General features: G+C 48.5%; 6 protein-coding genes and 2 long non-coding RNA genes across 15 annotated transcripts in view; 3 read left to right on the forward strand and 5 right to left on the reverse strand.

Annotated features, from left to right (window-relative positions):
* Window positions 1–10,977: 10,977 nt before the first annotated feature.
* Window positions 10,978–12,203, reverse strand: LOC128830130 (uncharacterized). Its single transcript, XR_008443542.1, has 2 exons — window positions 12,148–12,203; window positions 10,978–11,282 (listed from the first exon to the last, which is right to left on the reverse strand). It is a non-coding gene; the product is annotated as an uncharacterized LOC128830130 (long non-coding RNA).
* Window positions 12,204–12,245: 42 nt separating this feature from the next.
* MRPL48 (mitochondrial ribosomal protein L48) lies at window positions 12,246–31,750 on the forward strand. 2 transcript variants are annotated; one of them, XM_054015877.1, is made up of 8 exons: window positions 12,246–12,347; window positions 15,129–15,181; window positions 16,371–16,408; window positions 19,276–19,361; window positions 20,135–20,307; window positions 26,030–26,132; window positions 27,202–27,291; window positions 31,487–31,750. In XM_054015877.1, exons 1-8 carry the CDS (start codon window positions 12,327–12,329, stop codon window positions 31,559–31,561), a joined length of 639 nt encoding a protein of 212 aa, XP_053871852.1. In that variant the 5' UTR covers window positions 12,246–12,326; the 3' UTR covers window positions 31,562–31,750. The 2 variants fall into 2 exon arrangements, with proteins under 2 accessions (XP_053871852.1, XP_053871853.1); XM_054015878.1 differs by lacking the exon at window positions 12,246–12,347 and adding an exon at window positions 12,481–12,501.
* A 7,821-nt stretch (window positions 31,751–39,571) lies between these two features.
* LOC128831470 (cytochrome c oxidase assembly factor 4 homolog, mitochondrial) lies at window positions 39,572–43,435 on the reverse strand. Its single transcript, XM_054017897.1, has 2 exons — window positions 43,361–43,435; window positions 39,572–40,113 (listed from the first exon to the last, which is right to left on the reverse strand). Exon 2 carries the CDS (start codon window positions 40,101–40,103, stop codon window positions 39,849–39,851), a length of 255 nt encoding a protein of 84 aa, XP_053873872.1. The 5' UTR covers window positions 40,104–40,113; window positions 43,361–43,435; the 3' UTR covers window positions 39,572–39,848.
* A 46-nt stretch (window positions 43,436–43,481) lies between these two features.
* On the forward strand, window positions 43,482–69,752 carry PAAF1 (proteasomal ATPase associated factor 1). 2 transcript variants are annotated; one of them, XM_054015879.1, is made up of 12 exons: window positions 43,482–43,560; window positions 43,837–43,877; window positions 47,862–47,965; window positions 48,570–48,659; window positions 53,760–53,858; window positions 54,328–54,478; window positions 56,022–56,216; window positions 57,661–57,752; window positions 59,597–59,712; window positions 62,253–62,335; window positions 63,833–63,915; window positions 69,106–69,752. In XM_054015879.1, the coding sequence occupies exons 1-12, from the start codon at window positions 43,514–43,516 to the stop codon at window positions 69,181–69,183; spliced, it is 1,179 nt and encodes a 392-aa protein (XP_053871854.1). In that variant the 5' UTR covers window positions 43,482–43,513; the 3' UTR covers window positions 69,184–69,752. The 2 variants fall into 2 exon arrangements, with proteins under 2 accessions (XP_053871854.1, XP_053871855.1); XM_054015880.1 differs by lacking the exon at window positions 48,570–48,659.
* A 1,533-nt stretch (window positions 69,753–71,285) lies between these two features.
* DNAJB13 (DnaJ heat shock protein family (Hsp40) member B13) lies at window positions 71,286–89,108 on the forward strand. 2 transcript variants are annotated; one of them, XM_054017908.1, is made up of 8 exons: window positions 71,286–71,375; window positions 73,646–73,749; window positions 76,308–76,469; window positions 79,026–79,183; window positions 80,336–80,449; window positions 84,031–84,144; window positions 87,872–87,948; window positions 88,894–89,108. In XM_054017908.1, the coding sequence occupies exons 1-8, from the start codon at window positions 71,308–71,310 to the stop codon at window positions 89,045–89,047; spliced, it is 951 nt and encodes a 316-aa protein (XP_053873883.1). In that variant the 5' UTR covers window positions 71,286–71,307; the 3' UTR covers window positions 89,048–89,108. The 2 variants fall into 2 exon arrangements, with proteins under 2 accessions (XP_053873883.1, XP_053873887.1); XM_054017912.1 differs by lacking the exon at window positions 87,872–87,948.
* Window positions 89,109–91,022: 1,914 nt separating this feature from the next.
* On the reverse strand, window positions 91,023–105,882 carry UCP2 (uncoupling protein 2). Its single transcript, XM_054015881.1, has 8 exons — window positions 105,809–105,882; window positions 104,727–104,882; window positions 97,721–97,958; window positions 96,390–96,597; window positions 95,091–95,285; window positions 94,541–94,642; window positions 93,570–93,750; window positions 91,023–92,501 (listed from the first exon to the last, which is right to left on the reverse strand). Exons 3-8 carry the CDS (start codon window positions 97,844–97,846, stop codon window positions 92,387–92,389), a joined length of 927 nt encoding a protein of 308 aa, XP_053871856.1. The 5' UTR covers window positions 97,847–97,958; window positions 104,727–104,882; window positions 105,809–105,882; the 3' UTR covers window positions 91,023–92,386.
* Window positions 105,883–110,704: 4,822 nt separating this feature from the next.
* LOC128830133 (mitochondrial uncoupling protein 3-like) lies at window positions 110,705–125,954 on the reverse strand. Of its 5 annotated transcripts, none has more exons than XR_008443544.1 (8): window positions 125,926–125,954; window positions 122,855–123,096; window positions 121,241–121,451; window positions 119,966–120,163; window positions 118,421–118,522; window positions 117,372–117,552; window positions 114,718–115,226; window positions 111,415–113,201 (listed from the first exon to the last, which is right to left on the reverse strand). XR_008443544.1 is itself a non-coding variant. In XM_054015882.1 (6 exons), the coding sequence occupies exons 1-6, from the start codon at window positions 122,978–122,980 to the stop codon at window positions 115,127–115,129; spliced, it is 918 nt and encodes a 305-aa protein (XP_053871857.1). In that variant the 5' UTR covers window positions 122,981–123,160; the 3' UTR covers window positions 113,223–115,126. The 5 variants fall into 5 exon arrangements, 1 of the variants encoding a protein (XP_053871857.1); XR_008443545.1 differs by having other exon boundaries at window positions 122,855–123,046; window positions 125,926–125,952; XR_008443546.1 differs by lacking the exons at window positions 111,415–113,201; window positions 125,926–125,954 and adding an exon at window positions 110,705–110,736 and having other exon boundaries at window positions 122,855–123,160.
* A 13,303-nt stretch (window positions 125,955–139,257) lies between these two features.
* LOC128831500 (uncharacterized) overlaps window positions 139,258–140,590 on the reverse strand; it is a 5,917-nt gene continuing 4,584 nt past the window's right edge. Inside the window, exon 2 of the long non-coding RNA XR_008443816.1 lies at window positions 139,258–140,415. This is a non-coding gene — a long non-coding RNA (uncharacterized LOC128831500). The remainder of the gene's footprint in view (window positions 140,416–140,590) is intronic.

Below are 140,590 nucleotides of genomic sequence, written 5' to 3' on the forward strand. Positions count from 1 at the left end.
GTGTAGGGCTGTGGTTCTGTGCTCCAGAAAATGCAGGCCGGGTGGAGGGGCGGATAAAGGTGGCTTAAAGCTATTTTTTGCATCTTTCCTCTTAGGGGTTGCTATGGGAGCCAATGGGCCTTTGGTGTAAAGTAGAGAAGCCCAGAGCTGCTCTCTGTTATAGCTTCCCCCTCAGGTCAATGTGGCAAGCAGGGCCGCCCAGAGGATTCAGGGGGCCTGGGGCAAAGCAATTTTGGGGGCCCCTTCCATAAAAAAAAGTTGCAATACCATAGAATACTATATTCTCGTGGGGGCCCCTGTGGGGCCCGGGGCCTGGGGCAAATTGCCCCACTTGCCCCCCCTCCCCCTCTGGGCGGCCCTGGTGGCAAGACCAACGCTAAGAGAAAGGGAGCTGGACTCTAGTTTTTCCTATGGATTATCAGCAATGTTGTTTATTCAGGCCACTAATTTCAAAAGGGGCCACTGTATGGGGTGCCTGACATGAGACGACTTGGAGTTGATTTTTTCAGAGGTGCTGAAAATCAGGCCTGGAGCGTTTCAAGCTGGGCATTCAAAAAGTGAGACCTCAGCAATGAATGGCCACTCTTGAATATTTTGGCCTGTGCTCCAGTCAGCTACAACCTCTTACATGGTTCATCCATTAGAGAAAGACAAAGATTCCCCCATGCACTAATGTGGTTTACAGTTGCAAACCCACCAACACCAAGGGGGGTGAGTAAGAAGGTGACATGTTTATTGTCCTTTTTCAGACTAGAACTTCACTTTAAGGGTTGACTGGGAACATGAAATGCAGGCTGCAGCATCTCCCACTAAAACACTACATGTTCAGGTTGTTGGGTCTTATAAATGCTCTCTTTGGTTGCTTTTTACTTAAGACACTGTCAGAAATTGACATTCACAGGAGCAGGATTGTATCCAAAGAGCTCACAAGTACAAATCTAGTTGTTGGAGGTATATTATAATACTGTCAGAAGGATTATAATTGAAAGAAGAGTTTGGTTCAGCTAACTTAGTGGGTAAAATCTCTAGAAATAATGGCAACGTATCCCTTTGCAGGGGTTGGAAGTAGCAAGTAGCATCATGCTAAGAGGCGTATTCCCCTCCCCCCACCCTCCGTTTAATAAAGAGGCCGCACACAGGAGGCCACATGTCCAGGTGAGAATGACTGATCTGGTAATGGCTAGGAGTTCCATGGTTATTTATTCAGGGGCAAATCCTGCCTCTTGCCTCTGTACCACTGGAGGCTCCCTTGGTAGGCAAACTGCTTCTGATGCACCACAAGGCAGACAAGGCTGCACAGTGCCCACCACTACACAGTGAGGAGCTGAATGCTGGGGGGAGGACACCTTGTGCAGCAGCATGCAGAAGAGGGCAGGGAATGTGAGGACGAGGTGCAGCCCAGAGGGAGGAGTCTAATAGTCACCTCCAGCAGAGCTTCCACCCCATCCACCAACACTGGAAGGAGAACAGCTTTCATGAGTGTTGTGTTTCGTTGTGTCCTGAACTCACCCCTGCAGCCCCACCCACCCAATCCCTGATTTGGACACTCGGGAAACAGCGACAGCTTCTCAATGTCTAAGAAAGACCATTAAAAGGCATGAGGAAGACAATGGTCCTGACTTCTCAAAAGCCTGTAGTCTAGGAGGAGGGGTACCTGTCAGAATTGGGGTGAGTCTTGCATTACTTGACACAACTGATCAATGGCTGGCGCGCACAGTTGTGAATGGGGACACATGGTTCACTGAGATCAGTCAAGGGGAACAAATGGTACTTAGCAGCAGCATCTCTCTCTCTAATGTAGATAAGGCCTGGGAGTAAGAGAAATCATTGGGAATTGGGTGATGCACTGGGCAGAAGATTTGCCCCTATGGACCTGGTTCTGCAGAGAACTCAAAAATCCCCTTGATTTCGCTCATGATTAACCGGTGATAACTCTACAATGTTATGACACTATGATATCGCCATATGTTAAAAGATGGCAACACCAGTCACAGTGTAACCAGCTGGCATCACAATATGTAGCTGCTGCTGGCTGCCAGCCATCTGACTGTATCTGATGGGACACACCTGTGGGTCAGTCACCACCTCTCAGCACATCATAGGACTGGCAGGGACCTCTTGGGTCACCATCTCCAGTCCCTTGGGTTGCCAACTTTCTAACTGCACAAAACCGAACACCCCTTCCCTCCCCTTGCTCTGAGGCCCCACCCCTGCTTGCTCTATCCCCCATCCCTTGGTCACTCGCTCTCCCCCACCCTCACTCACTTTCATTGGACTGGGGCAGAGGGTTGGGATGTGGGAGGGGGGATCAGGGCTCCGACTGGCATTGCGAGCTCTGGGGTGCGCGAGAGGGCTCTGGGCTGGGGCAGGGGAGGTATGGGCTCTGGACTGGGGGCTCCAGGTGGGCCTGAAATGAGGGATTCAGGGTGCAGAGGGCTCTGGGCTGGGGTGGGGGTGAGGACTTCGGCTGGGCATGCAGGCTCTGGGGTGGGGCTGGGGATGAGGAGTTTGGGGTGCAGGAAAGGGCTCCAGGCTGGGGCAGGGGAGGTATGGGCTCTGGGCTGGGGGTGCAGCCTCCAAGTGGGGCCAGAAATGAGGTGTTTAGGGTGCGTGAGAGGGCTCCGGGCTGGGGCAGGGGTTTGGGGTTTGGAGTGGGGGAGGACTCTGGCTGGGTGGGTGCAGGCTCTGGGGTGGTGCCAGAGATTAAGGGTTTGGGGTGCAGGAAGGGACTGCAGGCTGGGGCAGGGGAGGTATGGGCTGGGGGTGTGGGCTCTGGGTGGAGCCAGAAATGAGGGGTTCAGGGTGCGGAAGAGGGTTCTGGCCTGGGGCAGGGAGTTAGGGTTTGTGTGGGGGGCTGAGGGCTTTGGCTGGGGGTGTGGGCTCTGGGGTGGTGCTGACGATGAGGGGTTTGGGTGCAAGAGGGGGCTCAGGGCTGGGTGTTGGGGGGTGCGGAGTGCGGGCTCCAGGAGAGAGTTTGGGTGCAGAAGGGGACTCCAGGGCAGGCTGGGGCAGGGAGTTGGGGTTTTAGAGGGGTTTGGGATGCGGGGTCCCAGTGGCACTTCCAGGAGCCATGTGGAGCTAGGGCAGACAGGGAGCCTGCCTTAGCCCCAGACCCCTGCTGCGCTGCCAACCAGTCTTTTAACAGCCTGGTCAGCAGTGCCGACCGGAGCTGCCAGGGTCCCTTTTGGACTGGGCGTTCCGGTAAAAAACCAGACACCTGGCAACCCTGCCAGTCCCTGCTATCGCGGCAACCCCCTCCATAAAATCCTGTTCATAAACCTATCAAGCGCCATCTTATAACGACTGTAGTTTCATTGTTTACCCCCACCCTCCCACACACACTGCTCCAGAGGCTAGAGCCTCACTTCTCTTCTAACTTCCAGCCTGGATTTATTCCTGGCCAGTGTATACCCCTCCTGAGGCAACGTGCTGCTGTAAATCACCTTGCCTTGGACATGCCCCACCTGCCACGCCATGACAGTACGTCCCGTGTCACACCCAGCGGTCGGGGAGGTGGGGTCGACAGATCGCTGGATGTGGCAGCTCTTTGGGGCCGGGACTGCCTCTGTTCTGTGGTTCTGGTTTGTACAGCACCTAGCGCAGTGGGGCCCCGGACCAGGATGTGGGGGCCCCTGGGCATTCTGGTACTACAGATAATAGGGTCCCAGTGGAGAGGCAGAGTGGTTGTGGGGGTCCCTGCCCTATGGTGACTGAGGGGATCCCCCATTGTGGGGCTGCCCATGGAGAGCGGGGGCTGGGCAGTGACCCCGATTCCTCCTGTAGGGGCACCAGGAGCTGCCCTGCTGCCGCTCCTATGGCCCCTCCAGCCCAGCCCCGAGTCAGCAGGCGGCTGGGATCGGCCTCGCGCAACCCGGTCATCCCAGCCTCCGCCCCCGCGGGGGCCTTGGCCACACTCAACATGGCCGCCCGGGCGGGCCAGCCCAGCACCGAGCCGGCTGCTGGGGCGGCCTCCTCCGGCCCCGCGGGGCTTGACTGACGCTGCAACCGTCCAATGACAAAGGACGGTGCGCGGGCCAATCAGGGCGTGAGGGGCTGGGGGAAGCTGCCAGGTTCGGGTGTCTCTACTGCCTGTGCAGTTTGGTTGCGCTGTGCAGAGGCTGCCACGTTTCCCGTCCAGTTCTGCCCCGGCCTGATCTTTGCTCCCGGCGGCGCCGCCGTCACCACGCGGGGGTTGAACTCCACTGGGGGGCGAGGCCTCCGGCTGCAGAGCGTCCCCTCCCAGGCACTGCCCGCCCTGCCGCCACTGAGTCACTGGTGCTGGGGGCACCCCAGGGCTCCCAGGGGCTGTTTGGGCCAGGGCTGCTGAGAGCCACTGAACCAAGCTGCAAACCCTGTATGTGATGGAAACCACTTCCCTGGGGGGGCAGCAGCACCCCCAGTTCCAGCACCTATGCCCAGGGCTGCACTGGCCTAAAAGGGAACGGGGCCAGGCCCTTAGTCTGTCTTACATTCGTAGATTGCAAGGTCAGAACTTAGAAGGGACCACTGTGATCATCTAGTCCGACCTCCTGCGTCACACGGGTCTCGATCCAAGCCGCCTGTGGAGAAAGCTGCTGTAGCCAGCTGTATTATTAGTATTTTTGTCGTAGCACGTGATGCTCCGTTTCCATGTGAACAGGACCCCTCCCCGCACCCCCAGACTTTCCAAACAGCAATGGTCTGTCTTGCTCCTGATGGTGCAGAGAGACAATAGGTCTGTGCTGCGCGATAGTCCAGCTTCGTCCCAGCAGCCTCCACTGAATCCAGATGGAGCTTTGAATGAAGGAGTTTGTCATCTCCGCAGGCTGTATCTCTGTGTAAAAGATCAGGCCAGTGTCTGTGTCTGAGGGCTGCCTTTGACCTGCAGGGCTGCTTTTGGACCAACACTAGGTTGAAAGGAATGTAGCAGTCCATGTAACTTCATGTCACAGCAGCTTAACCCTGGTGCTGCATCACATAAGAACATAAGAATGGCTATACTGCGTCAGACTAAAGGGCCAAATAGCCCAGTGTCCGGTCTTCCGAGAGTGGTCAATGCCAGGTGCCCCAGAGGGAACGAACAGAACGGTAATCATCAAGTGATCCATCCCCCGTCGCCCGTTCCCAGCTTCTGGCAAACAGAGGCTAGGGACACCATCCCTGCCCATCCTGGCTAATAGCTATTGATGGACCTATTCTCCATGAATTTATCCAGTTCTTTTTTAAATTCAGTTATAATCTTGGCCTTCACAACATCCTCTGGCAAGGAATTCCACAGGTTGACTGTGCGTTGTGTGAAAAAATACTTCCTTTTGTTTGTTTTAAACCCGCTGCCTATTAATTTCATTTGGTGGCCCCTATTTCTTGTGTTATGAGAAGGAGTAAATAACACTTCCTTATTTACTTTCTCCACACCAGTCATGATTTCATAGACCTCTATCATATCCCCTCTTAGTCATCTCTTTTCCAAGCTGAAAAGTTCCCGTCGTATTAATCTCTCCTCATATGGCAGCCGTTCCATACCCCTAATAATTTTTGTTGCCCTTTTCTGAATCATTTCCAAGTCCAATATATCTTTTTGGAGATGGGGCGACCACATCTGTACGCAGTATTCAAAATGTGGGCGTACCATGGATTTATATAGAGGCAATATGATATTTTCTGTCTTATTAGCTGTCCCTTTCTTAATGATTCCCAGCATTCTGTTCACTTTTTTGACTGCCGCTGCACATTGAGTGGATGTTTTCAGAGAACTCTCCACAATGACTCCAAGATCTCTTTTCACATTATTTTTATATGAAGTGACCTAATGCCTTTATATTGCAAACGCAGGCTGCAAGAAGGAAAGCAACAGCATCCAACTCCTGACAAAATAATTTCTGGGCATCCTATAAAATAAGGATTTTGTTTAAAGTGCTCAAATAGAACTGGCTCATGTGTCTGCCTAGAAATGGGACCTTGCGTAATAGAAGATTTCTGCCAGTTACAAAGATAGCTTGGAAAATGTCATTGTGGTTTAGATTATAGAAAGAGCCTGGAGATCAGCATCCTTGTATTATGACTTGCTTAATGGCAAATCATTAAATTCATTTCATGTTCTTGTCCAAATCCTGTGTGGCATTAAAGATGGCATTGGTTCAGGGCCTGACGTTCAAAGGTGACTTTAATGGGAAGCGTAGATGCTGAGCAGTTCTGAGATATCAAGCCTTTAGTGACTGTTGCAGATATAGAATAGACTTTTGAAAATATTGTTAGTTCAGTTAGTCTCCATGGCAGAACTGGTGTTGTGCAGAGACGCACTGTCTGTCTCTCTGCCCACAGAGCTATAAACTCTGTGTGTGTCATTACCCTCCACTGGATGGAATCAGAATGGTTTGTCATAGCCCCTATACTGCGAACAGCTACTGGAGATTCTCCTTTAGCTAACATTGTAGGAGTCTGATTTCTGGAGGCTGAGGATCTGGGTTCTCTTGCTGTTGCTATGAAGTTCCAAATATTCACAAGCTGCAGCTCTGTGACAGGCAGCCATGAAATCCTAGCTTTTTTACAGTATTTCCTGTTAGCCACATGGTGCAATTAGTCCTTGTGAAAGGTGCCCTGACTGAAATTCTCCACTTAGCCTCAGCAGGCAGTCAGTATGCAGGCTGCCCCAAGCCATTAGGGATGGGATTTCTGTTGTAGACAGCTGTCCATTACAGTCTGCTCGCCGGCCACTCACTCATTTCACACAGGCTCCCAAATCAGATGGCAATAACATTTGACCAGTACTGAGCTAGTCTGAAATTGAATCATCAACATGCAGCTAAAGCAGGGGTCGGCAACCTTGGGCATGCGGCCCGCCAGGGTAAGAACCCTGGTGGGCCGGGATGGTTTGTTTTCCTGTCATGTCCACAGGTTCGGCCGATTGCGGCTCCCACTGGCTGCGGTTCACCGCTCAAGGCCAATGGGGGCGGCGGGAAGCGCCGGCCAGCACATCCCTCGGCCCATGCCGCTTCCCGCAGTCCCCATTGGCCTGGAGCAGTGAACCATGGCCAGTGGGAGCCGCGATCTGCCGAACCTGCAGATGCGGCAGGTAAACAAACCGGCCCGGCTCGCCAGGGTTCTTACCCTGGCGAGCTGTGTGCCAAAGGTTGCTGATCCCGGAACTAAAGGTTCCATAACATGTACCCCCCTGGTCACTTCCTCTGGTAGTTATATTCTCACTCACTTTCCCAGGGGCACACGATACATGGGACTGTTCAGATGGGGTAGCCCTCCCTGTTGCGTTCTTTATTTTTCTACAACACCTGCTGCTTTTTACATCTTCCTTCTCTCCTCCCCCCGCCAAAACAGATCTGTTTAAAAATGCATCATCTTCCACTGTGCTGTTTAAACCTGAGTCACAGTAGACTTAACTGTCCATGTCACCTGCTCCTTTTCCTCATTCTTGACACTACTTGTGTTGATCCTGAATCTTAAATATGGTTGTGCGGCTAGAGACACTTACGTAATATAGGGAGCTTTCCTAACCATCCAGGATGGAGTTATAATCTCTCACACATGCGGACCAGTCTGTCTTGTAAACAGGTGTGTCACACGTCTTGTGATCAGCCATACGTATACTCTAAAATGTCAGATGCAGGTATTCTAGATCAACTTACTGTGTGGGTGACGCTGCTGTTGGCAGCACAAAGCTCCTGGATTTTCCCTTTGCTGCAATGACTCTTCCAAACAATTGTTGCTGCCAAAGTCACCCTTGACAAGCCATAAAGAAGAGCGAGTTTGTTCGGCTCCTTTGATGCCAGCCAAGCAATAAACCACAGGGTTGTTATTGAATAATGGGTCTGTCGCTGGACCAATCATGCATCAGACATCACACTGGAGAGGGGTGTTAGTGTCAGGAGTAAGGGAAGGACCCACAACTAGCCTGCTTACCTGCTAGCTTAACCTCCTGATGAAGACAGCTGGGTCAAAATTGAGCTGCCTGATTGGCCAAACTGCCTGATTGGCTGAGGATCAGCAGACCTGTGCTTAAGACCTGCAGCAGAAGCAGCATGCTGGCTGCTGAGAGCATTTGCCCATGACTGGGTTAGCTCCTGATCATCCTAGCCTTGGACCTACCTACCCACCCACGCCTTGCCTTGTCTTGTCTTGCCTCGCCTCACTCTGAGTAACCTGGTTCCAACCCTGGATTCTGACCCTTGGCTCTGACTCCTGGCTACTGATTCCTGCTCCAACCACTAGGCATGTTTGCCCATGTCCTAGTCCCTAAAAGTTAGTCCAAGTATCCTGCCCAAATTCCAATAGAGTAAATTACATTCTATATCCTTACACTCCTAGGGCAGCTTCAATTGCAAAATGTTCTTTGTTTCCTGTGGTGTAGCATTGCTGTGTGCTGTCAGAGAACATCCCAGCTACAATCCACCCCAGAGGCAGCTGCATTTCACTGGCTGACAAAGTGATTCCTGTGTGTATGTAAGGTCCAATCCTGCAAGGCACTGAGCATCTTGTGTCTATGTCCCTGTGGCATTTCCTGGGTGCCTATCACTTTAGTATCTAAGAGGGCCTGCGAGCCCTCAGCTCCCACTGACTTCAAGACAAGGGAGTTGAGGGCCTCAGGACCTTGCAAGAGGCTCTCAGCAGCCTGCTGAGTCAAGCTCTACAGTCCTTTAAAGCAACTGGGGCTCCTGTGAGATGAAAGGTGCCATGTCAACGTAATGCTACGCCCCAGGTGGGTCACCGGCCATGAGGCTCAAACCAGGGACTTTCGGATCACAAAGCATAAGAAGGCACTACGGCCTGAATGAAAAGACCCATCTCTGATAGCCAAAGCTGCGATAGGCCCAGCCACCACTAGAGGAGGACAAGCTGCCACACTGAGTGGGCATGGGTTATCCAAATGTACTTCATTGTTGTGGTATTGTTAGCCGAAGGGCCAGTTGGGCTCCTCAACCTCGCCTTGGTGGTCACCTTCTGAACAGACTCATCTGCTCCCCCCAATCTCTGGGGTGGAATTTTTTTACCCCCAGATCCCAGTCCTGCCTGTAATAATAGCACAACACATCCAGTACATCACACAAAACTCACGGCAAACCTAATGCTACCATACATCAGTTCCAGCGCAGGTTTTTATAATCTTCTTCCCAACTTGATGAGCTTCCTCCACATGGATGTTAAAACGCCTTAAAAACCTTACTGACTGCCCAAACTATTCAGAGGGTGGAGGAATCACTTTGCCCAACACTGTAATGCAGCCACCTCTGAGGTGGAATGCAGCATCTGCTTAACAGCAACACTGCCCCAAAGTTTTAAGTAGGCAGTGAAAAAATACAGCCTCCAAATGAAACTGCAGGCAGGAGATGGAATGTAATGAGCCTAATTGGAATCTGACCAGGACACCAGGGCTTATAACCTCATTCTGGCAAAAATCTTTGTTAATCACAATGGGTCAGGGCCTCGGGTTTGTCTCATTTGAAAAAGGACACCTCCAGCAGCCTGGTGCGCCCACCCAGCACAATGTGGGGCAGTTGGGAGTCAGTTCATCAGCAATGCAGAAACAGAGCGGGATGTGTGATGTACTTGCCTGATGTGAGTAACAGGCTGGGATTCCTGAGTTCTAATCCTGGTTTTGACACTGACTTGCTCTGTAGCTTTTGTTAAGTCACTTAACGGTTCTGTCTCCATTTCCCCATCTGCCAAATGGGAGAACAGCCTGGGATGCTGTGGATTAGTTAATGTTATAAATTACTTGCCACCACATTTCAGAAGTATTATGCATCACTGGCTGCCTGGCTGGTTTCACGTCGGTACAGGTGAAGAAAGTCATTCAGAGATTTTCCTTCCAGTCTTAAAGAATTTTAGCTTCCTAGTTACTTTTGGTGGGGAATTGCAGAAGTGGAATGACTAAGATGGTATGGTTGGCTCCATGAGGTTAAGTATGGAAAATCATCTTCCTGAAAGGAAATAACACATACCTTGGGCTTTTCATCCCTCAATCTCAAAGCACTTTACAAAGGTGGGTCAGTATCATTATCTCCATTTCACAGATGGGGAAACTGAGGCCCAGAATTAGTGACTGAGCAGGGAATAGAACTCAGCTGTCGTGTGTCCTAGTCCTGTGCTAGACTCACAGGCCGGTGGATTCAGCAGGCCAGATAGACAGAAGACACTTTGGAGTTCCTATCAAACAATTCCATGCTAAACACTGGTTCTGTTTCATAAGATTGTTCCTGGGTGATTTTTTTTTTCTAATGGGAACTGAGGTTTCAAAATAAAGTATGGAAACTATGTGGAGAAACTTCAGATTGTAGTTACAAGATGGATCCAATAACCTGCTTTTGTAAAGAAACCTTTCCACATAAAATCTCAGGAATGTCCTCAGGGGTATTGGCCTTCCTAGACTTCCTCTCCCCCTCCTCCCCTCCACTTTTTTTTTTTCTATAAAACAAAACAGACTAGAGACTTTTAGGATAATCCTTGGCACTTCTGTAGTAACAAGTCACAGAGCATCTCAAAGCTTCTTACAGTCATTAATGGACAAGCTTTGCAATAGCCCTGTCAGTAGGACAGTATTATATGGATCTTGTGGATGGCTCAGCTGACGCAAAGAGAGATTAAGTGCCACATCCTCACAGGTATTGAAATCAATGGACTTTAGGAGCCTAAACACCTTTGAGGATCTGGCCTTAAGTGACTTACTTAAGGTCACACACTACATCACTGGCAGAGCCAGGAATGAAACCCAGCTCCTCGGCTTCCCAGTCCTGGGCTGTAACCATTAGACACGTTCTCTTCTTTAGAATATACTTAGTGTTAGAGCATGGGACTGAGAGTCATAAACTTTCTCTTCCCCTTTGGTCCCAGTAAAAGGGATTGGACCACGAGCTTCTTACCTCTAAGACCCTGCTGTTGGGGCCTGGTGGTGAGTTCCTGAATCAGGCCAGGACCCCAGTGGCTGCTTATATCCAAGGCCAGACCAGCGCAGCTGAGAACAACGTTTAAATGATCTCTCTCCTGCCATCCATCTCCACCCTATGACAACAGAATTTATTAAAAGTACCCATACAAATCAATGTATCTGACAATGAAGAAGAGAAATCCAGATGTTGGTGGCACTTCTGACTACAGTCAGTTCATTCCAGCAGCAGGAAAAGGCACTGACACATTCATGCCATGGGGGAGTAACTGCTTTTCAAGCTTTCTACCAAATCTTGGTGCTCAGTGAGTGCAAAGCTGTCTGCAGATCAATTCCTCCCTCAATTCCTGAACCAGTGGAGGAGGCATATCCATCTCAGCCACTCTCTGTTGCATTAGGGGTTCCAGTGCTGCAGGGAAATGAAAAGAAAAGAAATTGAAATGCAACACAGTTGATGACATGCTTTACAAGCCAGGCTGACTGCAGAGGAATTGTATTATTTTAGTCAGTTTTCCTCCACAGCTGATCCTGCTTATTTAGCACTTTTATGCTTGAGTTTAGCATTATTCCTTGGCTGCTAGCGACCATGCAAAAAGCAGGGGAGGAAGAGACAAAAAATAATAATGATGATAAGGACTGTGGGAGCTGCATCAGCACTTCCAATGCTCACCATAATAAATGAACAAAACAGATGTTAAGAACACCTTAAAAGATCAGAACATATATGAGTGGGTATAGAAAACCCACAAGCTGTTTAAAGGACTTGCCAACACAGCACATGCACATGAGCATGGACACATGCAGACATAGATACACAGATATGGGCAAACCTGGACACTCATGCATCTCTCAGGTAGTCATGTGGACCCTGATACCTCAGTATGTGAGCACTTCCCTATGGTTAATGCATTTATCCTCAAAACACCCCTCCACACAGGAAGTCTGGGAGGGGAGCAGGGACCTGAGCCTGTCTCTCTCAAGACCCAGCCTAATACCTCAATGATGGAATTTTTCCTCCACCTACTATGGTGCAGAGGAAACAACTGGACACGCCCTAACACTGAGGTATTAAAATACCCCCCTCTCCCCAGCGCAGCTCTAGGGCCAGACGTGCCCTGCCCCAGGCTGTCCTTGTGTGGAGGCCGGGGGAGTGCAGGCAGGGCTGAGCACCCAGGCTGCTGTGACACGCCACCTCCCTGCATTCCTCCTGCAAGGGAACCAGCCTCCGGCCCAACCCCCGCCCCAGAGCACGAGCCATTCGGGGGAAGGGAAACCTGCGGCCCGGGGAGGAGACGCCGGAACCGAGTTGCTGCGGAACTGTAGGTGCGAGGCTCAGGGAGTGAGGGGGATACACACTCTGCAGGACCTGGAGCGCGGGGGACGCGTTTGCCTGCCGGGCGCGCCCCGCTCTTCCGGCCGGGTGTCCGCTGTCGGGGCCGGGCGGCGGGCGAGGATGTGCGCGGCGCTGGGGAAGGTATTTACCGCGGGGGGCGGGTGCCGGGGAAGGTGTTTCCGGGGGGCGGGGGAGGTTGGGACTCGGGGTTCCGGGGAAGGTATTGGGGGCGGACCATAGCACAAGGAGTAATTGGGAAAGCCCCGTTCAGATCCGCTCAGCCAGGAGCTGCCCGGTAAGTTACTGGGAGCCCAAGTGCGGCACTCACAGATGTGAGGCCAGCGAGTCCATAGTGATCATCTAGGCCAGGGGTCGGCAACCTTCCCGAAGGGGTGTGCCCAGGCTTCGTTTAGTCACTCTGATTTGAGGTTTCACGTGCCAGTAATAAAGGGTAACGTTTTTAGAAGGTCTCTTTCTATACGTCTACATACAACAATAGTTTGTGTATTATAAAGTAAATCAGGTTTTTAAAATGTTTAAGACGCTTAAATTAAAATGCAGAGCCCCCCCTCCCCTCCGGACCAGAGGCCAGGACCTGAGCAGTGTGAGTGCCACTGAAAATCAGCTCGCTGATCTAGTCTGACCTCCTGCACGTGGTAGACCACAGAGTCTCGCTAGCCCACTCCTACAATACACCCACAACCTCCGACTGAGTTACTGACATCCTCAAATCATGATTCAAAGACTTCAAATTAGAGAAAATCCACCACTTGCTCAAATTCAACCTAGCCCGACCCAGGCCCCATGCTGCAGAGTGAGGTGAAACCCTCCCTCTCACCCAGGGTCTCTGCCACTCTGAGCTGGGAGAAAATTCCTTCCCAGCACCAAATATTGCGCAGTCAGTTAGACCCTGAGCATGTGGACAAGACTCACCAGCCAGATACCTGGGAAAGATTTCTCTGTAGTAACTCAGAATCCTCCCACTCTAGTGTCCTGTCTCTAGGTGTTAGAGATGTTTGCTGATAGCAGTTGCAGATGGGCCATATACCAGTGTAAGCAGTCTCATCACACCATCCCCTCCATAAACTGGTCAAGCTCAGTCTTGCAGCCAGTTGGATTTTTTCCCCCCACTGCTCTCCTTGCAAGGCTGTTCCAGATCTTCACTCCTCTGATGGTTAGAAACCTTTGCCTAATTTCAAGGCTAAAATTATTGAGAGCCAGTTTATATCCATTTGTTCTTTTGTCAACATTGGCACTTAACTTAAATAATTCCTCTCACGCCCTGGTGTTCATCCATGTGATGTATTTATAGAGAGCAATCATATCTTCTCTCCTCCTTCGTTTGGTTAGGCTAACTGAGCCAAACTCATTAAGTCTCCTCTGTACTCCTGTTCTCATAAGGTAGGTTCTCCATTTCTCTGATCATTTTAGTAGCCCTTCTCTGCACTTGTTCCAGTCTGAATTCATCTTTCTTAACATGGAAGACTCTTAGGCTATGTCTACACAATAAGTGTTAGTGCGGCACAGTAGTGTAGGCAGTTGCTATGGTGGTGGAAGAGGTTTTTCCATTGCTATAATGAATCCACCTCCCTGAGAGGTGGTAGCTAAGTTGATGGTACAATACTTCCATTGACATAGCAGTGTCTGTACCAGGGCTTAGATTGGCTTAACTATGTCTCTTGGGTGTGAAATTTTCACACCCCTGAGCACCATAAAGTCAACCTAAGTTTTGGGTGTAGACTAGGCCTTATTTATTGTGAAAATGAATTGAATATAGTCACCCTTCTCCTTCATATGGAAAGTCCCATGTTCCTGTGCCGATTACAGATCCTCTGCTTGCATCAGGAGAGACCATGCAAGGACCTGTGGGCTGAACTATCGAACTCTGTGGGTCATGCTTTGGCCACCCCTTCATTCCTCAAGGGCCAGTAGGGGATTGTTTCCAATAGTGCATCTTGTATCAGAAAGCACTATTGTTCAGTGTTTAGATCAGGATAGTGGGAGTCAGGAGAACTTGGTTCTGTTCTGTGTGACCTCGGCAAGTCACTTATTCTCTCTGTGCCTCACTTCCTTCATCTGTAAAATGGAGGAATCTGAAGATGTGTCTACATTGACAATTTTATGGAAATATCACAAGTGGTGCACTGAAACCAGTGCAAATTCCCCAGTGTTAGCAATGGCAAACAATGTGAATAGTAGGGTGAGCTGGTCACCAGGCGTCTTCCCTCCGTGTGGTCTTCCCCTACACTAGACAAGGTATGGTAAAAATATTAGTGCCTTGTCTCTGCTACCACTCCAAATGTGGCTACAACCAGAGGAGCCAGTTGGAGATATTCCGAAAATGTCTAGTGTAGGCAAGGCTTAAATACTGAGCTCTTGTTGGATACTTAGAGCACTTTAGTCTGTTTTATTTTTCTTTTGATATTTTTCCTCCTATCATAAATTATGTCAGATATTTTGGGTGGATGCTAGATATTATCGCAGAGAAGAGGAATTGTATCTTTACCAAATCAGATACAGCTGGAGTAAATGGGTAGGTAATTGATATAGTTAGATAGCTAGTTTAAGTTGAAGTCAATGGAGTGACACCAGGGATGAATTTGGTCGGTAGTGGGTCCCTTAATATCAAGTTACTGGAATTCACATGTACAAGTGATAGAGTGTATGAAAGAGAAATTACAGTCATCTATCTTCCTGTTATTCTGTCCCCTTTTGTGTTGTAGCAGTGTACTGAGAAGTGATGATTTGCTTTAGGCCAATGAAAACTGGTTGGGAAGTTTATTGGTACATTATGAAGTTACTGAATTTTGTTAGGGAAGATGCATTCCAAGAGGAATAAGCTAACAACTGACTGCTTTGAAAACCTTCTTGATGCTTTTCTTACATGTTTGTTTGTGTTCTAACAATGTTGGCTTGTTGTAGGTGCTCTGCCTGGGGAAGGAAATGTTTCTAAAACAGGCATTTGCTCTTAGCAGGTAAGGATTGTGAAATCTGACAGAGCAAATGTAAGATTCAAGATAACATTTTTATATCCTGTCTTTTACAAACTGGCCCAGCAAACTTATAAAATAAAATAAAAAAATCACTATACAGTTGAAAAATAATATCAGAGAAAGGTAAAACATTGAGATATAGTGAAAGGAATATTTCCTATGACACCTGGAAGCTGATGGAATAGCAAGATCTGTACAAGAGATGGTTCCTTGCACCATCAGTGTAGGAAGAATGGTCTAGTGTATGGGTGTCAGACTCAAAACCCATGGACCAGATCAGGTGTGCATGATGTATTTGTGGCTCACATGCCATACTCAGACTGTGCAGAATGTAAACTTTTTTTAATGACCCAAAAAAAGTGTTTTTTTTTTCCTAGACATCATGGCTACAGCCATAATCTTCCAAATGTAATGGGAGGAGGGTGTAAACCAATGTCATGATGTCTGTCTGAGTTTGCAGAGAACTGAAAAATGAGTCAGAGGGGTGACCTACTTCTTATGAATTTGATCCGTGTATCATCTCCAAAGCCCACTAATGGTGTTGTAATGTCAGTATTAACGGATCACTGTAGTAAATGGAATGGTTGGGGGGTGGGAGTGAAGTCCATGAGGAGTGGGAATTGGGAGTTCCTGCAGAGAAAGACATAAAAGAATAATTAAAAGTTTTAGTTACTATGTGAAAGCTATATTATCTCCTCGATCTTTGTGTGCTCCTCCCACTGACATCAGTGGAGTCTCCACTGGGGATCAAGCAGAGAATGCCATCCTGAATTCTCACCCCAGCTCCCAACAGAATGAAACACAGAATCTGGCTCTCTCTCTTTTCCCCCAAATGAGTTTGACACCCTGGGTCTAGCGGATTGTGACTTCCCAGCTCAACCCCAGACCCCATGTCTGACCTTGGGCAAGTCATTTAATCTGTCCTGTGGGGATAATGCTACCCTACCCAATAGTGGTGGTGTGAAGGTAAAATCCATTAATGGGTGTGAGGTGCACAGATAATGCAGTAACGAGGGCCGTAGTGTAAAGATCTAATGCATTTTCCACACTCTCTACCTATAAAACCTGTCACTCAAGAATAATGACTCTATTTAGAGACTGAAAATCTGTATAGTACTTTTATAAATGAAACAACAATAGCTTTTAACTTTCATCCTGGCTTTTCCTTTAGAGTAACAGCGGCCAGAGAGAGCCCCATCTGTGCTGTAGGTAAGAACTCACTGTAGATTTTGAATACAATACACTAAAAACCTTCTTGTACCCAAAACAAATATTCACACTTGAGCCGTCATGTCACCTTGCTGTTTAATTCTTTAAACCAAATTTGAGCTGATTGATGGTGTTATAATGAATAATTCAGATGGGCACTGGGCCAGCATTCAGTCACACCTGTATCTGACTGCAAATCCTCCTCTTGTTCCATTCCTGGGACGGCTAAGCAAAGAGTCCTAGACAGACTGACTTTATGTTGTGGAGAAACATCTGCTAGAAACTATAGGCTGTATTCACAAAGAAATGTGTGTCACCACACTTAACTTTTAGGCGCCTAGAAAATCCCTGGGATTCACAGAGTTTAGTGTGACAGCTCAGCTTCGTGTACATTTGGGGGGAAAGGTGCCTCAGAATGGGATTCACAGAAGCCAGCACACTAGGTGGCTCTCCGCCTAAGATAGCTAATGGGCGATGCCAAGAAGAGGGGTGTGTTCTAAGCCCTGCCCCTCTTCCTGCACCTAAATCCAGCCTGCAGGGAGATACCTTCCTCTGCTTGGGATTCTTATCTGCAAACTTTCTCTTGGGGTTAGGTGTCTGCCCCATTTTTGGAAAAAGTTGGGTGGAGGAGGGGAGAGGAGGAGGACCTCCCTCATAACTTTTAACCCAGTGGTTAGTGTAGTCACCTGGGCTGTGGGAGACTCCTGGTTCAATTCCGCTCTCCACCTGATGAGAAGGGATTTGAACAGGGATCTGCTATTTAGCTGAGTGCTCTAGCCATGGGGCTATGATATGTTTGGATATGAGTCTCTCCTGTTGAAGCTGTCCCACTGGGATAAATCATTTAAAAATTCACTGGAGCAGGGGGACTGGACTCTGTGTCTCCCACCTCCCAAGTGAGTGCTCCAGCCGCCAGGCTAGGAAGGTTTCGCTTGCTCTCTCTCTCTGTCCCAATGATTTTTTCATTATTTATTGCCAGAGGAACAGTTTCAACAGAAGAGACTGAGGAAGCCCCATATCAGAATATCCAACAGACCAGTGGCTAAGACACTCACCTGAGAGGTGGCAGATCCCTGTTCAGATCCCTTTTCCTCATCAGGTGGAGGGGGAAGTTGAGTGGGGGGGTCTCCTACATCCTAGGTGAGTTCCTTAACCACTGGGATAAAAGTTTTATGAAGGAATCTTCTCATTCCTGTTCTCCCCTTTCCTGCCTTCCCCCTGCAGGCATTTGAGGTAAGCTTGCCTGCAGGCGCCTGATCCAATAGGTAAGCTCTGGGCATTACCTGCTTGGGTCCCACAGGCGAGTAGTTAGGTGGAGGAACACCTGTCTTCCTCCGGATTGTGCATCGCTTTGCGGCTTAGGTGTCTGGACACATGTCCAGAAGCTGAACTGTAGGAGCCCAGAGAACTTTTATTGCAAAAATGTATGTGCCAGGCAAATTTACCCTATAGTGTTTGGCAGCAGCTGAAGGTTTTTTTGTGAATCCCAGTAGGGCCCGATTCTGAGATTTAGATGCCTAAAGGGGTAGGCAGTCACCTGAGTTCTTCTGTGAATCTAGCCCAATATCCCCTGTCTACACTGGGTCAGGAACTCTTAGTGGAACCAGTCTTAAACCCAATTTACGGTTAAACCCATCTACACTTCAATATCTACTGTGTTGGTGGATTCTTTTACAACACAGTAGTCCTCTGACATGACTAAAACACAGTTTGGTCTTGAAGTGTAGACAGGATCTAGTATGTTCTTGAATCCGGCTGGTTCAAGGTATTGTACTTTCAGTCTAAAAAATCGCCTGTCTCTGGGGTGCGCTTATTAAAGTTAAGTCTGCAGGGACAGCACTTTGCCCCAGAGTAATGAGAAGAAACAAGGGCTTGTCATTTCTTCGGATACATGAATATTGGAAGCAGGGCTGGATTTAAGGATAACTGGGATCTTGGATCCATCACAGTTTCACCACTACCATCGTGCTCCAGCCCTTTTCATGCTGATCTCCTTGAATGTCCTCCTGCTAGGGATCCCTTCCCTTTCTTCCAGTCTATTTTGGTCTGCCAAGTCACTACCCTTTCCTCATTTAGATCTCACCTGACAACTTGACAAGAGAGACTGGGATACCCCCCCCCCCCGCCCCCGTATTTTTTGCACATATTTACCCCCCCCCCCCAATACTTAACTGAACCACTGTGATGTGTTGGGTACATGACTAACCCTGAGTAACCTACAGTGTAGACTGGGGCAGGGACGTGTCTTCTGTGTGAAGCATCTTGCCCACCTCTGACCACTCTAAAACAGTGGTTCTCAACCAGGGGTATGCATACCTCAGGGGGTACGCAGAGGTCTTTAGGGGGTACAGCAACTCATCTAAATATTTATCTAGTTTTACAACAGGCTACATAAAAAGTAAGCGCAAACTAAAATTTCATACAATGACTTGTTTATACTGCTCTATATACTATACAGTGAAATGTAAGTACAACATTTATATTCCAGTTGATTTATTTTATAATCATATGGTAAAAATGAGAGAGTCAACAATTGTCCAGTAACAGTGTGGCTGTGACACTTTTGTATTTTTTATGTCTGATTTTTGTAAGCAAGTAGTTTTTAAGTGAGGTGAAACTTGGGGGTACACAAGACAAATCAGACTCCTGAAAGGGGTACAGTAGTCTGGAAAGGTTGAGAACCACTGATCTAAAACACCTAATTACAGCCAGAAAGAATCTTCTTCCAGGTTTCTGCCCCTGCCAGCCCCACCTCTCCTCAGTAGATTCCTGGTGACTCCTATCTTCCATACTGTTACTGCTTTGTCAGGAGAGGAGTTGTCTGACCTTTAACTTGAAACGTATTTGTTCTGTCTTCCTCTTTAAAGGCAGCACGTTGCTGAGCTGCAACAGACACTACAGGTCCCAGCCTACCCATGGCATTGGGAGGTTCAGACACCTGCTTCCACTGGAGGTAGGCTTTTCTGTGCTCTGACAGTGCTGACTTTCCATTTATTCGGATACATTTACAGATTCATTAAAATGTTGGTGCTGCTCATTCTCCGGACTTCTGAGTATACAAGCAAAGACTATGCTGCTTTCCTTCTGCTCCTCCCAGCAGAGATTGTTGTGCAGTGAGAAATAGCCGGTTCAAAGCACTACACAAATATTTCCTTGTGTCCATTACTTCCTTATTTAAGTCTCTAAACGGTTTGGCGAATGGAAACTATTAATTATGTTGAACTTAACCAAACCACTCACAAGCCGTTGCTGAATATTAGCAAGTAAAGTCTTGGTCCGTTTTGAACTTTTTTACTGTACCTGGAATTTGGAAGACCTGCATTTCCGGAACAGTGAAACAATAAATTCATCTAGACAGGTGCCTCAAAGGCAGAGGCTGAATTAGAAGCAGTTTGTTCCGACTCCTTAGTTCCTTCTGGAAGAAGTAGTTATTCATGCTAAGCATACATTGTCCAGATGAGTGTGGTGCCTCTATAGGGCCTGTCATCCCAGGACCTCAACCAATTAAGCCTCAGAACACTTCTGTAAATTAGGTGTTATCCTGATTTTACAACTGGGAAAATGAGCACAGAGAAGCCTTGACTTGCCCAAGATTATTCAGCAAATCTGCGTTGGAGCTGGGTATAGAGTCCAGGCTACCAGTCCTCTGCTCTAACCACTATTGGGCATGAATCTTGTATAGTTACCCTTCAGCATTCTTGGAAAGTCTATTTCACTTTCTTACAGATTTCAAAGAGGAAAAGGGACAGGATACGGATGAAGGAGGTTAATGCTGGATCAGATCATGAATATGGAGACCTGAACATACAGATGACTGCGTACGACATGTGCCTGGTGGAGCATTTTGCTCAATATGTTCATAAACTCTGCAACCGACTCTCCATTCGAGTGAATGAAAGGTATAAAGGCCACCATTGCATGTGATCTTTGTGTGTTTACATGACATGCCGTATGTACTTTGGTCTTGCTCGGATACAGTACAAAAATGAGAGCCTTGCAGGTGAAGGTGTTACACCAGGGATGGGGAAAATTTTTGGCCCAAGGGCCACATCTGGATATGGAAATTCTATGGCCCTTGGGCCAAAAATTTCCCCATCCCTGGTGTAACACCTTCACCTCCAAGGCTCTCATTTTTGTACTGTATCCGAGCAAGACCAAAGTACATACGGCGATCCATGAATGCTCACAAAATTGGGACTGGGGTGCATGAGGGAGTGAGTGCTCTGGCTTGGGGTGTGGGCTCTCGGGTGGGGCCAGAAATGAGGAGTTTAGAGTGTGGGAGGGGGCTCCGGGCTGGGGCAGAGAGTTAAGGTGCAGGGGGGTGAGGGCTCTGGCTGGGGGTGGGTCTGTGTATGAGGGGTTTGGGGTGCAGGAGGGTGTTCTAGGCTGGGACCAAGGGGTTTGGAGGGTGGGAGGGAGATCAGGGCTGGGGCAGGGGGTTGGGGCGCGGGAGGAGGTCAGGGATGCAGGCTCCGGGCAGAGTTTACCTCAAGCAGCTCCCGGAAGTAGCGGCATGTCCCCTCTCTGACTCCTATGCGGAGGCACAGCCAGGCGGCTCTGCATGCTGCCCCGTCCACAGGCGCTGCCCATGCAGCTCCCGTTGGCCGTGCTTCCCAGCCAGTGGGAGCTGCAGGGGCGCCGCTTGGGGCGGGGGCAGTATGCGGGGCCCCTTGGCTACCCCTACACATAGGAGCTGGAGGGGGGACATGCCGCTGCTTCCGGGAGCCACGTGGAGTCATGGCACGTGTGGAGCGAGGGAAGCCCCCGACCCTGCTCCACGGCTGGTCTGGGGCAAGCCTCGGACCCCACTCCACGGTAGGAGCTCGAGGGCGGGATTAAAACGTCTGATGGGCTGTAGTCGTCCTCCCCCCTCCCCCCCGCCCCCCGTGATATTTGTGTGTGTCTGAATCTTCCTCTCTGATCTGCATGGTCATTCTCTTGAATTTATTCTGTTCTTTCAGTCTCCATGGGCTCTTGACTGACCTCACTTAGAGCTCTGTTCAAGTAGGAAAAGCCACAGTATGGGTATCAATAGACTGGCTGTGCAGATCACAGGGAAGAATTTAGCTCTCAGTTTTCAGTCACTGGAGAAAAGGGCATTAGCCAGTGGTCTGAGCACAGGAATGGGGAAGGGGAATTTCTGAGTTCTAATCCTGGATACTCCATGGACTTGCCACCTCTCTGCCCAAGCTTTTCCAACTGCAAAATGAGTTGACTAAGGCCTGCTTACCTCACAGGTCTTGAGGATGGCTGGACGTGGATAGAGTTCTTTGAAGATGAAAAGTGCCACAAATATAATTAGAGTCCTAGCCTTCCACGTGTCTTTTCCACATGTTGTGAGGTGTTAAAATGCCCTGTCTCGCTTCTGTCAATTACGCTGGATTCTTTTCCTCTTGACACATTTCTCTTTTGTCTGTGTCTCAGAAAAGAAGTGGGGCATGTCATGCAAACAGAGCTTCTGCTGATTTGAGTCAGATTTTGTTCCCGTACATCTGTTGCGTGGATGGATCTCTCCTCACTGCCCCACATTTAGAGACAAGGTCACTTTTCACCCACTCTGTCTTGATCTTTTTCTCATCTAAAAGCACTGACAATTACATTAGCACCATGGAGCTTGGATCAGGCAGAACAGTGACTTGTGGGCTTTGTCCTACAAATTGCTTGTTCTGCCACAGCTATAATTTCCCTAAAAATAGGACAAGAGAGCCTTCAAAGTCTGTATTTTAATTGGCTTTCCGAAGACATGGAAAGGCTTGTCTCAAGGCAGCTTTCGTGAAGGGGCTGGACTGCACTTTTTCAGTTTATAAATAGCAGAGACTAGATTGAACTAGATGTGGGGGGAGAGTTGGACTAGCTCTTCTCCGGGGACCCCAATATTGTTGCCAGTATTTACGCTTTCACTTTGGGGATGTGAAGGATCTGACGTGCTGCAGCATTGTCTGCCTGAGTCTGCTGATCGCTTGTAACAGCGCTACGGTGTGTGACTTATTCCTGTTCATCTCAATCCGATATTCACTCGGGATGCGAACGATGGCATTTACCATCTCAACATTAACCATTTCCCTGCTGCCCTACCGTGGGAATCTGCAGAGAGGGTTTCATTAAGGAAATGTTCTTTGAATGTATTTTCTTGCCAGGTCCATACTAACCCCACCCCTCTCTTCTAGGTGAGAGTTGTGGTGCTCTCCTCGAGGTAGAGCGGTGGGGTCTCGTATAACTGTGGTTCCAATGTTAGATCTGAGAAGCTAACTGTGCTGTTCTGAATGGTTCTGTGGATCATGTAACAGGGCGTGTGATTCCTGCAGGGTCTTTGCAGAGCAATGCTTATGGGATGAAACCATGCCATCTGTTTCACTTCCATGAGGGGGATGCACAAACATTATCTGTAAAAGTCTGCAGGCTTGACCATCCCTTGTGATTATAAGTGCAGATTCCTTTGGGGCCTTCATGGTATTGTCCAAGGGACCTGTCGTAACTACTGTGAAAGGATGTTAGCACATATGGGAATCTGTCTGAATGCTGTTTAATGTATGCATGGTGCTCACTGTTTAAACCCTATTTAAAAATGTCAAGAAAGTGAATTGACTTTTTTAGACTCTTATACAGGGGTTCTCAAACTTTTGTACCAGTGACCCCTTTCACATAGCAAGCCTCTGAGTGCAACCCCTCCCCCTTATAAATTAAAAACACTTTTTAATATATTTAACACCATTATAAATGCTGGAGGCAAAGTGGGATCTGGGGTAGGGGCTGACAGCTCGTGACCCCCTAAGGGGTCCCGACCCCCAGTTTGAGAACCCCTGGTCTTGTATGAGGTGCTGCATCAACAGCCGTGGAGCTGAAAGTCCTGCGTGCATAGACCAGTTGTGATGGTCTCTTTCTGCAGTGTGGATGCTCTAGACAAACTGGGACCACTCACTAATTTCTCATAATTCAGTGAACAGCTGTCAAATGGCAGAGACATCGATTAAAAGACTCTTGGATCCCATTTGGATATCCCACGGAGATCAGACTAGATGATCTTATGGTCCCGTCTGCCCTCAAACTCTATGGATACCAATCCCTCAAGTCCTCCAGCCCCCTGTTAAACGTTTTAGAACAAAACCCACAGATGCTAGGAAATTAAAGTGCCTTCTGCTCGGATGCGCCTATGAATAGTAACAGGAAGAGCCCACAGCCTAGATGACTGCTTCATACCCTAGACTGTGGTTCTTGCATAGATTGTTACTTGAATTGCAGTAATGCCTGCATGCCTCGACAGGGGGCAAGGCCCCATTGTGCTAGGGGCTGTATACATAGTACAGACAAAGTAGGGGAGAAAAGAAGTATTAGCCCCCTTTGACTGAGGCCAGAGATATTTAAGGCTAGGACTATAGATTCATAGATTATAGGACTGGAAGGGACCTCGAGAGGTCATCGAGTCCAGTCCCCTGCCCGCATGGCAGGACCAAATACTGCCTAGACCATCCCTAATAGACATTTATCTAACCTACTCTTAAATATCTCCAGAGACGGAGATTCCACAACCTCCCTAGGCAATTTGTTCCAGTGTTTAACCACCCTGACAGTTAGGAACTTTTTCCTAATGTCCAATCTAGACCTCCCTTGCTGCAGTTTAAACCCATTGTTTCTGGTTCTATCCTTAGAGGCTAAGGTGAACAAGTTCTCTCCCTCCTCCTTATGACACCCTTTTATATACCTGAAAACTGCTATCATGTCCCCTCTCAGTCTTCTCTTTTCCAAACTAAACAAACCCAATTCTTTCAGCCTTCCTTCATAGGTCATGTTCTCAAGACCTTTAATCATTCTTGTTGCTCTTCTTTGGACCCTTTCCAGTTTCTCCACATCTTTTTTAAAATGCGGCGCCCAGAACTGGACACAATACTCCAGCTGAGGCCTAACCAGAGCAGAGTAGAGCGGAAGAATGACTTCTCGTGTCTTGCTCACAACACACCTGTTAATGCATCCCAGAATCATGTTTGCTTTTTTTGCAACAGCATCACACTGTTGACTCATATTTAGCTTGTGGTCCACTATAACCCCTAGATCCCTTTCTGCCGTACTCCTTCCTAGACAGTCTTTTCCCATTCTGTATGTGTGAAATTGATTTTTCCTTCCTAAGTGGAGCACTTTGCATTTATCTTTGTTAAACTTCATCCTGTTTAACTCAGACCATTTCTCCAATTTGTCCAGATCATTTTGAATTATGACCCTGTCCTCCAAAGTAGATGCAATCCCTCCCAGTTTGGTATCATCCGCAAACTTAATAAGTGTACTTTCTATGCCAATATCTAAGTCGTTGATGAAGATATTGAACAGAGCCGGTCCCAAAACAGACCCCTGCGGTACCCCACTCGTTACGCCTTTCCAGCAGGATTGGGAACCATTAATAACAACTCTCTGAGTACGATTATCCAGGGTTTAAAAGAGAACTAGATAAATTCATGGAGGTTAAGTCCATTAATGGCTATTAGCCAGGACGGGTAAGGAATGGTGTCCCTAGCCTCTGTTTGTCAGAGGGTGGAGATGGATGGCAGGAGAGAGATCACTTGATCATTGCCTGTTGGTCCACTCCCTCTGGGGCACCTGGCATTGGTCACTGTTAGTAGACAGGATACTGGGCTGGATGGACCTTTGGTCTGACCCAGTATAGCCGTTCTTATGTTCTTATGTTAAATAATTTGGCCAGGGTCACACAGGAAGTCTGTGGCTGACCTGGCCATTGAACCCAGACTTCCTGAGTGAGAGTCCAGTGCCTTAACCACAAGATCATCCCTCCTCGCTAATTGAATTGCAGTACCGGTGGTTCACACAATAGGCCACATTCTGTTCTCATTTGCACCAGTGAAAATCCAGAGTAACACCACTGAAATCTGTGGATTTACACTGATGTAAATGAGAACAGAATTTGGCCAAGTATCTCTCCTCTGTCCATACTAAGCCCATGTTGGTGAAAATAAAGTCTTTCCAAGTGGCATGTTACACCAGCTGTTTCTTATCCTTCTTAATAACCATTGTGAAAGATACAAGTCAGTTACTGCTAATGAAAATAAAACCAGGTACATTAACTATGTACTAGATCAGTGGTCCCCAACCTTTTCCATGGGGTGGGCACTGGACGACTAGCCGCTGAGTACCGTGCCCGCCGGACAAGCAGCCGCCGAAATGGCGCCGTGAAGCAGCGTCATCAAGAGGCGTCGGCAGCAGCGCTTCTTGACGTTGCCTCTTCTCGGCGGCTTCTTGTCCGATGGCCAGTGGGCGGGCGCCCATGGAAGCCCTGGCAGGCACCACATTGGGGATCCCTGTACTAGATGTTTGCTTTAAATCTCTCCTTCAACAACAAAGGCATTGAATAAAGTTGTCTCCTCTTGTGTTTGCATTTGTGCCCAAAAGAGCTTCTGGGCAGCAGTAATGCCGTAGACTTCCCTCTGATCTCTGTCCTGTCACACAAGTGATTATACAGCCCTGCTTGTGTCTGATCCTAATGCAGTCTACCTTGTTTGCATAGTTAATTTCTGATGAATGCTTCATCTCATCCCATGTTCTCTTTTGATGAAAGTTCACTCATTCCTGCCAAGGGCTGTCAACATTTCCCTGATTGTTGAATTGTTGTTTCTAAAGCTATGCGATGCCCACTAAAACCATGGAGGTGATGCTTATGCAGGAGAAAGGGTCCAGGCAGTACCTAGATGCTGTTCTTACAACCCACCAGCGAGTTGTACAGGTATGAAATTTTGTTGGCCTATAATGACGCTCTGCTCTTGCATAGCACTTTACATCTGAGGATCTCAAAGCACCGAACTAACTCTCTAGTCTAACCACTTGTGTGTGGAAATCGAGGCACGAAGAAGTTAATTAACTAAAAGTCACACAACGAGCCACTTGCAGAATGGAGAGCCCAGAAGGCTTGTCTCCCGACTCTAATGATTAGAGGTACTATCTCTTTTACACTGAATGGTAGACAATACAGATGGAAAAGTCATAACGAGATATTTTCCCAAACTCCTCTTCACTGTCTCCTATCACTGTGAAGTGGTTTATAATAATTTTTTAAAGCTCACTGGTTATATTGACCCTTCACAGTTTTTAAACTAGAATCTGTTTCCTCAGTGATGCTTTCCTCCTCGTCTTTTAGCTACATACACTCAGTCTTGTGGTTAAACCTGTTCTGGGTTAAACTTTCAAAGCTTTAAAAGGTAGATGTTTTCCACGGCACAGAGCTGATGCTGAGAACTTTCAGAGTGGACACTGGTGTCCCAAGTTTTCCATGGCAGCTTCTGTGGTAGGGATCCAGACATTAGCGATAATTTAACCTGAATTAAAAAAACTACGCTGTGCATGAATGTGTCTGTATACCTACACACCAACACATACATGCGTATGTCAATCTTTCTGCTTCTCAGTAGCACAGTTAAACAAGTTAAGTGGTATAAGAAAGGGACAAGAGACATATTTTCAACTGAGTCAGAAAAACAGTGAGGTGGAGAGATACAAAATACATGCTCCAGACAGCAGCAGGTGCAGTGGAGGTTCTCACACAGACATTGGGGATATTGTGGGCAGGGATGGGGGGTGGTTCATGTCAAAACTGGGCATGTTGGGATACAGTGTGCATGGAAGATCCCCTGCAAACTAAAGTTATGTACATTGGCCTGGAGTGATTGGACTGTAAGGGTCTTGTTTGGGCTTTGCCTTGGGCTTGCATTGAAATCGACTCCTTTGCTGTGTTGTTAATGGAAAAGGTCTGCTCGTCGTCTGGCTTTTCTCCTGCAGCATTTCATTTCTTCTTTCAGATCAGTGGTTTGAGTTCAACGTTTGCTCCTGTACTCTTGGAGGTTATTCAGAGTAACCAGCCCGAAGGGGTCCATCTGTCAGTGAAAGAGGTACCTTTAAGTTTACTGACGTGTTCATATTTAGAAAGTATTTACTATGTATGAGGTGAAATCTACCTCACAACAGCACAGAACAAGGGGGGAGGGATAGCTCAGTGGTTTGAGTATTGGCCTGCTAAACCCAGGATTGTGAGTTCAATCCTTGAGGGGGCCACTTAGGGATCTGGGGCAAAAATCTGTCTGGGGATTGGTTCTGCTTTGAGCAAGGTATTGGACTAGATGACCTCCTGAGGTCCCTTCCAATCCTGATATTCTATGAATTTAAAATAATAATAATTAAAAAACAGCACAGAACAAGATCTTGATCCTTAGAAGACCCACCTCTCCCATTGACATGTGGGTGCCCAGCGCGCCTCAGACTCAGGCCCCCACTTGGTCAGTTGGCCTACGTGAGACTCTGCTTGTTGACCAGTGCCCTGGATAGCATTTGGACTTCCGTATCCCGTGACGTGCCTCCCCTGCCACCAGCACCTTTCCAACCAACTCCCATTACCACCCATGAGGAGAGTGGATGGTAAATGGCTTTGCACCTAGAGAAAATCCCCGTGGTTCAGAGTAGGATGCTTTCCTTTCAGTACTACATAGCGCTTATACTGTACCTTTCATCCAAGGATCACAAAGCCCTTTATGGAGCAGGGAAGTACTGTCCCTCTTTTATTGGTGAAGAAGCAGATTGATAATTGACTTGCACAAGATTAAAGAGTTGAGTCGGTGACAGACTAGGAATGGAACCCAGAAGCCAAGTGCCTTCCTGTAACTATTAGATCACACTTCCTCCCGGGAAGGGGTTTTGTTTGTTTTCTGCAGAAGCTCATTCTTCTATTCAGTTTCACCAGAGCACTGAGGCGGGCCAGAGTTCACACTCCTTAGCTGGGCTCTGGGTAGATAGAACCTTTGCTGCACTGGGGGGCGGTGAGGAAAATTTAAGCCCTCAAGCCACCATACATTGTATGTCCTTGTATTACAAAAGCAAATCGGCTCTGGGAAGCTCTATTTATTCAAGGTAGTTTTTGTGGACCAAAAAATATGCCATGACAGTGATGCTGTCTGCATCCATGGAGTACATTAGCCTTTGGTAACCCACGAGAGAGGTGTGGAGCGCCAGATGGTCTTGTGAAGTTCTGGAGAGATGGCAGCTCTACGATAGTGCCTGGATTCGAAGGGGATGGGAACTATAGTAATAAGTAAAGGACTGAATCAAAGAGCTTTGGTGAGCTTTGGATCAGGCCCTAAGATAGGTAGATCTTCCATTTCCCCCTCCTTCCAATAAAATAAACTGTATCTGTCTCTGAAAATGAACTGCTACAATTTGCATTGATAACTGCACTTAACCATCTCCATATGTTTAATGGTTTGCCCAGTTTTGTTTACTCCTAACTTACGCATCCACAATAACTCATGATCTGTCAACCTCAGAAGGTAACTCACCGAGCAGGACAGCTACTAGGTGGTTGGTTTGGAAACCTAGGGACGGGATACATTTCACAGGGTAGTGTGTAAGCTACCCCAGTCTGTGCGTGCTATTTAGGGTGTATGTATGTGTCTGCATTGCTTGTTCACTGAGTCAAGGCTTCTGCACTCGTGTGCTGATGCTCTTCACTTACACCAGTGCGACTCCACTGATTCAGTGGCGTTATGCCTGATTTAGACCATCTTAAGGGGGAGGAGAATCAGACTGTCAATCACCAGCTTCAGTTAAGTCCCTTATAACACATTTTGTTGAAGAAATATAAATTCTTGGCTCTCGGAAAGACTTCTCCTCACAGTTCTGTATGATTCAGTCTCTGCACAAACAAATACTGATACCCAAATATGCAATGGATTCTGAAGAGTGTGTGGTTCAGGGCAAGGTACTGAGAATTAGAGCCCTTGGATTCTGTTTCTGGCTCTGCTATTAATTCACTGTGTCCTTTGGTGAGTCTCTTAACCTCTCTCTGCCTTCATATCCCCATCTGTAAAAGACTGATTCTGAGCCTGCCTTATAGGGATGATGTAATGCTTGATTTGTTAATGGATGTAAAGTACTTTGGAATCCTGGGATGAAAGATACTACAGATTAGTTCAAAATAGGACTGTCGATTAAACGCATTTAACTCACGCGATTAGCTCAAAAAGTTAATTGCGATTAAAAAAATTAATCATGATTAATCAGTTTTGTTCGCACTACTAAACAATAGGATACCAGTTGAAATATATTAAATATTTTTGGATGTTTTTCTATATTTTCAAATATATTGATTTCAATTACAACACCGAATACAAAGTATATAGTGCTCACTTTATATTGTTTAGGTTACAAATATTTGCTCTGTAAAAGTGATAAACAAAAGAAATAGTATTTTTCAATTCACCTCATACAAGTACTGTAGTGCAATCTCTTTATCGTGAAAGTGCAACTTACAAATGTCGATTTTTGTTGTTGTTACATAACTGCACTCAAAATGAACAATGTAAAACTTTAGAGCCTACAAGTCCACTCAGTCCTACTTCTTGTTCAGCCAATCGCTCAGACAAACAAGTTTGTTTACATTTACGGGAGATAATGTTGCCTGCTTCTTATTTCCAATGTCACCTGAAAGTGAGAACAGGTGTTCGCATGGCACTTTTGTAGCAGGCATTGCAGGTATTTACATGCCAGGTATGCCCCTTCATGCTTCAATCACCATTCCAGAGGACATGCTTCCACACTGATGATGCTCATTTAAAAAAAAAATGCATTAATGAAATTTATGAATGAACTCCTTGGGGGAGAATTTTATGTCTCCTGCTCTGTTTTACCCACATTCTGCCATATATTTCATGTTATGGCAGTCTCAGATGATGACCCAGCACATGTTGTTCATTTCAAGAACACTTTCACTGCAGATTTGACAAAATATAAAGAAGATACCAATGTGAAATTTCTAGAGATAGCTACAGCATTCAATCCAAGGTTTAAGAATCTGAAGTGCCTCCCCAAAATCTGAGAGGGACAAGGTGTGGAGCATGCTTTCTGAAGTCTTAAAAGAGCAACACTCAGATGCAGAAACTATAGAACCCGAACCACCAAAAAAAAAAAAAATCAACTTTCTGTTGGTGGCATCTGACTCAGATGATGAAAATGAACATGCATGGGTCCGCACTGCTTTGGATCGTAGTCAAGCAGAACCCGTCGTCAGCATGGACGCATGTCCTCTGGAATGGGGGTTGATGCATGAAGGGACTTATGAATCTTTAGCGCATCTGGCATGTAAATATCTCACGACGCCGGCTACAACAGTGCCATGTGAATGCCTATTTTCACTTTCTGGTGACATTGTAAATAAGAAGCAAGCAGCATTATCTCCTGTAAATATAAACAAACTTGTTTGTCTGAGCGATTGGCTGAACAAGAAGTAGGACTGAGTGGACTTGTAGGCTCTAAAGTTTTACATTGTTTTATTTTGAATGCAGTTATTTTTTTGTACATGATTCTACATTTGTAAGTTCAGCTTTCATGATAAAGAGATTGCACTACAGTACTTGTACGAGGTGAATTGAAATATTTCTTTTGGTTTTTCAAGTGCAAATATTTGTAGTCAAAAATAAACATAAAGGGAGCACGCTACACTTTGTATTCTGTGTTGTAATTGAAATCAATATATTTGAAAATGTAGAAAACATCCAAAAATATTTAAATAAATGGTATTCTATTTTTAAAGGTGCGATTTATCATTTTTTTAATAGCTTGATAGCCCTAGTTCAAAATATTATTTTAGAAATTAAAACATACTGAGTTCCTGAGCTACAATAGCGCCGTATGTCAAGCTCTGTTTTCATGGAGGATAGGTCCATCAATGGCTATTAGCCAAGATGGGCAGGGACGGTGTCCCTAGCCTCTGTTTGCCAGAAGCTGAGAATGGGCGACAGGGGATGGATCACTTGATGATTACCTGTTCTGTTCATTCCCTCTGGGGCACCTGGCATTGGCCACTGTCAGAAGACAGGATGCTGGGCTAGATGGACCTTGGTCTGACCCACTAGGGCCGTTCTTATGAAAATGTTCCAGCACTGCCGGGCTCAGTAGAACTGTGAACACTTACTTACCACCAAGCCCTTGGTATAGTACAGAACATTGGCATGGCCAATATCAGGAGATAATTGTCTTGCTGCTATTTTGGAACATGATCAAGAATAATTCCTATTTCTCCCTTTCTCCTCCCCACAGCATACAGTGGCAGACTTCAAGGTTCGATTAAAGGCTCGACCGGAACTTGAAGAGCTGATAGCGCAAATGAAATGAGCCAGTGTCCAGCTAAAACTATCCAGTCCATTTCAAAGCCATCTTTGTGACGCTATAGCATCCCTTAATTGGTTCCTAGTGGCCTTCAAAGGCAACTCTTAATACGGTCTTAATGATATGTTTGTTGCTTGGAAGAGGTTTCTGCTGCTCTGTTAAGGAGCTTATTTTAATGAAGTCAAATGTACCCTTTGTGTATCTGACCAACTGGTGCTTTTTCTTAGAGAGATTTGCAGCCGGGTGGTGATGGAAAGGCTGGATCGCATGTCTGATTCCTTCACCCTCGTTCCTGTTTGTTCTGCCTTGGGTGCCTTTTCCACACCTTGGTTTAGAAATAGAGGGCCCAATCCTGCAGTCTTTTCTCAGACAAAATTCCCACTGCGGTCTAGAATTGCAGGCTTGTGCCTGAAGGTCCTGCTTTAGCTCTCGCTGGAGGAAACAGGATTCTTTCCATTGACTGCTGCAGGAGCTGAGTCAGGCCCAGAGAGAGGGAGGCTAGACAGAGCTAAGATGGAAGGTAGTGATGGACCTCGGTTGTTACCAACTGCCCTCAGTGTGGAGGAGGTGTCTGTCTATTCTCAATGATCCAGGGAAAGGTGAATGTCACTATCAGGCGGCAGGGGAAAATCCCGTCCAAACTTCAGGTGTGATGCTCAATCTTATGCTGTTCCAGAAACACTGTAGGTGAACATTTGATCCCCAAATGCTACTAGTTTTAAAGCAGTTGTCTAGTTAATTTCCTACAGCGAAGGCTATAATAATTCCTTGCACTTGTATAGCCCCTTTCATGGGAGGTTCTCAAAGTGTTTTGCCAACCTGGATGGAGTCTCCACATCCCTGTGAGAGGTGGAAAGTACTAATCACAGAGGAGAGATCCTGGTTCATGAATGGCAGAACAATCACAAGATGAGTCCGCAACAGAAACTGACTTTGTTAAAGGCCAATAACAGTGAAGCTTGGACCACTGTCAACCAATCAGATTACATAAGCAAATTACTCCTTGACTGGGCTTGTATCTGACTCTTATTATCCATCTCAGGTGAAGAATAACTTTTCCCTGGATCTGCCCTTGACAACAGGCCTATATGATTTTTTTGGCAGTTTCCAAAACCATTCAGAACCTACATAACAATACATAGCTGGGACCTGGTTCTCCACTGCCTTGGAGCTTTGTAGTCCTTTCACTTGTGCACAGTCAGTGTAAAACTAGGGGTGAGAGTGGAGAATGCTGACTGGTAACATTTTGCACATGTGTTACAGACAACGTAAGTGACAAAAGAATTTGGCCCACTGACTTCCTGTTTGTGGTTAGCAAAGTACAGATCCGATTGTGTAAAACGGTTGTAAATTTTAGCAGAATGCAATTCCCTTACTACAGTGGAGTTACTCCGTATTTACACTGGTATAAAAGAGAGGAGAATCAGGTCCCTGTTGACCTTGGAGGTAAATAGTGATACTCCTCTTAACCAGCACAAGAAATAGCACTGGGCTTTCTCACATGGCAGTTGTTGCTATGACCATTTTTAGGGTCCCTACTGGTCGTCCTTTTGACTTTAATTGTAAATGCGATGTAATAGCCACAAAAAGGTTGACTATGACAAAGTAGCTTTCCCAACCTCCTCCGTGTACAATCCGCCAGCGAGAGTTGACTCGGATATAATGCTTCTTGCCATTTCATTGGCTGCATGTATTGTCACCTGACAGCCTGCTGAGGCGTTTGGGGGATGATGGAGTGAGTCTGGTGGAATAGTTCAGAACTTTGTCTCTCTTTGCTGAGCAGCCAGTCACACCGATTGATTGCAGTGGAAGTTGCTTGGGCACTCAGCGTTTTAGTATGTCTACACTGCAGTTGTATCCCAGCCTGGGTAGACAGACGCGCGCTACTGCTGCTCGAGCGAGCATGCTAAAAATAGCAGTGCGGCTGTTTCAGCACAGGCGGAGGCTCAGGGTAGCCACCTGAGCTCAGACCCAGGGGGTCAGGTGGCCTTGGACTCAGGCAGCTAGCCCCAGCCATTGTCTGTGCCACAACACCCACACTGCTATTTTTAGCCCGCTAGCTCAAACCTGCTTCCAGCTGCAGTGCAGACGTTACCCTCTGAAAAATCAGGCCCCGTATTTAGGTTCCTCAGTCCTTATTTAGGCACCTGTTTTTGGACATCTTGACTTAAAACCCACTAGAAAAGTGGGGGATTTATTTTGGTGCATTTGCCTGGGCCTCGCACCAGCAGATTGCTTTCCCGATGCCCTCAATTACTAAAGTAATACAGCAGCTAACATGCTAGTTGTGTCCAAAAAGCCCTGATGCCCCTGCATTATACGAAAGCTGTTACAGGAGGTCGGAGTCTCACAACTCTGCACTCACCCAGGAATCCTGAGGAGCTGTGCCAAGCTGCCAATACCTTAAACCCTGTATCTCCAGTATACATGTATTTGCAGAGGGGACGAAGAACAAGAGACTGCGTTCATCTCTTTTTCTATTTAACCAATTCTCTCCCTCCCCCCAATCACATCAGTAAAGGGAGATAGCAGCACCTGGAAAATGCATTTCTGTTAAGTTCCAGATGCTGGGTCTGTTCCTAGTTTGGGCCTGAGGAATACAGAGGGCATTGGTCCTACAGCAGAGCATTCAGCTTGTGTGATTTGACACACGTTTTTGGGTTGAACTGACAGTGGCATTGACTCCTTTCTTAGTCCTCGTTATCTTGGTTTTTCCAGCTCTGTGACTGAGTCCCCATATTCTACCAGGTGAGCATTTGTTTTTGAGTTTGAGCTGACCCTGAGTTGGGACCATCCCATCTGCTGCCTAATTACCCCACTTTTAGTTCTATTAGGAGCAAAACCAATGTCCCAGTTTTAAAATCTGAGTGCTGCTTTGGGGGCGGGGGGGAAGGATCTGAACACTACGTTAGACATAGACCAAGTAGAGAGGATAGAGTTGACACTCTCAGGGATGGTTCTTGTGAAGAGAGGTGGGGAAAGGGGCTGTTTGCTTCCCTACATCCATATATTTCAAGTCTGTGCCCTACCTGGGGATCCACACAATGGCATTTTAGGGGTTAGTGGAGTAATAGGGTGAAATTCTGGCTCCGTTGAAAGTAACAGCAAAACTCCTATTGACTTCAGCAGGGCCAAGATTTCACCCATAATGGTTTAGAACTGGGCCATAACCTGTTGTGTGTGTTGGTGCTGGACTATCATGCTTCATTCCTAATTATACCCCAGTTTTTCACCAGTCTGCAACTGGACCCCAGCATTCTGCTGTGTTGGAGCCAACCTGGGGCTGGAAATATCATGTCTTGTTGCAAATGACCCCCATTCTCCAGCACTTATTTTATAAAGAGAGTCAGTCCCCTCTGTTTTAAAATCTGAGTCCTGGTTTAATCAGCTCAGGAGCGGGGCAGTAGATTTAGCATGGAGGTGACGCACTCCAGGATGAATAAAGGTTGGTCAAGAAGTAGTGCTTTATTCCCAGCACCCATATAGCTACCACACTGTGCCCCACCAGGGGGAGCTATACAGAGATGGGGCAGGGTAGGGTTACCATACGTCCTCTTTTTCCCGGACATGTCCGGCTTTTCGGCAGTCAAACCCCCGTCCGGGGAAATTGCCAAAAAGCCGAACATGTCCGGGAAAATGGCGGCTCTGCTCCTCCCCGACTCTTCGGCTCTGTTTAAGAGCCGGGCTGCCCGAGCGCTACCGGCTTTGGGCAGCTCCCGTACCTCCGGACCCTGCGCCGCCAGAGCCCGGGAGGGGAAGTGCCCGGCCGGGGGCGCAGGGTCCGGAGGCACAAGGGCTGCCCAAAGCCTGAGCGCTACCAGCTTCACGGTTTGCCGGGCAGCCTCCAGACCCTGCGCCCCCAGCTGGGCGCTTCCCCTCCCGGGCTCCAGCTGTGCTGGGGAAGCGCCGGCCGGGGGCGCAGGGTCTGGGGGCTGCCCGGCAAACCCTGAAGCCAGTAGCGCTGGGGCAGCCCTTTCCCCCTGGCTGGGAGTGGGAGGGAGGAGGGGGCGGAGTTAGGGTGGGGAAGGGGTGGAGTGGGGGCGGGGCTAGGGGTGGGGAAATGGGCGGGGCCAGGGCCTGTGGAGAGTCCTCTTTTTTTATTTATTAGATATGGTAACCCTAGGGCAGGGGAATGGAATAATTGTTCCTATCTGGGCTGCAACATTCTACCTTCTGTCCTCATTAGCCTGCTTTTTCACACGTTTCTGACTGGAGTCCTGCATGCTCATTAGCCGGCTGGATGTAGGGGAGTCAGAAGCTATGGGGTGTATGATCAATACAGAAGACCACCAGGAAGCCACCCAGCCGAAAGAAGGCAGCAGTACACCTAGCAGGAACACAATGAGGCACTGGGACCTGGGCTCGAAGACCATATTTATGAGGCTGCAGTGGGCTGGTGGTAAAGGCCCTGTTCCTGCACAGGCTCTGTGTGCTAGTGACCTCTGGTTTGTTGAAAGGAGAGACAGACATGCCAACTCACAAATGGATCACGAAAGACGCGATTTGTGAGGACAATGAAGCCTTGCTCACGATCTCGTGATTCAACTCTCAAATGTCAGGATTTAAAAAAAAATCTCTAGCCCTGGCACAAATGTGTTTCCAGTCAGACAGGAATTACCCCACTCTGAACAAAGGAATGTGGTTTCTCCACCAGGCAGTTAATTCCAAAGTAGCTTGAAAGACAATGATAATTCATTTATATATCAGAAACAAGACCCTCCAGCTAACTGGGAGGGACAAGAGACAGCGTGGCTACACCCCAGCAGGGATGAGAAACTTCACCTGAGAGAGAAGGGGGTGGACCTGCTCTCTAATGAGCAGTTGAATAAACTGAGAAGAAAAAAAAATCCTGACAGTTGAGAGTTCTAAAAGTGAGACCCCCCCAAATCTGTCTCATGATTTGTGATCTCTTGAATTTGGCAATACTGGAAAGGTGGAGCAGACATCACGGAGCGTGGCAGGAAGAGCACACGCTGCAGGACGGAGGTGTTTGGAGGAGGCACTAGGCAGGCCATTCGTCTGGTTTTAAGCTGGGACAGTTCTGCTTTTCTAAGGTGTGCCCCCTGTCCCAGATGTGGTTTTGTCTAGCATTGGATGGGGGATGCCATGTTGAAGAGTGCGCCACTCCAGACTCCACCCTCACGGGCGTGACCTCACCGCTCTTCACATTGATGTCCTTCGGGCAGCGCAGGTCACGCCAGCAGGCGGGGGGTCATGCAGGTGAGGGTGGGGCGGCCCACCCTGGCAGGCCCACACCATTCCCAGGAGCACTGCAATGTCCAGTAGTCTGGGGATGTGAGTGATCACCCTAGGTGGCCGTAGGAAGTCAGTCTGTGTGTGCATGGCTGGAATAGCTTGGTAAATAGTTGTAATAAAGAGCCAATTTAGTTTAACAAGCATGGAGCCCTCCTCGGTTATTACCTAGCACGGGGCACATAAAGCAAGTGGTGCCACAGTTCCTCCACCCTCTGCTGGCTGTGCTGGATGCATGGGGCACTCCTGGCTGAATCCCTCCTGGGGCTGGGGCTGGGGGGGGGGCACGGTGACGCTGCAGCCTTGATGGGCTCTTCCTGCTGTAGTGTACACTCCCCCCCCAGCTCCAGTGTGGCTGGGTCTGCCCGGCCTCTCCCAGGGTCTGTCGCTGCAGTGCGGCGCTTTCCCACCACCTGCAGGGCTCCAAGCCACTTCCTGCCCCACAGCGACTGCCATTGTCAAGACAAACCAGCCACAGGCCTGGAGCTTTTGAGTCTGTGTCATTGCACGGTAGCGCCAGCAGAGGGCAGCGCTGGCACAGGAGTAGGTCAGCCAGTGACACCTCAGCCTCAAGGTTTGCAAAAGAACAGGGGCAGGTGCAAAGGGGTCCAGATCAGCGGTTCAGACTCTGCCCCAGCGGGGCCGCTGGCCGCTCTCAACTGAGGCTTACTGGCAGGAATTGGAGGGGGGCAGGGGAGGGCTCGTGCTGCTGCTGTTCCTATTGCACCCGCCAACGGAGAGAGCAGATGGGGCTGCAGGGCTGTCAGTAGCCAGGCTCGCTCCAGACTGTCCTGAGCACTTAGTGCGCCCCTATACGATGACATTAGAAGACAGGCCTGGAGGAGGCTGCCAGGGGCTCTGCTCTGAACAAGAGCTTTGTCCCATCCCCATCTCAGGGGACACTTATTTTCAGCGCTCCCACCACGGACGTGCACACACTTCCCACTGGCCGCGACTGTATGGGCCTTGTGAGGGATGGAGCCTCCAGGGGAGGATTAGGAAGCCTGTGTCCCCCTTCGTGTAGGGGGCTGAGAAGGTGACCAATGCCCCGGCCCCATTCCTCCTCAGCAGCAGGAGAGCTCTCCCCTGTAGCCCAGCCTGGCTGGAAAGGGGTGAGGCACTTAAACCCTCTTGGCCAGCCTCTTCCAGCAGCAGTGTGGTTGGGGACAGCTGCTCCCTTTGATTTCTTCCTTTCCCACTGTCCCCAAAGGCCGGCCAATCTGCTATTGGAGTTTAGTGCCTGATCTCAGCAGCCCCCCTATCCTCTCCCCTTTTAGCCAGAGGAGCTTTTTAAAGCCTTAGTCTCTGTCCCACCCGCCCCCAGTGCGCGCACACGGCTCCCCACCGACCCTCTGCTGTCACCAGGCCCTTCCAGCTTCTATTCTGCAGGCTCTAGAGTTGCTGATTATTTAGCTGTTCGAACCTCCTCCCTCCCCATGTTGCCCCTGTAGATCTTCAGGCCAGGGCTATGGCTTTTCTGGTTGTTTTAGAAAGCACTCAGCCCACTTTGGGGCCTTGCGTATACACAAATGGTCGTGCTTCTGCCAGGAGAGCCAGGAGTGAGGGGAAACCAGGGGCTTTGAAGGGGTGGATTGGAACCATTTGTCATATTGATCCTCATTGTGTTCTAAAGCTTCTTTGCATATGGCTTTACATGCCCCTTGATTACATTGTAAGACCTTTGGGACAGACTTATTAGCCACTGTTCATCTATTACTCTTGTGCCACGCTGTATAACCATGAATACTCTGTTATTTGTGTGGGACTCCTCTGCTTGCAGGGGTTCCTTTGACTGATGGCAACTTCCTTGCTCCAGGAGAGAGAGACCTGCGGAAAGACTTGCTGGCTTACATAATTGAGGGAGGGGGAGACTTGAGCAGAGGACATTCTGGGAAATGTAGTCTTGCTGCAAACTAAGCCCTGGGAAACGTAGAGTAGGGGCAAGATTCAGTTGTTTAACCACTGTAAATCCACAGTAACTCCCATCTACTTCAGGGGTGTTACTCTGGCTTTACAGCGGAGTCAATGAGTGTGGACTTTGGGCCTATTACTTTCTAGAGAAAGTTCCCCAGAATTGAAGAGATGCGGGTTTTTTTCCAGGGCTCCTTCAGTTTTGCTGCTGGGACCAAGCACTGCCCCAGCCAGCAATGCTCGTGTTGTGGTTTGTCATCTTATTTCAGGGGCGTATGGGTTTGTCTGCTTCTGCAAGCACGGATTATTTTATACCATGATTGTCTCTAATAAAAAACGGATTTTAGATTCCTCCGCTCTCTAGCCTGGCTTCCTATAAACCCCGGGTCAAGTTCAAGGTCTTGGTTCTTCTCTTTAAGGTGCTTGGTGGCCTGGGCTCAGGTTATCTATAAATAGGGGGCTACTTAAATCACAGAGAAATCATACATTTTTCATGGGTTGGTTACGGCATCAATAGCAAATTTTGTGGAGGTGTAACGTCTGCAAAATTTGCTATTTATGCCACGACCAACCCATGAAAAATGTGTAATTTCACTGCAGCATTTCTCAAACTGGGGGTCCCAACCCTTGAGTCACAATCCTATTGTAGGGGGGTTGTGGTATTGCCACCCATACAGCAGTGCCACCCAAAGAATCCTTTCCTGATTTCTTACATAACGTGCGCGCATTGAACTGAGAATGTACCAGGGGCTGCCCTGGGTACAATGTTAGATCATCCTCAGCTCCTATATTACAGCGATGGGCACTACAGAACAACATGAGACAGAACAGGAATGACAGGATTGCCCAAAGTAGGAACAATAAATCCATTTATTTTTTCACCTGAAAATTTAAAATACATTTTTACCTGATATTTCCACTGTAAAAAAATATTCAGTGACACATCATCAGCAAAGCCACCCCCATCCTGATTACTATGATCAGTCCCCTTAATGTACGTGCCAAGTCCCAAGAGGGAGTAGGTTTTCTCTCTCTTTGATTCAGCAGGATACTTTTCAGCAGTTAAATTCTCCATGCTCTGGCTGAGTTAGACTTGGATCCCTTGAGCTTCAAGCTTGAGTCTTTTCTATCAGCTCTTGGCCTGGGCTAACCTTTGCTTCTTCTGCAGTTCCTCCATTCGTTGCTTCTGATGTTCCTTCATGCAGTCCTTGAAGGCCTGTACCTGCTGCTGACACTTCCTCCAGTCCTGGTGTTCAGCCATGCACTCCTGCACCGCATAATGGAAAGTGGCACAGCCAGTGCGCAAGATCATTTGATCCAAGGGATCCTCCTCGTCTTCTGACTTCTGGCTCCAGTTGTGACCTTGAGGGCTGGGACCAGACATCTTGTTGGATCTAAGGAGTGTGGGATCAGAGGAGAGTAGCAGAGGGGGAGAAAAATGTCATTAGAAAACCCTGTCACAAAAACTCAATCATAGGGCTTGTGCCACTGGGGAGTCATAAATAAGAAATGACGGGGTGGGAGGGGAGAAGGGATAGTGGAGATACTGTACTCCCAGCCTTCACTCTGCATATCTATGCCCCCAGCGTTCCCTATTGCCGCCCCCACCTTGGCGGGACCTCCCATACTCCTTGTGAATATTTTCCCCTGCTATAGCATCTTCTAAGGAATTCAAAGAATTTTACAAACATGAAAGATTTAAGTTTCACAATGATCCTGCAGGGTGTCATTCTACCTACCGTGGAGGAAACTGAGGCACTGAGCAATAAAGAGCCTGATTTTCAGAGCTACGGAGTAGCCACACATCCCACTGACTTCAGCTTTGAGTTGTGGATGCTCAGCACCTCTGAAAATTCAGCTCAGAAACAATTTGCACAAGTTACACTGTCAGTCCAGGCCAGTTGAACATCAGTGCTGTGCCTTAATCACAAGGCCATTCTTATTAAGTATGATGTTGGTGAAGCGCACTGACTTAGTCATAGAGTGCAAATGGACACGGGATTGAACCCGATACACTGAAGCCCTGTCACAGGCAGATGCTTAATTTGTCATTACCTCAGAGGAATCCACCAGGTGCCTGTCCAACACTTGTATAAAGTATAACTGGTCACACCAATAAAGTATTATCAACTTGAAATTAACAAGCTCTGACGCGCTTTATAGCTTATTCCTTTCAGTTTGCTGTGCTGCTCCGAGAAGCTGGGGAATGAAGCAGCAGGGGTCAGAACACAGACTAAAGGGGTGATCTATTCTACTAGCGTATCAGCCCAATCAGTTCTCCTGGGATGGAAAAAAATCTATTAGGTCTGTTTCCTAAGAGTACAGGGTTATGACTACCTACACAGTATATTCTCCAGTGCTTTGTCCAGTCTAACTTCAAATGACTCAAACTATTGGATTCTCACTATTTCTCTTGGCAGATTACATGGTATCGCTCTTATGGCACTACTGTCTCATAGTGTTCCCATTAGCTATGAACCAAAATTCTGCTTTGAACTCATAAACATCTGATCCAGTGAACATTTTTTACATGCAAGAACCTAAAAACAGATCAAAAGAAGTTACTTTGGTTTCTCCTTTAGCTGGCTGACTGATTTTCATGCTGCTAGGTACTCCACATCCTGCCACCACTAGAAATACTAATACAGCTCATAACTCTTAAGAACATCTAGCCCAGTATCCTGTCTTCCGACAGTGGCCAATGCCAGGTTCCCCAGAGGGAATGAACAGAACAGGTAATCATCAAGTGATCCATTCCCTCTTGCCCATTCCCAGCTTCTGGCAAACAGAGGCTAGGGACACCCTCCCTGCCCATCCTGGCTAATAGCCATTGATGGACCTATCCTCCATGAATGTATCTAATTCTTTTTTGAACCCTCTTATAGTCTTAGCCTTCACAACGTCAAATGGCGAAGAGTTCCACAGGTTGACTGTGCGTTGTGTGAAGAAATATTTCCTTTTGTTTGTTTTAAACCTGCTGCCTATTAATTTTATTTGGTGACCCCCTAGTTCTTGTGTTTTGAGAAGGAGTAAATAACACTTCCGTATTTACTTCTCAACGCGTCATGATTTTATATACCTCCAATAACATCCCCCCTTAGTCATCTCTTTTCCAAGCTGAAAAGTCCCAGTCTTATTAATCTCTCCTCATATGGATGCCATTCCATACCCCTAATTATTTTTGTTGCCCTTTTCTGAACCTTTTCCAATTCCAATATATCTTTTTCGAGATGGGGCAACCACATCTGCATGCAGTATTCAAGATGTGGGTGTATCATGGATTTATATAGAGGCAAAATGATATTTTCTGTCTTATCTTCTTTCCCTTTCTTAATAGATGTATTGGAGCATGAGCTTTCGTGGGTGAATACATGACATGCATCCGAAGAAGTGGGTATTCACCCATGAAAGCTCATGCTCCAATACATCTGTTAGTCTATAAGGTGCCACAGGACTCTTTGCTGCTTTCACAGATCCAGACTAACATGGCTACCCCTTCAATACTTGACACCCTTTCTTAATGATTTCCAACATTCTGTTCGCTTTTTTGACTGCCGCCGCACATTGAGTGGATGTTTTCAGAGAACTATCCACAATGACTCCAGGATCTCTTTCTTGAATGGTAACAGCTAATTTAGACACCATCATTTTATATGTATAATTGGGATTATGTTTTCCAATGTGCATTACTTTGCATTTATCAACATTGAATTTCATCTGCCATTTTTGTTGCACAATCACCCAGTTTTGCGAGATTCTTCGCAGTCTGCCTGGGACTTAACTATCTTGAGTAGTTTTGTATCATCTGCAAATTTTGCCACCTCACTGTTTACCCCTTTTTCCACATTATTTATGAATATGTTGAATAGGGCTGATCCAAGTACAGACCCGTGGGGGACACCACTATTTACCTCTCTCCATTCTGAAAACTGACCTTTGTATTCCTACCCTTTGTTTCTTATCTTTTAACCAGTTACCAATCCATAAGAGGACCTTCCCTCTTATCCCATGGCAGCTTACTTTGCTTAAGAGCCTTTGGTGAGGGACCTTATCAAAGGCTGTCTGAAAATCTAAGTACACTAAATCCACTGGATCCCCCTTGTCCACGTTTGTTGACCCCCCTCAAAGAATTCTAGTAGATTGGGGAGGCATGATTTCCCTTTACAAAAACCATGTTGACTCTTCCCCAAGAAATTATATTCATCTATGTGTCTGACCATTTTGTTCTTTACTATAGTTTCACCCAGTTTGCCCGGTACTGAAGTCAGGCTTTCCGAGCCCCACGCGCACACACTGCCACTGAAAAGCGGCCACTGCTGGGGTGAGACGTGACCACAGGTTAACAGCGCACGGCGACATCTCACAACAGGTTAGGACTCAAAGGGCTGCGGCATTTGCCCCCTGCTTGATTTGGGGAGCCCGAGCCCAGCTGGCCTGGCCGGGGCATCAAACACCCCCCCGGCCCCTCCACCCCCCAGGGCGGGCCCGGCACCGAGGGGCCCCCGGGACAGCGCCCCTCCGCCCCGCTCCCCGCCCAGCACTGCCCCGAGCCCCGGGGTCTCCGTCCCCGCCACCCCTCAGTTGCGAGACGCGGCCGGGCGAGACACGCACCGGGGGGGGGGGCGAGCAGCCGCCGCTCACCTGAGCGCAGCAGGGCCCGTTCTCCGCTGCCGCCGCCTCGCGGCCCCTTTAAGGATTCGGTGGGGAGGGAGGGGGGAGGAGGCGCTTTTCTATTGGGTGAGCCTCCCCCAGCGCTTCCGGGTCAGGAGGTGGTGTTTCCGGTGCTGAGGGAAGATGGCGGCGACTATGCGGATCCAGAGCGATTGGAACCAGGTGCTGAGGTAGGAGCCGCCCCCCCTCCCCGCATAACCCCCCCGCGCTGCTCCTCCTTAGAGACCGACACCCCCATCTCCCCCGCCCCCGGGGGGCGCCCGCCCTGCCCCCGGCAGTAACACTCCCTGCGCCAGAGCCCCCTCTCCTGGGGGAGCGATACCGCATCTCCCCGCCCCAGAGACCCCCTCTCCTTACCCTCCCTCTGTGCGTCCTGGCTGCCCTGCTCCCTCCCCGGTGCCGCTGGTCTGGTCTGTAAGTAACAGGCCCTTTGTGCTTCTCTGCAGGAGGAACGAAGGCGAAGCCTGGCTGAGCTGCAGGAGCCCAGGTGAGTGGCGACTCCTCCGCCACTGGAAGAGACTTCCTGGCCCTGAGATGGGTGATGCACTTAACATGATGCATTATACATGGAGCTGGGGGGGGCATATAGGGGTGAAGCACTTTACCTGCCCATGAAAAAGGAAATGTGTGGGTGGTGACACCCCCACCAAGCTCTACACAGCCAGATTTCACCTCTTGCCCTGCCCTTTGTTCTGTGTTCCTGGAGAGTGGCCCCAAAGGAAGATCATATACACACCCTGAGCCTTGTGCTGACCCAAGAAACTCAGAGCTGGGTGTCTGCCTGCACGCATGAAGCCCTTCTGCTCTTCTTCAAGGGAGTTAGAATCATAGAATATCAGGGTTGGAAGGGACCTCAGGAGGTCATCTAGTCCAACCCCCTGCTCAAAGCAGGACCAATTCCCAACGAAATCATCCCAGCCAGGGCTTTGTCAAGCCTGACCTTAAAAACTTCCAAGGAAGGAGATTCCACCACCTCCCTAGGTAACCCATTCCAGTGCTTCACCACCCTCCTAGTGAAACAGTGTTTCCTAATATCCAACCTGGACCTCCCCCACTGCAACTTGAGACCATTGCTCCTTGTTCTGTCATCTACTACCACTGAGAACAGCCGAGCTCCATCCTCTTTGGAAACCCCCTTCAGGTAGTTGAAGGCTGCTATCAAATCCCCCCTCATTCTTCTCTTCTGCAGACTAAACAATCCCAGTTCCCTCAGCCTCTCCTCATAAGTCATGTGCTCCAGACCCCTAATCATTTTTGTTGCCCTCCGCTGGACTCTTTCCAATTTTTCCACATCCTTCTTGTAGTGTGGGGCCCAAAACTGGACACAGTATTCGACATTGGTATGGCCTCATCTGGAGTAAAGGGGAACGCTCACGTTCCTCGATCTACTGGCAATGCCCCTACTTATACAGCCCAAAATGCCGTTAGCCTTCTTGGCAACAAGAGCACACTGTTGACTCATATCCAGCTTCTCATCCACTGTGACCCCTAGGTCCTTTTCTGCAGAACTGCTACCTAGCCATTCGGTCCCTAGTCTGTAGCAGTGCATGGGATTCTTCCGTCCTAAGTGCAGGAATCTGCACTTGTCCTTGTTGAACCTCATCAGGTTTTTTTTGGCCCAATCCTCTAATTTGTCTAGGTCCCTCTGTATCCAATCCCTACCCTCTAGTGTATCTACCAAGCCTCCTAGTTTAGTGTCATCTGCAAACTTGCTGAGAGTGCGGTCCACACCATCTTCCAGATCATTAATAAAGATATTAAACAAAACCGGCCCCAAGACCGACCCTTGGGGCACTCCGCTTGAAACCGGCTGCCAACTAGACATGGAGCCATTGATCACTACCCGTTGAGCCCGACGATCTAGCCAGCTTTCTATCCACCTTATAGTCCATTCATCCAGCCCATACTTCTTTAACTTGGCAGCAAGAATACTGTGGGAGACCGTATCAAAAGCTTTGCTAAAGTCAAGGAATAACACATCCACTGCTTTCCCCTCATCCACAGAGCCAGTTATCTCATCCTAGAAGGCAATTAGGTTAGTCAGGCACGACTTCCCCTTCGTGAATCCATGCTGACTGTTCCTCATCACTTTCCTCTCCTCTAAGTGTTTCAGAATTGATTCCTTGAGGACCTGCTCCATGATTTTTCCAGGGACTGAGGTGAGGCTGACTGGCCTGTAGTTCCCCGGATCCTCCATCTTCCCTTTTCTAAAGATGGGCACTACATTAGCTTTTTTCCAGTCATCTGGGACCTCCCCCGATCGCCATGAGATTTCAAAAATAATGGCCAATGGCTCTGCAATCACATCCGCCAACTCCTTTAGCACCCTCGGATGCAGCGCATCCGGCCCCATGGACTTGTGCACGTCCAGTTTTTCTAAATAGTCCTGAACCACTTCTTTTTCCACAGAGGGCTGGTCACCTTCTCCCCATACTGTGCTGCCCAGTGCAGCAGTCTGGGAGCTGACCTTGTTCGTGAAGACAGAGGCAAAAAAAGAGTTGGAGCTTGGGGTTGGAGCATGTTTCTGCTGAGCTCTTTAGAATAAATCTTAGAGAGGGAAAAGCCCGGTTACATCAGAGTTTGCAGCCTTAGTGTAGTCCTTTTGGTTCGTTCAAGGTACAAACTTACAATTAGTCAGTTGAGTCTGTAGTCTAGGTGTGTACCTGGATTTCTCTTCACTGCTTACCTCTCACGTAGCGGCATCTGCAAGTAACACTATCTAGTGGACAAAAACGGTGAGGAGTCTGGTGGCACCTTAAAGGCTAACAGAGTCTTCATGCAGCTGAAGAAGTTGGTTTTTTACCCACAAAAGCTTATGCCCAAATAAAGCTGTTAGCCTTTAAAGTGACACCGGACTCCTCGTTGTTTTTGTGGATACAGACTAACACGGCTGCCCCTCTGATACTTGACCTAGTGGATAATAACTTGACCTCCATTATACCTGTCTTTGTCACCTCTCATCTGGTCTACAGCAGTGCAATATATCTGGACATGAAGCCATCAACCCTTAGAAAACTTCAGGTAGTACAGAAGACTTCATCAACATGGTCCACTGCAAGATCATTGCATCTGTCCTCCACTCTTTACATTTTCTGTCTGTAGAATACGGGATCAAGTACAAGATCTTGGTCTATATCCTTAAGGTGCTCAAATACTCTGGGCCTACGATATCTAAAAGAGCCTAAAGTTCTGGGGTGAAGAGTGGTCAGCAATTCTGCTTCTCTGACACAAAGGAGCTTTCTACCATAAGAGTGAAGCTCCTCTGTTTACGGGGCTGTGCTTTCTCAGGGGCTGGTCTCAGATTGTGGAATAAACCATCACAAACCTCCCCACCTTCTATTTCAAGTGCAGTGCATGCTGCTTTGATCTGCCATCTCTAACATAAACACACAGCAGCATGTATGATTTATAGTAAAAAGCCCTAATAAACCACAGCTCTGTACCACACACGCTTCTCTCACTTCCTTTTACCAGAAAGAGAATGAACCACATGTAACAGGTGTTAGGTACATCACTTAATGCATTCTGGAGAGTGCTCAGCTATGAAGGTGATGAGGAGGGTAATATAAGAACTACTTTAGAATAGGATCCTTAAGAATGTTTCTCCCTCCCTCCCCATGTTCATATTGCTCTTCCATGAGCACCCTCCAATTTGTCAGTATCTTAGTTGGAACATACCCAGAACTGATCATGGTATTCCAGGTGTGCTCACATTGAGTCTTTATAGAGAACAGATATTGCCTTATGTGTTGTGATGCTGCTTCGTATACAGCCTGAACTCATAGCCGCCTTGTTGCCACACTTGTCTTATTTGCTGTCAGGCTTCACTCTCGCATCTGAGCATTATCTGTTTTGTGGGTTTCTCCCAGTTTTCCAAGCAGAATCCTGTTATATTTTTTGCCCGTGTCCAGGCCCTTTTTGTTAGGTCAGTGTTTACGCTTGTGTCCAGCTCCTCCTAGTTTAATGTCATCCGCAAACTTCAAACCATAGGACATGGTTCCTATCCAAGCTAAAGTGAATTAATTTTTCAAGTAAGTGTTCCTTACATACTATCAACTGCTTTAGTTAAATTAAAATATATCTACTACATTCTTTTCATCTACTAACTTTGTGATTTAAAAAGCAGTTAAGCTTGTCTGGTCATATTAATTCTTTACTAACCAGTCAGACTATTTGAGTTAAGCAAAAGCTCCCATTCTTACCCTCCTTTTTCACCTGTTATGATCCGTGAATCCCAAACCTTCCTCTCTGCCTGATAGACAGGCATATCAATCATGTTCATTAATTTTCTCCCAGATATATTCAGTGCCTTTGTCCAAATTGAATCTCATTTAGTAACTGAATGTTTAATTAAAAAAAAAAAAAAACTCATAAAGGAAGATTAATAAATACAGGGTTATATTTACATGTGAAATGTGTAAAATGCTAAATCATCATTTTCTCTGATCTTTAATATTTCTTTGTACTGCAGGGAAATCTACTTTGTATGGCAGCCTGACATGCCAGGGAGTAGGCTCAGATGGGATTCCAGAGATCTCAGCCTCTGAAGGATTTGTTGTAAATGAAATAACCAAGGTACTCTTATTTCAGTGTATTTGTATGTTTGAAGGGTCAGCAAGTAGCTAGTACTCAAAATTAAAATGCTACAGTCAATCACTAGTGTGATGCCAGCAATACAGTGTGCTCTTCCATGTACTGCCTTATGATCTAAACTTTAGCGTAGAAAGTGCTTAACAATTTGTCCTGATTAGACATGGTAACTGCACTAGTTGAATTTAGTTGCATGTGGTGAGTTTTGGACCAGTGTCTTCTAGACATGAAAAGAGGCCATCAAACTTTTTTCATTTAAAATCTTTAATCTTAAAATAGGATCTTAAAAGTGAAAGACCAAGTACTTTGTCCACCTAGGTGTACTGGCATTTAGCTACTACTATGAGGAATGCTCTCTAAATATCCTGAAGTTTGGTGGTGTGTGACCAGGCTGTGGATTATATATCTTTTGTGGCAAGATAATGAGTCCGTAAATCAGCAGGTAGGAGGTGAAGAGATAGTAAGGATGTATTATTTTTAGGAGATTGTTTTCCATCTGTACATGCACATAAGACATGACTGTAAATGTTATAATTCTGTACAATTAATTCTAACAACATTGTAATCTTTTTCCCCCCCACTCATTTAGAAAAGCATACTCGTTTCTTGCCCTCATGAAAATGTTTCCACAAAATTTTTGGCACCATACACAAGCTTTTGCAGAATTCATCAAAAAAGCGTAAGTAATCTTGCTGAGTAATTAGAGATGCATGGAGCAGAATGTTAATAACATTCTTTATCTGTCTGCAATTGTTGCAGACCAGTGAAGCAAATGGAGTGCTATGTGCCTTTGCATAGAAACTTAGCAACAAACTAGTCTAATCAGGTTGGAATTAAGTTAGTATTTCGACTTTCTATCTTTAAACTTGGTCTCTCCAGTTCATTACAGGAGTGGTGTATGAAAACAATCCAGAGTAAATTCTGCAATCCTTTGGGAAGCTTAAAATAGAGATCCCTTTAGTTACATGGAAGAATAGGGTGCTGTTGCGTTTTGCTGCCTTTTGTGTTTTTTGGGTCACCTGTAAATCTAATTGAATCGTAGTTAAATTCCATCCAACAGCCCCCCAAAATACATGAAACAGTCACATATGATGCAGAGAGGCACTTGGTTTTCTTGGTAAAAGGCTCTGGAATCCTTGGTCCCTGGAATCCTTCTCGAGATCCAATTCTACTGTGACAGCTACAAGGAACTGACCAGCTATAATAAAAAAGGGAAGAAAAAAAAACTTTCCAGTGACGTAGAACCATCAGATTTTCACTTTCCTTATTGTTACATTATTTGAGTTTTGTTGCATATTAATGTAATGTCATCAAGGCAGGGACCAGATTTTCCTGTACGCTTATTTGTACAGTGCTTAGCACAAAGGGGCTCTGGTCCTAACATTGGGCTCTGAGTACAACTACAGTACCTATAATCCATCATAGGAAAGCATTGCTCTTTGACAACTGGGTGCTTCACCGCTTTGACAGGAGCAGTTCTGTGGATCAGCAGAGTGGATCTACTGCAATGATTCATGAAGTAACTACATCAGCGGCACTACATTCACCCTACATGGGGACCATGCTACTCCATATCCCTTCTTTCAATAACTGGGCTCCAAAAATATCACTTTTGGCCCACTTTCCCATGGGGGCAGCATGGTCTAGTGGTTAAAGGACAAGACTGAATCAGGCAACAAGCATTTGTTTTTTACTGGGCCACAGTTCCTGTGTGACCATGGGGAAAGTCACTTCACCTCGGTGCCTTGTTGTGTGTCAGTAAAAGGGGAGATTGAGATGCTTTATTTGTTATTCTAGTAGCACTCAGAGACCCCAGTGAGAACAGGGGCCCAATGTGACAGGTCCCGTACAAACATATGGGGTGACCCGGTACCTGCCCAAAATGTGGGAAGGATGCCTTTCTCCCACAGTCTCCTCTGGCTGGCTCTTGTTTTCTCTTTTCCTCTATCCTGCACTTTAACTACAGTCTCTGCTCACTCCAGTCCCCCAGCAGGTTCCACCATAAAGGGGAAAAATTGGTGAATTACATCAGAAATCATTACAACACTAGAGAGTGTAACAGGCTGGGCAAAGGGTCTAGTAATGGTATGGAACCCTTCAACTCTAGGTCTCTAATTCAAGTCCAGACCAAGCTTGTCATGGCAAAGCTGCTGAACTGGTGGCTGTTTGTCCTAGAGGAAGTGAACTTGGCCTTTTTAGTATCCATGGTGTGACTGCTGTACTTAATCCCCTTGTTGGCAGACTCAGCAGAGAGGCTAGGATTGAATGGTTTATGAATAATGAGTTACTTTCACCTCTTAAAGTGTACCCTCCTGTTCCGGGGCGAGGCATGAAGGCGGGGCAGTGTGGGCAAGGTCACACTACTGCTGCCTGTACTGTGTCTGCTTTGTGGATAAACAAAGGACTCCTCACTTTCCTGGGCTTTTAGTCCATCTCCTTGCCCCAGCTTTGTTCTTTATTTAAACATAATTCTTATTTTTGTGGGATTTTGTGCTTTTTCATTTGCTCCTCCCCCTCCTCTACTCCCATATAGTACCTGCACCTCCCTGTTCCGCATTCTCTATTTTGGGGAGCTGCTCACATTCTTAAGTGACGCAGCAAAGCTGAATTTGATCTGGGACTTTCGTTTTGGCATTGGAAGGGAGCACATGGCTGGGAAAATCAGCCTTCGATTTGGCTGATTTTATAACTCTACCTAAAGCTTACCCAAAGAAACTAAAAAACGTGTGTATCCCAAACGAAACCTGTTCTGCCGCAGAAGGGAGAAGAGCAGAAACTTGCCAAGTCTGCGAGGGACTTGGCTTTGCAGATCTAACTTACTTGTGAGGTGCTTAGATACTGTGGTAATGGGTGCTATAGAAAATGCTATAGTAGATGCTGAAAAATAAATGTGTTCTGTTTTTGTAAAAACACATCTTGATGCACAGTATGTTTGGGGAAAGTGGCATTTTCACATCTCTACAACTACATCTCTACAACTACACCTCTACCCCAATATAACGCTGTCCTCGGGAGTCAAAAAATCTTACCGCGTTATATCGAACTTGCTTTGATCTGCCGGAGTGCGCATCCCCATCCCCCCAGAGCACTGTTTTACTGCATTATATCCGAATTTGTGTTATATGTGGTCACATTATATCGGGGTAGAGGTGTATGTATTAAAAGAAAGTGAGGTTGTGTTAAGAGAGAGTCAGATTAGTAATGTCAGCTACAGAAGCAGAGGGGAATGGCTTTTCCTGATTTCCATGAATACATAAGTGTCTCCAGAAGCTGCAGGAATGCCGAAGTGCCGGTTTCAAAGCTGGTACCACAGAAAAAAGCAAACAGTCTGCAGCTTGCTTTGAGTGAATAAATGAATGAGCAGGGGGCCGGGAGTTTGGAACTTGCAAAATAGAGAGCTGACATGCTCCAAAAAGCACTCTCTCTCCCCCCCCACACTCCCTGTCACACTCCACCCCACCCTGTTTTGAAAAGCACATTGCAGCCACATGAATGCTGGGATAGCTGCCCATAATGCACCGCTCCCAATACAGCTGCAAATGTTGCAAGTGTGGCCACACCACTGCGCTGGCAGCTGTCAGTGTGGACAGACTGCAGCGCTTTTCCCTCCTCAGCTGTACGAAGACAGGTTTCCCTCACAGCGCTGTACAGCTGCAAGTGTAGCCAAGGCCTGAAGTGATTTGACTTGTGCTTTCACGGAATAGCCCCAGCCAGCAGAGCTCTTATGTGAATTTTAAATAGTTTTAAACACAAAAGCAATCCACAAATTCACATTTTTGTTTAAAATGAGTAATGGAGTCCTGCGGATCTGCAGCCATGTCACCCCTAGCTGTGATCTTGCTTGTCAGAACTCCTGAGCTAAACAGAGTTTGTCCTGGTCATTGCTTGGATAGGAAACCAGGGAAAACATGGTGGCAAATCATTAGGTGGCATTCTTCATTCTGAGTTGGTATTGAACTGATGCCTCAGTACGATGCCACTAGATAAGTTTTTATTTTAGATAAGACATAAAACCTGAGTGCTGACCACTTGTTAGTAATAAGGATCCCATATCCTTTTCTATTTGAGTAAGGCCTTAGCTCCAGCATCCTATCAGAGTTCCAATTTGAGTAAAAAGCAACAGAGGGTCCTGTGGCACCTTTGAGACTAACAAAAGTATTGGGAGCATAAGCTTTCGTGGGTAAGAACCTCACTTCTTCAGATGCAAGAAGAAGTGAGGTTCTTACCCACGAAAGCTTATGCTCCCAATACTTCTGTTAGTCTCAAAGGTGCCACAGGACCCTCTGTTGCTTTTTACAGATTCAGACTAACACGGCTACCCCTCTGATACTTGACACCAATTTGAGTAATTATGTTCTGTTTTCCTTCAGCTGAAGACTATTCTTAGTTTTGTCCTTAACTGTTCACTGTTGCTACGATCTGTTACCCAGCTGTCACATTCCACCCCAGGAGTAGCTGTACTTTATCAGTGGGTGAAGTGATATGATTACACAATGCGTTACAAAACTACGTCATCCACAACTAAAATGCAGCCCCCTTCAGATTAGAAGAAGTCTATTTACCAGATCACAGCAATGATGCACAATATTTTGGGGAAAGACAAATTTGTGCAAGGATATAAGGCAAATGTTTGCTGTTACAAAAAGTGGTAAATTGTGTGGGAGTCAGTTTATCTACTTAATGAGGATGAAGTCAGCCCTACTAGAATTTAAGGTTGTGGCTGCTGGGTGTCTGAGTATTTCAAACCTGATGTTTTGCAGGTTTGGATCTGTTTTCCTATGCTCGCAAACACAATGCCCTTTCATGGCACTGGGAGTTAAGCAGAAGAGGCTACACTTAGGTACCATATTGTGTAAGGAAGGGAATATTGTCTAGTAATTAGAGCAAGGGACTGCGTCGGGATTCTAGTCTAAGCTCTGCTACTGACTGTGTTGTTTTGGGCCAGTTGTGTAACCTCATTACTTCAGTTTCTTATTTGCAAAAAGGGGTTTATGCCTACAGTGTAGAAAAATCCTGGTCCCTGTTCAACCCAGGCTAACCCAAAACTTGGTCTGGCCAATTGAAATGTAATTATTGCTATCCCTCCATGCTGCTGACCTGCCCTTCAAAATCCACTCCATCTCCTTGCCCATGCAGAACTCTGAGCTGAACCAGAGAAAAATATTAGCAAAGTCTCTGCTTGTAAATGCCACCAAATTGTAAGAAATTGAGGTGGTTCAAGTCAGATAATCCAGTTGGTCAACATGTCTGAATCCTGGGTTCAGGTCAGATCATACCAGCAGCTTGTCCTTGAGGGAGAGACCTAGAAGGTCTGTATAATACACCTTAATCAGGAAACACTCATTTTAGCTACCTATTCCCTTCTGTCAAGCTCCCTTCCCCCTCCAAAAGGGAGACAACCCTTTTTTTTTTGTTAGACTAAATGAGAGAGCCATGACCTTGCTAAGCACATTCTTAACATTTATTAACGAGAGCCTCCTAACATCTGTGAGGCCAATGTCTGTAAAAGGTCTTGAGGTCCTCAAATGAAAGGTGCTTTGTATGTGGAGAGTATTATCAGACCAGAATCGTTCAGCTATGCATGTGAAGTGATTGACTATGATTGCTTAGTTGCTATGGTGAAATCTGCAATATCTATCTCTATATAGGTGTTAATACTGAATGCTTTGGTTAGCAGGTCTCCTTCAGCGCAAAATTCCCTTGCGGGAGTGAGCAAAATAAGCATGTGTTTGCAGGGTCACGTAATGCTCATACTGTTTGGTGCTGTCTTTCCAAACAGATAATCTGCATTGATATTTCCAGTGGTGGGGGCCTTGGCGTATCTTCCAGCACTGATGGAACCATGAAAATCTGGCAGGCGGCTAATGGAGAAATAAGAGTAAGAACTTTGGCTCTATCTTTGGGTTCTTCTATGTTTTTTTTGGTCTCAAGTTCATAGATTCTAGTGTCCTGCTTTGGCTCCTAACTAATGGTGACTGTGCACTGAGGTCCAGTGCGGTTACGGTGTTGTCCTTTGAGTGAGACATTAGCATAAATTTCACTTCTGAGGTCAAAGATCTATTAGATTGTGGCATAATCTCCCAAGGGACGTGATGCTCAGAGGCCATGGTGATGAGTCCCAATATTAGAACATGGAGGGACAGTTAGAAGTGATGGTAGCTACGGTGCAGTTGTTCACTGTCTGCTTCTGAACTTATCCCACTGTAGAAAATTGGCTATGTTCATGGGGGATTTGACCATGTCCACGATTTAGGTAGAAACTATGCTTTCCTAGTACTGAATAATGTAATACAGGATGGCATCGGGTGATAACAGTGGAACTAGCACACAGTTCTTTGTTTTTCCAGAGACTGTTGGAAGGCCATGTGTATGATGTGAATTGTTGCAGGTTTTTCCCGTCGGGCCTTGTGGTTCTGAGTGGGGGAATGGATGCCCAGCTAAAGATCTGGTCAGCAGAAGATGCCAGCTGCGTAGTAACGTTTAAAGGTCACAAAGGAGGTACACAAACTAGCCTTTAAAATGCTTAATTTGCTGCCTGTATAATTACATCACACCAGAGGGCTAAAGTTCAAGCATCAACCTATTACATTTTTGTGCTGTGCATTAACATTAGATGCTTCAGACTCCAAGCATTTGTATATAAAACACAGACAAAAACGGCTGCTATTCTAAACACCTGAAGTTGTTCATGATGCATTTCAGGTTTTGAATCTGTATAATAGGGAAAAGAAGGGAGAACAGCACAATAGTCTGCTCGGAGTTGTGAACATGGAGTTAGGATAGCATTTTATTCCTCCTCTGTACAGTTGACAGTCGAACTCCTTGTTATCCTAAATAGCCTCGTATCCCTGATTATATGCATTATACTGAAAATTCCTTCCATTATAATTGCTTATTCAGCATTAATCAAGACATTCAGATAATAAAGGTTGTACCACCGTTGCTTCAGATGATATTTTTCAAATGTCCAGCAATGTTGTAGGTGCCTCATAAACAAAGTAAAGACACTGTTCATGCCTCAGAGCATAAAGTCTGTTTGTCATGCTGAATTTAGGGGATGGTCATTACCTGACAAGAGGGCAGGGGACAGGAATGGCATAATAAAAACATCTCAGTAAGCCGCGGTAGCTATGTGAGTGGGAGAAGCTCTCCCGCCGACATAGCGCTGTGCACACTAGCGCTTATGTCGGTGTAACTTATGTCACTCAGAGGGCTGGTTTATTCATGCCTCCGAGTGACTTAAATTAGGCTGACACAAGCTGCAGTGTACACATAGCCTAAGTGGCATCTATCTGTCCAAATACTTGAGCAAAATGTTAATGCAGTATCTTTCTAGTCTCCTGCAGTGAGCCTTCCGTAATTTTCTAGTCTCCTGCAGTGAGCCTACCGTAATTTTCACTTGACCTTTTTGTGTATTTTTAAAACGTGCAAAAGGCTTTGCAGATGTATTACAACAATATTGTAAATTAATCTGACAGGAAATGTAGCAGAGCTGTAGTGAGAGGAAATCTAGCAGACTTCTGTTGTCTCCAAAATTGACTTCATCCATTGTGTGCATAATTGGATCTTAGGCAATCTCAGCAGCTGCAGTCAGCTAGAATAATTAAATTTGGTTTTGTCTGGTTGCAGTTGACTTTTGTTTGAAAAATAGTCCTGGCATTTGAACTTGCTGCCTTTGAACATTGCTTCTGTATGCGGACAGTTAATTAAATCTTGTAACTATTCAAATATACCTCTTTAAATGTTAGAAACAACAGTGATCTAAAATTGTAAGGGAACATGCTTTCCATGTTGCTGTATCTGGAATAAACAGGTATCACTAACCTGTCCAAATTCATGATGGGGTTATCTAGCTCAGGGGCCAAATTCAGTTCTGGTGTGAGCAGATGTAACTCCAGTGGGATTTCACCCAAACGGCCTACTGCCTGTGAGATTCTGGTGCATGCTTTCCAGCTTTTTAAAGCAAGATAGGTGCCTTTTCCAACCTTGCTGTAACTTCCTCGCTTCTACCCTTCTGAGAGGTTTCTTTGCTTTGGTGTAGGTATCCTGGACACAGCCATTGTGGATCGGGGAAGAAATGTCATTTCCAGTTCTAGAGATGGCACTGCCCGCCTCTGGGATTGTGGAAAATCCGCTTGCCTAGGCGTTGTCGCAGATTGTGGTTCTCCTGTGAATGGCATTGCTCTGGGCGTTGCTGACAATACAATAAATCTGGGCTCACCTGAAAATGCACCTAGTAAGTAATATATAGAGGTTTTCTTTTTCCCTTAAAAAGTTGTACAGTTCAGACGTGCCATGTGCAGACTCTAAGGAAAATACGTAACTACTGTTATGAGAGGGGAATCCTTCATCGCTTGGGCAGCGGTCTCATCTGACAGCATAAACTCAAGAGGAAGGGAAGCGGGCCATCAGGGTTGCTCACTGGAGTCCTGAGAGAAGCTGACGAATACAGTTCCTTTTTAGAGGATGATATAGACTAAAAGGTGTAGCCAATTATTTGACTACACTCCTAGTTCATTCTTAAAAATGTTTGAGACCAAATAACTGAACGTAGCCAAATTTATTGTCTAAAGACAAAGCAGTACAGTACAAAAAGCAAACATACATACCCTCCTTCTGGGAAGCAATTCTTATCTTGCAGCATGGTTACCCTACACTGGATGATTACCTGTTCTGTTCCATTCCCTCTGAAGCACCTGGCATTGACCACTGTCGGAAGACAGGATACTGGGCTAGATGGACCTTTGATCTGATCCAGTATGGTCTTTGTTTATACAGAAGCTGTGCTTCAAAGACAGGCATTTCAGCTAGTAGTATGTCTAGTATGATTTTACGAGTTACAAAAGTCTGTACTAAAATCCAGCCCACCAGTTCGTAACAGTTGTTGTTTTGTTCTATACTTTTCTTATCTCTGTTCTAGATAATGTTTTCACCCCTCAGCTCAGAGAGAGCCGAGAAGCATCCCAGCCTGTGCTAGGACACACCGTTCATATATCTTAGCTTTGACAGGCTTCCCATTTTCTAATGCCAAAGCTGAGTTCAGCTTTGCAAAGTGTAGTGGGATTTTTGACATGGATGAACTGAACTGTAGGGAGAGCTTAATACGTTTAGTTAACATAATTTCCCAACACTTATTTATTTGTGTGTGTATATCTATATATCTGTAACATGTATTATATTCATATTATGTGCATAATACTCGTTAATATGGTTTATATTACATCTAACATTAATGTATTGGCTAAAATTAGCAGGAGACTCCATTGGCTCTAGGATCTGTGTGATTATTGGTCCACACTGCCATTCTTGTTGTTTAGGGGTATGCTTCTGCTCCACAGGGAGCTTTGGCATGGGTTTCAGCAGGAGTAAGATTAGGCCCTATATAATTGAGGCCTTTGGAAATGAGTATTTTGTCTGTTGGTACATGAATCTCCTTGCTTTTCCCTCCCTAGTTAAAAGGGTGTTTTCTTCCCCTTTCCCACCCCAAAAGCATCAGACATTTTGCCAAACCAAGTACTGGTCTCAACCTCAAAGGGACCTTCTGGATTTCCATGTAGAAAGAGGTACGTCCTATGAGCGTCTGGTAGAGATTTTGGTACCATCAGCATAAGCCTCCCCAGTTCTGTTGCTAAGATGCCTTGCAATACTGCCAATAATGTTAACAATTAGAATTTTAACAGGTGAACGAGAAATTGGGACAGAAGGGAAAATCCTGCTGTTGGCTCGGGAAGACAAAAAGCTCCAAGGTGTGGGATTACAGAGCAGGCAGCCGGTAAGTGTCTCATGAGACCTGTTCACTACTGTCCATTCAAAACCTCTTGGCACCTTTTGACCTATAAGGGGAGGGATAGCTCAGTGGTTTGAGCATTGGCCTGCTAAACCCAGGGTTGTAAATTCAATCCTTGAGGGGGCCACTTAAGGATGTGGGGCAAAATCAGTACTTGGTCCTGCTAGTGAAGGCAGGGGTCTGGACTCTATGACGTTTCGGGGTCCCTTCCAGTTCTATGAGATAGGTATATCTCCATATATTAAACCCGTCACAGGGTTCTTTCGTATGATAAAAAACTATGTTATAAGATGAAATGTTAACAAGCATTTGGAACTCATTTAATGTCTGTTTGCTGTACACTTTTTCTCCTGACTTCATAACATACAGGTGTGCAATGCACCAGGTAAATATTGGAGCATGCATATCGGGAGTGTGATGCATTGAAACCAATGCAGTGATTACACATTGAAATGAGGATCTGTAACAAATTCCATTCAGTGTATAATCATTTATTTTTCTAAAGGAAATTAAATGCAAAAACTGCTTGTAGAAGTTTGCAATTTTTAACTACAAAATTCAGAAAATGTGGCTATTACACCTGTAAATTAAGACATAAATTTAACACTAAAGGGGCAGAAGTGTGGTAGCAGCTGTAACTTTGCATTTCCTCCCTTTCCTATGTTGTGATCTAGATTTTAATGCAGAGGTTCAAAATGGTCTTTTTATCATGTGTCTAATCCCAAAATGCTTTGCAAATTATTCATTCAGCACTGTTGAAATACAGCCTTCTCCAGGGGGGTGGTATCACTGACAGTATAAAAGTGGAAGGGCAGGGGTGTGGAATTTTTGCCAAGGACCCCAGGGCAAATCTAGTTTTACAAAAAGCACAATGGAATTCTTAATGTCCACACACATTTTCCCTTGGATTTTAAGGCCTCCCCTTTCAACTGCCTGGTGATGTTTGGTTTTATGTTGTAATACTAGAAAAATGCCTTAATGGCTTAAGAAAGAAAAACATGGGTACAATCTCTCTAAAAACTGTGGTTCTGTTTGAAAGCCCAGTGTAAAATCAGCCTGGCATAATCTTGTTAATTTGCATCCATCTCTTACATTTCCTAAAAAAAATCCTTCATAGAAGTACAGTCTCCGGTATTGGGACAGGTGTTTGCCTTACACAGTACAGGTTCCTTTCTTTTATGGTATCTCCTGTACACACTTTTCCAAAACATGGGCCAGATTTAAATCCTCTTATAAAATTTAAATAGAGGACAGAGACTGAAGAGGTAGAAACACCGGTTGAACCATCTGAGTTTGGAAAAGTAATGGAGAGATGGCAAACGCTGCATTGGAGAAGACTCTTCCACCAACTGTAACACAGTTGTGCCTGAAACAGAGGGAGGTTGCTGCAAGATTAGCAGGGAGAGGAGAGATTTCTAGGCCCTGCAAGGAAGGCTGGAGGAAGACCATGGGGGTATTATATGCCCAGTATTCTCCCTGCTGTCTCTGTATGATGTGCTACCTTCTCTCTCCAGGGGAACCCCAGCAGTATTAACTACATATATTGCCAATGCTAGTATGACAGGATCATTCCTGGAGGCTTTCTTTGCATTATTGCTTCTGGATGTCTTGGGATGAAGCAAAGACTTGCTAGCCCCATGTTGCATCTGACAGGTTGCATATAATTGTTTGTGATAACTCATGGAAGTGACCGTATCCATGACTTCCTAAATAAATCACTCATTCCCTTTTCCCTGGGACGCCTATTAAGAATAAAGCTGCTGGGTTTTGTCTTTCACACTGCCTGTGAATAAACTGATATTTCAAGTCTTCTCTCCTTTCATTCCCAGGTGTTTCTCTTTGTTGGATCCGATGCATTTAACTGCTGTACCTTCCTCTCAAGCATCTATCTCCTAGCAGGGACTCAGGATGGAAATGTATATCAGCTGGATGTGAGAAATACAAAGTGAGTGGCAGGAGTGGTGGAGTGTTTAAAGCAGTGAATTCAGTGTTGGTGAAAGGAGCTAAATTGACAGCCGTGGTGACTGTAGAGCAGGTACAGCACAAGCGCCAGTAGTGCTGATATCCCTGGGATGCTGGCTCCTATAGTAAGCCACAGATCAGGCGTATCAGAGTCAGTTACTGTTCAGTCTTTTTCTTAGTGCACTATCTCTGTGCTTCAGGGCTGATCTGAAGGGACTCCTGCTAGAAGTGAGAGAACAACTCGATCTCTCTGGCCTATTCAGCCCTTGGTATCTCTACAGAGATGACCAATGAGGATGCCACGTGTGTTTGTGGTGGTTTTGTTGTAGACTCTCTTCCACTAGGAATTGGACTGAGACTACAATATGGATTCATTTTTATATAGACTGCTGAGATACTGAAGAATGGAATTTGTCTTGCTTTATGTAGATTTTGGTTTTATGCTGAGTGTGCGCCCCTCCAAAGATCTGGATACTCTTGACATACTTAAAATCACAATAATGTAGGAGTTAAATATAGAACAGTTCAAAGCAGCAGCACTTCTTCCTACCACATCATTTTATCGGCTGTCATGCAACCAGTGCAGCTTTAAACGCCTTCCACCAGACGGAAATCCCATCCCCCATTGCCTCCGACAATGAGCTTAGATATAACACGCCTTATAAGTGGTGCATTCTACTTGCAATATGATTCTCCCGTTCCAATTTTTCAATTGATCTGTCCACTGCCAAGTGTTTCCTTTTTCTGAAAGCTCCTAGTCAAGCTCGTACATTCAGTGCAATGATTAACTTTCTTTATATTAGTGCCAAATGCACATTCCAATTGGGAGGTTGTCAAGATACCACCTTCGGATGAAGACACGACAGAATTTAGCATTCCATGTCTGAAAAATTCCTTTTCTGTTATTGGAAAGAACATCCGAAGAAGTGGGCTGTAGTCCACAAAAGCTTATGCTCTAATAAATTTGTTAGTCTCTAAGGTGCCACAAGTACTCCTGTTCTTCTTGTTATTGGAAAGTCTCCAAGCTTTCATCTATTTCATTAAGGATAATCTCTTTAAATTCTGTATGGAGGGAATCCTGGTGCTTGCCTACAAACGAACTAGCATTTAGATCCCTTTATATCTTCTAGAATTGCCTCTGGAGGAATCATTGAGGGTGGGAGGGATAGTTCAGTGGTTTGAGCATTGGCCTGCTAAACCCATTGTTGAGAGTCCAGTCCTTGAGGGGGCCACTTAGGGATCTGGGGCAAAATCAGTACTTGGTCCTGCTAGTGAAGGCAGGGGGCTGGACTCGATGACCCTTGAGGGTCCCTTCCAGTTCTAGGAGATAGGTATATCTCCTTATATTACTATTACATTGCCCTGATCTAGTCACTGAAGGATAAAATATTGAGCTTTGCAGACTGGATGTGTCTCTATCTTTCCAGTTTTATCCCTTGTCCATGGTGACTAACCACCAGCTTTCCAATCTCACTCTGTATAATTCATGTGACCCTAATGGTTGTCTGATACATCTTTAATCACTTTCTTCTCTGTTCTGTTTGCTTGTTCTTTATTATGTTGCATGTGGGAGGTGTCCTGACGGTTGGGCCTATAACTTTTTGCCTGTTTGGGAATTAACCATGAAAAATAGGTCAAGTTATCTTTAGTAAAGAATGTTATAAACAGGTGCAAGAAAACCAGACACAAAACTGAATTAGTCCAGCAAAAAAGCCTACTGATCTAGCTCAAGGACTGTGTTGAAGTCAGGTTTGTAAACAAGAAAATGTGGGTCCTCAAATTAATGAACCAAAATTGGTGTGTCAAAAACTAGGCCTAATTGATGGACAAAATGAGGGGTTGGGCTGTTCCACCCGCCGCTCCCTTTCTGGGTGCTTGAAGAAAGAAACTTTTTTGGGGAAAAGAGAGAACAGAGGCTACTGAAGCATCATGGGTGCCACCATTTCCTGGGGCCCTGGGTCTTTGTCACGCTAACCCTGAGAGATGTCCTGACCAGACTGAGCCAGAGAGAGGGACCCAGATGACCATCACTATCACCATCAGCTCCAGCTGAATCCCAGACATCACATGGGATGAAATGGGATCAGAGTTTAACAACAACACTTCCAGCCCATCTCAACTAAAGTCTCTTTTCGCCAAAGGACAGTTATTGCCCTCTTTGATATCATCTAAGAGACTGTCAAACACAAGGAGTTTTCCTTCTAAAAACTCTTTCCAGCTAAAGAGAGAGGGAACCAGGAATGTTATTAAAATCAGTCTTATTTAATACTTTACTTTTCAAATGCTTTGACTGTTTTCCTTCTTTTCTTTATCTTTATTAAGAGGTTAAAAGGATATTTAATGGTGTGTTTGCCCTGGTGCTAAGAAAGCCGAGGTCTATACCGAGCCTTGTTTAACACTGGTTAATGTTAAACTGTGACGGGGTTATGTTAACAACTTTGGCCCATATATGCCATCTAAATTAATATAACAGTGTGGTCCTTGATTATAATACTTGGACCTTGTTTTTGCTGGTTTTTCTAGGGCTCCAGTTCAGATCATTCATCGATCAGGAGCACCAGTGCTTTGTCTGCTCCCTTATAGAGATGGATTTATTGCCAGCCAAGGTAATACAAGAGTTACTGAGGCAACAGTGTTTACTTTGCAATGTGGTTACCTTAATCGTCATCTTCGTAAGACACTTTTGCACATTTCTTGCAGTGTGTGGACACGTCAGTTTCTGCTTGCGGTCCCCTGAAGCAGAGAAGAACTGTTAAAGGCATTTTTATAAAACAAGGGCCTGATTCTCCGCTGCCTTGCTCCTCTTGGAGTCTCTTACGGCTCTGCAAAATGCTACTGTTCTGTGTTGGGAGCGTTTCCCACCCACTTTGCAGAGGTATAAATCTATACCAGGCTGTTCAGAAGCAGGCCCCCAGTGAATTAAGAGGATGTGATGAGTATGTTCTGACCAAAGACCAGAGCTTTTAGATCGTATCTATTTTTTTTAACCTCTTGACGTGTTTCCAGTCTGGTGCTGGAGAGGAGCTTCCAAAGGGCTAGCTGGAGTTGCTCTTGTCTCTCCTCTTGGATATGTTCACATCCCTCCATATGATCACCCAGTCTCACTGTGATCATGCAGCTCTGCTTTCTCTGTGAATTCCTGGGTTGTGGTGCAGGGTGATAGCTGGCTGTCCAAGTGACATTTTGGGTCCGTGTACACAGGAGCTGGAGACGTAATTTCCAGCTCGAGGAGATAGACCTGCACTAGCTTACTAGAAATAGGAGTGTAGCTGCAGGGGGGCGAGCGGTGGGATCATAATCAGGTGGCTAATCCCTCAGGCTGTTCGCATCCCCATGGCTACGCTTCTGTTTTTAGCGCACTAGCTCAATCCGAGCTAGCATGGACATATCTGCTCAAGCTGGAAATTACACCCTTAGAGAACATGTCCACAGCAAATGGATGACAAGTGACATAATGGGAACAATGTTAATCAGTGTTTCATTAACTTCCTAACATTTCATGTTCTTCTGTCATCATTCCCCATTGGTCTCCCAAAACAACTGACTCTTCCATGAGGTACCCCAATCTTCTGAGGGTCTGTCTGGCCAAACTGCCAGCCCACAACCCCTATTCAAAGGACTCTGTTGGCTTTGTGTAACAAGTGCAGTTCTTCTTCATTCTTATGATTTAAAGCAAGGGTAGGCAACCTATGGCATGCGTGCCAAAGGCGGCACGGGAGCTGATTTTCAGTGGCACTCTCACTTCCTGGGTCCTAGCCACCGGTCCGGGAGGCTCTGCATTTTAATTTAATTTTAAATGAAGCTTCTTAAACATTTTAAAAAAATCTTATTTACTTTACATACAACAATAGTTTAGTTACATATTATAGACTTATAGAAAGAGACCTTCTAAAAACGTTAAAATGTATTACTTAAATTAGAGTGAATCAATGAAGACTCGGCACACCACTTCTGAAAGGTTGCCGACCCCTGATTTAAAGCAATGATGGGGCTCTGATACAAAACGGTTCCTGTATATGCCAATCTGCATCAGTTTGTAGTTGTGAGAATGTCTTATCTAACAAGCAGTTCTATGTTCCTTATCTGTTTCGTTTTTCATCTAGGTGATGGAACCTGCTTTATTATTCAGCAAGATCTTGATCATGTAATTGACCTCACAGAAGCAGACTGTGACCCTGTATACAAGGTAATGGCTAAGTCTACTTACTATTGGCCTGAGTACCAGCGAGGGGGAATAAAGGTGCCACTCTGCAATGGCTGCCATTGTCTGGTGATTTGGCAACCAGCAGAGCTGGCACCTTTTTGAGAAGTGAATTTTTAAATTTACTTTTTTTACTTGAATAATAACACTTCACACAAACAAATCCTCATGTCATCTGTCTGAGGAACAGTAGCGTAATTTCTCCCCTCAGATGGGGAACTGAGGCAGAGAGGTTAAGTAACTTGTTCATTGTCAGAGAGAGCTCTGATTAGAACTCAGGGGCTCCTACCTCAGCATTCAGGCGCGTCTATTTAGAAAAGTGACTAATGGAAAAACGGCACAGTTCTTACCCAGCTGAGCTGTCCACTGTGCATATTCCGAATCACATCTGTTGATTTCAGAAATCAGAGTAAGTTTTTGCTACTCTTTATTCCCATAAACCCTGCTGAGTCAACACAGCTCTGGGGGAGAGGCATTGGATTAGGATCCAGCTCCGTACAGCCACAGTGTTGAGGATGATGCTTAGCGCTCCTTGTAACCAGGTTCCAGTTGCAAAGTAGGGCTGTCAAGCGATTAAAAAAATTAATCGCTCAATTATTCGCATTGTTAAGCAATAATAGGATACCATTTATTTAAATATTTTTGGATGTTTTTCTACATTTTCAAATATATTGATTTCAGTTACAACACAGAATACAAAGTGTACAGTGCCCACTTTATATTTATTTTTGACTACAGATATTTGCACTGTAAAAAACAAAAGAAATAGTATTTCAATTCACCTAATACAAGTAGTGTAGTGCAATCTCTATCATGAAAGTTGAACTTCCAAATGTAGAATTATGTACAAAAAAATAACTGCATTCAAAAATAAAACAATGTAAAACTTTAGAGCTTCCAAGTCCACTCAGTCCTACTTCTTGTTCAGCCAGTCGCTCAGAAAAACCAATAATGCTGCCTGCTTCTTCTTCAGAGTGTCACCTGAAAGTGAGATCAGGTGTTTGCATGGCACTGTTGTAGCCAGCGTCGCAAGATATTTACATGCCAGATGCACTAAAGATTCATATGTCCTTCATGCTTCAACCACCATTTCGGAGGACGTGTCCGTGCTGATGATGGGTTCTGCTCGATAACCATACAAAGCAGTGCGGACCGACATGTTCATTTTCATCATCTGAGTCAGATGCTACCAGCAGAAGGTTGATTTTCTTTTTTGGTGATTTGGGTTCTGAAGTTTCTGCATCAGAGTGTTGCTCTTTTAAGACTTCTGAAAGCATGCTCCACACCTCGACCCTCTCAGATTTTGGAAGGCACTTCAGATTCTTAAACCTTGGGTCGAGTGCTGTAGCCATCTTTAGAAATCTCACATTGGTACCTGTGACGAACTGGAAATGTTCTTAATGTTTTCTCTGAATACTGTGGGTGCCTCAGTTTCCCCTATGCAGTTCTTAAGTATCTAGGTGGTGGGATAAGGGTGTATAGTTCCTGCAGAGCAAAGGGACAGTGTACATAAATGCCCAACACTCTGTCTCCTAGCAACTGATGGCCTGGGCCCCTCCTCTGCAAGGTACCAACTAAAGGTGTTGAAAACAAAAAGATCAGGTAACCTTCTGGCCCGGGAAAAAAACAAAGGCCAGAAAGAAGGGGCTGGAGGGGTTTTTCAGTTTGGAGCTGGCTGGGGACTAGGAGTGAGGGCAGACGGGGGTATCGGGCTTGCTGGGCCCCAAAATTGACCCGGCAAAGGGGTCCCATTCGCTGAACCAACAAGCCCTGTTTTAAACCATGTTCCTGTCATCTAATAAACCTCTGCTTTACTGGCTGGCTAAGAGTCACGTCTGACTGCGAAGTGGGGGTGTGTACAGGACCTCTGGCTTCCCCAGAAACCCCGCCTGGGCAGACTCGCTGTGGGAAGCACACGGAAGGGGCATATGCTAAATGCTCCTAGGAAAAACCCACAGGGTAAAGCCGTGTAAGCTTCTTGCCCTAAAAACAGTCTGCTCTATGGAAGAGGAGGCTCCCCAAAGTCCTAACTGGCTTTGTGGGGAGCAGTTCCAAAGCATCGCCTGGGGACTCCGTAACAATACCTTCTTTGCATTTTATCAGATCTGCAGTGAAAGTGTTCTTAAAATGAACAACATGTGCTGAGTCATCATCTGAGACTGCTATAACATAAAATATATGGCAGAATGCAGGTAAAATAGAGCCGGAAACAACACAATTCTTCCGCAAGGAGTTCAGTCACAATTTTAATTAATGCATTATTTTTTTAACGAGCGTCATCAGAATGGAAGCATGTCCTCTAGAATGGTGGCCGAAGCATGAAGGGGCATATTAATGTTTATCATATCTAGCACCTAAACACCTTGCATTGCTGGCTACAAAAGTCCCATGCGAACACCTGTTCTCACTTTCTGGTGACATTGTAAATAAGGAGCAGGCAGCATTATCTCCTGTAAATGTAAACAAACTAGTTTGTCTTAGCAATTGGCTGAACGAGAAGTAGGACTGAGTGGACTTGTAGGCTCTAAAGTTTTGCATTGTTTTATTTTTTGAGTGCAGTTATGTAACAAAAAAAATCTACATTTGTAAGTTGCATTTTCATGATAAAAGAAATTGCATTACAGTACTTCTATGAGGTGACTTGAAAAATACTGGGTTTTGTTTATCATTTTTACAGTACAAATATTGGTAATAAAAAATAATATAAAGTGAGCAGTGTACATTTTGTATTCTGTGTTGTAATTGAAATAATTTGGAAATGTATAAAAACATCCAAAATATTTAATAAATTTCAATTGGTATTCTGTTGTCTTACAGTGCGATTAAAACTCTGATTAATCACAATTAGTTTTTTTAATCACAATTAGTTTTTTTGAGTTAATCGCATGAGTTAACTGCAATTAATTGACAGTCCTATTGCAAAGTCATATCTTGTCATCTGTTCCAACACTATACCCCACTGAAGGCAGCATAGGCCAGCATACCCGAGGGTAGGGTTACCATATTTCAGCAAGAAAAAAAGAGGACGGGAGGAGCCCCGCCCTAGCCCCGCCCCTGCCCCTCCCACTTCCCGCCCCCCCAGAACCCCCAACCCTCCCCCCGTTCCTTGTCCCCTGACTGCCCCCTCCTGGGACCCCTGCCCCTAACTGCCCCCCAGGACTCCACTCCCTATCTAAGCCTCCCTGCCTCTTGTCCCCTGACTGCCCCAACCCTTATCCACACCCCCACCCCCAGACAGACCCCTGGGATTCCCACGCCCCATCCAACCACTCCCCATCCCCTGACAGCCCCCCCCCAGAACTCCCGACCCATCTAAACCCCTCTGCTCCCTGTCCCCTGACTGCTCCGATCCATCTCCCCACCCCTGCCACCTGACAGCCCCCCCAGAACTCCCAAACACTCCCCCCGCTCCTTGTCCCCTGACTGCCCCCTCCTGGGACCCCTGCTCCTAACTGCCCTCCAGAACCCCACCCCCTACCTAAGACTCCCTGTTCCTTGTCCCCTAACTGCCCCCTCCTAAGACCCCCCCCAACTGCCCCCCAGGACCCTACCCCCTACCTGTACCCTGACTGCCCAAAACTTTCTCCACTCCCCCCAAAAAGCCCCCCCCCCCCCGTTTCTTGACTGCCACCTCCAGAACCTTCCTGCCCCCTGACCTCCTTACCCTGCTGCTCAGAACAGGGTGTTGGGCTCTGTGCAGCCAAGCCGGACACGTGGCTGAGCTCCCCAGCACAACAAAACCCGGTCCCTGGCCCTGCACAACAAAACCCGGTCCCTGGCCCTGCACAGTGCTGCCGGACTGGGCTGCAAGGGAGCTGCCGGCTCAGAATGCAGGGCGGATCCGGCTCCTCTACAGTTGCTCCTGAGTCCAGCCCGGGACTTCCCTGCAGCCCTCCCAGCCGCTCGCTCTGCTCGGCGGAGGGGGGGGGGGGGGGGGGGAAATCCCGGACATTGTGAGTGCTTTACAAATTCCCCCCGGACGCTATTTTTAGCACACAAAAGGAGGACATGTCCGGGTAAATCCGGACGAATGGTAACCCTACCCGAGGGCAGAGTTTGGCCTGCAGACTTTTAACTGGTGGTGATCCGTGAGCAAAAGAAATCCATCTTCTCTCTCAGATCTGACAGAAAAGCCCATCTTGTAAATGGAGTGCGTTTGATTGGTCATCTTTGAAACAATTTCAAAAACCCCCAAACACCTTGTTTCTAAAAGTTGTTGCTGAATGACTATAAAGCTTTTAGCTGTCACATTATAGACCCCAAGTGCTGTTACACAGTCATCTTTATAATGGCAAATCTGAAGAAAAATGGACACCAAGAAACATGCCCAACAGTGCTTTTCAACAGGACCACCTACCATTTACTAATGTGTCGTCTTCCCTCTTCCTCCAGTTTTCCTTCAGGGAAACTGCTGCATTTTCAGCTAAGCCAGTGTTGTTCTATGGCTAGCTTAGGAGATAATACTTTTTCCGAGGGCTGCTGATTTCTTTCCTTCCCATCTCAGAAAATAAAAACATTCAAATGTTCCCATTTCTCTTCAGACTTTTGCTGAGTTCAGAATCCACTATAATATAGCATTTGGGGAAGTACATGAGCTTCTGTCAGTAGCAAACTGCCCTATCCATGGTGGTACCAGTAGGATTTCCAATTGTTAACACGGAGATACCAATGTAAGCAGATCCTCTTCAGAATATCCTAATGATCATGCCATTGTAATCCTTTGTGAACATCATGGGGCAGTTACCCTTCCAAGAATCTCTGGCATCACCTTGAAGTCCTAACAGTCAAGGGAGAGGTTAAAGGCCATTCACTATATATTTATCTTGTGGTAGCTCATGGAGATTCCAGTCAGGGATCAGGGCCCCATTGTGCTGAATGTTATCCAAACAGTTGCGGGGCGGGAGGGAGAAGTCCCTGTCTAATATGGGTATGTTTCTATTGTGAGTTGTCAAGCAGCTCCAGCTGGTCTTTCACCTTGCCAGTGGCCAATTATTGTGATTTGTAGGCCTCATGGGAGAGGGGTGTTTTAAGGATGGATTTAAGAGGAAAGAAGTTTTTCCCCACCCATATGGGGTTGCATAGGAAAAAGCACTAAGGCGCTTGTGAGAAAAGCAGATGAGGAGGATGATAATGTAAGAGGTTTTCTTTTTAAATATTTTCATTTCCCTCTTCTAGGTAGCTACATGGGAGAAACAAATCTATACATGCTGCAGAGATGGGATGGTGAGGAGATACCAGCTTTCTGACCTCTGACCATTTGTGGTGTGTGGGAAACAGATGAACAAAGAAACAAGGCTAAAGTCTAGCTAGGTTAGAACCTAGGCCATGTAGCACTTCCAAATAAAAGCAATGCTACCTTTCTAGGACTGTACAGTATATATGAAGTGTGTATATATAAGCTTTGAGAACATTGTTGTGATAAAATCTAAGAACAAGGCTGTACATAGAATTCTTGATCTTATGCTGCTTCTTACAACCCAAAGTTTAGACCATTCTCTTCCAGTAAGCAGCTTGTAGAAGATGTTAATGCAAGACCCTTTGTATCTGCAATATATGTACCGAACTGTTTTCAACATTCAGTGGACGATTTTGGTATTTCTAACAAGACTATGATCTTGGGCTGGAGAGACACGAGATCTGGAGGTGACCATACTGCAGAATTGATTGAAATAAAGGGATTGACTTTTGATCACCCCTTTTCTAGAGAAGTTTTTGCATTTTCAAGACAGTTAATTTAAAAGCAAAACAACTCTGTCCATGTCACATTCAACACCTCATAACCTTTCTTGTGACTCTATTCTACAATAAAAAGTGTGATTTTTTTTTTTTTGTGAATTTAGTGAGTAGCCGTGATTTGATCTGACTAAATTTGAGATTTCAGTTTGATCTCCACGTGAATGAAATACATATGTTCTTGTGCACTTTAAAAATATATCCAGTTATAGCTATTGTAGTGAAGGCCACATTAAAATTCCACCAGTTTTTGTTAAATCAGTAATTACATAGCTCTTATAGTATGGTGAAAAGCATCTTTTTGCCATAGGATTTCAAATAATAGCGGCAGACTGCCATTTTCATCTAAATGTTAAGTCTAAGGGACAAATGTTCAGTCCTGTCGACTCTGATCTACCTCCACAATTTGTGTCCGGGTGTTTGTAAATTCCTGTTCTATCACATGCTATCAAAGAGTGAACAGTGGGCTAAGATTGAGGAACTCCAGAGATCTGATGCAGCTCTGCCACTGACTCGTGTGACCTTGGGCAAATCCCTTTTAATCTTCCTATGCCCGGTTCCCCATTTGTAAAAAGGGGTGATCCATAACTACCTTATAGCCAATCAAAATGGTCATAAGAATTTAGCCCACATACAAAATCTGCTTTCCCACTTTCTACTTCTCCTGAAAATCTGCTAATAAAACCCACCAGACCCAGTAGAATTTGTGATGGCTGAGTTAATGTGTGTAAAGTACTCTGAAGACAAGGAACCATTTACTCTTAAATAACTAACAGGGTACATGCCGTAGTGTCAGTGAGCATTTAGGAATATAGGATTAGCTTATCAGAATGCAACAAGGCACCTGTAAGATTTTTGTCCTCCCCCCCTGTCATTGATATATGTGAAAATGAAATACCATCATGCCCCAATACTGCTAATGTGTATGATGGCACATTGTGTGCTGAGCTGGGCATTGTTGGTAAATGAATGCACACCAGGAACTGTGCTGGGTGTCCTGTGGCCCCACTCCCTACTGCAAGGAATACCCCACAACACAGTAGCCATTCACACACCCACTTCCGTAGGCCAGGAGTTTGGGAGGGCTCATTGGTGAAGGCTCTACAGAAGAAATGGATGGGGGAAGAGGGGAAGTGAGACAAGAGAAGCAGGCCCTATGTGGAAGGGGCAGGGTGGAGGTAGGGTTACCAACCCTCCAGGATTGTCCTGGAGTCTCCAGGAATTCAAGATTAATTTTAAAATGAAAGACTGTCATGTGATGAAACCTCCAGGAATTGGTCCAACCAACAGTGGCAACCCTGGGTGGAGGAAAGGGTGGGGGAAGGAGCGGGGTCAGAGCTGCTGGGGGGTGGGAGGGTGGAGGCCCTGGGGGTGGTTCCCAAACCATACTGAGCCAGCAGGGCCACTGCCCTGGGAGCTGGGGGGTGGGCAGAGGCTGCTGTGGGTGAGGGTGGGGTCTCTTAGCCCCCTCCCCAAACACCCCCCCACTTTGGGGGCAGTGGGGGCGGGGAGAGGGCGGGACCTGTAGTCCGGAAGTGACCGCTGAGGCGGGAAGTGGTGCGGGGAAAAGAACTACAACTCCCACAATGCCGCGCGGGGCGGCGTCCATAGCAACGGGCGAGCGGGACAGCGCGGGCGGGCGCCATGGGGCAGGATTACTACGCGGTGCTGGAGCTCAACCGCAGCGCCAAGGACGCCGACATCAAACAAGCGTGAGCGGGGGTGGGGGGCGCGCCCGCCGGGTCCTGGGTGCCCCGAACAGCCGTGCCCTGCCCAGGGGGCACCTCCGCCAGGGGCCCGTCGGTGTCAGGGGCGTGTGAGTGTGCACCTCCCTCATAGTGCCCATCTGTGTCAGGGGCGTGTGAGTGTGCACCTCCATCATGGTGCCCATCAGTGTCAGGGGCGTGTGAGTGTGCACCTCCCTCATGGTGCCCATCTGTGTCAGGGGCGTGTGAGTGTGCACCTCCCTCATGGTGCCCATCTGTGTCAGGGGCGTGTGAGTGTGCACCTCCCTCATAGTGCCCATCTGTGTCAGGGGCGTGTGAGTGTGCACCTCCATCATGGTGCCCATCAGTGTCAGGGGCGTGTGAGTGTGCACCTCCCTCATGGTGCCCATCTGTGTCAGGGGCGTGTGAGTGTGCACCTCCCTCATGGTGCCCATCTGTGTCAGGGGCGTGTGAGTGTGCACCTCCCTCATGGTGCCCATCTGTGTCAGGGGCGTGTGAGTGTGCACCTCCCTCATGGTGCCCATCTGTGTCAGGGGCGTGTGAGTGTGCACCTCCATCATGGTGCCCATCTGTGTCAGGGGCGTGTGAGTGTGCACCTCCATCATGGTGCCCATCTGTGTCAGGGGCGTGTGAGTGTGCACCTCCATCATGGTGCCCATCAGTGTCAGGGGCGTGTGAGTGTGCACCTCCATCATGGTGCCCATCAGTGTCAGGGGCGTGTGAGTGTGCACCTCCATCATGGTGCCCATCTGTGTCAGGGGTGTGTGAGTGTGCACCTCCATCATGGTGCCCATCTGTGTCAGGGGTGTGTGAGTGTGCACCTCCATCATGGTGCCCATCTGTGTCAGGGGTGTGTGAGTGTGCACCTCCATCATGGTGCCCATCTGTGTCAGGCACGTGAGTGTGCACCTCCGCCCTGAGCCCATCAGTGTCAGGGGTGTGTGAGTGCGCACCTCTGCTATAGATGGTACCCATCCTGTGTCAAGGGCACACCAAGGTGCACATCTGCTAATGGTGCACATGAGTGTGCACATCAACCTCATGTGCACGTGTGTCCATCTGTCTGGTGTCTCTATGCTCCATGTGTAGGTATTTCTGTACCACACCTCCATGCTGCATGGACACACACTTACTGTGCCATTATACAAGCAGATGTTTGGGTGTGTGTACAGACATGCAGGCACCTCGTGAGTTGGGGCTAATACTGCTGCACACTGCTCTGAAGGCGCTAGGTGGTAGTGTGTATCCCCCCTCTGTGTGTGTGCACAGCTATATTGTCTGAAGTGTCCTGGTGCAGCAATGCACTGCTGTGAAGACTAGGAGCTTTGGGGAAAAGAAGTAATCCCCTTGCTTTGTGCGCACAGCTGTATAGCTGCATTGTGTTCACCTGCTGCTGTGATGGCAAGAGGAAGGGGCTGAGTCCCTCAGTTCGTGTGCATCTCTCTATTGGGTCCAGCGACTCTGTGTATTGTTGGGAAGGGCTTCACAGATTCCAAGGCCAGAAGCGACCATTGTGATCATCTAGTCTGACCTCCCGCGAAACAGGCCATGCGACTTCCCGGAATTAATTCCTGGTTTTTAGAGCATACTGGGCTCAGAGCATCTGCATGCAGACATTGATCTCGGAGAGGCACACCCCAAAACACACAACACATCATCCATTGCTATTTGCAAGTGCAAATATCTGTGATGGCCTGAGGTGCTGGATCTGGGTGATATCTCTAACTGTGGGGCAACTCAAGAGAGGGCAGGAAATGGATCTGTCATTGGCTGATGTCTCTCACCTTGAAAAGCCCAATCCTGCAAGGATTTGGACCCAGATCTTCAATGGGATTTAGAAACCAGTGGGAATTAGATGCCTAAATACCTTTTAGGCTCCGTGCCTTGACAGTACTGACATACCATCCACTCCCTCTGAATGTTCAGCACTTTGTAGGATCAGGCCACAAAGCAATGCAGAGAGTTGCGTTTAGGTGCTACTGATTTCCCCAGCCGCAGCAGGGTAGACACCGAACCTTGGAGCCAGACCTTGCAATATGCAAGAGAGGAACTCAGTTTGAAAACACTAATGTAAGGCTTTACCTTCAAAGAAGGTTAGGATTGGGCCCTAATTGCATACTTCCATTCTGCTGGTGGTTTGGGATCTTAAACATTTGAAAAATGCACTTAGGTGAAAAGCGCTTTAGATGGCATGTCAGAACGGGATCTAACTGCACCCACCATGGGGCTGGACCTCCCTGGCTTCTCTTTTGCAGCTACCGGAAACTAGCCTTGAAGAGCCATCCTTTAAAAAATAAAGAACCTTGGGCACCGGATAAATTCAGGCAGCTCGCAGAAGCCTACGAAGTGTTAAGTGATCGTAAGTAGGAACACGTTTCTCTTCCCACAGATAAATGTGCAGTTCAGGGATAAGGCCTGGAAAGTTATATCCAAGTACAGAGTGTACTTTCTGCAGGGGGATTTCATTAGGCACATCATATGGTCTGCTTTGCTGCCATGCTGGTTAGCTGGTGTATCCTCTGTCTGGTTATTAACGTCAGTTACTTAATTGTTTATGTATTGCATGCAGCACTGATCCCTGCTCCTGCAGTCTGATCCAGGCTGGAGAACGTCTGTGTGTGTTTGGAGCCCCATTGACAATGCTAGCATGGGTGTAAGGGCCCACCTGTGCCAGTCAGATTTCAGGAGCAGGGACCACTGCAAAGCTGTGGCCAAGAGAACTAGCATGAGCCTTGGATGTATACGCAGGGGAATATTAAATAGAAGTAGGGAGGTTATATTACCTCTGTTTACAGCATCGGTGAGACCATTACTGGAAAACTGCCTCCAATTCTGGTGTCCACACTTCAAAAAGGATGTTGAAAAATTGGAGAGGGTGCAGAAAAGAACTATAAGAACAATTCACGGTCTGAAAAATCTGCCTTACAGTGAGAGTAAATACATTTTAATCTGTTTAGATTTATCAAAGAGAAGGTTAAGAGGTGACTTGATCATGGTCTATAATAGTGTCTCTTAACCATCCCAGACTACTGTACCCCTCTCAGGAGTCTGATTTGTCTTGTGTACCCCAAGTTTCACCTCACTTAACAACTACTTGCTTAGTACAGTACTCAAAGTCAGACATAAAAATACAGAAGTGTCAGTGCACTATTACTGAAAAGTTGCTGACTTTCTCATTTTTACCATATAATTATAAAATAAACCAATTGGAATATAACTATTGTACTTACAGTTCAGTGTATAGTATATAGAGCAAGTCAATGTCTGCATGAAATTTTAGTTTGTACTGACTTCGCTAGTGCTTTTTATGCAGCCTGTGATAAAACTAGGCAAACATGTAAATGAGTTGATGTACCCCCTGGAAGACATCTGCGTACCCCCAGGGTTCGTGTACCCCTGGTTGAGAACCACTGATCTATAAGTACATACATGTGAAGAAAATATTTCTCTTTAATATAGCATAGATTCATAGATTATAAAAACCAGAGGGGACCACTGTGATCATCTAGTCGGCCTCTCTGTATAACACAAGTCCTTGGACTCCTTTGAATTAATTCCTGTTTGAACTGGACATATGTTTCAGAACAACACCCAATCTTGATTTTAAAATTTACAATGAAGGAGAATCCACCACAATGCACAGGCACAAGGAAATCTAATGGCTGAAAGTTGTAGTGCTCTTTCTCTCTGCTTCTGTTGGCAGATCGCACCTGTAGACATCTAAATCTGACTTTCCATACCCTGCCCCCTTTCTTCTTTGTGGCTTGCTGTATGTTTGTAATCTCTCTGGGGTCTCTCAAGAGTGTAAGGACTGGAGATAGAGAAGATCGTAGTCTTTGTAGGAATATAGGCCCACATCAGGCCTAAGCAAACTATGGTGTTAACTTGAGTTTGAATTTTAGCATGAGTGATAGGCCCGAAGCATGTAGAAGGATGAGTCGAAGAGAAACAAAAGTTGTTTATGTTAAACTTGTGGTGACACTTAAATATCAGTGTCATCTTGTGTAAAGTTTGGGTTGAGGTCACAGAAATAAAGAAAACTTGGATAATTGGGTACCAGGTGCTGTATATAATTGGTTTGTTTAATTTATTATTTAAAAAATGTGTAGTTTAGTAGTCAGAAAGAAATATGGCCAAATGAGATAAGAAGAAAACCTTGAAGAAAGAGGCCCAGTCATTAATCTTGTCTTGACTGGGGCAAAAGACATTGTTCAGCCCTAACTGCTTTATCTGTCCTTAGCTCAGGTCCAACACTACCTGTTTGTTACAGTGTATAAAAAAGCAAAGTTTTCTAGGGGTTCTTTGTCAGAGCTTTTCCTAACCCCTCTGGAGTCACGCTATGATGGCAAGGTACCTCCCAGGTACCTGATCTTGTTGTGAGCATTTTGACCAGTGCTTGTAACTATGTTGGCATTGGGATATAGAATATAGGCATGTATATGCTTATGTTTGTATTTTGGATGTAACTAACACCAAGCGGCCTTTGGGACTAATAAAGGAATCCTTGTGTGGAAACTGAGTCGTGGGAAACCTTAATGAGCTTATTAGGAAAATGATTTGTAACCATCTTCTCTGTGGTTTCCATTCTGTGTATTGGATGACTGGCTGGGTAGGGACAGGAAGGCATCAGCCGCCTTCCCCTGGATCACTCAATGTATCACCTTCCCCAGCTGGAAGGATGCGCCTTTGAGATTGCTTCTAAGTATGAGACTCCTATAGGTAGTTGCTACTACACTGATGCAATAGCATCCTTTCTGCTACTTCAGCCTTTCTGCCGGCAAGGAGACTGCTTACTGACAGGTTTGGGTGACAGGTCCCAGGATCAAGCAAAGACCCGGGTCTAGAACTATATACTTTCATCTGACACACAAATGATCAAAGCATATGCACATCTACTGATGCCTCTTTCTTCCTTAGCTGTGAAGAGGGGCATCTATGATAAATTTGGAGAAGAGGGTCTCAAAGGAGGGATCCCCCTGGAATTTGGGAGTGAAAACCCCTGGTCTGTTGGCTATGTGTTTCACGGCAATGCTGAAAAAGTCTTCAAGGAGTTCTTTGGAGGTGATAATCCCTTTGCTGGTAGGTATAATTCCTTCCTGTGATGCTTCATGTTGTGTTTTTATGGTGATTGCCCCAAGCATAGTCTCTTCAACAGAACCAGCCCTGTGGTTGGCAGGAAGTAGGTTAAAGTTTTGTACAGTCATCTGGAAACCAGACCCTGCCTCTGTGCCTTTGCCACCATCAGCCCTCAGAACCCCAATTTGAGTATTGTTTCTCCTGCAATTGGCCTTGGTTTATGTGACCTGTCACCCCACCCCGTGTCTCCATGGGAGCGTTGCTGGGCAGTGCTTTAAACCACACACATGGGACAGAACAGTCACTCCAGGCTGGGCTTGTAGCGTCTTCCCCTGAGCCCGTCACTTTCTCCTCTTGAAAACCCCCTGGCTCAAATAATGGCAACTGCACCAGAACCTGGAGATCCAAAGAGCAGGCAGCCTCCACTGAGATTTTAATGCCATGCTGCAGTCAGCCACTAGGTGGTGCTGAAGAGTGCTACAAGCTGCCTCATCTATTTCTCCAGAGACTGGGACCATCAGCACTGAGACATTCCTAGCACCAGTTTACTCTGGACCCGTGTCCCTGGATATGTGGGGCACGTTGTGCTCTGAGTGGAGCTCAGGACACTCACGAGATCTGATTGAAAGGTTTCTTCCCAATCTGGCCTCTTGGTGAAGTTTTCAAACTAATGAAAGGCTTAATATTGTAAACTGCAGGAGTGAATTTACACTCTGTTTGGGGAGATCACAGGATCAGGTCCCAAAGAACTTACAACTGCCATGTTGGAAACAAGAAGGATGGTCTTAGGGGCATGGCACATGTTTGGCAATCAGGCGACCTAGGTTCTATCCCCTAGTCTGCCACTGACTCACTTGGCAGCCTTGGACAAGTTACTTAACTTCTTTATGGCTCAGTTTCTCTGTCTGTAAAATGGGGTTAATAATTATTAGTGTGCCACCTCATAGCAGGGTTGGGGGACTTACTTCATAAATGTCTTTGGTCCTCGGATGGAAGGCACTAGAGGAGAGCAAAGTCCAATTATTGATTTTACAGCGTAGGGGGTAGAATAGAAACGTCTAATGTTTATGTTTGGTTAAAAAAAGGGTGGGGGGGTTAGCAAACTCCCTCAAACAAAGGTAGTGACAACAACTTCAGGGATTCCCGGAGGAAAGCAGGAATTCCCTTAGCATGGTAATAAACATGTAATAAATAAATAATAATTCATGCTCTTCATGGTCAGAACATTTTGCAAACATTCACAAAGTTATCCCAGCTGGTAGAGTGGTGAGATCACCCCCATTTTACAAATGGGGAAACTGAGGCACAGGGAGGCCGTTTTGGAAATTGCCAAATTGCCATCAGTGTCTTGGAATGCCTCACTTGCTGGGTGGCTGATGTGAGCCACCTTGATCCTGATTTTGAGAGGCACCGAGCACCCTCAACAGCAGTTGAAATCAGCAAGAACTGGGCAGGGGGAAGGTTTGTGAGTGCCATGTTCAGCCCTGCATGTCATTGAAAAACTGAGACACTTCTGACCTAAGGTTCTTGCCAAGGACAGAGAGGGGAGTTAGTTTCAGAGCTGGGACTAGAACTCAGGAATGCCTGGCTCCCAGACCTATGCTCAGGCCACTAGCTCATGCCACTCTCAGCTGATGGTGTGATTGCATCTAACCTTTTTCTGGGTCATTGAACATAAGAAAGGCCATACTGAGTCAGACCAGTGGTCCATTTAGCCCAGTAACCTGTTGTCCGACAGTGGCGAATGCCAGAGCTTCCAAGGGAATGAACTGAACAGGGCAATCATCAAGTGACCCATTCCCTGTCATCCAGTCCCAGCCTCTGGCAGTCAGAGGCTTAGGGATACCCAGAGCATGGGGTTGCATCTGTGACCATCTTGACTAATAGACACTGATGGACTTATCCTCCAATAACTTCTCTAATTCTTTTTTGAACCCAGTTATAGTTTTGGCCTTCACGACATCCCCTGGCAAAGAGTTCTATAGGTTGACTGTGCGTTGTGTGAAGAAGTACTTCCTTTTGTTTGTTTTAAACCTGCTGCCTATTAATTTCATTGGGTGACCCTTGGTTCTGGTGTTATGTGCAGGGGTAAATATCACTTCCTTATTTACTTTCTCCACACCCGTCATGATTTTATAGACCTCTATCATATCCCCCTTTAATCATCTCTTTTCCAAGCTGATCAGTGCCAGCCTGTTTAATCTGTCCTCATATAAAAGCTGTTCCATCCCCCTAATCATTTCTGTTGCCCTTCTCTGTCCCTTTTCCTTTTCTAATACATCTTTTTTGAGATGGGGCCACCAGAACTGCACACAGAATTCAAGATGCAGGCGCACCATGGATTTATATAGCGGCTTTACGATATTTACTGTTTTATTATCTATCCCTTTCCTAATTGGTCCTAATATTCTGTTCGTTCTTTTGCTGCTGCACATGGAGCGGATGTTTTCAGAGAGCTATGCCCGATGACCCCCAGCTCTCTCTCTTGGGTGGTAGCAGCTAATTTAGACGCCACCATTTTATATGCACAGCTGGGATTCTGTTTTTCATTATGCACAGAGTTCTTTGCCCCAGATGGGTCTGAGGTGAACACGGCATTCGGGGGGCTGCGGGGAAAAGGGGTGGCGAAGCAGGACCCGCCAATTGAGCGAGATCTCTACCTGTCACTGGAGGACCTGTTCTACGGATGCACCAAGAAAATTAAGATTTCTCGCAGGGTAAGGAAAGATGGGGCCTGGATGAGAAGTGGCGAGAGGTGAGCCCGAATCGGTGGCGTTAGGAGCGGGACGGCCGTCCGAAGGGAGCCTGTCATGGAAGAGCTGTTCTTTCCCATTGGGCTGGGTTGTATGTTTCACTCACAGGGCATTGGAAGTTTCACTGAAATCCGTGGATGTGACTGATCACTATATTCTGTGATAGCATCTCCCGAGTCCCAGCCGATGGGGAATGGACAGGTGGCGAGTAGCCTGCTCCAGGGAGTGGGACAGGGCAGTTGAGAAGAGCAGGGTGGGGTGAAAGCGCATGGCCCCAACCCCACTCCGTCTCCACGGCAAAGGTGCTCCTGCGGCTGTGCAGAGAGCAGCCAGGGATCCATCCATCCCTGCTCCGGCAGCGGCCTCTCTTTCATAGCCAGCCACAGCAGCAGCTCACGGGTGCTGTACAGAGCAACCAGGTCAGGCAGGACTCTGCCAGCCAAAGTTTCCGTGCTCTCTCTGGTGCCGTGGGACCCCGCCCTGCTGCCGGAGCACAGGAGGCCCCTTAGACAGCACTGAGCAGGGGGCAGGAAAAGCTCGGGCTTCCGTAGCATTAACATCACAGGTTTGGGTCTCTTTGCCTGCCTTGATCTTAGCTATGTGGCCTCTGCCATCAGCAGGGCTCTGACGCCCCGGGTGGGTTGTGCTGGCACTCAGACATGAACAAAAAACAGTCCCCAAACAGTAAGCCACATATATAGGTCCAGTGACCCCATTGCTACCCCACTAAAGTCAGAGGGAAATTAAATGCAAATGTTAACCTCCCTGGCAGACTCCAGTGAGGTAGCACAGGGGTAACTGGGAGCTGCATTCGTCTCCACGCGGCCTGATTTTCCATCCCATTGTTCCCTCTGTGTGTTTTGCCCCTTCCCCCCACCCTTTGTCTGTCATCGGGCCCAATCTTGGTTGGTCCCTCGGCACTACTGAAATAACCATGATCCCCAGAGCTGCCTGGGGACAGCAGCTCTGCAATTCAAGCCAGAACTGGTTTTGTTTCCTAAAGACAGTTGCCCACAAGGCTGGTGCAGTATCACTGGCATCCTAGCCAATCAAAGGCCCAGCTCTCCTAGATACAGACCAAACCCGACTGCCCCACTCAACTGTTTCAAACCCCAGGTGATGAATGAAGACGGTCACACGTCCACCATCAGAGATAAGATCTTAACGATCGACGTGCAGCCCGGGTGGAAGCAGGGCACCAGGATTACCTTTCAGAAAGAAGGCGACCAGGTAAGTTATCGAGAGACCGTCGCATGGCAAGATTTCACCAGTTCTGACAGGCTCATTCATTGTTTGCTGTAATGGGACCTTGTGTTTCTGTTGCACCTTCCAGCTGAAGATCTCAAAGTGCTTGATGCACACTAATCAACAAGCCACACAAAACATGCCTGAGTAATTATGCATATTGTGAGATGAGGCACAGAGCGGCTAAGGGGGAGATTTTCTACATTGCCTAAGGGATTTAGGAGCACAAGTCTTAGCTCTGACACGGACTCCTGCCATGGCCTTGAGCAAATCACATAACTTCCCTGCCTCAGTTTCCCTGTCTGATAACTCTCCACTTCCTCTGCAGGGCATTGTGAGGATTAACTAGTTCAGGGGTGGGCAAACTGTGGGCCGGATCCGGCCCTTCAGGGCTTTGGATCCGGCCCATGGGATTGCCCCCTGTGACCCCACTGGCCCCGCACCACTCTCAGCAGCGGCCGTCCCTGCGGCCCCCGGGCCCTTGCCTCCAGGCACCACCCGCCACAGCTCCCATTGGCCGGGAACGGGGAACCGTGGACAATGGGTGCTTCGGGGAGGTACCTGGAGGCGTGGCAAGACAGCGCACACAGAGCCCGCTGACCCCCTCCCCCAGGGGCCGCAGCGCTTCCTGGAGCGGCATGGGGCAGGGGACAGGGCAGGCATCTAGGGAGCCTTCGCTGGCCCCGGTGCGTGCCGCTTCCACCCCGGAGCCCGAACCCCTCCTGCCCCCTGCCTGCACTGCGCACCCCTCCTGTACCCCAAGTCCCTGCCCTGAGCCCCCTTGTACACCCTGCACTCCAACCCCCTGCCCTGAGCCCCCTGCTGCACCCTTCATCGCTATGCATCCCAACCCCCTGCCCTGAGCCCCCTGCCGCACCCCTCCAGCACCCCAACCCCCTGCCCTCAGCCCCCACATACACCCTGCATCCGTCCTCTGACCCAATTCCTTGTCCTGAGCCCCTTCCTGCACACTGCACCCCCTCCCGCACCCCCCACTCTCTCCCACACCCCAACCCCCTGCCCTGGCCCTGCATACAATTTCCCCACCCAGATGTGGCCTTCGGCCCAAAAAGTTTGCCCACCCCTGAACTAGTTAATGTTTGTAGAGTGCTTTGAAGATGGGGGCCTGATTCTCCACTGAGATCCAGGCTGGGGCTCTGCTCAGGCAGTGCCGAGGGCCCAGAATCCAATCGTACGTAGCCAGCCAGGCATTCCCCTGGCAGTGGAGAATCATAGAACTAAAACCGCTGGCAAAAAGCTGACGGAGGTATCCCCTGCCCCCGGCACAAGAGAAAGGGGAGCCATTCCAGTGGGACAGATTAGAGCAGTCTCTTGGCTGCTGTCACTCCCACTGGGGTTGGGGCTGGCGCAGACCAGCCCTCAGGATCAGAGAGCCGTAACTGAGAATCAGGCCCCAGATATGCAGAACGTTAATACTGTTGGGTGAAATTCACCCTGTGCACAGGGCGAGCACGAGGCCGAGGCATCGCTTTACACCCTATTTGAGGGCTTAAGTGGGACTTAGCTGGCACATGTGACTTGTGCTGGCCCTCTGCACAGGGGTGAATTTCACACCCCAGGGAGAGCACGCAGCAGTGGTCAGTACCGAAGTTACACCCGAAAAGCTACATTAAAAGAACATTTTTAAGGTTGCAAAATCAAGCTGTTAGCCAAGATGGTCAGGGATGCAATCCCATGCCCTGAGTGTCCCTAGCCTCTGTTGGCCAGAAGCTGGGAATGGGCAACAGGGAATGGATCACTTGGTGATTATCTGTTTTGTTCATTCCCTTTGGGGCACCTGGCATTGGCCACTGTCAGTAGACAGGATACTGGGCTAGATGGACCATTGGTCTGACCCACTATGGCTGTTCTTATGTTAAACACTCAGTAGCTCGGCAATTCCAGCGTTAAGGTTGCCTGTGCAAGAATATTCTTTCGGTGGCTCAAGTAATTGGCTTTTTGCTATATTTGTGATCCCTCATGTAACTAGTACAGGGGAAGTGACCGGTTCTCCTGTAGCTGAAGCGGTTGTCTTACTTTATGATATTTAGAAATATTTTAAAGAGTCCTGCAATAAGGGAAAACAAAAGGGTTCTTGTCTCACTTTGCTTCTTTGGGATGCACAGTGGAGGTTTGGGAGGGTTTTTTTTTAGGGCTGTCAGTTAATCACAGTTAACTCACGCGATTAACTCAAAAATATCATTGTGATTAAAACAATTAATTGTGATTAATCGCACTATTAAACAACAGAATACCAATTGAAATTTATTAAATATTTTGGATGTTTTTCTACATTTTCAAATATATGAATTTCAGTTACAACACAGAATACAAAGTGCACAGTGCTCACTTTATATTATTTTTATTACAAATATTTGCACTGTAAAAATGATAAACAAAAGAAATAGTGTTTTTCAATTCACCTCATTCAAGTACTGTAGGGTGATCTCTTTATCGTGAAAGTGCAAGTTACAAATGTAGAATTTTTTTGTTACATAACTGCACTCAAAAACAAAACAATGTAAAACTTTAGTGCCTACAAGTCCACTCAGTCCTACTTCTTGTTCAGCCATTTGCTCAGACAAACAAATGGTATTCTATTATTGTTTAACACCGAGATTATTCGTGAGTAATTTTTTTAATTGCTTGACAGACCTAGTTTTTTTTCTATTTGTTTTTACCGCAAGAATCCCAGGAATGTAAAATCTGTTCTAGCAAGAGGACTCGCTGAAGGGCTCAGTGGGGACTTTCTTAACCTTTAATGGAGGGGGGAGTATTAGTCATAGAGCTTACGGCAGGCAGGGACCACCAGATCATCTAGTCTGACCTCCTACATCGCACAGGCCACCAATATCCCCCAATACCCACACGCTAACCCAACAACTGAAATGAGACCCAAGTATTCCAGCCCACTGGACTAAACTATGATGTGCCACAGGCAGAGAAGAGGAGGGACCGAGGTGCACCAAAGCCCAAGGCTCCTGCAATCGCAGGGAATTGATTAAATGAAATAATCCCAGGAAGTGACCCGCATACCACACTGCAGAGGAAGTTGAAAACCCCCCAAGGTCATTGCCAATCTGACCTGGGGGGAAATTATTTCCCAATCCCACATATGCCAATCAGACCCTCAGCATGTGAGCAAGAACCAGCCAGCTGAGAACCTGGGGCTTTAACAAAGACCGCTTTTGTCCCAAATGTGTGTGAGATGTTTGGGTTTAAAAGGCATGAATAGAAACAAAGAAAAAGCATTTTAAACAATTTGATTAATATCCTTTCCCATTCTCAGTTGCTGAGGTTTCACTTCCTTGGAGTTGTGATGTCATGACCTTACTACTTCTATCTTCCAGGAAAAACAGCGTGCTAAGAACCTGAGCAGCCAGTGTAAAGGCAATCAGGGAAAACGTATTTTGTTTAAAAAAAAAAAAACACTTCCCAGGCCTTCTGGAGACATCAGAAAGAAGCAAAAAGAAAAAAAAGGCAAAGACCTGATTATCTTTCTCTGTAAACAGTGCCTGTCTCTGTTAGATACTGACTCGTTTTCTGGTTTATTTCTTGTACTTTAGGGCCCGAACATTATCCCAGCTGATATTATCTTCATTGTACGAGAGAAACTGCACCCAAGGTTTAAAAGGGAGGATGACAACCTGCTCTATGTAGCCACCATCCCCCTAGGGAAGGTAAGGATGTTGATGATTTCACTAGGAGGGTGGTGAAGCACTGGAACGGGTTACCTAGGGAGGTGGTGGAATCTCCTTCCTTAGAGGTTTTTAAGGTCAGGCTTGACAAAGCCCTGGCTGGGATGATTTAGTTGGGGATTGGTCCTGCTTTGAGCAGGGGGTTGGACGAGATGACCTCCTGAGGTCTCTTCCAACCCTGATATTCTATGATTAGGGCACTTGGGGTCTGATCCAACCTGCATGCAGGAAAAGGAAGAGATGCACATTGACTTCAGTGGAGTTGGATGGTGTCTTCTCCTTTCTTACCTTCCCAAGAGGCAGCGAGGTTTTGCAGAAGGACAACAAATTGCATTGGGGGTGAAAGGAATCAGCAGTTTATGATTGGACCAAACAGAGTCTGGGCCGGCCAGTCAGACTGCTGGGAGGCTGCTGTTATTTATCATCTTCATCCTCAATATTTATGGATTAGCTGTTCTTGAATTAGCTGACTTCATCATTGGTCATTCCGGTGAGAACAGAAGAGCCAGGGGCCTGATTTTAATGCATTTGAGGTATGGAATTTTGCATCTGTAGATACTACCATCATGCCTGCAAATGCACCTACTCATCCCTCTGTGCACACAGTTACTTAGTGTGTGTCTGTCTGTGCGCACGCACATACCCCGTCATGATAACTGCGCGTGCCAGTTAGATGTGCAATGAGGGTGACCAGATGTCCCGATATTTAGTTGTTTGTCCCGTGTCCCGATCAATGTACACTCGGGACGCCATTTGTCCCGATGTTTTGGCTCGGGGCTGGAGGAGTACACTGGTGAGCGCTCACCTGGGGTCCCAGCAGTGCTTATTTGGGCAGCTCCCAGGAAACGGCGGGCAGCAGGACCCTGCGGCCCCTAGGCACAGGGGCGGCCAGGGGGTTCTCTGTGTGCTGCACCTACCACAAGCGCTGGCTCCATTGCGGCCAATGGGAGCTGCGGGCGCAGCTGCGGGAGTGCAGAACCTCCCCCCCCCACCCCCGCTGCCCCTGACCCTGGGGCGCTGCATGCTATTCACGCCCCCAGCAAGTCCCGCCCCCACAGCTTCCAGCCAATGGCAGCTGGAGCTAGTGCTTGTGGCAGGCACAGCACGTGGAGTGGAGACCCCGCTGACCTTAGGAGCCAGAGGAACCTGCCAGGTGCTTCCCAGTGGGTGGGAACCATCCCCCAGGTAAGCGGCTCGCAGCAGGGCTGCTGGCGGGAGCTGGGGTCATGTGCTTGTGGCGGGGGCCGGGGCCACGCGCCCCCAACCCGCGGAGGGGCTGCAGCCGGAGCCAGGGCCCTGCGCCCCTGACCTGTGGCGGTGCTGCGCCCAGAGCTGGGCAGTGCACCCCCGACCCGCAGCTTCCTCAGGCTTTGTATCCCCCTTCCCCCATGGCTCCAGTGGGGTGGGGGGTGGGGTGAGCCTGTGGCTGCCCCGTCCCCCAATGTGTCCCGCTATTTTGTTCTTGTCATCTGGTCACCCTATGTGCAATCACACATCTCAACTGTATGAAAATCAGGTCCCAATAATTCAACATCTCCAGTATTTGTTATTTATTTAGTGCCCCAAAGTGTGCTAGGCTCTTTTCAAAACATAGACTTGGTCCTTGTTCTAAGACAGAAGTGGGCAAACTACAGCGGCCCGCGGGACCATCCTGCCTGGCCCTTGAGCTCCGGGCCAGGGAGGCTCACCCCCGGCCCCTCCCCTGCTGTCCCCTCTCCCCCGCAGCCTCAACTCGCTGCGCCGCCAGCGCTCCGGCCCGTCGCTCCTGCCGGGCAGCGCGGCGGTATGGCTGGCTCCCGCTGTGAGCTCCTGCTGCTCTGAGTGGCATGGTAAGGGGGCAGGGAACGGGGGGTTGGATAAGGGGCATGGGGTCCCGGGGGCAGTCAGGGGACAGGGGGCAGTTGGATGGGGTGGAGGTTCTGGGGGGGGCAGTTGGGATGGGGAAGCAGGGGGGGTTGGATGGGGCGGAGGTTCTGGAGGGGGCAGTCAGTGGAAAGGGATCAGGGGGCAGGGATAGGCGTGGGAGTCCCGGAGGGCCTGTCAGGGGGTGGGGGTGTGGATGGGGAGCAGGGGGGTTGGATAGGGGGTGAGGTCCCGGGGGGTGGTTAGGGGCGGGGGGTCCCGGGAAGGGGTGGTCAGGGGACAAGGAGCAGGGGGGTTGGATGGGTCCGGGGATTCTGAGGGGGGAAGTTAGGGGGTGGGAAGTGGGAAGGGGTGGATGGGGGCAGGGGCCAGGCTGTTTGGGGAGGCACAGCCTTTTCTACAGTTTTGCAACCCTGATGTGGCCCTCAGGCCAAAAAGTTTGCCTACCCCTGTCCTAAGAGCTGACAATCAAATTGATTCTCTATTTATGGCTAATGCCTTTTGCTTCTGAATTGGCACTGCCACACCAACCCGAAACAGGGCACCTCACCAGTTTTGCAATGTCATACATGGTAGGTGGAGGGAGAATTCCTTCCTGACCCCTTCCGTTGTCCATTCATACCCTGAAGCATGGTCTTAGGTGACCCTGATCTCCACTGACTGTACGATTACTGGTGGTGTATTGGTCATAATGTTACCCAGCTCTCCTAAAAATCCAGTTACAATGTCCTATGGATTGGTCAGTCTGCAACAAGCCAGAACAACAACACAAGGAGCAACTGTACTTCTACTGCACTGCCACGCAGTATCCAGTATGTATAAGGAAACAGGTCCTTACAGCTAAAATTCCACTGATGCTGTCAGGTGCTAGAGTTAGCTCAGACACTAACTATAATTTTTCCAAAAAGTTCCTTATGTAAAATCTCCACTGCTAGGTAGTTCTGAATGTGGTGTTCATTAATGACACAGGAGGCAATGTGGCCTAGCTTCTAGAACACTGGACCAGGACGCAGGCGCTTTGGGTTCTGTTCCCAGCCCTGCCACTGGTTTGTTGGGTGATCTTGAGCAAGTCACTTCACTTCTCTGTGCCTCGGTTTTCCATCTGTAAAATGGGGAGAATGACACTGCCCTTCTTTGTCAAGTGCTTTGAGAACTACAGCTGAAAAGCCCAGTGGAGGAGCTAGGGATTATTGTTAAGTCACAATGCTCTGTTCTTAAGGGCTCCACACTTGCTCTGGCCCCTGCACCCTTTGGGAAAAGCGTGTCCCTTCGTGCATTGCATTTCTCTTTGCTCACCAGGCCTCTGAAGGACAATGGCCTCACTACTCTCGTCTCCTTCCTCAGCAAAGGCGAGCGATTTCGAAATATCTTCAGCTTCTCTCCCCCTTGCTCTCAGGAATGGACTCAGGGGTACTTTGCCACTCTTCACACCAGACTCTCTGCTCTGGTCGATGTAGCTCAAGGGAGGGGGTGTGCAAAGGCAGGGTTAAGCCCCTCAGTTCTGGGTGGGTTGTGGCTCGATCTGATCCCCCCAGTGTAATGTAGATCAGCTTGGGGGCTGCACAAATAGCTGGAGGCCACCCAGGGTTACAGCCACACGCCCCTTTTCTCGTGGCAGAGGAGCCAGGCTGCTGGCTCTGCACGGTCTGAACTCAGAAGATCCCTCTCCACGGGTCTGAGCCTCTTGTGCCTGGAGGACTACTCAGGGTGTAAAGGCCCATCCGGAGTAGCCTTACCCAGGCTTCCATGGATCACAGATTATTTCCGCCTGTGCCTGTTATTTGGAATAACAGACTCACAGGACCGACGAACATCTTTGCTCATTGCCTCGCTCTGTCTTTTGCAGGCTTTGATTGGCTGTACAGTGGATGTGAGAACCCTAGATGACAGGCTGCTTAATATTCCCATCAATGACATAGTCCAGTAAGTGCCAGAGCAGAGATAGCCCCGTATGCAATCAGCGAGGCAAACTACCCTGCTCGCCCGGTGTCTGGAAAGGGTCTGCTCTCACAAGGGAAGACGAGCTGTTCACTAGTGATTTGGGAAGCTCAAAGGAAAGCACCTCGAGACCGTCCAAGGGCGGGGACTCAGTGCTCTCTGGGAATCAGGCCCCTTTAAGGGGTCTTCGATTGGGCACCCCAAATCACTAGTTGCTTTTGAAAGTCTTGGCCTGACTGTAAAAATGACCCCTTCGTAGTAAGCAGCTCTGCTCGTCCTGTGCCTGCAGAGCGACATCTAGTTACAGCACAACCACCACCAGGTTACTGTTTTTTACTCCTGCCAGCCCTGCGGCGCCCACACAGCTCCAGGATAGTGACCCGGTGCATTAACAGGACTGTTAGCTCAGTTCTGATTGCAGAGCTGAATTCTGCCCACACTGGTACCCAGACACCTCCCCTGCAGGCAGCTCGCTGCAGCCGCACAAACCCCTTGTCCTGGTGTCACTCAGGGCAGACTTTGGCTTTGGAGAACCGCTCTGCCCAATGGCAGTGCCTGAGCCAGAATGAACCCAGCTGGCCTTTCAAATCCCAGGGCAGCATCGGAGGAGAACAATAGGAGTCACTGAGACAAAGTGAAGAGAGAGCCCCAAAGCCCATTTTTAGCATCATGCTTCAGAGAACAGCACGTTAAAGAAATAGTTACATGTGTTTTTCCAAGCTACATCCATCCCCCCTAGCAGGCTTGTTAGGGCCAGCTCCTGCCCTCGCAGGGAGCCGCACTGGTGCACCCGGAGGCACAATTTGCTCCTTAATAAGATTATCCCTCCCCTGCGCTCCAGCCAGCACAGCCAGGCGTGTGTTCTTACTGCAGCCTTAGGGAGGTTACTCCCTGTACCCTCCTGCATAACGCTGGCCTTTGCTTTTCTAGCCCCAAGTACTTCAAAATCGTGCCGGGGGAAGGGATGCCTCTGCCCAGTGACCCCACCCAGAAAGGGGATCTCATCATGTATTTTGATATCCGCTTTCCCGAAAGGCTCACACCAGCCAAGAAGCAGCTCCTGCGACAAGCACTCCTGACTTAAGGATGCTGTGAGTTCAGCTCCATGGGACCCAGGGGAATAAAGCTTTCTAGCTATTCGTACAGATTGGGTCACTGGGTGTATGTTGTTGGTGTTATAAATGGCTCCCCCACTGCATGGCGTCTTTGAAACAGTCCCTTTAATGACTGCAGGGAAGGGCAACGAAAGCAGCAGCTCGGGTTATTGACAAAACTGAGCTCTGTACTGGTTAAAGTTCAGCAGTACTTTCTATACAGCAGGGAACACTGCTGTCCTGGCCCCATGAAACTCCTCCCTGCATTTCAAGTGGAGGCTGATGTTCTTCACTTTGTCCTAAACTGCAGGTTGTAGCTGCCCTCTTCCACCCCAGAGGTGGCTGCATTTCCATAGTGGCTGATGCAATGAGGAAAGCCTTTAGGGATGAAAGATGCTAGAAAAATGTAATTGATCAGCCTTGTGCAAAGTACAGTTGCATGTAGAGAAAGAAATGCCTTTCATTCCCCTGCTTGGGAACCCCACTGCCCATCCCTGTGCCTAATGCTGGCCTGAGCCCTGGAAATCCTCCCCACCACTGGCCTCCCTCTGTCCAGCACCAACCAATGGGTTGACTTCTCCTTGCTCAGTTTCCATTCTGTCCAGCCTCCCCACCTGTGGCTCTTGGGCACCAGTAGGGAGCTGCTAGGGGTCTTGTTTGGTGGGGTAGGGGGGCAAAGCAGACATGGGGGGGTGGGGGGGAAGAAAGTTTCCACTTCCTTACAGATACTTAATGGCCATTTCTGCTGCTTGAAGGGGAAAGTAATGCTGCTTAATGGAGGCAATGGTGGTTTGCTGGGTCTCAGGCCAAAACTTGGTTGTATGTGTGTCTCTGTAGGGGGTACATTCATGTGCCTTTGAGGCAGTAGGAATTCTGCTTAGTGGCAATGGAAGGCTGCTCTCCCCCTCCCTACACACCTCCCACTCTACTTCCATCCCCTGGGCCCTGCCAAGTAAAGAGGCAGTACTAAAGGGAGGACTACTAATGGAATAGGCAGAGGCACTGCCTCCCTCTCACCAGGAGAGGGTCAAAATCAAAACTGATCAGAAGAAATGTTTCCCTGATCTGTAGTTAGACTGTGGAACTCACCATCACAGGAAGTCACCAAGACCATGGTAGGATCACTTGCTAGAGGAGATGTATAATCAATGATAACATGTAATCTTATGCTACAGGTTTAAGCCAGTTTCTGACTGGTAGGGAGCAGGCTGGTGGGTGGAATTGCACATTTGCTACTGGGTGGTTTTTAAACCTTCCTCTGAACCAGCTGCTGTTAGCCACTGTTGGAGCGAGCTGGGCCTCAGCTCTGATCTCGTTCCTGACTTCAGCTCCTGTCACTGCTGGATCATCCTTAGGGGCTGAATGGGAGGGGTCAGCACAAAGACGAGACCAACAGCCTCTCCTTCCAAATCGTAACCCCCCCTTTGTGCCAAGAGAGGCAGGCTGGTTGGTAGCAAAAAGGGCTCAGTGGACCCAGTTGGCGATTTTAGGTGGACACCCCCCTTCAAGGGGCCCCATTTCAGGAAGTGCTCTGGTCCGGCACCCAAAGCCAGGGGGCTGCAGGCAAAGGCCCCTTCAGTTCAATACACTCCTGAGCAAAAAGCAACAGCTCAATCTTCCCCTCCGAAGCAAGTTCACACAAGGAGCAGGCGAGGAGTTTGACTCCAGCTTTATTTTAAGACACGAACACGCAGCTGCTGTCCCATCACAACTGTGTTAACTGCAGGAAACTTGGGGGCCCAACAACATTCTCTCCCTTTAAAAAAAAAATAGTTACTAGGACTTAAAAACCCCATCAACCTGCCTGACCCACCTGTTGTCAGATGCTACCGGTGTGGTGCTCTGCTTTCTCCTCTGTTGATATCACTCAGCTGCGTGCGTGTGTTCCCTCCGTGTGCTGTCCCAGCTCTGCAGATAGCGGATACAGCAAACCCGACGAGAGCCCCCAATGACCACAGAGTCTAGTAAGGTACGAAGGCACCTCGGCCAGGTTTATTGCGACCTTGGACACAATTGCAGTTCCCCGTAGATTACTTAGTCTACCGGGAATCCTACAAGAAAGTGCCTCTTGGCAATGGACCCGGCTCAGTCAGGGGCAGGACTTTCCACTGCCCCCTTGGCTGGGCAAAGACACCACCCCAGGGATACATTCTTATACACAGGTACAAATAAGTTACACATCACTCCTGACGTATTGAGGTGCAACCCCTCTACGCAGCAAGGTACAACCCTTCTACCTATTAAGGTGCCACCTCTCACCTTGTACATGTTGGTTCAATCAAAACAACTCTATTCATCATTTTACCCTTTTGCCCCTGTCACTGGGATGGGTCGGCCTGTTCCATGTTATCTGTGGAAAGTTCCCATATAGTCTGTCTTGGTACTATGTTTATACTTTAACTTTGCTAGGTGAATATATATATTTATGCAACATCAGCCCTTTCCTTGCCAGCTTCTGGGAGCAGGGCCTGCCTCTGGCTCACAGCTTAACTTTGCTTTATATTAGCAAAGTCTTGACCATTACTCTAGTTCAGGCCTCATACTGGACCTTTATCAGGGTCTTCACTTACTACACCACCCTCCCCAATTTCCCAGCATCACTGCAGTAGAATTCTTACTCCTTGCCTAGACCTGGGAACAGCTGCTCCATAAAGCTCTAGGCAGCATTTAAAGTGTTGGTGCCTAGAAGTCAGGTCCCCTAATCTGTATTCAGGCATGCACATAAGTGGCTTGGCCTTCCAAAGGCACCAAGAATCTGCCCCTTCTGCTGAGCTGATGGGAGTCGAGAGCTCTGCAGCTGGGAAAGTCAAGCACTTAGTCAGTCACCGAAATACAGAGTAAGGCAGTGTAATGTCCAGGCCAGGACCACAAGGCTGAAGACTTTGTCTCTAGTGATTAGCCCTTGGAATGATCCAACTGAAGGTTGCCATCAGGGAAGATCTCACTCCCTGATTGAGCGATTTTACTGCCACGTCCCAGGTGCTAACTCCAATTCCTGTCTCTTGCACTACAGCTCAGAGGGTCTCATCAGTCTAGGTCCATCAGATCTTGGCACAGGGGGGAGAGAAATGGTACATTTGGAAGAAGCAAACTTGCCATTAAAAACATAAAACCCCAATTTAAAGGGTCAACGCTCCCAGGGGATTACAGCTACAGGCCCAGCTTTGTTCCAGAAGATGAGCAGAAATAAAGAGCTCAGAGCCTAGAGGCCGACATGTTAGTGGCTGGAGGCAGCGTGGAAGAGGCCAGAGACAATCTCCGAGCGCAGACAGGACAGTCAGTGCTAGCGAGGGCTCCTGCCGTGGGTGCAGTTTGCAGACGTGGCAGGCTCAGAAAGGGGCCTCCCAGGAGCCACGGGCAGCCATCATAGCACGTTTCAGCTGCTCATAGGTCACAAACATCACCACGTTCCAGGATCCCAGCCGCAGGAACGAGGGCATGAACCTAGAGCCAGCGAGAGGGGAGAAGAATCACAGCTAGTTCCGTGGGTTGAGACTGCTCAGATCTCTGCCTGTGGTTCACTCCCCCACACGTGGGGCAGCCCCAGGAGGAGATAAGCTAGCGAGAGTGAAGTTGATGTGAATTAAGTGCTTCTTCCGCAGGGAACTGGACACCTGGATTTAGCCAGATCAGTCTCACCTATGTGTGCAGTTCAGCTGCAGACAGACTAGAACAGGTGGGACGGGGCTCCATGGATCTTAATTTGCAGGTCAAACGGGTTTAGTTTCTAAGCAAGATGGTCGGAGTTTGATTCCAGGCTAGCTGTCAGCATTGCAGAGTCAAGCCAGACCCTTCCCTCCTTATACCTCACCAGCAAGGAGGGCTCAGTTATTCCCTCCGTCACACCAGTGGCAGCCCTTTGCCTCCAGGTGTTCATGGCCCAACTTAGGGCTCTGTTGAAGTGTGAGAATAGGGCAGCTAGCGCTCCAGCAGCAGGGCTGGCTCTGCAGGGCTCACACCGCTTGCTGCTGGTTTACTCCTTTAGAATGGAATCAGCAGAGCTGCCCCTGGACCGCACAGGAACAGATCCGCAATCAGGGACGGGCCCTTCCTGCACACTGTTCCTTTGAAATACAACTGCCCCATCAACTCAGCCACCGGCATCCAGATCCACCTCTGAAGGGCTGGTCACTGCTGGGAATGGATCCATCCAAGGATGGCTCCATCCTCTTCCCTTCCCCCTCCCAGTGCTCTGTGGGTATCAGTTCGGCCCTGATGTGCTAGCCTGGGCCAGGGAGCCCCACACTTGAAGTCACGGGCTTCAGATCCTCCAAGCAGAACCATTCTGTAGCCCAAGGTTTTAAAATCCTCCAACACTTGCAGCTTCCCTAGCCTGGGGTGTTTTTGCTTGCGGTCTCAGTGCAGAGCTTTGCCATGCACAGATCAGCTGCTGGGGCTCCACCTCAGAGGTGGTTGCCTTTCAGTGGCAGGTGCAGGGACGCTGGTACACCCAACACAGCCCTACGTGAGGTGGGTGGCATAGAGCTCCTATTGCTTGAATTCTCTACTCACCCCTTGTAGAAAGCCACGGGCCCCTCCTTCCTCAGCATGGTGAGGGCACAGCTGACGGCACTTCCATAGTGGCCGGGGGCAGAGTTCATGTATCTGGTCTTCACTACATCGACGGGGGAAGCAATGAGCGTGGTGCAGAAGCCAGCCCCGAAGGCAGAGGTGAAGTGACACGGGAGGTTATCTGCCAGACAGGAGAGGGGACGGGCACCTGAGCATGCATGTCAGTAACCTGGCCCACAGCTGCTCGTGGGCTAATCTAGCACCACTATTGCCAAAGCGCTCACTAGGGGACAACACACAGCATCAGGCCAGGCAGCACACCCTGACCCCCTCCCTCCTGGTGCAGTTCCACAGGACTTTCTGGGAGCCTGTCCAGGAGGCAGGCAGCCCTGCATGTCAGGTGCAAAGCTCTATGGGATCTCCCAGCAGGCCAGGCTAGAGCCAATGATCTGCTGCTACCTAGATCCACCTGCCATTGCCCCCTGCACGGCAGCCAAGGACTGGCTCCACTAGCCCCTTGTGGCCTGGGAATGTTTCTTCTCACTCCACCCTCTGAGCCAGCAGCAGCCCCTCTTTTCCAGCTGTGCAGGGGAGAATAAGCCAGGCATCTCTTCTGGCCAATGCAATAGGAGATGGGTGGGTCATTCCAGCCGTGCAATATTTACAGTGCCTGAGTAAAGCCGGCTGATTTCCAGCGATTGTTCAGGGCAGGCAGGAACGCGCTAGCAGATGTTACTTTGGCATGACTTCCCACATCTCACTTAGGACTGTTGCAATCTCCCTTTTTAAGATTGGGAGCCCACGTTCTCAGTCAGAATTGGGTCCGTCCCTATCTAGCCCTGGATGGCCTTTAGCCCCCTCACCACCCAGTGAAGTCTGAACCGAGAGCACTCCATCAGACACAAGGTCAGCATCCTGCACTGGCGAGCCGGAGTTTTAAGGGACCCTGCTGAAGCAGGCCTGACACCCACCGGTCATGAGGTTGTATTTGAGCAGCATGTCCTTGATCAGGTCATAGGTCACCAATTCCGTGCAATTCACAATCGCGTTACGGGCCACATTGGGGGATGTTCCTGTAGAACAAGGAAAAAAAAGTTGTCAGCGAAACTGATGCTCTGGGTACGTCTACATTGTGTAAGCTCACGGCAGCAAGATGCAGAGCCCAGGCCACCTGACTCAGGCAACAGGGCTAAAAACAGCCGTGTAAATGCTCCTGGGGTGACCAGACAGCAAGTGTGAAAAATTGTGATGGGGGGGTAATAGGAGCCTATATAAGAAAAAGGCCCAAAAATCAGGACTGTCCCTATAAAATCAGGACATCTGGTCACCCTAAATACTCCTGCTCGAGCTCTGAAACCCAGTGGGACGTCTACACTGCTATTTGTAGCCCCATAATACACGCCCCAGTCAGTTGATCCAGGCTCAGAGACTTGCTGCCGCAGGGTTTTTGGGTAGTGTAGCTGAACTGGGTGTTGGTTTAGAACCACCCCCTCCCACGGAGGGTTCGGGAACCACACGAACCTTTCCACAGCCCTTTGAGTCCCTCCTCCTTGGCAATGGTCTTATAAGCATCCATAGTCCCCTGGTATCGCCTGCCACCCTCCACTCGGGCCTGGGCCTGGAACCGCACTTTCACCACGTCCGTTGGCTGGGCAACGGCCACAGCCATCGCTCCGGTGGTACAGCCAGCCAGGAGGCGGCTACCGATGCCAGCACCTAGCGAAGAGAGCAGGGAAGAGAGTGAGAGGCCAGAAAGGAAGGTCAAGTTAACCCAGGGGAGCTGCTGACTCTACAGGGTTTAGCTTCTGTCCTGGGTCCACACAGGGCCCCCAGTCAGTGCTCTGTATCTGAGCCCCTTGCAATCTAGTGTCACCTCCCAACACCCCTGTGAGATGGGGCAGGGCTGTTACCCAGTGGGCAGATGTCAGAGCCTGGAGCAGAAGGAGGAATTGAACGCTGGTCTCCCATGGCCCAGACTAGCCCTCTAACCACTGGGCCATGCTTCCTCTCCACCCTTTCCTAGCCTGCTCTACCCCCAGGAGTGGAGTCCCTTGAGTACTGTTATCCCCATTAACTGAGAAACAGAAGCAGAGGCGGGGTTAAGTGACTCACCCCAATGCCACAGAACAGCTCCCCAAACCTCCTACTTCCCTGGGCCTTACCCACAAAGCCATCCTTCCCCTCAGGATGTTGGAGCTACACCCAACCCTCACGTAGCGACTGCTGCCGCCACCACGAGCGGCCGTGTGCACAGCTGTGTGCACAGCCAAGCCTCTACATGGCTCCATTATTGGCTGTCTAGAACAGTGCCTGTAAATACACAGGCCTCTCTTGGGATCTCTCAGCAGAGCCCAATTGCCACCTGACCCCAACAGAAACGAATTTCAGCACAGCTAACCCCACTGCAATGGAGACCCTCCAGGGCACATCACGGGGACTGAACCCACGACCTCTGGATGGAAGAGCAGGAGCCTTTATTGCCTGAGCTAGAGGACCTGGCCCATTAGCTTGGAAGCCATAGCAGCTGCAAACCTTTACCCACTCCAGCCACTAAAGGGAGACCAAGGCCCACCCCAAGTTAAAGAAGAACAGGAGTACTTGTGGCACCTTAGAGACTAACAAATTTATTAGAGCATAAGCTTTCATGGACTACAGCCCACTTGCATCCGAAGAAGTGGGCTGTAGTCCACGAAAGCTTATGCTCTAATAAATTTGTTAGTCTCTAAGGTGCCACACGTACTCCTGTTCTTCTTTTTGCGGATACAGACTAACACGGCTGCTACTCTGAACCCAAGTTAAAGGAGGCTAACGGGCACTCACGCTCTGATCCCCTGGTGTAGAACTGCTTCACCGAGTCATACAGCCCGATACGGACTGACGCGAAGCTCATCTGACGCTGGAGCCCAGCCACCAGGCCATTGTACAGGCTCGTGGGACCTTCTGTCTTCACCATGGTGGCAATGGTGCCAAAGACACCTTTGTACTGAGCAGCTTTTGTGTTAGCTGCTGACTTGGTCTCTCCTTGGATCTGTACAGGAGAGAATGGGATGAAGAGGCTTTACAGGGATTTGGGGCCCTGGCCCAACTCACTACCCCAGCCCACGAGCGGCCTGCGTTGAAGTGCGATCCGGATTCCCCTCCTGGAGACCGGGGGCTTTTCTGCACCTTCGGGTCCTTTATTGTTAAAAGACAAATTGCAAACAGACAAAGAGCGGTGAGTCGGGGGGCACCGGCTGCCTAACGCGCATCAGACAGTAGCACAAGCTTACAGCCAGAGCGGGCCGTGTCCCGGGACCCTGGGTCTGGGCCGACGTCCAGTGCCCCGTACAAAGGGGCAGAGGGTTAGATTTAAATGAGCTCTGAAGAGTCTGGGGGAGCAACTGCCCACCCGGCCCCATAGCAAGTGACACCCCCACTGCTGGCCTTAAACTATGAACGAAGCCCCATCACCCCAAATCTGAGCGAGTGCAGAAGCCAGTCTCAGAGCCCCACTGACCCAAGCCGGGTTTGCACAAAGAGCCTAACCCAATTCACGGCCATAGAGGTCCATGCAGCCCATCCCTCGACGTCCAGGAAAGCCGGCTCAGGCTTTAGACGAATCACAGCAGCTTCCGTTTCCCCCTCCTCCAATCCAAGGGCCTCGTTTGGAGAGGCGCGGCACTCCCTCCCCAGCGGCAGGGCTCGTGGGCGTGCTCAGTGCTGGACAAGAAGCGCTCAGCCCCTTGCAGGATCAGCCCCATGGCTGGAGGGTTAAACGTGCCCAGCTTAGCTATGCAATGGCTAGGGGGCGGGGAGTGGACTACACATTGTTAGAGGGGTACGCACCAAGGAGGGGGCAGTACAAATGGGAAGAAGGAAAATTCAGACAGACAATCAGGAGCAGCCTGGGATCTACACTAAAGTGTATTCGACTGTGGCACTACTGCCCAAGGAAAGTGGCAGCATCATTGGTTAGGCCCACACTCTAGCACGCTCGTTGGACTGGCCAGGGGCTGGCTGAGAACACACGTCGTTAGAGATTAAATACTAAGGCACGTCTGCCATTGCTCAGCAACGTGCAGCGACAGCAGCTCAAGCCGCGTCCGCCACAAGGAGACGGAGCTCAGCATGGGCCCCGAGACCCCTGTGCACGCGCCTGCAGAAGTTCTCACCTGCAGTCGGACTTTGGCCGTGTCCAGGGGGAAGGTGATCAGATCTGCGATGCACGCGGCCGTCCCAGCCCCTAGAAACTTCACCGTGGCTGTTGGGGGGACATCAGTGGGCTTGAATCCAACCATTCTGTGAGCTTCTGAGCGGCTCTGGAGAAGCCAAGTGATGCAGGAGGAGCGGAAAGGAGGCAAGTTGCGTTCCGATGTAGTGAAGGGCAAGACAAACGGACTCTGCCCCAGTCTAGATGGGACAGAAACAGGAGTGGTAAATAGAGCTCTAAAATCTGGGTGTCACCCTACCACTTTCTACACTGCGTCCGCCAAGGATCACCACACACATTAAGCAACGCGCCACCCCTGGCATCTGGTTCTCCCACCACAGGATACAAGTGACTTCCATGTATTCCAAGAGGAGATGCTTTCTTTCCCAAGGGTTGGCAACCTTTCAGAAGCGGTGTGCCGAGTCTTCATTTATTCACTCTGATTTAAGGTTTCGCGTGCCAGTAATACATTTGACATTTTTAGAAGATCTAAGTCTATAATATGTAACTAAACTATTGTTGTATGTAAAGTAAATAAGGTTTTTAAAATGTTTAAGAAGCTTCATTTAAAATTAAATTAAAATGCAGATCCCCGGCCTGGTGGCCAGGACCCGGGCACTGTGAGTGCCACTGAAAATCAGCTGTGTGCCGCCTTTGGCACACGTGCCATAGAACAGGGGTAGGCACCCTATCCCATGGCAGGAGAGACAGGCAGAGGGCTTTTGCCATTCGTAACACACGTTTTTCAAATGGGCAAATGGAGTCAGAATCAACAGCAGAGCTAAGACTAGCAGTGACAGGAAACCTGGCTGCATGTTCCCTGCTCTAACCACTAGACCACACTGCCTTCTTGATTTGGCTTCCATGCTAAACTTGGATTAAACACATTTAAGTATCTGGCAGAGAGAGGAGTCAAGGCATTGCTGCTTAAATAGGTTACTAGCCTGCTAGCTAAGTGTAACCTATCCTGTCTGCGTTTACCGCCTCTGGGGGTTTGAGAGACACCCCCTCCACTCTGGCCCACACTGAATACTGTTCCTTAGAGTTTAGGGTACTGGGCTGAAACAGCCAGTAGTCAGCATTTGGTACATTTGTGTTTATTATCTGGGCCATGCAAGACCTGCCCTGAGCCATCCATTTCCCCGCTCTTGAGAGCGGGAGTTTTGCAAAACTCCTGCAAATAGGGAAGTTGTCACTAAGCAACCAGCATGTATTTTTTTTAAAAAAACAAAAGTTTTGGGGGGTTGAAGAGGATTAGCAGGCGATTTCATCGCTAACCCAACCCCCACTCTGGGTCTGTCTGGTCAGGCTCTCATTCAACAGTAACAACATTTTTATTTTTAGTTTCTTAAAAACAGGAGGAGAGTTCTTCCAAGTTTGTTTTGATGAGACCATTGGATGCCAGACTGAGGTGCACAGCCTCAGTGCAAAACCAGGGCGGAGGTGGCAGACGTGCTTGTAGGGCGCCATCAGGACCCAGGGCCAGTCAAGTCCGGTAACCCACGCGGACGGAAAGCTGGAGATGAAGGCGATTTGTTTCGCCAGTTGTGGCTAACATTTCCCCATACAATGACATCACTAACCACCCCCAGCTAGATTCTAAAGGCTTGTTTTGTTCCATGGAAAGACTGTTGTCCTAGTGACTGATGGGGTTGATACAACATGCATCAGCCAAGCATGGAGCTCAGATCTGACTGGGTGCACCAATTGCTAGGCTATGACCAGCAGAGAAACCTGGCTGCCATTGTCCAAGATGTGGTTGCCACATGGTGGTTAGACAGCTTAAACACGCAGCCCTTCCCCCCTGGGACAGTGACCAATATAAGGGATCAAAACTCCACAGCTTGACTTTGCACAGATCAAAGTCGTTTTAAAAAGCACAGATACAGAACGAGCCTGGAAACTTCAGAGTGGTGTAGGGAGAAATCCCACAAAACAAGCATACACCAATGTGAGCGTTCATAATATCCAGGAGCACCGAACACATTCAGAGAGAAAAACTGGATTAACTGTGACCATGGTAGAACTGCTCCCCACAGGGATCTGGTGGAGAAAGAAGCCCTAGTCCATGATGGAGTGATCACCTCATTAAAGGTTTGACTGCAGGGGCTCGCAAAGCAGCCTGCTACAAGAGGAGGTGGTAGAAGATTCTTGTCCAGCAAAGGAAGGATGATCTTGTGGTTAAAGTTTAGGACTAGAAATCTCAGTCTGGGCTCTATTCTCAGTTCTTCCAGAATAGTCACTTAGGGTGAGTCTACATGACAGCTGGTGCAGTGCTCAAGGGCAGCACAATGCTACTCGACCTAGCGCATTAAAAATAGCCTGGCCCCATCGGACACTAGCCACCCACGTTCAAACCTGCCCGACCTGCTACCCCTCGCTGCTAGTTTTAGCAGGCTGGCGCCAATGAAGCTAGCACCTGTGCTGGACAGCAGGCTCGCAGCTGCAGTGTAGACGCATCCCTAGCCTCCCTGTGGATGGGGAAACCAACATACCAAACTGGAACAACTTCTCATGGGTGCTGTAAAGAACAGTTCAGTCTAAAGTGCCCCTAAACAGGCATCGAAACAGATCCAGACTGAGGCACCTCGATAGAGCTGTAGTATTGAGACACAAATCTGAACATTGGGGCCTGTGAAGTGCTTTGAGAGCCTTAGATGGAAAACGTTACAGGTTGTTAGTCCCTCACAGGAATGTCAGGGTTATTGTCTGTGATCAGGTTTCTTGTATCTTTCTCCAGAGCACCTGGTACTGATCCATAAGCTAGTGTCTATCTTCGAGACACCACTGACTTCCTGAGGAAACTACAATCCATCGGTGATCTTCCAGAAAACACCATCCTGGCCACTATGGACGTAGAAGCCCTCTACACCAATATTCCACACAAAGATGGACTACAAGCTATCAGGAACAGTATCCCTGATAATGTCACAGCTAACCTGGTGGCTGAACTTTGTGATTTTGTCCTCACCCACAACTATTTCACATTTGGGGACAATATATACCTTCAAGTCAGCGGCACTGCTATGGGTACCCGCATGGCCCCACAATATGCCAACATTTTTATGGCTGACTTAGAACAACGCTACCTTAGCTCTCGTCCCCTAACGCCCCTACTCTACTTGCGCTACATTGACGACATCTTCATCATCTGGACTCATGGAAAAGAAGCCCTTGAGGAATTTCACCATGATTTTAATAATTTCCATCCCACCATCAACCTCAGCCTAGATCAATCCACACAAGCGGTCCATTTCCTGGACACTACTGTGCTAATAAGCGATGGTCACATCAATACCACCCTATACCGGAAACCTACTGACCGCTACACTTACCTACATGCCTCCAGCTTCCATCCAGGACACACCACACAATCCATTGTCTACAGCCAAGCTCTAAGATATAACCGCATTTGCTCCAATCCCTCGGATAGAGACAAGCACCTACAAGATCTCTATCAAGAATTCTTAAAACTACAATACCCACCTGCTGAAGTGAAAAAACAGATTGACAGAGCCAGGCGAGTACCCAGAAGTCACCTCCTACAAGACAGGCCCAACAAAGAAAATAACAGAACACCACTAGCTGTCACCTTCAGCCCCCAACTAAAACCTCTCCAGCGCATCATCAGAGATCTACAACCTATCCTGAAAGATGATCCTTTACTCTCACAGATCTTGGGAGACAGACCTGTCCTCGCTTACAGACAACCCCCCAACCTAAAGCAAATACTCACCAGCAACCACACATCACTGAACAAAACCACTAACCCAGGAACCTATCCTTGTAACAAACCCCGATGCCAACTCTGTCCACAGATCTATTCAAGTGACATCATCATAGGACCTAATCACATCAGCCATACCATCAGGGGCTCGTTCACCTGCACATCTACCAATGTGATATATGCCATCATGTGCCAGCAATGCCCCTCTGCCATGTACATTGGCCAAACCGGACAGTCTCTACGCAAAAGAATTAATGGACACAAATCTGACATCAGGAATCAAAATACTCAAAAACCAGTGGGAGAACACTTTAACCTGTCTGGTCATTCAGTGACAGACCTGCGGGTGGCTATATTACAACAGAAAAACTTCAAAAACAGACTCCAACGAGAGACTGCTGAGCTAGAATTGATATGCAAACTAGACACAATCAACTCCGGTTTGAATAAGGACTGGGAATGGCTGAGCCATTACAAACGTTGACTATCTCCCCTTGTAAGTACTCTCACACTTCTTATCACACTGTCTGTACTCGGCTAGCTTGATTATCACTTCAAAAGTTTTTTTTTTTTTTTCCCCCTCTTAATTAATTGGCCTCTCAGAGTTGGTAAGACAACTCCCACCTGTTTATGCTCTCTGTATGTGTGTATATATATCTCCTCAATATATGTTCCATTCTATATGCATCCGAAGAAGTGGGCTGTAGTCCACGAAAGCTTATGCTCTAATAAATGTGTTAGTCTCTAAGGTGCCACAAGTACTCCTGTTCTTCTTTTTGCGGATACAGACTAACACGGCTGCTACTCTGAAACTTGGCTGCAGTAAGTGGACCCACTACTGGCTCACCCTGCTATGGCAATTCCTGTGTCCCTATAAGAAAACCTTCTGACATTGCATACACATATCGGCATGTCTAGCTGTAGGACTAGTCCAATACACACTGGCATCAGGAGACCATCTGTATCCGAGTACAGTTTCTGCTGGCTACGTTTCTGTGACCAATGCACGTCCTGTCCCAGAATCAAACTGTAGATTCTCTCCCCCCTAAACAGAAACTGATGTAGATGGGACCAGTGGCTACCCAGATGGGAGGCCAGTCACAGATCTAGGAATCCCCTATTACGGATAAAACCTGCCTTTATCTTTATCTGAGCAGATAGCAGCAAACTGCATTTTAATAGTGTGTCCAAATGGACTCCAACAGAGCTGGGACATGATCTGGAGTACGTGGGACCCAACTGCTACCACAAAGAGGGGTGGGGGAGGGATAGCTCAGTGGTTTGAGCATTGGCTTGCTAAACCCAGGGTTGTGAGTTCAATCCTTGAGGGGGCCATTTAGGGAATGAGGGTAAAAATCTGTCTGGGGATTTGTCCTGCTTTGAGCAGGGGGTTGGACTAGAGGACTCCTGAGGTCCCTTCCAACCCTGATATTCTAGGACGCTAAGATCAAGCTGACAGGTGACTGTTCCTGGCATGGCAGGAATTCTAGTGTTGTCTACGAATGGCATTTTTCCATATCCCTCAGCACTGGCCTCACTCTGTTCTAGTGGGCACAGAGCTAGGCCAACAGTGCATGCTTTTTAAAAGCCAATCACGCCCACATCTGTAGTTTTATAGAACTGTTTCAAAAGGAGGTTCTCAGACAAGCCAGTCCAGTGGCGAGAGCTGCAGTAGCAGTCGGCTAGTAGCCACCATGCTGGAGCACAATCCTAGCTAGGGTAGGACACTTCTGGTCCCAGTGTGGACAGGATCTGCAGTGGCCTTCACTAAAATTTTCCTACATGGGTGGGGTTCCCCATTGTAACCACATCATGGCTGGAGATGAGGCAACAGGAACTGAGAACTGTCACCCAGTCACCCTCCGTGCAGCAGGGTGTTTTCTTGCTGACATCTCTCTAAATGGGGTAATTACCCCCCTAAATTAATGTTTCCACTGGTTAGAAGGATGAGAGAGAGGGGGCACCACTTTGAAGTCGCTGTAGAAAGCAGGGCTGTTGGTCAAGCTAGGCTAGACCACGTGGTCTGAGATCTTGCAGAACGACCATTTCACAGAGGTCTAGACTCATATACAGCCCCCTGGTTGCTGGAGATTAGACTTTGGCTTTATGGACTCCACAAAATGAGGGCTGCATTACTGGTCTCCAATTTATTACGCTGCAAGTCTCTTTAATATGTGATCAGCAACTGCAATCAGACCACCAACCTCAAACCTGGTGAGGCTGCTCTTTGTAGAGTTAAAAGAGCAGGAGTACTTGTGGCACCTTAGAGCCGGGGTTGGCAACCTTTCAGAAGCGGTGTGCCGAGTCTTCATTTATTCACTCGAATTTAAGGTTTCGCGTGCCGGTCATACAGTTAACGTTTTTACAAGGTCTCTTTCTAGAAGTCTATAATATATAAATAAACTATTGTTATACGTAAAGTAAATAAAGTTTTTAAAATGTTTAAGCAGCTTCATTTAAAATTAAATTAAAATGCAGAGCCCCCCGGACGAGTGGCCAGGAGCCAAGCAGTTAGAGCGCCACTGAAAATCAGCTCACGTGCCGCCTTCGGCGCATGTGCCATAGGTTGCCTACCCCGCCTTAGAGACTAACAAATTTGAGCATAAGCTTTCGTGGGCTACAGCCCACTTCTTTGGATGCATAGAGTGGAACACACAGACAGAAAATATTTATACATACAGAGAACATGAAAAGGTGGAAGTACGCATACCAATTGTAAGAGGCCAATCAATTGAGATGAGCTATCAGCAGGAGAGAGGGAAAAAAAAAAAAAAAAAAAAAAAAAACACACGTTGAAGTGATCGAGATGACCCATAGATTCAAATATCCTCACACCTTCTATTTCCTCATGTTAAATTAGTGTAATGACCCAACCATTCCCAGTCTCTGTTCAAACCCAAGTTAATTGTATCTAATTTACACATTAATTCAAGTTCAGCAGTCTCTCTTTGTTAGTCTGTAAGGTGCCACAAGTACTCCTAGTCTCTTTGGAGTCTGTTTTTGAAGTTTTTTTGTTGCAAAATTGCATTCATGAGTAGAAATCCATTTAACAATCCCACCTGAAAGACGAGACTTTTAACCGAGAGGCACCTAGCACGGATCTACCAAGTCAGAATTAGGTTTTAGCCCAATTTGTTTTATGAAGTTAGTGCTCAGACTTTAGTCCCAGAGGCAAGAGTGCTACCAACTCTGTCAGATGCAGCCAAAAAGCATTACAGAAGACAGTCTATTGAAGCGTTACCTTAGTCAAGTAATTCAGGACGACTTTCTGTTTGATCAGGATTCTCTAAAGGTGTCCCGCTCGTCAAATTTGCTTAGTGCAACGACTATCTGATCCCCCTGGTTTTCCATAGAAACTCGTTTAGAAACAAGACACTTGATAATCATAATCCTTATCCTGGGGAGGGAGAGGAGAGCACACATTGGAGCAAAGTACATTTCACACGGCTAAGTTTTGCAAGTATTCAAGATAGGACAGTAACGCAAAAGTGGCATCTGAACAGCGGCCAGCATACAAAGGAAACGTAATCCAGTATCAATCCGGATCCGCTGCGTATTGCTCTGCACGGAGACCCCGCTCTGCAGTTACAGCTCTCAGTGCCCGGGGTCAGAACCAGCGAAGACCGGCCGGTCACTGCAGCAGCCCGCAGACAATCAGACAGCATGAAGAAGCCAAGACAAAAAGCAGGGAAAGCCCCGCCCCACTAGTCCTGTGCCCAGGGATCGCGGATCAACACCTGGATCGTCTCGCCCACGTGACTAGGGATTTCAAGCGACAGGCGAGTCACTTCAAGCCCCAGTTTGCCATCCTCGGGCACACGCGGGGTGGATCGGCGTCTCCCTTAGACAGCGAAGACTTGGGCTCGTCCTTGGGACGTGAGGGCAGATGTGGGGGTCGAGGGGCACTGGGGTCCTAGATCCTCTCGGCGCGTTGGGAAGCCTCCCCCCAACCCACGCACCTAACCCCAGACAGAGGTTGCAACGCCGCGGGGCAGCTGGGCGCTCTGGTGCCGGGCGGGGGCGGCGCGTTCCGGACCTTTAGCTCCGCAAGGGAAGCCCCAGAAACCATCCCGCGGGGAGCCCGCCCGCCCCGGGCGCGTCCCGCCCTGCGCCCCGCTCCCCAGCGCCGCCCGGGGGGCAATTCCCCCTCTCCGCCCCCCAGGTCGCGGGTCACCAGGGCAGAGGCAGCGAAGCGCTGCAGGGGCCGGAGCCCACCCAGGGGCGCCCAGGCCGGAGGGGTCGCGGCTCCCAGGGGCCGTGGCGGGATCAGCCCCGCCATGCGCCCAGCTGCGGCTTCCGGGGGCGCCCGGGACAGGGACTGACCTGAGCCCGAGGGGGAGAAGCGGCAGCGGCACCGATCGCAGGAGGAGGAGCCGCTGGGTGGCTGCCGCTTTATACCGCCCCGGGAGCCGGCATGAGCCGCCCCGCCCAGCCCCCGCCGCCGCTCAGCTCCGCCCCGCCCCCATGACAGGGGACCCCCCCCCCCATGAGCGGGGTCTCAGGGACTAACCCCCCCAAGAGGCGGCGAAGGGGGGCGGTGAGAAACCCCCTTCCACGCGGGGGGTGTGCGGGGGCAGCAGGTGCCCAGCACCGGGGGGTGCGATTCCCCCACGTGCGCCGCCAGCGACCGTCTGACCCCCAGCGCCCCACTTCCCGACGGACTCTTGAGAGTCACCCCCTTCACCCCAGGAGTCACTCTGTTCCCTGCCCTCCTCACCCCACTGATCGCCCCATTTCCTGCCCCCGTGTTGCCCCCACCCCACTGATCGTCCCACTCCCTGCCTGCCCTTCCCCCACTGATCGCCCCATTCCCTGCCCCCGTGTTACCCCCACCCCACTGATCGCCCCATTCCCTGCCTGCCCTTCCCCCACCGCTGCTAACAAGCAGCATTTCCCTTCCCCTGCAGAAGCGATCCACGTGTCCCCAGCCCCGGAACCCCGAGCCGCTGTGTGTGGGGGTGGGTGTGGGGCGGGGGTTCGGGTTCCCCAGCTCAGCCTGGGCTGGTTGGGAGACAGGGCAGCATCCCACTGCCCTAGCCAATGGGAGAGCAGGGCTAGGAAGGGAGGGGAGCAGGTGCTCTGATGAAGGTTAGGAGGGTGCTGAGGCAGGGCTGATGGCCCCGCCCTGGCGCAGAGGTGGGGTGAGTGTTATCTGTCAGCACAGCTGAGTTGGCGATCAAAGGTTGCAGAGGGCGACTGGTCCCATGAGGTGACACAGGCGAAGCAGCTGGAAGCAGTAAGTCCGTGGCAGGGAGAGGTGAAAAAGGCACTGCTCGGCTGGTCCCTGGGCTATCCAGTGCCGCTGCTGAAGTCAGACACTAACAGACCCTGACACGGAGTGCAGCTTGTCTCTCTCTCTCTCGGTTCCTCAGGAGGCCAGTCAGTTGGAGAGTTCAACCAACCAAGCAAAAATGAAAACATCCTGCAGAGAACAACAAAACAATGGCCAGGAACTTTTTGCCCTGGGGCTTGACCGGCTCAGGGGGCTGCTAGTGGGACAAAAAGCCTTTCGCCTCTACAGCACTGGTGCAGGTTTGGTGTAGATTGGCAGGCACCCAAAGTTGCCACCATCTGATGGCTACTCAGTGGCTTGTGCAGCGGACAAGTGCCCACCTCACAAAACCCACCCTCAAAGAATCCAAGGGACCTTAAGAGGTCAACTAGTCCAGCCTCCAGTAACGAGGCAGGACCAAGTAACCCTAGATCTCACAGGTGTTTGTCCAACCTATTCTTAAAAACCTCCTAGGGACTTCACAACTTCACCTAGAGGCCCCAGCGAGATGGTGACATTAACCAAAGGATGTAACAGACATGGGGGATAGATGCTCCTTTGAACCCTAGAAGTGGTCCTTTCCAAGTCAGCAGGGGTCGGTGGGAGGGGGTGCTTCTGCAAATGAAGCTTGCACTCTGCATCTCTTGTTCTGTTGTTAAGTAGGGGAGTTCAGGCACTACGGACCCAGCACTTTTCAGGAACATGAAATTCACTTGAAACTCCAAACAAAATGAAAAGGGAGGGGACAGAATGAAGATAAAAGACAGTGTAGCCGGCAGCCTGTGAGTTCATATTTCTGCTGTTATTCCAGATCCTCAGAGTACACTTCTGGTTCATCGTGAATTGTCTCCGTGATACAAATGTGGCACCGTAAACCAACAGCAACTCGAGTTCTGTGTGTAAAACAGGCGCCAGAAGCAAAAAGACTAAAAACGACTAATAGTCTATGGAGATTTCCCAAGTGTACCCTCATTCCTATACAATCCATCCTTATGGGCTAAGAGCTCTCTGTTTTCCGTCAGTCTCTTCACTTATAAAATGCACGCACGCTGTTCTTATTTCTAGACTGTGCTTTCGGCTGAGCTTCTGTTGCTCAAATAACCCTTGTTCAAAACACAATCATAATCTGATATCGTCCAAGTGGAGACGATTTATTTGCTCACACACTTTCCCTGTTTAAGAGGTCTGGGAAAGATCTGTTTCCAGGGGATTGCGGTTACAGAATTGCCTGAAAAATGGAGGTAAGATTCTGTTAGCCATTTAAAATGATTTGTCTCATGCTACAGGAGACACAGGCAAGAAGTGGAGGCTTATGTTCAACCGACTGCATCTTTCTAATCACCAGAAAGGACCCCTGCTAAGAACTGTCCCTGGAAAACAAAATGATTTTGAGACATTTGTGAATCTTTTTATTGAGCTTGGACCGAAATCAGCCCTGACATAAAGATGGAAGTCAATAAGAACTGCATGTGTTCAGCACCTGGTTGCTTTTTAGATGCCTAAGTATGGATTTGGGTGCCTCACTTTAGATGCCTCACCCTGCTCTACATCCAGAAATTGCACCAGTTTAACTAACTTAGTTTCTACATTAATTTAGTTGAATCCCTGCCAGCGTGGACACTCGTTAATCAGTTTGAGTGCCTTAGCTGCATTACCAAATTTGAGACTATTGGCCTTTCCACCCAGTCGTTAAGAACAGTAGTAGTTGTTTTAATTACCTGAATCCTCAAAGGAATATTCAATCATGTGCATGTTCCAAGCTAGTCCTATGAAATAGCCTGTCAAACAACTGCAACATCAGGACATGATAAGTGGGATAAAATGAGCTGGAGTTTTCTGGTCCATGGATTAGCATTGTCAAGGTGAACAAGGGCTCATGAAGTCTGAGGCTTGACAATGAAGAGCCCTTTGAGATGAATAAGGAGTGTTCTCATTTCTTTGTGCTATTGTTTCATTCTCTTTCCTGATCCCCAAAAAGGCAGTGGTTGCATTTGAAGGTTCCCTTTACAACCAGAAGGGCTGGACAACGTCTAAGATCTGATGCCATAGAGATCAGAACCCCTCTTGAGTATTCTGGCTTCTTTTGCCTCTTCCTTTGAACTCAGGACTTTAGTAGCCTGTCTGTTGGGATTGGTTGAGGAATATTGGATTGGAAGGTTACTTCATTGTGCCTCAGCGCCAGGGCCGGCTTTAGGAAGTGCGGGGCCCAATTCCAACAGTTTCGACGGGGCCCCAGCAGGGATGACTAAAAAAAAAGCCACTTAAAAAGAACCCTTTCATTTCTTCCATGTATTATTTACTTTCCATGACTATATAAATAATAACAAAATTATATATTACATACATTGCGTCATATATTAATTAGCTGATTTTCACTTTCATATTAGGAAAATAATTCATGTTTTGATAGTTGTACAACTGATTTTCTTCAATAATGTTTATTTTATTAAAATTTATAAAATATTTCTTTATTAATATAAAATTGTGCCCTCCTCCCCCCCCAGCGCCTCCCGGCCCACGGAAACAAACCCTGCTTCCCCAGTGCCGCCCCGCCGAAAAAGCTGTGGGCCGAAAAGGAAGGTTTTTTTTTTTGGGGGGGTGACATAGGGTGACCAGATCACAGCAGTAAAATAGGACCCGACCCCTCCCCACTCAGTCCCACCATCACACCCCTCTTCACCCCCTAGTCCCCCGCTGGCTTGCTGTGTCCCTCCTAGTCAGTCCCCCACCCACCACTTGCCTCCTTTCACCTTCTCCCTCCCCTGCCAGAAACCCCCATGCCCGCCCCTAGAACCCCTGCTGGCTCACTGCTTGCCTCTTTGCCCACCCGCCGCTTGCCCACCCCCTCGCCACTCCCTGCCCCCAAGTATAAAGCCTCATTCAAAGACCCAGGGGTCACTATGTTACTGCACACAGCAGTCAATCGGTGCAGTTGAAGATAAATCTCTGCATTATGCATTTTTGTATAACTTTTATATGACTTTGTATTGAACCTTGGTAATGTTATAGCTGGCCCCTAAGGTAGTATAATTAAGGTAAAAGAAAAATGTCTTTTTGCTAGAAGTAGAATAAGATCTTCCCCCCACTTTGTAATCAATTGTCCTGTTGAATGAATGAGGTGTGAATGAGGAAGGTTGGAAGGCAGGCACTTCCAAACAGCTGCAACCCTTGGAGAGGGGCTGGGAGCCAGCCAAGGAGAGCTTTGCCCAGGGCTGAGTGGGACAGAGGTTGGGTGCAGGCTCCGGGCTGGGGCACGGTGTGGGGTGCAGGATGGGTGGAGGGGTGCAGGCTCTGGGAGGGAGTGCGGAGGGGTGGGTGCAGGCTCTGGGACAGAGTTTGGGGGCCTGAGAGGGGGTGGTGGGTGCTGGGGGGGAGGGGACTGCCATCACATGTGGCTTCCTTCCTCCCCTGCTGCCCCTCACCATAGCCTCGGTGGGGGTTGGGGCTGCCCCTTGACCAGTGTTTGCAGGAGTGGTGACTGGGGGGAAACCCAGTGAAACTCTGGTTTTCCTCTTTCGTTGATGGGTCACTTTAACCCCTTACAAACCCCTTCCCGCCTCTCTCACCCCCCTTTTCTACTGGGCTTGTTTGATCTTTTCGGTGGAGCCAGATGAAAACCACAAACCCCAGCGAGAGCAACAGGCTGGAAGACTAGACTGAACCCACCACCCACCCAGCCTAGTCCATCCCAGAGCCCAGGACTGAGGGCAAATGTCCCCCCACCCCCGGGCCACCTGCTTCCACTCCTGGCCTCTGCCTCAGCTCCCCCCCTCCCCACGGCCAGCATCTCTCGTTGCCTAGCAGCAACAGCTGCTTTGCTTCAGGCAGGGACACTGCCCAATCTGCCTGGGGCCCTCTTAGGGGCAGGGCCCAATTCAGGGGAATCGGTGGAATCGGCCTAAAGCCGGCCCTGCTCAGCGCAGGCAACGGACTAGTTGACCTCTTGACATCCCTTCCAGTCCTGCATTTCTCTGGGTCTCTGAAAGTTGGGCGTAAGCAGAGTTGCGATAAATTGTACGAAGGAGCTTTGTTTTTTAAAAAGAGTGAATTAAAGACACTGCATTGAAACACACCCAGCAGAGTGCAGCGGAGTGAGGGATTTCAAAAAACAGGCAACACTTTAAAAAACAACGGAACCTCATTTCGTTTGACTTCCACAAATGGAGAAACCAAGGCACAACGCAGGTGATTTGCCCAAAGTAACAGCGTAGCACACTAGGGACTTTAACCCTTGCCGACCAGGAGTTCCCTAGCGTAGATGGAGAGTAGCAAATGGAACCCAGGTCTCCTCACTTTCAGACTCTGACCCAACCTCTACCTCAGAATTAGAGTTCTGATTGGTTGGTTGGCTCCTTTTTCAGGGATGTTGCCACCTTGGATCAACACCCAGAGGCTCACATCTGGGGACTGATCACTGAAAAGGGTCACGAATGAGCTGGGACTCACTAGTGCTTTGCTTAGCTTCAGCCAAAATATCCCCCCACTGCTACATTTTGAAGAAACCTTCTAAAAAGCATCACTTTGCTCCACAAGGAAAAGGGACCAGATCCCATCACATATGTTAACTCCTCAATGCTGCTTTGAATGGTTTGACGCTATCTGTTCTACTGCTTCCCACCACTGCAGAAGACATCAATAAAAGACACTCTGGTGTGGCTTAATTCTTTAATGCCATAATCATAGTCCAGTTAGAAGTAGAATTGAATGTTGATGTATCTGTCTTAGAGTTTTCTATTCTGCCCATCATTGTAGTATCTAAGGCAGTGGTTCTCAACGAGGGGCACACGTACCCAGGGGGGTACTCAGAGGTCTTCCAGGAAGTACATCCACTCATCTAGGTATTTGCTAGTGCTTTTTATGTAGCATGTTGTAAAACTAGGCAAAGTCAGTACCAAGTAAAATTTCATACAGTGACTTACTTACACTGCTCTATATACTATACGTTGAAATGTAAGTACAATATTTATATTCCAATTGATTTATTTTATAATTATCTGGTAAAAATGCAAAAGTCAGCATTTGGTCAGTAACAGTGTGGCTGTGACACGTCTATATTTTTATGCCTGATTTTGTAAGCAAGTAGTTTTTAAGTGAGGTGAAACTTGGGGGTACCCAAGACAAATCAGACTCTTGAAAGGGATACAGTAGGTTGAGAGTCACTGATCTAAGGCAGGGTCCGCCCTTGAAAGTTATATCAGCAGAGCTACATCGGTCAGGAGTATGAAGAAAACTCCCCGACTGATGCCGACCTAACCCTCAGAGTAGATGCAGCTATGTCAATGGAAGAATGCTTCTGTTGGCGTAGCTAATGTCACGCCGGGAGGTGGTGTTCCTGCACCGACAGAAAACTCCATCTGTCGGGTAGGCTGCGTCTGCACCAGGGGGCTGTGCTGGGCTAATCTTTATGGGTTATGAATTTCAGTGCTTGTGAAGAGCGTGGGGCTGTGGGTACAGAGCAGCTGTGCACGGAGGGTGAAATTCACCTCTGTGCAGTGAATCACAGCAGAGTACGCAGCACGTATCCCACTTGGCCTGGAGGGTGCGTCCATCCCAGATAAGTGCATGAGCCTCGTACTGACTGCACAGGGGTGCTCTGCTCTGGCTGCAAGCTCTGATTAGCGTTGCTATTAGGTGTAGCTCAAGCTGGTGATTCTGATCTGCAAAGCCCTGTATCATTTGGGATGCCATTTACTGCTCCACCGGGACAGTTAAAGGGGACCTGCGAAGGATGTTTTTAAGAGACCCTTAACTGTGGCCCTTGTTGATCCTTTAGGATGTGAACCACGGAGACCGGAAAGGGGCCGGTGCTGCTGGAGCAGACTTCCCCAAATCACTCCTGTGAGCTCAGCACTGAAGGGGAAATTCAGCACAAGGTTTCTGCACCTGGACCGGGGTGAATTCCACGCCACTGCTCGGGTGGGGGCCTGCCTGCTGTAGTTGCCATTGTCTTTCATTGACCAGGGCGATGCTGTTGCTTTGGCCTTGGGTTAGTGCTTTCGGTGAAGCAGGTTCATTTGTCCAGCTCAGAAAGATGCAGGGTGAGCTGATCCCACTAGGATTCAAGCATTGGGATCGTTCTAGGTATTTCTAACCCGATGCTTAGATCCCTCAGCCATCCCTTCTGGGTTTGCTCCACAGGCCTTTCAGCATGGGCCAGAGAGGAAAATGAGAGAAAGAACTAAATCTGCCAAGGAAAAGCCAGGAGACCCGCAACGGGATCCCCTGGGGGCCCTCTGAGTTCTTTTATTAGCAATGGCTGCAAGATGGCAATAACAATGACACAGTTGAATGGCCACTATTCCCCTGTGACACGAGTGATCCACATGGGTGGGCAATGTTCCTCCAGTAACCCCCTCTCAGTGCAGCTCCAGAACACTGACTAGTGTGCACCGCAGGCAGATCGGGTCGGTGTCCTACTGCAGTTCCATCTGAGGGCGGTCGGCTCTGTGGGAGGGAGGGAGGGTGGGAGGGAGGAACTAAAGTTACCCGTGTCTTGGTAGGCGTTTCTTTTGCATTAATGTATCCCACTTCTGCTTCCCAGCACATCAGCTGAATCATACAGAGACCAGAGATGGAAAAGACCTGGCAGGTCCCAGCTGGTTGGTCCTTTCACTGGGCTTGTTCCCTAAAGTCTATTCATCAGTGTATAATCCAGTCTAAGGTCTTGGCTACCCTGCAAAGGGTTTGCCAGTATAGCTATGCCGACAGACCAGCAAGAGAGTTCTTTTCCCAGTACACCTTGTACCTGTTCTCCAAACAAAATCAACTATCCTAGCAACAGGCCTTTTTTTGCTGGTAAAACTGTATCTGCACTGGGGCGTTTGCTGGCCAGTTGATTTAGTTGGGAGGAGAGCTGGGGGCACTGGAATAAGCTATGCTGCCAAGGCACAATTTTGCTGCATCCACACGAAGAGCACTTTGCTCATCTAGTACGCTGGTATACCTATACCGGTAAAGCCTTCCACCTGTTGACTTGGCTCTATTCAGTATAGTTATGGTGGTAATATTTCTGCTTGTAGACCAAGCCTACCTTTAAACAACTTGAAGGACGGGCCTTCCACCACTTGGGAGCCAAGCTCGACCCTCACTGTTAGGAAACCTTTTCTTGATTTTTCTCCTATGTTTTCCTTGGTTTAATTTCATCCCCTCACTCGCAGTTTCCTGCTCCTCTCAGACCACCCTTACCAAATCATCCCCTTGGTGGTGTTATCCAGCTCACAGTAACATCTGAGTACCTCCCCACACCCCTGTGAGGCTAGGGAAGAATTATCCCGGTGCCCGCAGCAGAACAGGGAATTGAACCGACGCTGAATCTCATTGGGTTACTTCTTTCTAGAGCTGTCAGGAAATGATTTTTTTTCACTATAAGATTTTAAAGGGTTTTTTCCCCCCAAAAATTATTGTTTTGATAAAACCCACCATTTTTTTTTGACAAAAACAGAGTATTTTTTTGCAAAAATTTCCCATTTCTTCAAAAAGTTTAGATGGACATTTTTTGACTATTTATTTCTTCCCATGTCCCAAGTGTCTCTAAGTTCCTTTGAGTTATTACTCTGACCTTGCTGCTTGCCAGAAAACTTAAAAGAAACAAGCATAAAATGATCTAAAAACCAGCCCAACTCGTTGAGGGGCTGGGGTAGAGAGCAGTGTGGGGGCGGGGTTTGTGTCCTTCTGCTGGGCAGGGGGCGGAGCACGGACCATGCCGCATGCACCATGAAAATAAAAAGCCCAGAGAAAAAGTGGTGCCTAGAGTTAGGCAGAAAAACCCACCTGGGTAAAGAACCCACCGATCTGTAAAAAGCTAAGTCCAAAGTCACTTACTCACTACACTGGCAATTTCCGCTGTTTGCTATCACTCATGAAGGCTGTTTAATCCTTCTGAAGATATTCAATAAGACTAAACCTAATGCTGACCCCTGTGCTTCCCCATCGAACTGCTCTCCCATCTCCCAAAGCGTACCTTGCTCTTTATCATCACCCTGGGATTATGCTCCAGTTTCCTGTCCACATGGCAGCACCTGGATCCAAGATGGTTCGAAGAGCTCAGAGGCCGTATCGAAAGTTTGGCTTCACTGATGGTTTGGTTTTTTCTAGTCCTTTTTCGTCGCTTCAGTATCTTGCATCCCTTGGGCATGTTTAAATAACGTAATATATGTTGGCATCTCGCCGACTATGACAAGTGGGTTTCGAAAAGCCAGCTGTTGCCGGACAGTCCATCCAAAGCCGCATGTCCCCACCTCAGCGGCTGGGAGTGTGTGTCCCGGTCAGAGTTCAGCCGAGAGAGCCAGCTTTGCCTGGGAGAGGAGAACCCACGGGAGCCCCCAGGCTGTCCTCTGTCGTCTCATCCCTGGGGCTTAGGATGGAGACGCCTACGTCTCATGGGCCAGCATCATGGCGCGTTTCAGCTGCTCGTAGGTCACAAACATCACCACGTTCCAGGATCCCAACCGTAGGAACGAGGGCATGAACCTGAGAGAGGGGACAATAGACATTAAGCGATCCAACAGCATAGAGGCTAAAGAATTTCCCCTTCATCCCCAGCCAGGGTACTCCAAGCCCCTGGCAACCAACAACAAGCTGTATCTCGGCTGGTGGATCCCCCATCCACTAGCTCCCTTATGATCCTTGCTATCCATGGATTCCCCTCTGTTGCTCTCCTGCCTGGCATCACGCACCCTCAGACAGCTCCCCCTGCCACTCCTATTCTTTAACACTAGCCTTGATTCCTGCCCGGCCCAACATCGCACCCACCCCTGGCTAGAGACACCTTACCGGTTGCTCTGCACACACACAGTGCTCTGTAAATAATGAGACCGAGCCAGGTGGGCTTGACTCTTTCCCGTGCTTCGCAAGCACAGCAGAATATGAAACCAGACTAATCTGTAATACTTAGCCCTGGGCTAGGCCCAGATTCGCAAAGGCACCAAACTCCCACTGATTTCAATGAAAGTCAGGCACCACCTTTGAGCATCTGGGCCCTTACGCTCATCAGCTGCAGATCTCAAAGTGCTTTACAGAGCTGGGTAGGTATAATCCTCCCCGGGGCCGGCGCTTCCATTTAGGTGACCTAGGCGGTCGCCTAGGGCACCAGGATTTGGGGGGGCGGCATTTTGCCGCCCTCGGTAGCAATTCGGCAGCGGGGGGTCCTTCCGCATTCCGGGTCTTTGGCGGCAATTCTGCGGCGGGTCCTTCACTCACTCCGGGACCCGCCGCCGAAGTGCCCTGAAGACCGGGAGCGCGGAAGGACCTGCCGGCCGCAGAACTGCTGCCGCTGACCAGGAGCGCGGAAGGACCTAGGGCACCAAAAACCCTGGCGCCGCTCCTGATTCTCCCCATTTTACACACAGGGAAGTGGAGGCGCAGAGAGCTCCAGGCTCCCATGTTGTAAAGGCTTCTGGGCGTCTTGTGTTTTGGATGCCCGGGCTGAGAGCCTCATGCCTGCTCTGCAAAGGTACTAAGCATCCACCACAAGCCAGCTGAAGCCAACAGGTGCTTACGGGACAGACTGACAATGTCCTGGACCAACCTTGTGGAATGAAGATAAGCTTATAGCAGACTGGATGAGGCTTGATGCCTTCGGGGGGCGTTGTGTTAAAAAGGCAATGGTGTCTGTGGCACTGTGTGGCACTCCTCGAGGAGGAGGAGGAGAATACGAATGTCATTCCTCCAGTGGGTGTTTGGAGCTACCCCCTGGGGAAGTGGAGTTCAGACGGGATTCTCCAGGGACCAACAGACAAAGGAAGGGTTGGGGATAAACAGCCTGGTTACAAATAGGCTCAGGGCCATCTTCCTGATCCAGCAAGCGGACAGGACCCCTGGTTCCTGGAGGGCCCCAATCCTTCGGGGAGGGTTGGGCCTACTGGGCGCTTGTTCTGAGGTAAAGCTGTGATGAACTTGAAACCCCAAGGAAACCCCGTGGGTGGGGGGTTGCAGGACTGCTCCTGCCCGAGCCCATGCGAGGGTTGGGGTGATCTCTGGTGAGCTTCTTAGCTTGTGTGCAAGTTCTTTCCTTGTTTTTAATGTGTTTTCTCTGTAGCACTTTTACCTTAAGAATAAAATAGACATGCACAGAAAGAGCGGTGGGGTATCTATAACCGGGGCCTGTTAAGCAACTCTGAAGAGAAAGCAAGCAGGCCTCCTGGAGCAGGCTGGGAATAACACAGTGAAGGCAGGGAACAGCTCAGCCTGGAGATGCTCCGGGCAGAAGGGCGAGAGCTGCGTGTTTCCACCCAAGAGAGGGGACAGCCAGGGGAGCCGGAAGCCTGGGAGCGGGCCCTTGCGGGATCACTGAGGGGAACCAGAGGTGGAGTTGCCCTGCCCTGTGATGCTTATCACCTCTGAAAATCTGAGGCTGGAGGGCCATGGACCGAGCCACCCATTAGAGGCCGCTTTGGAAAAACTATCCCAAAGTGACTTGCCCATCGTCACATGAGCTGGTAGCAGAGAGCGGACGAGAACCCAGGTCTCTTGACACTCAGCTCAGTGCTCTGTCACTGTCAGTCTCCTCTGTAGACTTGTTACATGAACACATGCGCTGCTCCTTGAATAGGCCATGGGCTCGGTACAGGCCTGGATACAGATTTGTAGCTGGCTCAGTGCCTAAGCACCACTTACCCCTTGTAAAACGCTGTGGGCCCTTCCAGGATCACCATGGTGAGCATACAGTTCAAGGCATTTTTGTACTGGCCACGGGTGGAATTCATGTATCTCGTCTTCACGACGTCGACGGGCGAAGCCACCACAGTGGCGCAGAACCCAGCTCCGAAAGCAGCGACGAAATGGCAAGGAAAAGTGTCTGGGGGTGGGAAATGGGTAATAGGTTTTGGGGTAATGGAATTTTCCACTGCAAACGGGATGATTTTGCCTTTACGAGCCACTTGCAATTAGTCATTGGTGCCATGCACAGCAAGGACCTCCGTTCAATTTACAGACATCAATAAACTGACCCTCTCCCCGAGAGATTGGGAAGTATCTCCATTCTCCACATGGGGGAAACTGAGGCACAGGAGGTTTGACACTAACTTTGGGACGCACACCTTGAGACTTTTTGGGCCTGATTTTCAAAGCTACAGAGCCAGTTGTAACGCCAGCTGAAGTCCATGAGAGCTGCGAGGTCTCAGCACCCCTGAAAATCAGGCCCAAGATGCTCAAAGCTGGATGCCTCAAAACCGAAGTCCGTAAAATCCACGAGCACTTCTGAAAATTTGGGGCTAAGCACCAGGTTCCCAAAGGGATTTAGGCACCTAGTGGGATTGTCTAAAGTGTGTAGGCACCTAACTCCCAGTGGGAGTTTTTGGAAATCCAACTAGGTGCCCATCTAGACCTTTAGGTGCCTGAATCCCTTTGAAAATCTGTCCCTAAGTGACTTGCCCAAGGTCATGCAGGGAGTCTGTGGCAGAGCTGCAAATAGATCTTAGGTCTAGTGCTCTGTACTAGACCATCCTTACCACCGTGCTACTGAAACCTCCAGCTGACGTCTGAAGCAGCATGGGTAGCCGGCTCCAGCCCTCTTTGCCAGAGTGAGCATCACCCATTGCGGAAGGCCATTGGGAGGAGAAGCAATGGAGAGGGCTCAGAGAGACAGAGCTCTAACCACCAGGCTCCCCAGGCAGAAAGGACGAAGGAAGGACACCCTCACTCACTCAAGGCCCTGGTTCCCTCACCTGTCATTAGATGATATTTCAGCAGCATCTCCTTGAGGAGGTCATAGGTAACCATCTCTCCGCAGTTCACGATGGCGTTGCGGGTGATGTTGGGTAACGTCCCTGAGGCAGAAGATGCAAAGGATGAATGGTTTAGAGAGTGACTCTGGCCATGTGAGCTCACAGTGCTCTTCTGAAAGCAGAGTAGGGCAGGTGATGACCATGACTGTATTATTATTAATTGTGTTAATTACCCCTGTGCCTAAAGGAGCTCTACCAGATGGCAGGAGTTCTGTGATACCAGGATTTTAAGGGATAATAAGAATAATACTTGGCATTTACGTGGCATTATTTATCCACAGCAGTCAAAACACTTTACAAAAGTGGCCAAGACTCGTTATCCCCATTATACAGTGGCAGAGAGAGAAGCCCAGAGTTACACAACAATTCAATGACAGAGCAAGCGATGGATCTTGGGAGTCCTGCGACTCAGTCCTGGGCTTGGATAGTTCGATCACAATTCTATCTCGAACGCACAAGGAAATGGGGAGCGAGTAAATGACGAGGCAAATCTGTTATTGCAGGTCTGTGGGCTTGCCAGGAACCTTATTTCTGTGACGCAAGAGGAAAAAGGACATTCCATCTCGCCCTGGATGGGATGTGCCCCCAAACCATCGCAGGTGAGTGCTGACATAAAATCATCATTAGCGTCACCATTGTTAATGATTTGATCTCTGATCATTTGGGCAGAAGTATCCCACGGTTCTGGGGTCGGGGTGGAGTCTGGGGTTGTGAGTAGGGCCTGAATAGAACACCCCACTTTCCTTTTTCTGACCAACCAGCCCCCTCATTTGGGAGGGGGGGTGGCGTTTTGGTTTGCTCTGCTCTGGTCTGTGATTGGTTGTGATCCGCCCTTTGGGGTCTAACAGTCAGTGTGTTTGTTGTGGCTTATGCTACAATGAGCCAGTCTGGGAAATGCGTCCCTCTCTTCTGTCTCACCTTAAAAATACTACCCAGTGGTATAAAATCCTGCAGTGGTAGCGGATTATAGGTGAAAGTCCCATCCTGTGCCGAGCCAGGGTGAGGGCTAGGTACCACTCAGGTCCTATTTTAAGGCCTCTTAGGGCTGTCCTAACCTGCAACAGGGGCAGCCAGCCCCAGGATAGAAGAGCAGGCCTCCACCCCACTGTGCCGGAGCAGAAATGGGGATCTGGGAAGCAGGGAAGGGAATGCCATCTGGTCACATGGACCTGCTGCCAGAGCTGTTGCGTGGCCACTTTAAAACCAGCTGGCCCTGTCCTCCAGGGATATCTGCAGCACCCGATGGGCCAGAGCTGAATTCTGTTAGCTGGGCTTGCTCTGTTCACCTTCATCTATTGAATACTAAGGGCCATGGGAATTAGGGGCCTAAATACTTTTGAGGAGCTGGGCCCAGATTCTTAACTGGTGTAACCTGGCGTAGCTCCATTGACTTCCATAGACTGACCTCAGTGGAGCTACCCTGATTTACACCAGTGGGCAATTGGTCTGGGAGGCTCTCTCGCTCCACACAGATAAATCCTGTACCTTTCCAGAGGCCTCTGACCCCTTCCTCCTTGGCGATGGTTTTGTAGGCATCCACAGTCCCGTTGTATTTCTTGGTTCCATCCGTCAGCCTCACGTGGGCTTGGAATCGCACCTTGACCACGTCGGTCGGCTGGGCACACGTGACTGCCATGGCTCCGGTGGTGCAGCCCGCCAGCAACCGGGTGAGAACGCCGGCATCTGAATGGGAGCGAATAAACTGGGTAGCAAGCTCTGGGTCTGTCTCTAGGATCGACAGCTAGGTAGCAACGCACAGAGCTGAGTTTTTCTCAGCCTCCCCACTAAATCAGAGTGCCTTTCACCTCCCATGCTAGGGCTGGGCGTGAGCATGTCCTCTCCATCCAGCACTGAGGCCACAGGTGAAGGCCGACTCCCTGCATGGCCTCGGGGAAGTCACTTAGCCTAACTTTTCAGGTGGCCTCTAATTTGGGGGTTGGCCTCAGTTTTCTGGATGCCCAACTTTAAACTCTCCGGGTCTGGTTTTTAGAGGCACTGAGCAGCACCGGAGATAGCAACCATCAGGAAGCTGTGAATAGGGTAAGAGAAGGCCCTGCTCACCGTGTCCCGCTACACCCTCCCTTTGCACCCCGCCAACACTGACCGAGGCCCCCCCAGGCTGATCCAGCTGCAAACTCTGACTCCAAAGAGAGGGAACTGCTTGTCACACGTTTGGTTCTGAAATGTAGTTTTTAAATGGGAAGGCCCAAGCTCTTTAAACCTGGCCTGAATTTTTGGCCTGCCATTGTTTGACGGGGCAGTGGATGTCAACAAGACATCGAGTATCTGATCACGCCCCAAAGCAGGTGCTCAAACATCTAGTTTAGCTGCGCTCAGGGCACTGCAGGACCTGGGTGAGACTGGGATCCTATGTGTTCACTTGCATCTGAAGAAGTGAGGTTCTTACCCACGAAAGCTTATTCTCCCAATACTTCTGTTAGTCTTAAAGGTGCCACAGGACCCTCTGTTGCTTTTTACAGATCCAGACTAACACGGCTACCCTTCTGATATGTGTAGCACGTTTACCCCATTCGTAATTTGGGATCTCAGGTTATTCAGCTCACTGTACATTTTATTTTTTAAGTGGCAACCTCTAGGATAATGGGCCAGAGCCTCAGCTGGTGTGAATCAGCGGAGCTCCATTAGTGTAGTTCATCAGCTTCCATGAACTGATTCACACCAGCTGAGGGTGTGGCCCGACGTTCTGAAATAGAGGTTGAGAACACGGCCCCTGGACGCGCGTGTGGTGCCAGCACTCACTCTCCGACCCCGTGGAGGTGTAGAATTGTTTCACGGAGTCGTACAGCCCGATACGAATGGAAGCGAAGCTCATCTGACGCTGGAGCCCAGCCACCAGGCCGTTGTACAGGCTCGTGGGACCTTCCGTCTTCACCATGGTGGTGATGGTGCCAAAGACGCCCTTATAGTGGATGGTCTTCACGCTCTTGGTAGGCTTGGACTCTCCCTGGATCTTCAAGATGGACAGACAGACGTCATTATTAGTAGATGGCAATTCGCCTCTAGTGCAGCCAACTAGAGCCTGCTCCTGAAACCTTTATTCATGTGAGTAGTTCAAGCAAAGTCAGGCATGAGGAAGGGTTTGCAGAGATGGGCCCTTAGCTAAGAGAGTTCATGAGCTAAAAGCTCAGTTCAAGGTAGTTTGGGGCATGTACTGACCTAGGAAGGTATTAAATTGTCATTTCTATGTGCAGTCAACCTGCAGCTGGGGTTTTGATCAGTGAACTAGTTGCAAGGTGATAATTGTCATACATTTACACATCAGCTTCCATCCAGCTGGATACCAAAGGACTGTGCAAGCAATATACCGTCTTCATCTCTTTGCTCACCACTGAAATGCAGCCATCTCTGGGGTAGAGTGTGGCAGCTGTTTATCAGTCTACTGCAACATTACAGGGCAAATCAAGTCAGGAACTGAAGAGGACTCTACCGTATCCAGCTGAAAATGGTGGAGCAGCTAAGTAGCCTAGATGTAATTATCAATGATGGGATTTGGCCAGAACGATGGTGGGAGGCAAAATTCATTCATGTTCGTAAAGTGCTTTGAGATCAGATAGAAAATGCTCTCCAGTATCAATGCAAAGAGGATGAGATTTATCCTGGTGCAGGGGGTCAGCACAAGGTCTAGGTACCATTTCAGATCCACTTTGAGGGCTCGGGGCAGATCCTCAGCGGGGGTAAACTCTCAGAGCCTCGTTGACTTCCAAGTGACAGTTTACCCCAGCTGAGATTCTGGCCTCTTAAGTGGTCCCTCGCTCTTGTGCTGGGGGCTCTGCACGGTGTGGATTTCACTCAGAACTATAATCAAGTCGTGTCTGTAAAAAAAAGTGATGCCTGATTTCCGTTATTCACATTCCAGCAATAAAACAACCTGGACTTGCTGAGAAGGATACGACTGAGACATCTCTAGGAACCCGCAGATCTGCAGGGTACACAACAAACATCATCTGAAATCAAACCAGGTATGTTAGAGCCTGATCCAACTCCCGCTGATGTCTTTACATTAACTTTTAATGGGAGTTGGATTGACCCTTAAAATTAACAGATGGGAAGAAAAAAGACCTAGTCTGTTTCTCAGCAAGTGCTGGATTTGTCCAATGATTTAATCTAAAATGCTTTTCACTCAATTTGAGAGACCACGTGGGTCCGAGGATTGGGACTTAGAAGCGCTCGATTCTGTGCCCAGCTCTGCTGCTGACCTGCTACATGATTCTGAACAAAACTCTTTGTCTTGACTATTTCGACTGTTGTCACATTGGAGCAGGGACTGTCTCCCACTACGTGTCTATACATTGTACCTGACACAGCTGAGTCCCGGTATCCTTGTACTATAGTAATACCAACAAGGACGTTTACCTGCAGTCTGACTTTCGCCGTGTCCAGAGGGAAGGTGCAGAGATCTGCTATGCATGCTGCCATCCCAGCACCCAGGAACTTAACAGTAGCAGTTGGAGGGATGTCAGTGGGCTTCAATCCGACCATTGCTTCCCTGGGTTAGCAGGAATCACAGTTCAGCAAATAGATTCTCCTCTGGAAGCAGCGTTGAATCTGCAAACGATGGACGGCAGTGATATTCTCCTTGGAAGATACGAATGAAGCTGTAAATATATCAGGGCTGTTAAACGATTAAAAAGATCAATTGTGAAATTAAAAAAATCACGATTAATGGCAGTTTTAATCACACTGTTAAACAATAATAGAATACCATTTATTTAAATATTTTTGAAAAACAACAAGATTAGTCTGTTAGTCTTTAAGGTGCCACCAGACTCCTTGTTGTTTTTGTAGATACAGACTAACACGGCTACCCCCTGATACTTAAATATTTTTGGATGTTTTCTACATTTTCAAATATATTGATTTCAATTACAACGCAGAATACAAAGTGTACGGAATGGAATGGTGGCCGAAGCAAGAAGGGGCATACGAATAATTAGCATATCTGGTCTGGCACGTAAATATCTTGCAACGCCAGCTACAAAAGTGCCACGTGAATATCTGTTCTCACTTTTAGGTGACATTGTAAATCAGAAGTGGGCAGCATTATCTCCCATAAATGTAAACAAACTTGTGTGTCTTAGCGATTGGCAGAACAAGAAGTAGGACTGAGTGGAATTGTAGGCTCTGAAGTTTTACATTAGTTTTGAGTGCAGTTATATAACAAAAAAAATGTCTACATTTGTAAGTTCAACTTTCATGATAAAGAGATTGCACTACAGTACTTGTATGAAGTGAACTGAAAAATATTATATCTTTTGTTTATCTTTTTTACAGTGTAAATATTTGTAATTAAAAATAATATAAAGTGAGCATTGTACACTTTGTATTCTGTGTTGGAATTGAAATCAATATATTTGAAAATGTAGAAAAACATCCAAAAATATTTATAAAAATGTAAATTGGTATTCTATGATTGTTTAACAGTGTGATTAAAACTGATTAATTGTGATTAATGTTTTTAATTGTGATTAATTTTTTAAATCAAGTTAATTTATTTTGAGTTAAAAGCAACAGAGGGTCCTGTGGCACCTTTGAGACTAACTTCTGTTAGTCTTAAAGGTGCCACAGGACCCTCTGTTGCTTTTTACAGATTCAGACTAACAAGGCTACCCCTCTGATACTTATTTTGAGTTAATCGCTTGAGTTAACTGTAGTTAACTGACAGCCCTAAAATATATATAATGCATCTCTGGATCTCAGTCAAATGGATAATAGATGGACAAGGAGAGAAAATATTTGACACCCATTTATTTATTTATTAACCATGGCTGATCATCACTTAGCTCTGCATTCGGGGGGAGTGTCCTTTGGAATTTTCCAACTCAGCTACCTACACACTGGATGGATTTGGACAAGTTATGATGCCCCAGATACTACTGATCTTAGGGATGTTTGTGGCCCCTATGGTATCTGGTATCAGGGGGTAGCCGTGTTAGTCTGTATCCACAAAAACAACGAGGAGTCCGGTGGCACCTTAAAGACTAACAGATTTATTTGGGCATAAGCTTTCGTGGGTAAAAAACCTCACTTCTTCAGATGTGGTATCTGTGGTATCTGAGCACCTCACAATCTTGATTGTATTTTTCCTCACAGCCCAACATACCTGTGAGGCGAGGCAGGGCAGGGCTATTAACCCCATTCTGCTAATGGGGAACTGAGGCACAGAGAGGCTAGGTGACATACCCAAGGTCAGGTAAGAAGTCTGTTGCAGAGCAGGGGATTGAATCCAGGTCTCCCCAAACCACAGCTAGTGTCCTAACCACTGGATCATCCTTTTCCCTTCCTATGGTGCTCATTGAAGAATGGCGTGAAGGCAGTAAATAAGGATGTGTTATTTATCCCTTCACGTAACACAAGAACCAGAGATCACCCAATGAAATTAACAGGCAGCAGGTTAAAACAAACATAGGGAAGTACTTCACACAATGCACAGTCAACCTGTGGCACTTGTTGCCTGGGGATGTTGTGAAGGCCAAAAGTACAACAGGGTTCTAAAAACAATTAGAGAAGTTTCTGGAGGATAGGTCCGTCAATGGCTATAAGCCAAGATGGTTAGGGACGCACCCCCCTGCTCTGGGTATCCCTAAGCCTCTGACTGCCAGAGGCTGGGACTAGACAACGGAGGCTGGATCACTTAATAATTGCTCTGTTCTGTTCATTCCCTCTAAAGCACCTGGTATTGGCCACAGTCGGAAGACAGGATGCTGGACTAGACGGACCATTGGTCTGATCCAGTATGGCCGCTCTTATGTTCTTATGAAGCCAATGGGACTGCTTGTGGGAACAGATCCCCGTCCACACTGGCAGTACCAGCTTGTTTTTATAACCACCCAAGCTAGGACACCCTCATCTGACCTGGTTACCGCAACTACTCTTGCTCTTAGCTCTCTGGAGAGCCAGAGAAATCCTGCTCCAGATTCCCCACTGGTGGAAGCAGACGCAGCGTTGGTGACTCTCAGGGCAGGCCGGAGCAGTGAGATGTGAAGACTAGTGCAGGTGTGGTGAAAGCCAGTGATGCACTCACTCCAAACGGGACAGACAACATGAGGTTCTCACCCCTGGGTGCTTGGAGGGATGAGGTGCCATGTTTGGGGGTGACAGAAAGGGAGCTGCATGCAGCACAAACACTAAGCCAACCTCTGCCCTGCACCTGGTCAAAAGCCCCTTCAAATCAATGGGCGTCTCTCCATTGCCTTCAGTGGGTTTTGGCGCAGGCCCTTTCTGCAGTGGGGCTGCTGAGATGTAAATGGGAGCACTTACTTAGTCAGGCTTCACGCAGGCAACACTCTCCCGGGCACGAGAGCAGCACCAGCACCTAGGTAGCTAGATGCTGATGGCAGTGGGGGAGGAATGAGGAGGCAGAGCAAGGACTGCAGGGTTCAGCCCACTCATAATAACCCACAGCACTGCTGAACGCTTAGCCTTACCTTAGAGATGCAGCTGGCTGAGTGCACTCCGCTCCTTGCCATCCTCTGTGAGCCGAGTGTCTTGACTCCTTATTTATATATCCCTCGTGGGCTGCACTTTTAGCTGAATGGCAAAGGATAAGGACAGAGATCATTTAACATCAACGAGTTCACGAGCACCAGCCTCCCTCCCCCCCTCCGGAGGTTTAAAATAGATCAGAGAAGACAAGTCATGAGACCCTGGTGTTTTTCAGGAAGCCTCACACTGTCACACTAGTTTTGGACAGTGCAGCAATGGTGGTAGCCCTTGTGTTCTAGTGCACTGTTAGTCGAGGCAAGGCTAAAGTGAGAGACGTGATGGGGAAAGTGGTCTGGAGGGGTCACAAGCAAGTGAAGAAAGCAGCACCATAGAGAGATATGGTATATTTTTAAAAGTTCATGTACTCACTTGCTGCTCAGCCATCTCGTGTCGTGTTCAGGTGGGCTGCCTAGCGTAGACTGTCTTTACCAAGGATGATTTTGTGGTGAAAACCCTTGGCTGGGACTAAGAAAATGGGCATTCAATTCTGCTTCATCACAGCTTGTGTGTGTGAGACCTTGGGCAAGTCACTGCAGCCCAGACCCACAAAGGTATTTAGGCTTCCTTCCATTGAAATTAGGGGAACTGGGAGCCTAAATACCTTTGTGGGTCTTGGCGTTAGCCTCTCTGTGCCTCACTTCCCCTATCTGTATAATGGGGATAATAACTTCCCTTTCCTTGCAGCGAAGCATGGCTCCGCCTCGCTCTCGGGGGTGGGTAAGCAGCACTCGCCCTGCTCCTGGACTGGTGCAGTCACAGCTCCCCTGCCTGTGTCTGTCTACTGTAACCACACTGCGCAGCGGTGTTGTGAGTACAAGGTTGTTACTGTCTGTGAGGTGCTCACACACTAAGGTGTGGGCTATATAAGAACACAGCCAGCACATCCAAGAACACTGTAATTAGCTCCATTGGGAAGCTGAGTTAGCGGAATAGGCAGGGTGTATGGCTCTAATTTATACCCCCTTATGCATCACTACTGAATTTGGCCCCTTGTCTTTTCCTGGCCGGAGAGCACCTCCCGTGCTAGCTGTGCTAAGCAGAATACAATGTCACTGCCAGTTAAAAATATCAGGAAAACATTTCTATAACTTTAGTTTTTGGACCTCTAGATTTGGGGCCCAAAGTGAGTCGCAAGGCAGCACTGTTAACCTCAAGCATTCAAAAATCACGGGTGAGGCCTCAGAAATCACAAGATAGATTTAAAAATCACGAGATTTAAAAGAAAAAACATGTGGTGTGGTTTTTATTTTCCCTCTGGTTTTCAAGCCTTTAGAATGCATCTGTGTCACATTTCCAGGGTCTCTCTGCAAGCACCAGGGCTAGAACATTGCCTTTTCTTTTAAATGACGGCTGAGGTTTTCATACAATCACATGATTCCAGGAGTTGGGGCTTTAAAGAAAACACCAAATAGTGTGAGATTCATGATAAAATCATGAGAGTTAGCAACACTCTTTAGGCTACAAATTCTGGTTTTGTACATAATGCCCAACCACCCCTTCTTGCCCCCCAAAGTGAGGTTTTTAGCCAAACCTAGTATTATTAGACATCTGATGCCATTAAAAAAAAACAATAAAACATTTTTGTTTTGGCTTAAACTTCCTTCTGCTATCTTTGCAGAGGAAACATTGCAGCCTTGTGGTAGTGCATGAAACCCAGGAAGGGAAACTAACAACCAAAGTGAAACTGACCTGCCTCATTTCTCTGCCTGAGGTGAATGAAACACAAAAGGTAGACAAACAGCACAGCTTCTGATTCTGACAAACCTGAAGATTCAGCGGGGAGCTGAGAGAGAGAGAGTGTGTGTGTGTGTGTGTGCGCGCACACCAGGGAGGGAGAAAAGCTATTGAAGCTAAAGGACACTGTTGGCACAAGAACAAATGGGGATAAATTGGCCACAAATAAATTGAGGTTGGCAATTAGAAGGTTTCTAACCATCAGAGGAGTCAGGGTCTGGAACAGCCTCCCCCCCCCCCAATAGTAGCAGGGGGGGGGGGGGCAAACAACCAAACTCGTTTTAAGATGGAACTTGATCAGTATATGAATTGGATGATACGAGGGATTGCCCGCGATAGCTGAGATTGGACTCAGTGACCCAGGCGGCTCCTTCCAGTCCTACGTCCCTATGTAAACCAGGGTAGCACATAGTCTCTGGTGGAAATAACGTACAATGTGTGGCTGTTTCAGCTTTGTAAACCTTGGTGGGTTTGGGTTTATGTGAACCCTTGTGAATTTAACTCTCTGGTGACCACAGCTGGCTCAGCGCCTGAGTTGGAACTTCTCCGTTGCATCTCTCCATCCGCAGGGTGAAACCAGAGCGGCCTGACTGGGCTGAGGGAGCCTCTGGTGGTATGAAAATAGATACTTTCATAGCAAGTGAGCCTGGAGTTCAGCTCACCCCAGCAACTGTTCCAGCTATTTGCAGAAGCTGGTTCTGTGAAGTGACCTAAGACGCCTACTGATAACGTACTATTCGAAATGGACCAAGTGACCCCAACTCACAAAGGAGGGGGGGCGAAACTGCAAAGGCTACAAGTGTCAGCAGGACCATGTGTGAACATTCACACCAGTCACCTGCTCTCCTGGCCTGGGGAGGGGACAGCTGGGGACACTACAGCTTCTAAGCCAAAACTCTGCAGGTAACTTAAAGGAATATAAATACTGCATCCCGGGGCCATCCAGCGTTCCTTGTAATGCTAATGCAGCTCAGCCGCCCCCTGCCTCAGTTTCCACATCTGTAAAATGGGAACATACGTTGAGCTCTGCTGCTGAAAAGTGCTATATGAGAGCTAGGTGTTGTTATTATTACCCTATGCGTGCTGTGAAATTAACTGAACGCTGATGTGGCATGTGAGCACACAGTACAGGGAAAGGGTGGTCTTGTGCCTAAAGCACAGAGGAGAGCATCAGGAGAGCTGAGTTCTAATCCTGGCCCTACTGCTGACTTGCTATGTGAAGATGGGTGAGTCGTGTTCATCCATCTGTGCCTCAGTTTCTCCATTTTTAAATTGGGGAGAAAAGACGGTTACTCACCGTTGTAACTGTTGTTCTTCGAGATGTGTTGCTCATATCCATTCCATTAGGTGTGTGCGCGCCGCGTGCACGATCGTCGGAAGATTTTCTACCCTAGCAACACCGGCGGGTCGGCTGTGGAGCCCCCTAGAGTGGCGCCTTCATGGCGCTGAATATATACCCCAGCCGACCCGGCGCCCCCTCAGTTCCTTCTTGCCGGCTACTCCGACAGTGGGGACGGGGGGCGGGTTTGGAATGGATATGAGCAACACATCTCGAAGAACAACAGTTACAACGGTGAGTAACCGTCTTTTCTTCTTCGAGTGCTTGCTCATATCCATTCCATTAGGTGACTCCCAAGCCCAACTTAGGTGGTGGGGTCGGAGTGAGACATTGCCGTGTGCAAAACCGCTGATCCGAAGGCAGCATCGTCCCTGGACTGCTGCACTAGTGCATAGTGAGCTGTAAACGTGTGGACTGATGACCAAACCGCCGCTCTACAAATGTCCTGTATCGGAACATGTGCCAGGAAAGCAGTCGAGGAGGCTTGGGCCCTCGTGGAGTGAGCGGTGAGGTGCGGTGCTGAGACACCTGCCAGGTCATAGCAAGTCCGGATGCAAGACGTAATCCAGGAGGATAGGCGCTGTGAGGAGACCGGTGAGCCTTTCATTCGGTCGGCCACTGCAACGAAGAGCTGCGTCGTCTTTCTAAAGTGCTTTGTGCGGTCAATATAGAAGGCCAGGGCCCTTCGTACGTCCAGGGAATGCAAGCGTTGATCCTGGCGAGTGGCATGTGGTTTGGGATGAAAGACCGGGAGAAAGATGTCCTGGTTGATGTGAAAAGGAGAAACCACCTTAGGGAGAAAGGCAGGATGTGGACGAAGCTGCACTTTATCCTTATGGAAAACTGTATAAGGGGGCTCGGATGTCAGCGCCCTGAGTTCAGAAACGCGCCTTGCTGAGGTGATGGCTACGAGGAAGGCTGTCTTCCAGGATAGGTACAGAAGTGAACAGGTGGCCAGTGGCTCGAATGGAGGACCTGTGAGCTTGGAGAGAACCAGGTTGAGGTCCCACGTCGGGACGGGCTGACGTTGTTGTGGGTACATCCGGTCTAAGCCCTTGAGGAACCTAACGACCATCGGGTTAGAGAATACCGAGGACGCGAGTTCCCCTGGGTGAAAGGCCGATATAGCGGCCAGGTGAACCCTAATTGAAGATATCGCCAACCCCTGATGTTTTAGGGAGAGGAGATACTCCAAAATGAGAGGAATGGGTGCCTGCAACGGGGACGTGGCTCGTTGTTCGCACCAACAGGAGAACCGCTTCCACTTGGCCAGGTACGTGGTGCGTGTTGAGGGCTTCCTACTGCTCAGCAGAATCTGTTGGACAGAGTGCGAGCATTGCTGCTCTGCCTGGGTGAACCATGGAGCAGCCACGCCGTGAGGTGGAGTGATTGCAGGTCGGGGTGACGCAGCCGGCCGTGGTCCTGCGTGATGAGATCCGGATACAACGGAAGCGGGATCGGTGTCTGAACCGAGAGTTCCAACAGTGTGGTGTACCAATGTTGTCTCGGCCACGCTGGAGCGACCAGAATTACCTGTGCCTGGTCTCTGCGCAATTTGAGCAGTACCTTGTGGACCAGAGGAAACGGAGGGAAGGCGTAAAACAGGTGGTCTTTCCAGGGAAGGAGAAACGCATCCGAGAGGGAGCCCGGAGCTCGACCTTGTAGGGAGCAGAACACGTGGCACTTCCTGTTGTCTCGGGATGCAAACAGGTCTACCTGGGGAAACCCCCACCTCTGGAAGATGGAATGTATGATGTCCGGACGGATAGACCACTCGTGCGTCTGGAAGGACCTGCTGAGTCGGTCCGCTAGAGTGTTCTGGACTCCAGGGAGGAACGATGCCGTGAGGTGGATTGAGTGGGCGATGCAGAAGTCCCACAGGCGAATGGCCTCTTGGCATAGGATTGACGAACGTGCTCCTCCTTGCTTGTTGATGTAAAACATGGCCGTGGTGTTGTCGATGAGAACTAACACACATCGGCCACGTAGGAGGTTGAGAAATGCCTGGCACGCCAGGCGCACCGCCATCAGTTCCCGAACATTGATGTGCAGGGCTAGCTGGGATGCAGTCCACAGGCCCTGGGTATGGTGTTCGTTGAGATGGGCGCCCCAACCCAGAGATGAAGCGTCTGTGACCAGGTGCAGAGAGGGTTGTGGGGCGTGAAATGGCATCCCCTCGCAGACCACATTGTGATCTAGCCACCAGGTGAGGGAGGTCAGGACCGAGATCGGGACCGTGACCACCATGTTCAGGCTGTCCCGATGTGGACGGTATATTGAAGACACCCAGGTTTGAAGTGGGCGAAGCCGAAGTCTGGCATACCTGGTTACGTACGTGCAGGAAGCCATGTGGCCCAGCAGGGTAAGGCACGACCTCACCGTGGTAGTTGGGAACGCCTGGAGCCCTTGAATGAGGCTCATGATGGTGCCAAATCGGTTGTCTGGCAGGATGGCTTGTGCACGTCTGGAGTCTAGAACTGCGCCTATGAATTCTATTCTCTGGGTAGGTTCTAGAGTGGATTTGTCCTTGTTGAGTAGGATGCCCAACTCGTTGAATGTGTGCACTATTATGTGGACGTGAGCTTGAACTTGCTCCTTGGTGCGACCGCGTACCAGCCAGTCGTCTAGGTACGGGAACACCTGTATCCCTTGCCGACGAAGGTACGCTGCCACGACAGCCATACATTTCGTGAACACTCTTGGGGCCGAGGATAGGCCGAAGGGAAGGACTGCAAATTGGTAGTGCACCATGTTTACCACGAATCGCAGGAAGCGTCTGTGAGGTGGGTAAATTGAGATGTGAAAGTATGCGTCTTTCATGTCGAGGGCGGCGAACCAGTCTCCAGGATCGAGGGAAGGGATAATGGCCCCCAAAGAGACCATGCGGAACTTCAACTTTACTACGAATTTGTTGAGTCCGCGCAAGTCCAAGATGGGCCGCAGACCTCCTTTGGACTTGGGGATCAGGAAGTAACGGGAATAAAATCCCCTGCCCCTTAACTCTACTGGAACCTCCTCTATGGCCCCCATGGCCAGGAGCGTAGAAACCTCCTGAATAAGAAGTTGCTCGTGAGAAGGGTCCCTGAAGAGGGACGGGGAAGGGGGGTGGGAGGGGGGGATAGAAGAAAATTGGATAGCGTATCCCCTCTCCACCGTGCGGAGGACCCAACGGTCCGAAGTTATAAGGGACCAAGCACGGTGGAAGTGGGAGAGGCGATCCCGAAAGGAGGGGGTTGGATCCTGGGGGATGACTGGGGCGCCGTCCTCGACCGCACCTTCAAAAGTTCTGCCTGGGGCCTGAAGGTGGTCTAGGTGGCCCCTGGTTTTGGCCGGGTTGAGGGCCGGTCCACCTTCTTCTACCACCTCGCCCTCGCCTCCTGGCCGAGTCCTGTCTCTGGCGAGGTGGGGGGGGGGTAGAAGCGCTGAGGCTGCGGCCTAAATGGCCTGCGCTGAGGGCCCACAACATGCATCCCCAGGGAGCGCATGATTGTTCTCGAGTCCTTTAGGCTCTGCAGGCGAGAGTCCGTTTTGTCTGAGAACAATCCGTGTCCCTCAAAGGGGAGATCCTGTAGGGTTTGCTGCAGCTCCGGAGGCAAACCCGAGACCTGAAGCCAGGAGATCCTACGCATAGCGATACCCGAAGCCAGGGTCCTCGCAGCTGAGTCTGCTATGTCCAAGGAGGCCTGCAAGGAGGTCCGAGCCACCTTCTTGCCCTCCTCTACCATGGCTCCAAACTCTTCCCTGGACTCTTGGGGAATCAGCTCCTTAAACTTCCCCATAGAGTTCCAGGAGTTGAAACTGTAGCGGCTCAGCAGCGCCTGCTGGTTCGCTGCTCTAAGTTGTAGCCCTCCGGCTGAGTAAACCTTACGGCCAAACAAATCGAGCCGCTTAGCCTCTTTTGATTTAGGCGCTGCAGCCTGCTGGCCGTGGCGCTCTCGTGCGTTCACTGATTCCACCACCAGTGAACACGGTTGGGGGTGGGTATACAAGTACCCATAGTCCTTAGACGGGACAAAGTATTTTCTTTCCACCCCTCTCGCTGTGGGTGGGATAGAGGCAGGGGTCTGCCATATCGTATCCGCATTCATTTGAATCGTGCGGATCAGGGGTAACGCTACCCTCGATGGGGCATCCGCTCCAAGGATATTCACGATCGGGTCGTGAACCTCCACTATCTCCTCCGCCTGCAGGTCCATATTACGGGCCATCCTGCGCAGAAGATCCTGGTGAGCCCGAAGATCTATTGGAGGCGGGCCTGTGCACGATGTGCCCGCCACTGCCTCATCGGGAGAAGAAGAGGAAGATGCCTGCGGTGGAACAGGATCCAAGGGCTGGTCCTGGTCTCCCTGTTCCTGGGCTGGAGCATCACCTGTGCCTGGGTCCAGGGTGTCAGGTGGTGCGGACCCAGAGGCCTCCATGCCCCCTGGCGGAGGCCGAGAGATGGTGGACTCCGGGGCCCCTCTGACGGAGTGACCGGAGCGAGAGGTCGACGCAATTGGAGCCCCTTGCGCCTGATGGTACGCCCACGGGGTCCAGAACGACCAGTGAGATGGGCCATGAGCAGGGTCCTCTGCTACCTCCTGCCAATGGCCTATGTCCTGCTCCTCGGCTTGACCCTGAGGGGGGTATGCCGATCTCGATACTTCCTCAGAGGAGCGGGACACCGATCTCGATGGCCATGGCGGTGCCGAGTGCGTCGAGACGAATCCCGTGGGATGCGGTGCCGCACGGTGCCGGTCCGGGGATGTTCTATCTCCACGCGGTGCCGGCGATCGGTGCCGGGACCGCGACCGGTGCCGATGACCTCGTCGGTGCCGGGAGTCGGATCTGGACCTCGACGAGGACCTGGAGTATGCCCGGTGCCGGGAGCGGCCTCTCGACGTCGAGCGTCGACCGTAGCGGTGCCGAGAGCTACGTCTCGACGTTGATCGGTGCCGACGATCATATCGGTGCCGAGACGTAGAGCGGTGCCGCGAAGAAGATCTTGGCCGCGAGTACGACCGGTGCCGAGATGATATTCGGTGCCGGGACTGCGAGCGGCGTGGGGACCTGCTTCGGGACCTGGAGCGGTGCCGAGGTTCCAGTCCTTGTGGAGGGCGCATCAAGGCCGGTTTCCCCCTCGACTGGACCGGGCGAGTCAGCGGTGCAGTCGGTGCCGGTGGTTGAGGCGGTGCCGGCTCCGTGAGAGCTATTAAGTCTCTCGCCGCCGCGAAGGTCTCTGGAGTCGACGGTAGGCACTGTATCACCGCCGGCCTCGGTGGAGACGCTATCTGCACCGGACTCAACGGCTTCGGTGCCGGAGTCGACGGTGCTGGAGGCACCTGTTTCCTTTGCTCCACCGGCGGACGCGGCTCTACCCCCGGCACTGGGGGAGCTGGCGTCTTCGGCACGGACGTCCCCGTTTTATGGGCTTTTTTATGCCCCGGGGATAATGATCGGCGCCGAGGCACTGCTTGCGGTGCCGACGAGGTCCGGTGCCGGGGAGGCTTGTCTGACGCCACTCGCGTGGTCGTCAAAGCCGGTGCTGCCGGTGCACTGCGCACCGAGGTGCTAGGCGCCGGGGTCTGGCCCGTAGAGGGAGTGTCCGGGCTAAGTGCCGCCTCCATCAGGAGTTGCCTGAGCCGAAAGTCCCGCTCCTTCTTGGTCCTTGGCCTGAAGGCCTTACAGATCTTGCACTTATCTGTTTGGTGGGACTCTCCCAGGCACTTCAGACAGGAGTCGTGCGGGTCGCTCGTGGGCATAGGCTTCGCGCAGGAGGCGCACTGCTTGAAGCCGGGAGCGTTGGGCATGAGCCCGGCCCCGCGGCCGGGGAAGAAAGGGGGAGACGACCCCCTTAATCCCCTGAGCTACTTAGAACAACTATAACAACTTTTTTAAAAACTATTTAACTATTTAACTATAAACACTATAACTATAACTGCTAATAACCAACAAAGCTAGGGAGAGTGGAGAACAGCTAAGCAGCGCTCCACAGTTCCAACGACCGTCAGGGGCGGTAAGAAGGAACTGAGGGGGCGCCGGGTCGGCTGGGGTATATATTCAGCGCCATGAAGGCGCCACTCTAGGGGGCTCCACAGCCGACCCGCCGGTGTTGCTAGGGTAGAAAATCTTCCGACGATCGTGCACGCGGCGCGCACACACCTAATGGAATGGATATGAGCAAGCACTCGAAGAAGAATAATACTTGCCCACCTCACAGTGTGAGACTAAATTCACTGATGGTTGTAAAGCACTTTGATGGAAGTTGCTCTCGACAAACGGGCTAGGGTACATCTGGACCACTGCCCTCAGATGGATTTATTATGTATTTATTATATGTTGCTCATCACTACAATATGAGAAGGAAAGTCATACTCTGCGCCAAGAACTTACAGTCCAGAAGCCAGACACATAGTATTCTAAATAGAAAAATGGCCTCTATGTTCTGGGGCAGGGACAGTTCTTTTATGTTTGTACAGCACCTAGCACTCTCTTGGCACTATCAATAACAAATACTAAAGTAACAGAAGATTTACTGGGAAATCCAAGGGTGCAGATAACATGGAGTTTGATTTCTCCCTCTTTCCTGTAATGGTAATAAATTCACCACCTGTGGTTACTGGAGAGAATCAGAATTGCATAATTGTGAGTCAATGCCCATATACTACTAATGGAGATTCTCCTTTATGTCAAGTGGGAGGGGGCCTATGCTTTAGGAGGAGGAACTGGGTTCCATCCCTGCTGTTGCTGCAATGTAGCTTAAGGACACTGACGAAGCTCATAGGTGACGATTAATTTCTTAGGATGTTAGCAGCTGACCAGGCTGTCATGCACCTATTTGCTCCTTTCATTGGTGCAAGAGGTTGAGGGATGGAGCTAAGAGCCAAACCCCAGAGAAAGCAGACATGACAGACCCCCAATGGGGAGAAGGGGCAGGGACAGCAAAGGAAATGGAAGACAAGACCAAACTGTCAGTGGGCCAGGGCAGCGAAAAGGGCACTAACAGTCACGTGCCTGTGGTGACGCGGACATTCAGCATGAAACCCACATGTCAAAGTCTGTCCACCTGTCCCAGTCCTAAGCTAACCCTGGTGTTTGTTTATGGGAGGCTGCTCTGGGAGCAATTTCCCACATGGACATGGGCAGATTTCAGCTGCTGGGTTCACTCCAGGGGAAGAACCACTATGATGTAATGTTCTCTCTGACCCCATGTGTGGCCAGCTGTGCCAATCAGGTGTGTGTGTGTGGGGGGGGCAGGCTATAAGAGCATGCTCCTCTACTGATTTCCAGTCCTGGTGATGTATTCTCCCCAGGGCTTCTGTTTCGGAAATATTAGAGTCTGTCCAACAAGGGCTCCGCTGGTTGGAAGAACAGAGTTGGGGCTCTGGTGGTCACTGCTCAGTGGGGGAAACTGGTCTGAGAGGGAGTCCCTGTTTGCTGCTGGGGGCAGGGTGCCAGGCAGGGAGAAGTCCCCACTGCCCAGTTTCTATTCAAGTGCAGAAAAGATGGAGGGACTAGAGAACCCTCTCTAGTCTATGATCTGCCAAGGGCTTGTTACTGGGAGGATTTAGGCCAGGAAAAACACTCTCCTCTCCCTCTGCCCATTCAAACCGAGGGGGTTAGAACCAGAGTCCGCCTGGGACAGAAGGTCATGCCACGGGAGGCTGGCCCCAGGCTTCCATTCAGGTGGATGGGAGAGGCAGCCTCTTCCCCTGGCTTTGCCGCGGCACAGCTCGATGCCACTGCATACTGCCGATTTAGTACAATGCCAAGCCCTGGAGAATCATCCAGGAACTCAGAGAGATGCCACACACGTGAAACCTGATCGAGAGGAGTGCTTTTTAGTCAGACGGCTTAACGTTTACACTGCTGTGCTGTTAACACCTACCACTCACATGCAGGAGAAGCATTAGGGAGAAAAGATGTCATTGTTAAAGATTCAACACCCCAAAAAAACCAGCAGGGAAAACCCCCGCCACTTGTGTGCGTATGGTAGGAAATGGACTTTCTGGCTCTCTTTATATCCCGCAAGGGGCATTAACCCATTTATTCCCCTTTGCAGCTCACATTTAATAGGGGTTAGTCTGCTTTTGTAGTGCAGTGAGCCTGGGTCCCCTTTGTGCCTGACGCCCCCATCTCAGCCTGATGAGCGCACACAGAGCTTTTCCTGATAAACGCTCACCACACTTCGGCTCTTGGCATCCCCAATAGTAGTGCATGGATTGTTGTCAAACAATGACATGCTGCTTCCTGTGCTCTGTTCTGCTGCATGTATTTCAGTGAATTTAGCTCAGGCAAGCAACAGGAACTGCTTGGTCTACGGGTTACAGCGGATGATATAAAGAGGAGGAACGTTTGTAACTGGCTACAGCAACACAGCCGTCCTTGCACACAGTCAGCCTTCCTCTGGTCCTTTGCTCAGTGATGGTGCTCCTGTTCCAACTGGTATTTAGCAGCCTCTCAGGACACACTCAGCCAACATTTGTCCAGTCAGCAGCTATTGAGTTGCTAGGTTCAGGACATTTAGTTCAGGGTAAGGAAAGTCACCTGTTTACAGAACTCCAAGATGCTCCATCTTGATTATTCACCTGTGTCCACAACAGCGCCAAAGACATCCAAAAATGTTAACACAATTGCACCAAGCATGTTGTGTGAAGGGGATGCAGTGACTCAGATCTCTGTGCACAATGTAGCCCAGGTTTTCCTGGTGCTGCCCCGTGTTACAGGAGCTGGGCAAGAAGCTGTTGCTCTCATGAAGGAGGAGGAGAGGTTTGTGCGCATCAGAGATATTTACACACCTATGCTTGCTCTCCACCTCCTAAACATTCATTGTGGCTGGTAATCTGGAAAATGGAAGTGTTTGTCGGACAGGGGATTGGAATGGTTGGGACTTGGAATTTATTTTACGAAGGACCATGGCAAGGATGGCTCAGAATAGAAAGGCCAACCTGATGCACTGTGAAACGGGCATTTAGTTTCCTCGCGGTGCTCGTTCTGTTCATTGAACTCAGCGCTGATAAGCAGCACGAGCCTGGAAGATTAAATGTCCTGAGATTTCTCCATCGGAACAGGCACTCTGTGGGCAGCAGCAATGCCAGCTTCCTGCAAGCTGCCTTGCACATTGTGCCTGAACTACATCCTGCTAGGCTGCCTCCACACTGGCACAAATCAGTGTCACACCTGTAACCATCCCCCAGTGGAAGTAGTAATGCAAACAGGGCACTAGTGACCGCTTACAGGGGCACTGGAACAATTTTTATAATGGGGGTGCTGAGAGCCATTGAACCAAACTGTAAACCCTGTAGGTAACGGAAACCACTTCAAGCCCAGGGGTTTGGCAGCACCCCAAGTTCCAGCACCTATGACCGCCTAGGCTAAACCAGAGTAAACCTCAGCTGTAGACAAGAAAAAACACCATCTGACTGGGGGGGGGGGGGGGGAGTGAGAGGGGAGAGGAGGGAAAGGGGGACCTTGTCCCCGTGTGAAATGTGGGTAAGCGTCACAAGTGCAAAACACAGCAGGTTTGCAGTAGTGCAGCTCCACCTGTTGCTAGCTGGTGATTGCAGAAATAGGGACTAATTCCCAATAAAGCCGTGGCCTGTTATCTAACCTGGAGAGCTGAAACAGTGGTGAATTACGCAGCTGATTTTTCCTGGTGTAGACAAAGTGCTAGAGATGAGGAGAGGGGATTTGTGCCTTTTTGCCGCATTCAGTCCTTGGCCTCCTTACTGAGACTGCCAACAAGGGGCTCCTTTGTGGCAGTTTTGATTAGTTTGGAGACACAGACATGTGTCCACTAGGAACACTGAGGGCCACAGACTCATTCAGTGTAGATCCCCAAACTGCATCATATGGTAGCTTTTGAATACTATGGACCTAAATTAGATTTCAAAGGAGTCATCATTGCTTGTTTCCAAGCTAACCAGTTCCCTGAAGCTAAACATTTTCAGGGAAAGGCTCCCACAGACAGATGACTTTTACGAAGTCCTCTCCCAGCAAAGTTACTAAGGCCCAGACCCTCAAAGGTATTCAGGTACCTAACGTCCATTGATTTCAATGCCCATGGGACTTAGGTGTCTTTAAGGTTCTGGGCTTAAAGGCACAATCCTGCACCACTGAAATCAATGGGCGTTTTATCGCTGACTACATTGGGAGCAGGAGCAGGCTCTAACTTTTTAACATGTGACAATAACAATTCTAAAATAACATCTTAAACAGCAGGAAGGCACAAAAATAAAAGTTTTATTTTATTGAAACAAACCTTATTAAAAATAAGTTAGCATGGTTTGTGTTTAGATCAGTTATCTAGAGACACTTGAAACTTGTGATTTTTTAAAATGAGAAATGACTACATAAATTAATAAAAATAAGAAAAATAATTTGCCCACAAAATTCCATACTTGCTAGCAAAACAGTCTTGCATAGATAATTTATTTTACAGTATCTGTACATTTTACTTACAATCTACCCAACCCATATAAAAATAAGCCTTACTTCAGCATTCAAGGCAACGGATTTGTCTTACAAATCAACGTGTTTTTAAAAAAGGTCATTAGCATACAAAACAAGGACTGTAGCTTCCCAAGTCTGGGTTGTCTGTGCACATTTGAATGGAGACTGCAATTGTGTGTCTTGTTGCAGAGGATTCTAATGTACTTTTTCTCCAGGGAAAAAATAAACAGATATTTCATTTTTCTTAAAACTGAAACAGCTTCTAACTTTCCCCCGTGTGTCAAGAAAAAGTAGTTTGTCCAAACAACTGGAAGTTCCATTACCTAGCAGGCAAAAAAGCGTGATTAGAAGAATTTCCCACAGATGGGGCTTCCCAGAGATCAGATGACAATGTTCAGGTTACTAAAGTCAGTCAGTGCCTTTCTCCAGAGATCTGATCTTGCAAGATGCACAGCACCCTCAACTTCCAACAGACCCATGGGAATAGAGGATACTCCGCATCTAAGCTTCCCTGTTTGACGTGGGTAGTTAACTCCCATTTAAAATGAGGAGCAATTACACACATTAAATCAATGAGAGTGGAATTTACTTCTCTTATTTCTCTTTTAGGCGAGTGGGTTCTATGCTAACCTGGTGGGGGTGGGTAGGATGACATTCTTTTGAAGTCAGAAGAGTTAAAGTCATTCCCTCTCCCCCTCCTATTGAAAGCATCAGAGTTTCCCCAAAATGTAGAGCATGAGCACTAACGCAGTTCCTCTCTACACAGCCACTCTGCATACTTCTGCTATTCCTTTTTGGACAACTGTGCAGAAAATATCCTGGCGATTCTTTTTGTTTCTTCTTCTGGCAGATCAGCTGACGTCAGGTTTGGTTTGTGACGGTTCTGCCTTCGATAGGGAATCCTCCCAGCCGCGGCACCATTTCCGGTCTAAGGAAGAGACAGTGACATAATATGAGACACCACTTAGAACTTACACAGCAGCGCTTTACTGACCACGAGGAAGCAAAGCAATGCTTCTGGGAAGTGCATGGCTGATGCTTGGAAATCCAAAGAGATTATCTTTCCTGCTCTTCTTGCTTCCATGAAGGATATAACCTACTGG

The sequence above is a fragment of the Malaclemys terrapin genome, chromosome 1, assembly GCF_027887155.1.
Source record: "Malaclemys terrapin pileata isolate rMalTer1 chromosome 1, rMalTer1.hap1, whole genome shotgun sequence".
Classification (NCBI taxonomy): domain Eukaryota; kingdom Metazoa; phylum Chordata; order Testudines; family Emydidae; genus Malaclemys; species Malaclemys terrapin.

Bases quoted from the DNA above. Each gene is read 5' to 3' on its own strand.
- PAAF1 (XM_054015879.1), top strand. From the start codon at position 43,514: ATGGCGGCGACTATGCGGATCCAGAGCGATTGGAACCAGGTGCTGAG. The intron at 43,878-47,861 runs GTGAGTGGCGAC...TTTGTACTGCAG, and splicing joins GCTGAGCTGCAGGAGCCCAG to GGAAATCTACTTTGTATGGC. The intron at 57,753-59,596 runs GTAAGTGTCTCA...TTTCATTCCCAG, and splicing joins GATTACAGAGCAGGCAGCCG to GTGTTTCTCTTTGTTGGATC.
- UCP2 (XM_054015881.1), bottom strand. From the start codon at position 97,846: ATGGTTGGATTCAAGCCCACTGATGTCCCCCCAACAGCCACGGTGAAG. The intron at 95,286-96,389 runs GTGAGTGCCCGT...TCTCTTCGCTAG, and splicing joins CTACACCAGGGGATCAGAGC to GTGCTGGCATCGGTAGCCGC. The intron at 94,643-95,090 runs GTTCGTGTGGTT...CTTGTTCTACAG, and splicing joins ACTCAAAGGGCTGTGGAAAG to GAACATCCCCCAATGTGGCC.
- MRPL48 (XM_054015877.1), top strand. From the start codon at position 12,327: ATGTGCGCGGCGCTGGGGAAG. The intron at 12,348-15,128 runs GTATTTACCGCG...GGCTTGTTGTAG, and splicing joins TGTGCGCGGCGCTGGGGAAG to GTGCTCTGCCTGGGGAAGGA. The intron at 16,409-19,275 runs GTAAGAACTCAC...TCCTCTTTAAAG, and splicing joins GAGCCCCATCTGTGCTGTAG to GCAGCACGTTGCTGAGCTGC.
- LOC128831470 (XM_054017897.1), bottom strand. From the start codon at position 40,103: ATGTCTGGTCCCAGCCCTCAAGGTCACAACTGGAGCCAGAAGTCAGAA.
- DNAJB13 (XM_054017908.1), top strand. From the start codon at position 71,308: ATGGGGCAGGATTACTACGCGGTGCTGGAGCTCAACCGCAGCGCCAAG. The intron at 73,750-76,307 runs GTAAGTAGGAAC...TTTCTTCCTTAG, and splicing joins CTACGAAGTGTTAAGTGATC to CTGTGAAGAGGGGCATCTAT. The intron at 76,470-79,025 runs GTAGGTATAATT...CATTATGCACAG, and splicing joins AGGTGATAATCCCTTTGCTG to AGTTCTTTGCCCCAGATGGG.
- LOC128830133 (XM_054015882.1), bottom strand. From the start codon at position 122,980: ATGGTCGGATTGAAGCCCACTGACATCCCTCCAACTGCTACTGTTAAG. The intron at 121,452-122,854 runs GTAAACGTCCTT...TCCATCTTGAAG, and splicing joins CGGCGAAAGTCAGACTGCAG to ATCCAGGGAGAGTCCAAGCC. The intron at 120,164-121,240 runs GTGAGTGCTGGC...GCTCCCATTCAG, and splicing joins CACCTCCACGGGGTCGGAGA to ATGCCGGCGTTCTCACCCGG.